The 114907-nt window shown below is 45.8% G+C and overlaps 1 protein-coding gene across 1 annotated transcript; it reads right to left on the bottom strand.

Moving 5' to 3' along the window:
- Positions 1-4214: 4214 nt before the first annotated feature.
- LOC145355542 (NUAK family SNF1-like kinase 1) lies at positions 4215-90866 on the bottom strand. Its single transcript, XM_080207790.1, has 7 exons — positions 90709-90866; positions 52863-52983; positions 48827-48978; positions 29891-29956; positions 19197-19316; positions 10516-10648; positions 4215-6121 (listed from the first exon to the last, which is right to left on the bottom strand). The coding sequence occupies exons 1-7, from the start codon at positions 90847-90849 to the stop codon at positions 5025-5027; spliced, it is 1830 nt and encodes a 609-aa protein (XP_080063916.1). The 5' UTR covers positions 90850-90866; the 3' UTR covers positions 4215-5024.
- Between the last annotated feature and the right edge of the window lie 24041 nt (positions 90867-114907).

The following is a 114907-nucleotide window of genomic DNA, read 5'->3' as shown; positions in this document are numbered from 1 at the left end:
CTAGTCACCAACTGCTAAGCAGAAAAGGATCCATTGATTCCAACTCTCTGCTTCCTGTTAGATAACCAATCCTCAATCCACGCTAACATTTTACCCCCAACTCCGTGTACCCTAACCTTCTGCAGCAACCTTTTGTGAGGCACCTTATCAAACGCCTTCTGGAAATCTAAAATCACCACATCCACCGGTTCCCCTCTGTCTACTGCGCTAATCACATCTTCATAGAAATCCAGTAAGTTTGTTAAACACGACTTCCCCTTCACAAATCCGTGCTGCGTCTGCTTGATCAAACCATACTTTTCTAGGTGTCTTGCTATTTCTTCTTTGATGGCCTTCATAGCAAGGGGGATTGAATATAAAAGTAGGGAGGTCTTGCTGCAGCTGTATAGGGCATTGGTGAGGCCGCAGCTGGAGTACTGTGTGCAGTTTTGGTCGCCGTATTTACACAAGGATATTTTAGCCTTGGAGGGAGTGCAGAGGAGGTTTACTAGGCTGATATCGGAGTTGAGGGGGTTGAGCTATGAGGAGAGGCTGAATAAACTAGGCTTGTACTCGTTAGAGTTTAGAAGAATGAGGGGAGATCTCATTGAGACGTATAAGATGATGAATGGGATGGATAGGATAGAGGTGGAGAGGCTCTTCCCGCTCAGGAAGGACAGTAGGACTAGGGGGCACAGCCTCAAGATAAAAGGGGGGGCGGTTTAGAACGGAGTTGAGGAGGAACTTCTTCACTCAAAGGGTGGTGAATCTCTGGAATTCTCTGCCCGTTGAAGTGGTGGAGGCTGCCTCGCTAAATATTTTTAAGACGCGGGTTGATGGGTTTTTGATAAGAGAGGGGATTAAGGGTTATGGGGAGAGGGCGGGAATGTGGAACTGAGACACGACAGATCAGCCACGATCTTATTGAATGGCGGGGCAGGCTCGAAGGGCTGGGTGGCCTACTCCTGCTCCTATTTCTTATGTTCTTATGTTCTTATTATGATGGATTCTATCATTTTTCCAACTACGGACATTAAGCTAACTGGCCTATAATTCCCTGCCTTTTGTCTGCTATCAGCGGCATAACCTTTTCTAAACAGCTGCTTCACAGCTCCAGGGACCTGGGTTCGATTCCTAACTCGGGTCACTGTCTGTGTGGAGTTTGCACGTTCTCCTCGTGTCTTTGTGGGTTTCCTCCAGGTACTCCGGTATCCTCCCACGGTCTAAAGATGTGCGGGTTAGGTTGATTGGCCATGCTAAAATTGCCCCTTAGTGTCCTGAGATGTGTAGGTTAGAAGGATTAGCGGGTAAATGTGTAGGGATATGGGGATAGGGCCTGGGCGGGATTGTGGTCGGTGCAGACTCAATGGGCTGAAGGACCTCTTTCTGCACTGTAGGGTTCTATGATTCAATGATGTTGCCTAGGATGGAGAATTTAAGCTATCAGGGGAGAATGGATAGACTTGGATTGTTTTCTCTAGAGCAGAGAATGCTGAGGGGGAACATGAGTCCAGCAAAAGAAATTGACAGGATTAAACTGTTTATACTTCAATGCAATGAGTTTTACAAACAAGGCTGATGAGTTAAGGGCACAAATAGACACGTGGCAGCAGAATGTTGTTGCTATAAAGAAGCTTGGCTGAAGGAAGGGCAAAATTGGCAGCTCAATATCCCTGGTTATAGAGTCTTCTGACACAATAGAGTGGGAGATATAAAAGGAGGGAGAGTAGCACTAATGGTTAAAAAAGCAAAAGTTAATGGTTAAAAGTTGAGAGAAGGCTGATATACTAAATGGGTCAACAAACAAGCCTTTATGTGTTGTGCTTAGAAATAAAAAGGGGAAGTCACACTACTGGGAATATACTACAGACCCCCAAATAGTGAAAGGGAGATAGAACAATACATTTGTAGTCAAATACCTGCCTGTAAGAATAAGAGGGCAATAAAGTGCGGGATTTTAACTATCTCAATATCAACTGGATTCAAACAAGGAGCACTGAGGGAGAAGAATTCATGCAGTGTGTCCAGGAACAGGGAAATATTTCTCCAGTCTGAAAAGTTATCACCACAACTCTGTTTCTGTCAGTCAGTCAATTTTGTATCCAGGCTGCCACTTTATCTTTTACTCCATGGGCCTTGATAGACCTTGTTGACAGCTCTATCAAGGTGTCAATTTATCAAATGCACTTTTGAAGTTCGGATAGACCACATCAACCATATAACGCTCATCCATCCTCTCTGTTACCTCAGTAAAAGATTTGGGTTAATTAAACACCCACCAGAAACCTCCAGTTTTATCCATGGCTGGGATTCCCTGGTGCCGCTGCAGTGAATGGAGTTTTATCTGAGCGCCAAATTCTCCATTCTCACTGGCAGCGGGGGGCAGGATGAATGAGATTGGAGAATCTCATCTACCATTTGTCTTATCAAAGCCATATGGTGGTTTTCTGTAATTAATACACATTTATTCAATTGCCTGTTAACTTTGTCCTGGATTATTCTGTATCATCTAGTTAAACTGACTGGCCTGTCACTGCTAGAGTTATCTTTGCAACTTTTTTTATAAGGGAGTAGTGTTTGTAATTCTCTAGTGCTCTGGCAACATCTCTGTTCGTGAGGAACACTGGGAATTACTGTGGGCAGTATCTCCCCAATGTCCACCTTTTCATTGGTTGGGCTGAAGGCTACCTTGGCCAGGATTCCATATCAAGTGATCCAGAACTCTCAGATGCTGAAGGAATTTGATTCCCACATTATTCCGGCTATTCTATATAGGACAGAATAATGCATGTCAGATTTTACAATGTATTTGGATGTGACTACTGGAGAGCTCAACACTACAGAAAGCAAATCTACTGAAAAACTTTTACTTTTGCATAATTTCAAACAAATGAACTCAGAAATATCTTTAATGAGTTCAATGTGCATTCAAATTGAAACAATTTTAATTGGAATAAGCAGATAACAGTAACTCGGTTTCTTTCTCTGTCAAAAGCTTGTGAGTTTACTATCAAATAAATCGGTTGGACTTAAACCTGGTGTTGTCAGACTTCTTACTTTCTTTCTCTGCCAGACTGGTTGAGTGTTTCCAACACTTTCTGTTTTTATTTCAGATTTCCAACGTCAGCAGCATTTTACTGTTGGAGCAATTGAATGATGATTCAATTATGTGATTGGTGTGCTGATTATACAGCACTGATGTTCGTTACTGTCCTTTTGACAATCAGACAAATGAATGGAAATCTGTGACTCCTTTTTTTTAATTTGTTTTTAGGATATGGGTGTTGCCAGCTAGAACAGCATTTGTTGCCTATCCCTAATTGCCCTTGGGAAGGTGGTGTGAGTCTATGTGGTGTAGAATGGGATGGAAAAACTCGGTACAATTGCACCTTCAACCCCTAAAAGTAGCATGAAATGCACAATGAAGCAGTGAGGTGTAGTCTATTTCTGAGCCATCCACGGGCCCAGGCAAGGAAAATGTTCTCAAAAATTGCTAGATTCTCATAAAAACTCAACTGGGTCAGTAATGTTTTCCAGTGAAGGGAAACTGCTGCCCATAGCCTGTATAATTCTAAATGTGACTCAAATCTCACACTCAGTAGCCTCACAGTCAGAGCGATAAACACTGTCTTCTGTCATTCACATCCTGAGAGCAAGTTTAAACAAGTGAACAGTCCAACAATGGGATACAACAGTGCTGTGGCAAGGATGTTTGCAATTTCTCACAGGCACGTAATGGGTGATTGTTTCATGTTTTATCTCTTTGTCACTGGATTGCGAGGGTTAATCAAATGGATCTCGGAGTTGTGATTGTCCCAGCAAGAATGTGATCAAGTGACTAGACACTCATAGTTTAAACAGGAGCTGAGGGAGAGAGAGAACCAAATTCTTGCTCTTTCTACCAAGTGAGTGAGAGCTAGTGATTTAGAATGTGTCAAAACCAAAAGCTGCAAACTCAGTAACACCTTTGAAAAACATCAAAATGGCTTTGCTCAGATTTAAACCTGCCTCACGAATATAAATGTTTCATCAGATCTTCAACAAAGAACTATTTTCCCAGATTTGTGACGCACATTTGCTTTTCGGCGTAAGAGAATTATACTAAACCCATTATCATTCCCAATTTAATGCAGTACAGGGAGTGGTCTTGTGATTAATTGACATTGTTTCTTTTGCAAAGGAAACAGACATTGCCTTTCATTTATAACTAGTTTAATGCACAGAAATCGGTAGCGACAGTTCTTGTGTTATTTGTTTTTCCTGGTCAATGATAACTGTAGAGACTGAGTATTTTCCCAGTGACATCCTATACATAAACATCCAAATTAAAGAGATCAGCCACTATAAACTTGGAATTAGGATTAAAGCGTTGGTATAGTTTTATCATTTCACACAATATATTACATCTGAGAACCAATAAATAAAAAACACATAAATACATAACATCACATTCACAGAAAAATTATCCAGTCAAGCTTGATAGGAATAATGAGATATTGATGAGATTCTGCACATGCTGATTATTAGTTTTAGTTTATCAATATACAAATGAAGTCCCTTTTTCATTCTCTCATCAATTAACATTTCTTTACCCGTCCACCAGGAGTTTCACCGTTTTCAAACCTTATTACAGCAGATAAAGTCAAATGATTTTCCAATCGATTGGGGTTTCAGCTCTTCTCAAAAGAGAGAACCTTTGTTACAAGAGGTTTCTACTAACCATATCCCAATAACTGGGAGTTGCTTTCAAGAGCATAATTCTGTCAGTTCAATTCTTGTCCAAACCTTGAAGCATTCCCCATCCCCTTTTCCTCACATAACTTATTATTCAGAATACTTCTGCGCCATCACCAGATTTTGCTTACATTGACAGACCTATTTGGTTTTCAGATCCTGTCATTGGCATTGATTTTCCTGCCTCCTTGTTCACACAGTCCATTCTGTGCATTGTGAGTGTCTCCACTGAGGGAATCTCCACTGAGAAACCAGTCCATTTACTAGCTCTGATGTTCAACCCTGCACTCAGCGTCTTTCACACATACTTTTCAGTCCAATTTGCTGCTTATTTCTAGAGCTTTCTTGTAAACCTGAGTGAAGTTGTCTATGTCTGTGAGCAGTGAGGAGCTGCTGTCCACCAGCTGTTGTTGGAAACACTTCATGTGACGAATCTGTGGGCGATTCCTTAGATCCTCAAAGTCGTTGAGTTGCAGCAGGTTTTCTGCAGACACACAGCTCCGAAGCAGCTTGTCCTCTGGTAAATAACGCAGGCGGAACAATTCTTTGGAAATGAGGTTGTCCTCATTTTTTTTAGTGGGTTTGTGGTCAACATCTTCAGCCCCCGTCATCTGCTCTGCAGATTCTGTAAACCCTGGTGATGAAGTGGCTGATTGAGTGTTAACATCACTGCCTGAAAACCTGCCAGTGTGTTTCAGAATTCCTCTCCTTTGAGATGCAGTCGAGCCAGGGCTGTGCAATTCTGCATCATGTCTAATAGAGGAGTTATTGCTGGTAGCACAGTCTGGCTGCAGGAACTCTGAGGATTCATTGTGTTCTGGTGAGGAGCAGTAACCAGACTCTCTCTGCTGTGTTTTTTTCAGGATTCCTCTCTTTGGCATCACCACAGTGTGTTCGTCAGCTTGTGTGGGCTGAGGAACTGCTTCAATCCTCCCACTGGCTCCAGCAGAGGGACCATCCCTGCTAGCGTCATGTTCCAACATTCCTGCCACAGCCCCTGTACTGTGAGAGCGATAGTCATTATTAATCTTCTTTAAAATTCCTTTAGGTCTTTTCAAAAAGCACTTGGCTGGAGTGTTAGTGGACACTCCTTCATACAGACTGCATGCAATGTCATTCCCTTTCTTGGATTTCTTCACAGATGTCTGGACTTCTGGCGCCCCCTCATATTTATAATGCTCGACTGGACATTTTACCTTTGATTCAGACTCTGAATGTAAACAACGTGAGTGATATTGCCAATCAATAAAATGAGCGCGTAGTGGAGAGTCGGAACTTCCAACTGAATCACAATCACACACACTCATTGGGTAACCCCAGTTCACCCACCAGTGATTAGCAACATCCTCAATGGTGGCTCGCCGTTCTGGATTCACCATCAACATCCACCTGATCAGGCCACGGGCATCTGTCACAGACAAGGGACAGATAATTACTTAGATCATTGCTCTAGTCTCATTGGTTACATGGTTTTCTGTTAATTGGTCACTGTGTTTGTCCCACTTCTGCATTCTGACATTCAGACAGTACAAACAGCCGCAGTCGCTTTACCCCTTTGATGTGTCAAAACTTCTATACTGAAATAAAGCCAAATTACTGCAGATGCTGAATCTGAAACAAAATCAGAAAATGCTGGAAAATCTCAGCAGATCTGACAGCATCTGTGGAGAGAGAATAAAGCCAATGTTTCGAGTCAGGATGACCCTTTGTCAGAGCTCTAAAATTCAAAAACTGATGTGTCAGAAACTCCTGTCTGGGGGTATATGTGTACAAGAAAGCTTCGAAAATACATAGCCGTATTCTACAATGGCTAAACCGATCTAGAGCATGGGAAGTAATACTATCTTAGAGAAAAGGCAAGAAATATATTGGGGATGTGGTAAATTAGTTGAGTGACTATAGGGAGGCAGCTACATGAATAAATTTATGTTCTGATTGTACTAGGAAGAGGTAGAAATGAACCCAAATGCCAGGACCACTCTGCTCTCTCAGACATTTCCACATGGGCTGTTCCTTCGAAATTACGTGTGCGCATGCGCGTGCGTGTGTATGTGTGTGTGTGGCCAGATAAAAAATTTTAAAGGCCATTCCATTTAAATGAATAGCTTGCAAACATCAAAAAAATTGATAGGAGGATGATCTCAGAAATGGGACATCATTGCAGGAGTCCCTGAGCCTAGTATTCGAGATCCAACTGAGGGATAGGATCTACAAATACTTGGATAGACAGGGACTTATTAGGGAGAGTCAACATGGCTTTGTGCGTGATAGGTCATGTTTAACCAATCTATTAGAGTTTTTCGAGGTGGTTACCAGGAAAGTGGATGAAGGGAAGGCAGTGGATGTTGTCTACATGGACTTCAGTAAGGCCTTTGACAAGGTCCCGCATGGGAGGTTAGTTAGGAAGGTTCAGTCGCTAGGTATACATGGAGAGGTAGTAAATTGGATTAGACATTGGCTCAATGGAAGAAGCCAGGGAGTGATAGTGGAGGATTGCTTCTCCGTGTGGAGGCCTGTGACTAGTGGTGTGCCACAGGGATCAGTACTGGCTCCATTGTTGTTTGTCATCTATATCAATGATCTGGATGGTAATGTGGTAAATTGGATCAGCAAATTTGCTGATGATACTGTGGTGGAGAAAAATCATAAAGATGGATACCTGGCATAAAGTAGCTGCCGGCACATGAAGGGTTAAAAGACATTAAGCAGGCACTGACTTTTAACGCAGAAGCTGTTTGAAATTTAAACCACAGGACAGACAGTTGTTTAAAATTAAACATACAGGGAATAAATACTGCAGGAAGCCAGGCATTTTAAAGGTAAAGACAGTCCTGGGACAGTGGGATCTGATAGAGAGATTAGCCACGAATGGGAACGGGAATACATAAATACAGGAAAACCAATTACTTTATGAATGGACCGAGACTAAGTCATTGATAAAGAGGAAATGTATCCATTCATGGAACAATGTGATATTAAAACGCTCATGTCTGTATCTGTCCAAAATGATGTGTTGACAATCGTTCACCTACTTGATTACAACAATGTGTTAATGATATCTGGTCCATCTGTTGTGTAAAAGGTATAAAGATGGACCACTCCTATTGTATCGTTGACAGAAGGTAGCTGCCCAGTACTGCGGAGTGCCAGTGCCTTTTCTCCACGAAGCTTCATTAAATCAAACTGTATTGTTGCACCCCCCAGTCTGACTCCAAAGTGATAATTTCCCACAACAAAACAAAGATTGGAGGTGTAGTAGACAGTGAGGAAGGTTTACAAAGACTGCAGAGGGATTTGGCTCAATTAGAAAAATGGGCTGAAAAATGGCAGATGGAGTTTAATGCGGACAAGTGTGAGGTATTGCACTTTGGAAGGACAAACCAAGGTAGAACATATAAGGTAAATGGTAGGACTCTGAAGAGTGTAGTAGAACAGAGGATTTGGAAATACAGACATATAATTCCCTAAAAGTGACATCACAGGTAGATAGGGTCGTAGAGAGTGCTTTTGGAACATTGGCCTTTATAAATCAAAGTATTGAGCATAAGAGTTGGAATGTTATGGTGAGGTTGTATAAGACATTGGTGAGGCCGAATTTAAAGTATTGTGTGCAGTTTTGGTCACCTAATTATAGGAAAGGTATTAATAAGGCTGAAAAAGTGCAGAGAAAGTTTACAAGGATGTTGCCAGGACTTGAGAAACTGCGTTACAGAGAAAGGTTGAATAGGTTAGGACTTTATTCCCTGGAGTGTAGAAGAATGAGGGGAGTTTTGATAGAGGTGTATAAAATTGTGATGGGTACAGATAGAGTGAATGCAAGCAGGCTTTTTCCACTGAGGCTAGGGGAGAAAAAAACTAGAGGACATGGGTTAAGGGTGAAGGGGAAAAGTTTAAAGGGAATATTGCAGGGGGTGGGGCTTCTTCACACAGAGAGTGGTGGGAGTGTGGAATGAGCTGCCAGATGAAGTGGTGAATGCGGGCTCACTTTTAACATTTAAGAAAATCTTGGACAGGTACATGGATGAGAGGGGTGTGGAGGGATATGGTCCAGGTGCAGGTCAGTGGGACTAGGCAGAAAAATGGCTCGGCACAGACAAGAAGGGCCAAAAGGCCTGTTTCTGTGCTGTAGTGTTCTATGGTTAACCATCTTTAGCTGCTTCATCGATGGTTGAGGGGAAAGGACGAAGGGGTGGGCTTGGGTAAGATGCGCTTTGGGAAAATCAGTGCACCTTGATAGCCTGAATGGCCTCCTTCTGCACTACAGGGATTCTGTGATCAATGAACTTCCCTTCATGATAAGGTCATAGATCGGGATGTTCGCTGATGTCTGCACAATGTTCAGCATCATTCCTCAGATACTGAAGCAGTCCAAATGCAGTAAGACCTGGACAATATCCAGGCTTGACAAGAGGCAAGAAACTTTCACGCCACACACAAGTGCCAGGCGATGACCATCAGCAACAAGAGAGACTCTGATCATCTCCCCTTGGCATCACCATCAAATCTCTCCTGATAAATATGCTTTTCCATTCTCAGTTCTTTAGGGATCCTGAGCTTGTGAAAGGATCAATGTAAATGCAACTTCTCCCCCTCTTATTTATCTTGCTAAACAAAATGAATAGGAAAAGAGAGCCCTTCACAGGGCTGAAGCTATCCCACACTGACCCCCTCTGTCATATGATACCCCCCCAATACTGACCCCCCATTCTTAAAACCCCCCCCATTCTGACTCTCCCCATACTGACCCCCCATTCTTAAACCCCCCCCATTCTGACTCCCCACATACTGACCCCCCATTCTGAAACCCCCCATTCCAACTTCCCACATACTGACCCCCCTCTCCCATACTGACACCCCCCCCATACTGACCCCCCATTCTGAAAGCCTCCATTTTGACTCCCCGCATTCCGAGCCCCCTCTCCCATACTGACATCCCCCCATATCGACTCCCCCATTCTGAAACTCCCCATTGTAATCCTCCCATGCTGACCCCCCGCCAAACCAACCCCCCTCTCCCATACCGACCCCCCCATACCTACTCCCCCCATACTGACTCTCCCCTCCCATACCACCTCCCATACTGACACCCTTATACCGACCCCCGCCACCAACCCTCCCCTTCCATACCGTCCCCCGTTCCAACCCACCTCCTGCACCCACCCCCCACTGCTGCGCCTACCCCCACTGCCACGTCCAACCCCGTCTGCCATGCCCACCACCCCTCTGCTGCGCCCACCCCCCCATTGCTGTGCCCATCCCCCCATTGCCGTGCCCACCCCCATATGCCACACCTACCTCCTCTGCCATACCCACCCCCTCTCCCTCTCCCATACTGACACTCACCAATACTGATCCACTCATTCTGACACTCCTCCATTCTGATCCCCACTTGGAAACCACCATTCCTCCAGTCTGAGCGCGTCCTGTTTGCCGGCCTCTGTTTCCAGGACACTGGAGGTGGGTTGGAACGGGGGCTTGGAATGGGGGACGGTATGGAAGGGGAGGGTTGGTGGCGGGGGTCGGTATAAGGGTGTCAGTATGGGAGGTGGTATGGGAGGGGAGAGTCACTCCCTCATTGTCGCTGCATTTTCCAAACCAATTTGGTAACTTACCTTCCAATCACTCTCTGACAAGCCACAGTCATCAATACTGCTCTCTGACTATCCACTCACCAGCTCAGGAACAGCATTAATTCTGTGGAATACAATTAGCTTTGCTGTCTGGATTTCTACATGTTCACTAATTTGAAGTCAAATTATAGGTTCTGACTTTAAGAGCATCTTCTTATCAAGCCCCTCATACCTGATGGTGGAGTGGGTTCACAATAATCCCCATTGCTGATCTGCTTGACGAGGTTTCTGTGGTCACAACCATCAAATGGCATTGTCCCATAAACCAGGGTGTAGAGCAGCACACCAAGGGCCCAGATGTCCACCTTTGGTAGGAATGGAGAGGAATATTCAACCTGCAGCAACGTATAGCAGACAGCGACAGCTTCCACACATACATAAACTCAAACAATCGTAGATTGAAAACCCTGTGGTACTGAAGATTTGTCATAGAGATTTACAGCATGGAAATAGGCCTTTCAGCCCAACTTGTCCATGTCGCCCAGTTTTTACCACTAAGCTATTCCCAGTTGCCTGTGTTTGGCCCATATCCCTCTATACTGATCCTACTCTTTACTCTTTCATCTTACTCCCGGGATTTTTTTTCTAAACTGGGAGAGTAAAACCAGAAGTAGGCCCCAGTGACCCCTGGGAAGGTTTTTTTTCCCCTTTGAAAAGGACTTACCTTAGAGGGTTCGACCTCATTGTTTCCAGAGGAGCGGTTGGAGTGGAGATTCAGTGTAGAGAACTTGTAGGTAAGAGGGATTTTTACCTTACTTTTCTCGGAGGTTTTTTTCTAAACTGGGAGTGTAAAACTGGGAGTGGGCCCCAGTGACACCTGGGAAGGTTTTTTTTTCCCTTTAAAAGGTACTGTTGTAACTGTCTAAATGCTTTTTAAAAGACAAAATTGTAACCGGCTCTGCTACTGCCTCTGGCAGTTCGTTGCAGACATTCATCACCCTCTGTGTAACCCTTTTGTATTTCTCTCCTCCCACCTTAAACCTATGCCATCTAGTTTTAGACTCCCCTCCCATTGGGATAAAATGTTGACTATCTAGCTGATCTGTGCCTTATTATTTTATAGATTTCGGCAAAATCACCCCTAAGTCTCCTATACTCCGGGGAAGAGAGACCTAAACTATCCAACCTCTCCTTATCACTCAAATCATCAAGTCCCGGTAGAATCCTAATAAGTCTTTTCTGCACTCTTTCTAGTTTAATAATATCCTTTCTATAATAGGTAATCAGAACTGTACACAGTATTCCAAGTGTGGCCTCACCAATGTCTTGCATAACTTCAACAAGATATTCCAACATCCTGTATTCAATGTTCTGACTGATGAAACCAAGCATGCCGAATGCCTTCTTCACCACCCTGTCCACCTGTGACTCCACTAATAAGAAGCTATGAACCTGTACCCCTAGTTCTCTTTGTTTTATAACTCTCCCTAACACTCTGCATCAACTGAGTAAGTCCTATCCTTGATCGATCTACCAAAATGTATCACATCGCATCATCTGCAAACTTACTAACCAGGCCTTCTAAATTCTCATCCAAATCATTAAAATAAATGACAGATTTGTGGATCCAGCACCGATCCTTGAGGCACACCGCTGGTCATAGGCCTCCAGTTTGAAAAACAACCTCTACAACCACCCTCTGTCATCAAGTCAATTTTGTATCCAATTGGCTACCTTATAAATCCCATGAGATTTAATCTTATGCAACAATATACTATTTGTGATCTGTAATTATGCACAGATATGACCAGTGGAGTTCCTAGCTTGCTATCTGGTTTGTAATGGTGCTTTCAAATTGAGCTGAGTTCGCCCAATCAATACTGACCTATCCCGTACAAACTCTGCAGTGCGCTTCCTCCCAGCATCAGGATGCCTGAGTCTGATACTAGATTCTTAATGTACAGTTTTACAATTTAGAGTTTTGGGGGTATGGCTTAATCATGTTTATTATAGAAACTGACAGAGAAGGGTTCTTCCCTAAATGCCCACTCATATAGAACATAGAACATAGAACATTACAGCGCGGAACAGGCCCTTCGGCCCACAGGCAGGGCATTCCAGTCCCTCACCACCCTCTGGGTAAAGAACCTGCCCCTGACATCCGTCCTATAACTACCCCCCCTTAATTTAAAGCCATGCCCCCTCGTGCTAGATTTCTCCATCCGAGGAAACAGGCTATCACCATCCACCCTATCTAAACCTCTAATCATCTTATATGTTTCTATAAGATCCCCTCTTAGCCGCCTTCTTTCCAGTGAAAACAACCCCAAATCCCTCAGTCTCTCCTCATAGGACCTCCCCTGCATACCAGGCAACATCCTGTTAAACCTCCTCTGCACCCTCTCCAAAGCCTCCACATCCTTCCTGTAATGTGGGGACCAGAACTGCACACAGTACTCCAAGTGCGGCCGCACCAGAGTTGTGTACAGTTGCAACATGACGCTGCGACTCCTAAATTCAATCCCCCTACCAATAAACGCCAAGACACCGTACGCCTTCTTAACAACCTTATCTACTTGATTCCCAACTCTCAGGGATCTATGTACACATACACCTAGATCCCTCTGCTCCTCCACTCTATTCAAAGTCCTCCCGTTAGCCCTATACTCAACACATCTGTTATTCCTACCGAAATGGATTACCTCACACTTCTCCGCATTAAACTCCATCCGCCACCTCGCGGCCCAGCTCTGCAACCTGTCCAAGTCACCCTGCAAACTTCGACACCCTTCCTCACAATCTACCACACCTCCGACTTTGGTGTCATCAGCAAACTTACTAATCCACCCAACTATACCCTCATCCAGATCATTAATAAAGATTACAAACAGCAGTGGCCCCAAAACAGATCCCTGAGGCACACCACTCGTAACCGCACTCCATGATGAATAATTACCATCAACCACCACCCTCTGTCTCCTATCTGCTAACCAATTCCTGATCCAAGTACCTAAATTACCACCAATCCCATACATCTGCATTTTCTGCAGAAGCATACCATGGTGAACCTTATCAAACGCCTTACTAAAATCCATATATACCACATCTACTGCCTTACCCCTATCCACCTCTTTGGTCACCTTCTCAAAGAACTCAATAAGGTTAGTAAGGCACGACCTTCCCGCTACAAAATATGACACTAATATCTTTCTGAAGTCAAATCTCAAGGATAATTTTACTATCGTTGTGATTGCGACAACTCCAGGCAGTGTTTCCCTGCTGAAAATCCCAGGATTGCTTTCCATTCACACTGGTTGCTCAGTTTCTCACTCAGTCCAGGACAACAGAAGAGAAGTAGAAATCCTCACTGCTGCTAATCAACACAATCCTTTTCTTTATCATGATGTTAGAAGTGACTGAGTTACAGTAACTTCTGTCCCATTCCTGGCAGATGGTGAAATCTGAATTTACTGAAAATCTAAAGTCTATTGACGACCATGAAACCATTGTCAATTTTGTAAAAGCCCATCTGAATCACTAGTGTTCCTGAGGGTAGAAAATCTGCCATCTTTATCTGGCCTGACCTTCATGTGACTCCAGACACATAGCAATGTAGTTGACCCTTAACTGCCCTCTGAAGTGGCCGTAAATCACTCAGTTCAAGGGGCAATTAGGAATAGGCAATAAATGCTGACCCAGCCAGTGACACCCACATCCCCTGAATTAATCAATTAAATTATTCATATGGTGCCTGTAACATTGACTAGACAGGCCTTCCAGCAATATTTCAAAACTAATTGTGAAGAAATAAAAGAATGACCAAGGATAGTAGTGGGAACTTGTACATGGAGTCAGAAGAGATAGGTGAGGTGTTGAATGAATACTTTTCTTCAGTGTTCACTAAGGAGAGGGGCCATGTATTTGAGGAGGAGAATGTGATACAGGCTGATAGGATGGAGGAGGTAGATGTTCTGACGGAAGATGTATTAACAATTTTGAAAAACGTGAGGGTGAATCAGTCCCCTGGGCCAGATGGGATACATCCTAGGATTTTTTGGGAAGCAAGGGATGAGATTGCAGAGCCTTTAGCTTTGATCTTTGGGTTCTCACTGTCCATGGGGATAGTGCCAGAGGACTGGAGAATGGCAAATGTTGTTCCTCTCTTCAAGAAAGGAAATGGGAATGACCCTGGTAATTATAGGCCAGTTAGTCTTACTTCAGTGGTTGGTAAGTTAATGGAAAGTGTCCTGACACTTTATGACCATTTGCAAAGATTCAGTTTAATCCAGGATAGTCAGCGCAGTTTCATAAGGGTAAGTCCTGCCTCACAAATTTGATTGAATTCTTTGAGGAGGTAACTAAATGTGTGGATGAAGGTAGAGCAGCTGATGTTGTATACATGGATTTTAGTAAGGCGTTTGATAAGATTCCCCATGATAGGCTCATGAAGAAGAGAAGGTGGTGTGGGATAGAAGGAAATTTGGCCAATTGGATAAGTAACTGGCTGTCTCATAGAAAATAGAGGGTGGTGATGGAGGGAAAATTTTGAGACTGGAGACCAGTTACCTGTGGAGTACCGCAGGGGTCAGTGCTGGGTCCTTTGCTTTTTGTGATTTTTATCAATGACTTGGAAGAAGGGGCTGAAGGATGGGTTAGTAAATTTGCTGATGACACCAAGATTGGTAGAGTAGTGGATGAAGTGGAGGGCTCTTGTAGGCTGCAAAGAGACATTGATAGGATGCAGAGCTGGGCCGAGAAGTGGTGGATGGAGTTTAACCCTGATGAGTACGAGGTGATTCATTTTGGTAGAACAAACTTGAATGCAGATTACAGGGTCAACGGCAGGGTCCTAAAGAATGTGGAGGAACAGAGAGATCTTGGGGTTCATATCACAGATCTTTGGAGGTTGTCACTCAAGTGGATAGAGCTGTGAAGAAGGCTTATAGGGTTAGGGTTTATTAACAGGGGGTTTGAGTTTAAGAGCCATGGGGTTATGCTGCAACTATACCGGACGTTGGTGAGACCACATCTGGAATATTGTGTTCAGTTCTGGTCACCTCATTATAAGAAGGATGTGGAAGCGTTGGAGAGAGTGCAGAGGAGATTTACCAGGATGCTGCCTGGTTTGGAGGGTAGGTCTTATGAGGAAAGGTTGAGGGAGCTGGGGCTTTTCTCTTTGGAGCGGAGGAGGGTGAGAGGCGACTTAATAGAGGTTTATAAGATGATGAGAGGGATTGGTAGAGTGGACATGCAGAGACTATTTCCTCAGGTGGATGTAGTTGTTACTAGGGGGCATAACTATAAGGTTCATGGTGGGAGATATAGGAGGGATGTCTGAAGTAGATTCTTTACTCAGAGTGGTTGGGGTGTGGAACGCAGTGCCTGCTGTGATAGTGGAGTCGGATATTTTAGGAACTTTCAAACGGTTATTGGATAGGCACATGGAGCACTCCAGAATGATAGGGAGTGGGATAGCTTGATCTTGGGATTGATCATAGCTCGGCACAACATTGAGGGCCGAAGGGCCTGTACTGTGCTGTAATGTTCTATGTTCTATCCCAAAATTATTACTAAATGGCCCTTAAATCAACTGACTGAGAATTTAGAAAAAACCCTGAAGAAAAATCATATGGACTGAGAATATGAACTCTGTTTCTCTCTCCAACAGAGTTTTTCAGTTTTTACTTTAATTAAAAATAAGCAACCGCCGATAAATTAGAAATGCTCCATCATTATTCTGGTCAGGATAGTCACACACCAGGAGGTAACGTGTTGATTTCTTTGCCAAAGCAAATGCTGTAGTCCTGGCAATCCAAAGATGATGTGGAGATGCCAGCATTGGACTGAGGTAAGCACAGTGAGACGTCTCACGACACCAGGTTGAAGTCCAACAGGTTTATTTGGTAGCACAAGCTTTCAGAGTGTCGCCCCTTCTTCAGGTGAATCACCTGGTGTTGTGAGACTTCCAATCCAAAGATGTACAGGTTAAGTGGATTGGCCATGCTAAATTGCCACTTAGTGTCCCAAGATATGTAGATTAGGGGAATTAGTGGGGTAAATGCGTGGAGTTACAATGATAGGTAGGGTGCTCTTTCAGAAAGTTGGTGCAGACTCAATGGGGTGAATTGCCTCCTTCTGCACTGTAGGGATTCTATAATTAGCTCAGTAATACAATGGTCGATTATTCAGCCAATGGCACTAACCTAGTAATACAGTGGTTATCTCTACAGTCTGCAGCACTAAACCAGTGATACACTGGTTATACCTACTGCAACTGACATTAACCCAGTAATACACTAGTTAATTATCCAGCCTCTGACATTAACTTGGAAAGAAGCCTCACAACACCAGGTTAAAGTCCAACAGGTTTATTTGGTCAGGAATGCCACTAGCTTTTGGGGCTTTGCCCCTTCATCAGGTGAGTGGGGAGTTCTGATCACAAACAGGGCATATAAAGACACACACTCAGTTTACGGAATACTGATTAGAGTATGAGTCTTTACAGCTAATCATAATGGTGCAGACAATGTGAGTGGAGAGAGCATTAAGCTGTGTATTGTCTCCAGACAGGATGATAAATGAGATGTTGCAAGTGCAGGCAATCATGGGGGTTACAGATAGTGTGACATGATGATCCTGGTTGAGGCCATCCTCAAGTGTGCAGAACTTGGCTATCAGTTTCTGCTCAGTGACTGCGCCATTGTATGTCGTGAGTATGTCAGAACATTTAAAGGGTCTCACTGGTGTGAACTCACTGGTGTTCCTACAAGCTGGATGTTGATATAAATTTCTTTGAGCATTGAGAGCAGCTGAACGGTTTCTCCTCAGTATGAATTCACTCGTGTCTCAGCAGTTCCTGCAACCTTTTAAAGCTGTTCCCACAATCGGAGCATTTAAAGGGTCTCTCATTAGTATGAGTGACTTTGTGGTACAGCAGCTTGGAAAAGTAAGTGAATCCCATACCACACACACAGCAGGTGAATGGCCACTCCTTAGTGTGACTGTGTCGATGAATTTCCAGCTGTGATGGGAATCTGAATCCCTTTCCACAGTCCCCATATTTGCATGACAATAGCTGACAATAGTGGCCACTTTAGGACTTGAACAGCAGGTTAGGTGTAAAGATTCGCATTCTAATTAGTAATCTCTAAACTGTCTGTGCTTTATATGCTCTGTCCGAGGCCAGAACTCTCCATTCACCTGACGAAGAGGGAGTCCCCTCAAAAGCTTGTGAGTTTACTATCAAATAAATCGGTTGGACTAAAACCTGGTGTTGTCAGACTTTTTACTGTGTTTACCGCAGTCCAACGCCGGCACATCCACATCATAGTTTGCTGCGGACAGTGGTCCGTTTGAGGTTGTGCGGTTGTTTGAAGGCAAGAGGTGGGGGTGTGGGGATGGCCTTGGCAAGATGCTCGTCTTCATCAATGATATGTTGAAGGCTTCAGAGAAAATGTCGTAGCTTCTCCGCTCCGGGGAAGTACTGGACGACAAAGGGTACTCTGTCCATTGTGTCCCGTGTTTGTCTTCTGAGAAAGTTGGTGCGGTTTTTCGCTATGGCGCGTTGGAATGGTCGATCCATGAGTCGCGTGCCATATCCTATTCTTATGAGGACACCTTTCAGCGTCTAGAGGTGTCTGTTGCAGTCCTCGTCATCTGAGCAGATCCTGTGTATACGGAGGGCTTGTCCGTGGGGGATGGCTTCTTTAACATGTTTAGGGTGGAAGCTGGAGAAGTGGAGCATCGTGAGGTTATCTATGGGCTTGCGGTACAGTGAGGTGACTGTCCTTAATGGAGATGCATGTGTCGAAGAATGCAACCGATTCCGGAGAATAGTCCACGGTGAGTCTTTTGGTGGGATGGAACTTGTTGATGTCATCATAAAGTTTTTTCAGTGATTGTTCACCATGAGTCCAAAGGAAGAAAATGTCATTGATGTATCTAGTGTATAGCATCAGTTGAAGTTCCTGTGTGGTGAAGAAGTCTTGTTCGAACCTGTGCACGAAGATGTTGGCATATTGAGGTGCGAATTTTTCCCCATGGCTGTTCCGTGTGTCTGGATGAAGAACTGGTTGTTGAAGATGAAGACATTGTGGTCCAGAATGAGTTGTAAAATTGCATCTGGAAACTGGCAGTTGTCCACATTAAGTACTGAGGGAGTTGCAGCAATGCCATCATCGTGGGGGATGCTGGTGTAGAGCGCCGAGACATCCATTGTGACAAGGAGTGTCCCTGGTTCAACTGCTCCATGTGTGCTGAGTTTCTGTAGGAAGTCCATAGTGTCGTGACAAAAGCTGGGGGTTCTTCGTACAATGGGTTTCAGGATGCCCTCCACATAGCCGGAGAGGTTCTCGCGCAGGGTCCCATTGCCCGATACGATGGGACGGCTGGGTGTGTTTGCCTTGTGTATCTTTGGGAGGCAGTAGAGATCTCCAACGTGGGTAGTACGTGGGATGAGAGCACAGAGGGTGCTCTGAAAGTCCGGATCAAAGGTCTTGATCAGAGTGTTGAATTGACGGGTTCTTTAAGACTTGATTAACTGTAAAGACTCGCATTCTAATCAGTATTCTGTAAATTGAGTGTGTGCCTTTATATGCCCTGTTTGTGATCCCAGAACTCCCCACTCACCTGACGAAGCGGCAAAGCCCCAAAAGCTAGTGGCGATTGCTACCAAATAAACCTGGTGGACTTTAACCTAGTTTTGTCAGACTTCTTACTGTGTTTACCCCAGTCCAACGCTGGCATCTCCACATCATGATTAACTCGGAAATACATTGGTTAATTCTCCAGTCTTTGACATTAACCCAGTAGTGCACTAGTTAATGACATTAACCTGATAATGTATTGGTTAACTCCCCAGTTTTTGACACTAACCTGGTAGTGTATTGGTTAACTCCTGTGTTTGACACTAACCTCTGGCCCATGATAGGGACGGCCATTGACAATTTCTGGTGAAGCATATAATGGGCTTCCACAGAACGTTTGCAAAAAACTGTCCTTCTGGTAGAGACTGGAGAGTCCAAAGTCTGCAATCTGTGAAAGAATGACATTGCAGGCAGCAAGATTTTAATAAATACCAATCACCTGTTAAACCTCTAATATAACTGCACACCATGGAGACCTCTCTTACAGCCAGGACACATCACCAAGCTGTTATATTTCAGAAACTCCAAAATGTTTTATGAAATCCACCTAGATCATACATTTTGCAATTTGAAGTGAGATGTCTCACTTCAGGTAGGATTCAAATGACCCACTAGGGAGCTTTACCAAAGTTTATTTAAGAATGCAGTTAACATGTATAGAAAGAAAATTAGCAATAACTTTTACCAATTACAAACAAGAAAAAAATTATATTGTATAAATCTTAACAACTAAATAACATTCCAACAAACAAATCCCATAAACCCTTGCCACAGGTTCAGTACAGAAAATACAAATGCTCACATGATGTAGAACTTAGTCCTTTGGTTGGATGCTGCAGTTCTCTTGAAACACATACAGATAAGCTTGAAGTCAGAACAACTTCCCAAAACACCACGGAGAGACAGAGACACTTTTGTTACTGGCTAGCAAACGACCAACAGCAGAATTTTCACTCCAGCAAGGCAAGAAGGCCTGTTTCCATCCAGCCAGCAAAATTTACAAGACCAGGGAGAAAGAAAACCTGCCTGCCACTTGACAATCAGAACAGCTTCTGACTCTAAACCCAAAACTGAAAGTGAATCTTTGGATTCTTCTGGGGAGGAGCCACCTGATTTTGACTTGTCAATCAATCTTCTCCCTCACAATGCAGGATCATAAAAAAAAATCCCAGAAAGTACCTGAAGCCCCGGGTAAAAACCACTGAAACATCAATAAAAGGACCGTTAGCAGACAGCTCGGCAACAATTAAACAACCCAAGGCTGCTTAACTGCAGCGACCGTGATTTTTAAAAAATTCTTAAAGGTACACTAGTGTCACAAAGTGGTGTAAAACAAGCATTGCAGGGTGATCGTTGAGGGTGTTGGAGGGGGAATTATAGGGACTAAGGGTTTTGGAAGGTGTATTGCAGGAGGCAGAGCAGATATTGAGATCCCTACATTCAGAGAGAGCAGGTATTGAGATCCTACAGCCAGAGAGAGCACTGAGATCCCTACAATCAGAAAGAGAAGATATTGATATCCCTACAGTCAGAAAGAACAGGTATTGAGATCCCTGTAGTCAGAGAGAGCAGGTGTTGAGATCCTACAGCCAGACAGAGCAGGTATTGACATCCAACGGTCAGAGAGCACAGATATTGAGATTCTACAGTCAGAGAGAGCAGAAGCATCTCTGCAACTTACCCAGAGGACCTTTTCTAAATATTGATTGAGGTATTGGTACAGAAAAGGGTAAAAAGGGGGAGATTGTTATGAAATGTATTCTAGAAACTTCATTAACAGTATGTTCTTGGTCCAATGAGAAGGGAGGCATTGCTGGATCTGGTGCTGGAGATGAGGTGCACCAAGTATGTCACTTGGGAAGGAGTGATCATTGTATCCTAAGGTTTGGATTAGAAATGAAAAAGAACAAGGCACAACCCAACATTGAAACTAGAAGAACTTCAATGGGATGAGAGGTGATCCAGCAAGGATAAAATGGAATCACAAAGTGACAGGAAAAAACAGAAAAAAGGGTGATCTTTAAAGGGGAAATGTTTCAGGCACAGACTAGATACATTCAAACAATGGTAAAAGCTAGAGGAACCAAAGCCAGTGCTCCTTGGATGATGAGGGAGACAGAGGATATGATGAAACAGAAAGAGGTTGATGCATATCAAGTGAATTCTTCATGTGAAAGTCAGACCAAATACAATACATTGAGAACTGAAGTAAAGAGTAAGACTGACAGAAGTCACAATATTAGAGAGAATGGCAGTTAAAATTAGGTTACAATAGGTTAGAGGGATGAGTGGGTAAAATATGTAGGGATAAGGGGGTAGGGCCTGAGTGGGATTGTGGTCAGTGCAGACTCGATGGGCTGAATGGCCTCTTTCAGTACTGTAGGGATTCTTTGATTCTATGATTCTAAAAAGGAACTCAAAAATCTTCTACCAGCATCGTAAAGTGGTTAGAAGAGGGGGTAACCTCTAGCTCATAGCTACGTACCAGGTCGAGGTCATGGTACATCTAAAGTTGTTCTGGAATCTGGAAATATTCAATTTTATATCTGAAATATATGGAAAATGAAATTGATGTTATCGAACAGGAAGATTAAGAATTGCACTCAGTCAGAACAGCACATGAAAGTTGAGAGTAATCGAGCTGAAGATATAACTCCACAATAGAAATTAAAACTGGAGACTCACATCTTTCTTTGATAGAGCTGTAGCAATGTCTGTTATCTCAATAAGTCGCTTACACAAAACTGGTACAAAACTAACTATTTATTCTAATAAGTGTTAGTCTGGAGCATAATGATCTTTCCTGTGCATTCAGAAATGGTCCGTATGAAAGCAGTAGCAAGAAACTATTTTTGGTATTCAAAGGTAGATAGAAATGTTAAAGAATTGATGAAAAATCATAGTGTGTTTCAGAATGAGAAATGATCCATTCAAGGTTAATTTTATTCCAGAGTCAAATACAAGAAAACTGTGGGAACAAGTACATGACAATTTCTCTGAAGGTGGAAAGGAAAGAGGATCTTGTTTTGGTCAACAGCTATAGCATGTGGATAAGTGGTGAATCTATCTCAACAAGTGCCAAAACTACTGAGGTTTTGAGAAGTTGGTTTTCAATTTATGGGCTGCTAGAACTATCAATGATTCATTGTTAACATCAATATTGCTGAGTAAAAATGGAGTCAAATTCACTAATAACAAAATATCAAGCAGATTGGGAAGAGGTCTTTGTAGATGTATTTACTCAGTAAAAAGCTAGGCAGTAATTTTCCTGCTTCTCTTTCATACAGTCTTGATAATTTTCCGCTTTTTTACAGAATAACCTCAAAGCCTATGATAAGTTGCTCACCTTGCAAGTTATGTTTAAATACACTCCTCAGACAAAAGGTTAGTTTCCTTAACCCTGACATCAGTAGCAAATTTAGAAAAGCAAGACAATATGAAGACAAGTCATGATACACCAGGCATGAAATTTAGAGATTCCATTGCTGGTCAGAAGGTCACCTTGAGAAACCACTGAGGAGATGAGAAGTATGTGATTGGAGTTGTAAAGAGATTGGGAACACTCGCATATCTAGTTAAGATTTGACACTTTGTCAGTGTCATGCAGCTCTTTTGCTTGAAAGAGAAAATCTGATAAAGACAGAGTGTGATAAACTTCCCAGGGTCCAAATTCCATATACAGTCCAAAGTGAAAGTCAAAGAGAAGATAAAAAGTTCAGGTTTGACACAGAGACGTTGAGAGAACAAGGTCGAGTTAATGGAAACGGAAGGAGTTACCCAGACAGAAAGTGAAAGAAGCCGGACTGATTAATTGCAAGTAAGAACATAGAACAGTACAGGCCCTTCGGCCCTCGATGCTGTGCTGAGCTATGACCAAACCCAAGATCAAGCTATCCCACTCCCTATCATTCTGGGGTGCTCCATGTGCCTATCCAATAACCACTTGAAAGTTCTTAAAGTGTCCGACTCCACTATCACAGCAAAAGGGAGGAAGAAGAAATAAGTTGCTCTTTTCATCATTTCTGTTAAATGGTGATATTTTTGTTAAAGACATACTGGTGTTGGAAAAAACATTTTTTAGAATAGATATTGGCAATATCAGTCATATTTGCTTTGGTTGCAATTACAGTAAAAACAAATATATAATCAAAGCAGCTAAATTTTCAGGTTATGTCAGTATTAGTTTTGCCATATTGTAGGTTGGAAAATGATTTGCATGTATTATTTTACATCTTGATGAATAAGTTATGTTTTTTGAAGTGGGGAGAGAATGAACTGAAGATTATCCTCTGCTTCCCTCTCTCTTTGGGGAAAGTGGAAATGCAGTTTTCAATAATGACTGCCTGCAGTTGAACGCATCTCAGCATTACTCAGATCATAGAACATAGAACATTACAGCGCAGAACAGGCCCTTCGGCCCACGATGTTGCGCTGACCAGTTAAAAAACAATGACCCTCTAACCTAAACCTATCCCTTTTCATCCATAAACCTATCCACGAATCTCTTAAATGCCCCCAAACTAGGCGCATTTACAACTGCAGCAGGCAGGGCATTCCAATTCCTCACCACCCTCTGGGTAAAGAACTTACCCCTGACATCCGTCCTATAACTACCACCCCTTAATTTAAAGCCATGCCCCCTCGTGCTAGCTTTCTCCATCCGAGGAAAAATAAAAAATAAAAAAGATCAATAGATGACAAACTGATTGTTGTTCTACAAGAGGGTCAAAGGTTTTGGGGAAAGGCAGGAAATGGACTTAAGGCCACAATCAGATCAACCATCATTGTATCAAATGGCGAAGCAGACTTGACCGGCCAAACAGCCGACTCTTCTTCCCAATTCTCATGTTGTCACGTGTGCAGTATGAGGGAATGAGGGATCCTATCTACAAAGGATTAAGGAAATAAGACAGTCAGAGACTTGGGCTTTCTGTCAATGGAGGAATGTGGCATCATTTGTGTGCAATCCTGAACTTTTATTTTAAGTCACAGTTGCAGAGTTGCATAATGACTTTGAAGGTGGATTAAGTAAACAGACTGGTTGAATATTATTAAACCTCAGTATCCTTTACAGAGTGGGACTACAGTCCTTAAAATTACCAGTGCAGAAGAAATGAGTATTTATATTGCCTCTCCCTCTGCTCCCGAGAACCTGCCAATTCATATTTCAACAGCCATTAAACCCGTCAAAATCTTCCAAAGAAAATTACATGAATTCATGTTCATGAAAACACTTCCCTCTGAGTTTTCCGAGCAACGTTTCATCTCATGTTAAGGTGCAGACTGAAACGGCAGTGCTTCACTGTCAGAGGTGCTGCTTTTCAAATGAAGTTAAACCAAAGTTCAATTTGTCTTCTCATATGGATGCAAAAACCTCCCAGCAACTGTTAAAAGAGGCAGGAATTTATCTTCAGGGTCCTGGTGATTCCTCTCAACAAATGCCATTGAAACAGATGAGGTGGATGTTACCTTATTGCTGTTTCTGGCGCTTCCTCTGCACGTCTTGGGCAGAATGTTTCCAATGTATCTCTGAGACTCCGTACTGATGTATCTCACGGAGGCTCCGTACCGATGTATCTCACCAAGACTCCGTACCGATGTATCTGACCGAGGCTCTGTACCGATGTATCTGACCGAGACTCCGTACCGATGTATCTGACCGAAACTCCGTACCGATGTATCTCACCGAGACTCCGTACCGATGTATCTGACCGAGACTCCGTACCGATGTATCTGACCGATGCTCCGTACCGATGTATCTGACCGAGACTCCGTACCGATGTATCTGACCGAGACTCCGTACCGATGTATCTGACCGAGACTCCGTACCGATGTATCTGACCGAGACTCCGTACCGATGTATCTGACCGAGGCTCGGTACCGATGTATCTGACCGAGACTCCGTACCGATGTATCTGACCGAGACTCCGTACCGATGTATCTGACCGAGACTCCGTACCGATGTATCTGACCGAGACTCCGTACCGATGTATCTGACCGAGACTCCGTACCGATGTATCTGACCGAGGCTCCGTACCGGTGTATCTGACCGAGACTCCGTACCGATGTATCTGACCGAGGCTCCGTACCGATGTATCTGACCGAGACTCCGTACCGATGTATCTGACCGAGGCTCCGTACCGATGTATCTGACCGAGGCCCCGTACCGATGTATCTGACCGAGGCTCCGTACCGACGTATCTGACCGAGGCTCCGTACCGACGTATCTGACCGAGACTCCGTACCGACGTATCTGACCGAGGCTCCGTACCGACGTATCTGACCGAGGCTCCGTACCGACGTATCTGACCGAGACTCCGTACCGACGTATCTGACCGAGACTCCGTACCGACGTATCTGACCGAGACTCCGTACCGACGTATATGACCGAGACTCCGTACCGACGTATCTGACCGAGACTCCGTACCGACGTATCTGACCGAGACTCCGTACCGACGTATCTGACCGAGACTCCGTACCGACGTATCTGACCGAGACTCCGTACCGACGTATCTGACCGAGACTCCGTACCGACGTATCTGACCGAGACTCCGTACCGACGTATCTGACCGAGACTCCGTACCGACGTATCTGACCGAGACTCCGTACCGACGTATCTGACCGAGACTCCGTACCGACGTATCTGACCGAGACTCCGTACCGACGTATCTGACCGAGACTCCGTACCGACGTATCTGACCGAGACTCCGTACCGACGTATCTGACCGAGACTCCGTACCGACGTATCTGACCGAGACTCCGTACCGACGTATCTGACCGAGACTCCGTACCGACGTATCTGACCGAGACTCCGTACCGACGTATCTGACCGAGACTCCGTACCGATGTATCTGACCGAGGCTCCGTACCGATGTATCTGACCGAGGCTCCGTACCGACGTATCTGACCGAGACTCCGTACCGACGTATCTGACCGAGACTCCGTACCGATGTATCTGACCGAGACTCCGTACCGATGTATCTGACCGAGGCTCCGTACCGACGTATCTGACCGAGGCTCCGTACCGACGTATCTGACCGAGACTCCGTACCGACGTATCTGACCGAGACTCCGTACCGACGTATCTGACGGGACTCCGTACCGATGTATCTCACCGAGACTCGGTACCGATGTATCTGACCGAGACTCCGTACCGACGTATCTGACCGAGACTCCGTACCGACGTTCCGGACCGAGACTCCGTACCGGTGTATCTGACCGAGACTCCGTACCAATGTATCTGACCGAGACTCCGTACCGATGTATCTGACCGAGACTCCGTACCGATGTATCTGACCGAGAGTCCGTACCGATGTATCTGACCGAGACTCCGTACCGATGTATCTGACCGAGACTCCGTACCGATGTATCTGACCGAGACTCCGTACCGATATATCTCACCGAGACTCCGTACCGATGTATCTGACCGAGACTCCGTACCGACGTATCTGACCGAGACTCCGTACCGATGTATCTGACCGAGACTCCGTACCGACGTATCTGACCGAGACTCTGTACCGACGTATCTGACCGAGACTCCGTACCGATGTATCTGACCGAGACTCCGTACCGATGTATCTGACCGAGACTCCGTACCGACGTTCCGGACCGAGACTCCGTACCGGTGTATCTGACCGAGACTCCGTACCGATGTATCTGACCGAGACTCCGTACCGACGTATCTGACCGAGGCTCCGTACCGATGTATCTGACCGAGACTCCGTACCGATGTATCTGACCGAGACTCCGTACCGATGTATCTGACCGAGGCTCCGTACCGATGTATCTGACCGAGGCTCCGTACCGATGTATCTCACCGAGACTCCGTACCGACGTATCTGACCGAGACTCCGTACCGACGTATCTGACCGAGACTCCGTACCGACGTATCTGACCGAGACTCGGTACCGACGTATCTGACCGAGACTCGGTACCGACGTATCTGACCGAGACTCCGTACCGACGTATCTCACCGAGACTCCGTACCGACGTATCTCACCAAGACTCCGTACCGACGTATCTCACCGAGACTCCGTACCGACGTATCTGACCGAGACTCCGTACCGATGTATCTGACCGAGACTCCGTACCGATGTATCTGACCGAGAGTCCGTACCGATGTATCTGACCGAGACTCCGTACCGATGTATCTGACCGAGACTCCGTACCGATGTATCTGACCGAGACTCCGTACCGATATATCTCACCGAGACTCCGTACCGATGTATCTGACCGAGACTCCGTACCGATGTATCTGACCGAGACTCCGTACCGATGTATCTGACCGAGACTCCGTACCGACGTATCTGACCGAGACTCCGTACCGACGTATCTGACCGAGACTCCGTACCGATGTATCTGACCGAGACTCCGTACCGACGTATCTGACCGAGACTCCGTACCGACGTTCCGGACCGAGACTCCGTACCGGTGTATCTGACCGAGACTCCGTACCGATGTATCTGACCGAGACTCCGTACCGACGTATCTGACCGAGGCTCCGTACCGATGTATCTGACCGAGACTCCGTACCGATGTATCTGACCGAGACTCCGTACCGATGTATCTCACCGAGACTCGGTACCGATGTATCTGACCGAGACTCCGTACCGACGTATCTCACCGAGACTCCGTACCGACGTATCTCACCGAGACTCCGTACCGATGTATCTGACCGAGACTCCGTACCGATGTATCTGACCGAGACTCCGTACCGACGTATCTGACCGAGACTCCGTACCGACGTATCTGACCGAGACTCTGTACCGACGTATCTGACCGAGACTCCGTACCGATGTATCTGACCGAGACTCCGTACCGATGTATCTGACCGAGACTCCGTACCGACGTTCCGGACCGAGACTCCGTACCGGTGTATCTGACCGAGACTCCGTACCGATGTATCTGACCGAGACTCCGTACCGACGTATCTGACCGAGGCTCCGTACCGATGTATCTGACCGAGACTCCGTACCGATGTATCTGACCGAGACTCCGTACCGATGTATCTCACCGAGACTCGGTACCGACGTATCTGACCGAGACTCCGTACCGACGTATCTCACCGAGACTCCGTACCGACGTATCTCACCGAGACTCCGTACCGATGTATCTGACCGAGACTCCGTACCGATGTATCTGACCGAGACTCCGTACCGATGTATCTGACCGAGACTCCGTACCGATGTATCTGACCGAGACTCCGTACCGATGTATCTGACCGAGACTCCGTACCGATATATCTCACCGAGACTCCGTACCGATGTATCTGACCGAGACTCCGTACCGATGTATCTGACCGAGACTCCGTACCGATGTATCTGACCGAGACTCCGTACCGACGTATCTGACCGAGACTCCGTACCGACGTATCTGACCGAGACTCCGTACCGATGTATCTGACCGAGACTCCGTACCGACGTATCTGACCGAGACTCCGTACCGACGTTCCGGACCGAGACTCCGTACCGGTGTATCTGACCGAGACTCCGTACCGATGTATCTGACCGAGACTCCGTACCGACGTATCTGACCGAGGCTCCGTACCGATGTATCTGACCGAGACTCCGTACCGATGTATCTGACCGAGACTCCGTACCGATGTATCTCACCGAGACTCGGTACCGACGTATCTGACCGAGACTCCGTACCGACGTATCTCACCGAGACTCCGTACCGACGTATCTCACCGAGACTCCGTACCGATGTATCTGACCGAGACTCCGTACCGATGTATCTGACCGAGACTCCGTACCGACGTATCTGACCGAGACTCCGTACCGATGTATCTCACCGAGACTCCGTACCGATGTATCTGACCGAGACTCCGTACCGATGTATCTGACCGAGACTCCGTACCGACGTATCTGACCGAGACTCCGTACCGGTGTATCTGACCGAGACTCCGTACCGATGTATCTGACCGAGACTCCGTACCGATGTACCTGACCGAGACTCCGTACCGATGTATCTGACCGAGACTCCGTACCGATGTACCTGACCGAGACTCCGTACCGATGTACCTGACCGAGACTCCGTACCGACGTTCCGGACCGAGACTCCGTACCGATGTATCTGACCGAGACTCCGTACCGATGTATCTGACCGAGACTCCGTACCGATGTATCTGACCGAGACTCCGTACCGATGTATCTGACCGAGGCTCCGTACCGATGTATCTGACCGAGGCTCCGTACCGATGTATCTGACCGAGACTCCGTACCGATGTATCTGACCGAGACTCCGTACCGACGTATCTGACCGAGACTCCGTACCGATGTATCTGACCGAGACTCCGTACCGATGTATCTGACCGAGACTCCGTACCGACGTATCTGACCGAGACTCCGTACCGATGTGTCTCACTGAGGCTCCGTATCAATGTATCTGACCGAGACTCCGTACCGATGTATCTGACCGAGACTCCGTACCGATGTGTCTCACTGAGGCTCCGTATCAATGTATCTGACCGAGACTCCGTACCGATGTATCTGACCGAGACTCCGTACCGATGTATCTGACCGAGACTCCGTACCGATGTATCTGACCGAGACTCCGTACCGATGTATCTCACTGAGGCTCCGTATCAATGTGCTATTATTTGACAGCTAGAATTTGAGTGAGAGCAACTGATTCCACAGTTGTGAAAGCTCATTGCACAGGATCGCTGTGAGCAGCACTCTTGGACCATGGAGCGGAGTGTTACTGCCCCTTCCTTACAGCCCAGCATTATATCCATTCCCAGAGTTATGACCCAGAATTAATGATGCATCTTGATGCAAATATATACATTTCCTTCATTCTATATCATGAAAGAAATCTGGAGGTTAGAAAGGGAACAGAAATCAACACCTTCTGGTATGATGCCCAACAATTCTGTTAATATAAACTTTCAGCACACTAACTGTATAAGTTGCATTCAGAATGACTGTACATTGACAGTGCCAGTAGAGTTGATCGTACCTTGATGTTATAATTGTCATCCAGCAAGATATTTTCTAATTTCAGATCTCTGTGAACCACTCCATTCTGTAACACAAAGGCAGAAAAACAGGTCATTAATCCTTATCTACCATCTCCTGTTCCCTCCAATCAGCCCCTCATTATCCTCTCCTCACTCAGCCCCTCACTGCCTCCTCCTCACTCAGCCGCTTACTGCCCCATCCTCCCCTCAGCCCCTCATTACCCCCTCCTCACTCAGTATTCCTGTGTATTGTGTATGATCTGTGGAGCTCTTCAGAGGCAGGGTTCATTTTTTAAATAAGGCAAAAGCAGTAAATTAAGTTGATCCAGAACATATTCCTGAAAGAGGGATGAAAGCGGGAACTTTCAGAAAGAAATTGGATGACTACTTGAAAAGAAAACAAAGTAGAGATTTAAGAGGGAAGAGTAAAGAGGAATGGGATTAATTGGAGAGCTTAGTAATTGGGTGGCACGGTAGCACAGTGGTTAGCACTGCTGCTTCACAGCTCCAGCATCCTGGGTTTGATTCCTGCTCGGGTCACTGTCTGTGTTGAGTTTGCACATTCTCCTCGTGTCTGCGTGGGTTTCCTCCGGGTGCTCCGGTTTCCTCCCACAGTCCGAAGATGTGCGGGTTAGGTTGATTGGCTATGCTAAATTGCCCCTTAGTGTTCTGAGTTGCGTAGGTAAGAGGGATTAGTGGGTAAAATAGGTAGGGATATGAGGGTAGGACCTGGGCGGGATTGTGGTCGGTGCAGACTCGATGGGCCGAAGGGCCTCTTTCTGCACTGCAGGGTTCTATGATTTTTGAAGCTGGGATTAATCGGAGAGCTCTAAAATGGGCTGAATGGATTCCTTTAAACTGTCTGATTTTATAAAACTTTGACAATTTGTGTTACTCAGTTTGATTGGACTGTTCCAACAGCATTGTGAAGCAAGATCAGTTACAAAGGGTACTATTGTCCTAAATCGATCAGAAAGGGATCGAACTTGATGCACTCTGTTTAGAGGGAGCTGAGTGAGGGATGCCTAACTCTGTTTATCTGTGATTGGAGACTGAAAATGGAGGATGTAGTGACATATAAATTTTGGCAACTTGATATTAATACTAAAACTTTTAATCCGTTAAAAATTCATGTAGGTTACTTGTGTGGAAAATAAACTATACAGAAGACCTTAATTACTGTAAAAACAATGAAGTTCCCAGTGTTGCCACACTTCCAGGAACACTCAGACTGAATATCAGCTCCAAGTACAGAGGGATATGTTTTCTGGGATTTCTGACAGATGGTTTAGTGCAGGTTGATATCAGAGTTGAATGAATGAAACACTGGTACACTCCTAGTTAATTGCACTGAATTAAGACAATTATATTCAATCTAAAGAGCCTAAAGCAGACAAGACTATATACAATAACAGACATGATTTAATTAATCCTTTACCCTCTTATTGCACTAAATAATAGGGAATATCAGTGTTACATGCATGTGTTAGTGTTACTCACATGATTCAGCATTACACACATGTATCAGTACAGATATCAGGTGGCACAATGGCAGTGGTTAGCACTGCTGCCTCACAGCACCAGGAACCTGCATTCGATTCCCGGCTTGGGTCACTGTCTGTGTAGAGTTTGCACATTCTCCATGGGTTTCCTCTGGGTGCTCCAGTTTCTTTCCACGGTCCAAAGTTAGGGTGCATCGGCTGTGCTAAATTCTCCCAAACAGGTGCCAGAGTATGGCGACTAGGGGATTTTCACAGTAACTTCATTGCACTGTGAATGTAAGCTTATTTGTGACTAATAAATAACTGTACTTTAAATATTGCATACATCAGTATTTTATATATATATATCAGTGTTCAGTGAGGTTGCAGTGTGGTGTTACTATATATTTGTGTCCAATGATATGCATATATCAGTGATGCACACATGAATCAGTAATATACGTATATTCATGGTGTACACATAAATCAAGTGTTTTACACATATATCAGTCATGCAGACATGTATCAATATTTAGTGAGACTGCAGTGTAGTGAGATACATATAACATCAAATATATATTGTTTTATATGTTCATGTTTATATATACATATATTGCACATATATGTATATATAAACATATATGTAGAAGCATAGAAAAGTTACAGCATAGGAAGAGACCATTCAGCCCATCATGTCTGCATTGGCTGAAAAAACGTAGCCACCCATTCTTACCCCAACTTCCAGCACCCAGTTGATAGCCTAATAGGATAAAGCATTTCAGTTGTAGATCCAGGTACTTTTTAAAAGAGTTGAGCGTTTCTGCTTCAACCACCAACTTAGGCAGTGAATTCCAAATACTCTACCCTCTGATTGTAAAATTCTTCTAATATCGCCACTAATCCTTTTACTGATGATCTTAAATCTGTCTCTGTAGTAATTGACCTGTCTGTTAGGGGAAACAATTCCTCCTTGTCTATCTAGGCCCCTCATATTTTGTACAACTCAGTCACCCCTCAGCCTCAGTGTTTTAATTTTATGTATATATTCAGTTAGGTCAGTATAGTGTTAATATATAGTAGTGTTCAGTGTTACTTTTTAATCAGTAAGGGAATCAAGGGTTATGGGGATAAGGCTGGAAAGTGTAGTTGAGCATTATCATTTCAGATCAATCATGATCTAATTGATCAAGCACTACAAGTAAGTGTGACATGTTTACTGGACTGCGAGGGAGAGATGCACAAATATCTGGACAATGATCTCAAATAATGGCACTGTTTCCTTCACATAGTAAAGAATACAGACAGCAACGGACAAAAAGCAAGCTCAAAACCAGACAGTCTCAGCAAAATCAGATATTTCATCATTGCCCACACTGTGGAAAGCTATGCAAGCGCTTCACAGTGACTCTGTGCACTCAAGAAATGACCATCTTCAATAATGAAGCAAAATCAATAACAACTTATATATTTCAAATCCTATATCTGCTTATACTTCCTGCCAGCAAAGCTTTACTTTGTGATAGCTTTCCCAATATATCAAAATTTAGAATGCAAACTGCCAATGGAAGATTGTCACATTTCTGGTGGTGCCAAAATGCAAACATCCTGCATCAGCTGGATTCTCAGTCTGTACCGACACTGTAATCAGCTCCACTGCTCCAGGTCCCAAACTATTAGTTAACTATGAATGATGAGATAAACTCAAAGTAGCAGTTTGGAATAAGGACAGAATTCCAAATGAAGACTGTATTATATATGCACACCCTGATTAGACTCGCCAATCCCTGATGGCCACACTTCCTTCGGATTCCCCCTGTATGTGGCACAGGAGATAATGACGGTTGTGTCTGCCTTGGGAAATGATGGATTGAACCCAGGGTGAAGTCACTTTTGGATTGAACATTGTCTGTTGTGGGTGTGGAGGCCGATTTGATAGCAGTGTCATTGTCACAGTTGGCAGAGATGGATATTGTTTGCCCGAGGTTGACAAATGCTTTTTCCCTTCAGCAGGACTCAATTCTTTCAGTCATGTCTTCTTTTTCCAACATCCTTCCTGATTGCTCATCTCCAGCAAGATCTTCCTATGTGCTGATGCCAATCCCAAACAACTTGATGGATTAGAAATTAAATATATATTGACAATACTGTCTTGCAATTACAAATTCCAACAACTTGATATTCTCCGATCCGTCTCTATATCGGATCCCTCTCTACATCCCTCTCCATGTAGACAACATCCACTGCCCTACCCTCATCAACCATCTTCATCACTTCCTCAAAAAACTCGAACAAGTTCGTGAGACGTGACCTCCCCTTCACAAAACCATATTGCCTTTCCAAGTGGGAGTAAATCCTTTCTCAAAGAATACTCTCCAATAATTTCCCTACCACTGACCCTAATTACCAGGTAATTACAGCTCACCGGCCTGTAATTACCCGGATTATTCTTGCTACCCTTCTTAAACAAAGGAACAATACTGGCTATTTTCCAATCCTCTGGGACCTCCCCTGTAGCCAGTGAGGATACAAAGATTTCATTCAAGGCCCCAGCAATTTCCTCCCTTGCCTCTCTCAGTATTTTGAGGTATATCCCAGCAGGCCCTGGGGTCTTGTCGACCTTAATATTTCTTAAGAACCCCAATACCTCTTCCTTCTTGATCTCGACATAACTCAAACTATCTACACACCCTTTTCCAGGTTCACCATCCACCAAGTCCTTCTCTTATGATGCAAAGTGCTCATTTAGTACCTCACCCATTTCCTCTGGCTCCACGCATAGATTCCCTCTCTTGTCCTCGATTGGGCCAACCCTCTCCCTGGCTACCCTCTTGCTCTTTATATATGTATAAAAAGCCTTGGAATTTCCTTAATCCTGCCAGTCATGACCCTTTTAGCCCTCCTTATTCCTGGCTTAATTTTCTTTCCACTTTCCTTGTATTCCACACTTGCTTTGTGTGATCCCAGCCTCCTAGCTTTGACAAATGCTTCATTTTTCTCTTTGACTAGGCTCACAATATCTCTCACTATCCAAGGTTCCCAAAGCTTGCCATACTTATCCTTCATCCTTACAGGAATGTGCCGGTCCTGAATCCCTATCAACTTACACTTGAAAGCCTTCCACATTCCAGATGTTGATTTTCCCTCAAACATCTGCCCCCAATCTACATTCTTCAGTTCCTGCCTAATATTGTTGTAATTAACCTTCCCCCAGTTTAGCATCTTAACTTGAAGACTACACTTATCTTTATCCATCAGTACCTTAAAGCTCACTGAATTGTGGTCACTGTTCCCAAACTGCTCCCCTACTGGTACTGGGCTTATTCCCCCAGTACCAGTCCCAGTATGGTCCCTTCCTTAGTTGGACTATCTACATTCTGTTTCAAGAAGCTCTCCTGGATGCTCCTTACAAACCCTGCCCCATCCACGCCCCTAGCACTAAGTGAGTCCCAGTCAATATAGAGGAAGTTAAAATCTCCCACCACAACAACGCTGCTATTTTTAAACCCTGCCAAATTCTGCTGACATATCTGTTCCTCTATCTCCCACTGGCTGTTGGGTGGCCTATAGTAAACCCCCAACATTGTGACTATATTGTGACTTCCTATTCCTGAGCTCTACCCATATTGCCTCTCTGTATGAGCCCTCCGAGGTGTCCTCCCGCAGTACAGCTGTGATATTCTCCTTAACCAGTAGTGCACCTCCCCACCACCCCTTTTACATCCCCCTCTATGTCACCTGAAACAGCTGTATCCTGGAATGTTAAGTTGCCAATCCTGTCCTTCCCTTAACCATATAACAATGTAATGTCATTACATTACTTCTGTTGTGGGCAAGGTTTTAGAAAAAATTATTAGAACATAGAACATAGAACATCTGTTTTGGGGCCACTGTTGTTTGTAATTTTTATTAATGATCTGGATGAGGGTATAGTTGGGTGGATTAGTAAATTTGCTGATGACACCAAAATTGGAGGTGTGGTAGATTGTGAGGAAGGGTGTCATAGTCTGCAGGGAGACTTAGATAGGTTGCAGAGCTGGGCCGAGAGGTGGCGGATGGAATTTAATGCGGCATTCCAATCCCTCACCACCCGCTGGGTAAAGAACCTACCCCTGACATCCGTCCTGTAGCTACCCCCCCTTAATTTAAAGCCATGCCCCCTTGTGCTAGCTTTCTCCATCCGAGGAAAAAGGCTATCACTATCCACCCTATCTAAACCTCTAATCATCTTATATGTTTCAATAAGATCCCCTCTTAGCCGCCTTCTTTCCAACGAAAACAACCCTAAATCCCTCAGTCTCTCCTCATAGGACCTCCCCACCATACCAGGCACCATCCTAGTAAACCTCCTCTGCACCCTCTCCAACGCCTCCACATCCTTCTTGTAATGCGGGGACCAGAACTGCACACAGTACTCCAAGTGCGGCCGCACTAGAGTAGTGTACAGTTGCAACATTACACTGCGACTCCTAAATTCAATCCCCTTACCAATAAACGCCAAGACACCGTACGCCTTCTTAACAACCTTATCTACTTGATTCCCAACTTTCAGGGATCTGTGTACACACACACCTAGATCCCTCTGTTCATCCACACTATTCAAAGTCCTCCCGTTAGCCCTATACTCGACACATCTGTTGCTCCTACCAAAGTGAATTCCACTAGGGATAGGATTTATAGTTATTTAGAGAGTAATGAATTGATTGGAGATAGTCAGCATGGTTTTGTGGAGGGTAGGTCGTGCCTTACTAACCTTATTGAGTTTTTTGAGAAAGTGACCAAAGAGGTGGATGGGGGTAAGGCAGTTGACGTGGTATATATGGACTTTAGTAAGGCGTTTGATAAGGTTCACCATGGAAGGCTTCTGCAGAAAATGCAGATGTATGGGATTGAGGGTGATTTAGTTAATTGGATCAGGAATTGGCTAGCAGATAGGAGACAGAGGGTGGTGGTTGATGGTAAGTATTCGTCATGGAGTTCGGTTACAAGTGGTGTGCCTCAGGGATCTGTTTTGGGGCCACTGCTGTTTGTAATTTTTATAAATGACCTGGATGAGGGTATAGTTGGGTGGATTAGTAAATTTGCTGATGACACCAAAGTTGGAGGTGTGGTAGATAGTGAGGAGGGGTGTCATCGTTTACAGAGAGACTTGGACAGGTTGCAGAGCTGGGCCGAGAGGTGGCGGATGGAGTTTAATGCGGAAAAGTGTGAGGTAATTCACTTTGGCAGGAATAACAGATGTGTTGAGTATAGGGCTAACGGGAAGACTTTGAATAGTGTGGAGGAGCAGAGGGATCTAGGTGTATGTGTACATAGATCCCTGAAAGTTGGGAATCAAGTAGATAAGGTTGTTAAGAAGGCATACAGTGTCTTGGCGTTTATTGGTAGGGGGATTGAATTTAGGAGTCGTAGCGTTATGTTGCAACTGTACACAACTCTGGTGCGGCCACACTTGGAGTATTGTGTGCAGTTCTGGTCCCCACATTACAGGAAGGATGTGGAGGCTTTGGAGAGGGTGCAGAGGAGGTTTACCAGGATGTTGCCTGGTATGGAGGGGAGATCCTATGAAGAGAGGCTGAGGGATTTGGGGTTGTTTTCGCTGGAAAGAAGGCGGCTTAGAGGGGATCTTATTGAAACATATAAGATGATTAGAGGTTTAGATAGGGTGGATAGTGATAGCCTTTTTCCTCTGATGGAAAAATCTAGCACGAGGGGGCATGGCTTTAAACTAAGGGGGGGTAGTTATAGGACAGATGTCAGGGGTAGGTTCTTTACCCAGAGGGTGGTGAGGGATTGGAATGCCCTGCCTGCTGCAGTTGTAAATGCGCCTAGTTTGGGGGCGTTTAAGAGGTCTGTGGACAGGTTTATGGACGAAAAGGGATTGGTTTAGGTTAGTGGGTCACTGTTGTTTTTTTTTAACTGGTCGGCGCAACATTGTGGGCCGAAGGGCCTGTTATGCGCTGTAATGTTCTGTGTTCTATGTTCTATGAGAGACTGAGGGATTTGAGGTTGTTTTCGTTAGAAAGAAGGTGGCTAAGAGGGAACCTTATTGAAACATATAAGATGATTAGAGGTTTAGATAGGGTGGACAGTGATAGCCTTTTTCCTCGGATGGAGAAAGCTAGCACGAGGGGGCATAGCTTTAAATTAAGGGGTGGTAGTTATAGGACGGATGTCAGAGGTAGGTTCTTTACCCAGAGGGTGGTGAGGGATTGGAATGCCCTGCCTGCTGCAGTTGTAAATGCGCCTAGTTTGGGGGCGTTTCAGAGATCCGTGGATAGGTTTATGGATGGAAAGGGATTGGTTTAGGTTAGAGGGTCATTGCTTTTTAATTGGTCGGCGCAACATCATGGGCCGAAGGGCCTGTTCTGCGCTGTAATGTTCTATGTTCTATGTATGTTCTATTGTTCCAAGCACTAATCCAAGCTCCAAGTCCATCTGCCTTACCTGTTACACTTCTCGCATTGAAACAAATGCACTTCAGTCCACCAGACTCTCTTTGATTAGCAACCACACCCTGCCTGCTCTTTCTCAGAGTTTTACTGGCCCTACTATCTGGTTCCTCTTCAGTTAATTCCTTTGCTTTGCTTCCCCTGCCAAACTAGTTTAAATCCTCCTGTGTGACATTAGCAACCCTCCCAGCTAGAATATTTATGTCTTTCCAGTTTAGATGCAACCACCTTCCCCTGAAGAGACCCCAATGGTTCAGATATCTGAAACCCTCCCATCTCTTGAACTGCGCTATCTTCCTATTCCTAGCCTCACTGCACGTGGCACAGGGAGTAATCCTCAACATCCCTCTGTCACTTTCACCTCTCAAACAGTTCATAGAATTGTTAGAACAGAGAAGATCATTTGGCCCACCATATCCATGCAAGCAATTCCCAAGAACAAAGAACAAAGAACAAAGAACAACACAGCACGGGAAACAGGCCCTTCGGCCCAACGAGCCCACGGCGCCGTCCTACTATCTCAGTGACCTATTCATGATTTTAGTCTACGCCTAACGTGCGAGGATCAGGGAGGTCCAATTTAGGGACAATTTTAGTACCCAATCAATCAGCCTAAAAGCACATCTTTGGGGGATGTGGGAGGAAACCGGAGCACCCGGAGGAAACCCACGCAACCACGGGGAGAACGTGCAAACTCCCACAGACACAGGCCCAAATCCATGTGTCCGCACAGCAACAGAGATAGTCTCTGAGCTGTCATGTTGCCCTCGAGATGGTCCAGTTTAAGCACACTAACGACATGAAGCAATAGGCAACTCCCGAAGCAACATCCAAGAGCAGCCCACTACAACCTGCCACCTGCATGCCCCTTGCTGGACTTAAATGCCTGTGGAGACAAAAAAATTCATTATTAAACAGGCAAAGACTAACATTCCTGAGGCAAAACATATTCCCAAGCCTACAATGTTCAGTAAGGCCTACTATATCCCCCTATATGTAGCCCGCTCATATGGCTGTCTAAGTGACTCTTAAACAACCCTAGCGTGCCTGCTTCCACCACCTTACTCGGCAGTGCATTCCACACCCCAACTACCCTTTGCGTGAAAAACTGCCCTCTAATATTTGTCTTATACCTAGCCCCCCTCACCCTAAGCCCGTGACCCCTCGTTCTATCCATTTCTTGTAGCGGAAAAAGCTTACCACCATTTACTCTATCTATCCCCTTCATAATCTTATAAACCTCTATTAGATCCCCCCTCAGCCGACGTCTCTCAAGGGAAAACAGCCCAAGTTCATCCAATCTTTCCTCGTAAGACAGCCCTTCCATACCAGGCAACATCCTGGTAAATCTCCTCTGCACTCTCTCCAGGATCTCTACATCCTTCCGGTAGTACGGCGACCAGAACTGGACGCAGTACTCCAAGTGAGGCCTAACCAACGTTCTATACAACTGCAACATCAGACTCCTACTCTTATATTCTATACCTCTTCCTATGAAGGCTAACATACCATACGCTTTCCTCATCACATTCTGCACCTGTACCGACACCTTCAGGGACTTATGCACTTGCACCCCCAGGTCTCTCTGCGTATCTATACTCCGGATAGTTCTACCTTTTATCGTATAACTCCCCTCCACATTATTCCGGCCAAGGTGCATCACCTCGCATTTCTCCGGATTAAATTCCATTTGCCATCTATCTGCCCAATCTACCAGCCTGTCTATGTCCTGTTGCATTGCCAGGCACTGCTCCTCAGTACCCACCAATCCAACCATCTTGGTGTCATCAGCAAATTTGCTGATCACACCACCTATCCCCTCTTCCAAGTCATTAATATATACCACAAATAGAAGAGGTCCAAGTACCGAGCCCTGCGGCACACCACTGGTGACAGGCCTCCAATTGGAAAAGGAGCCTTCCACTACTACTCGCTGTCTCCTCCTCCCAAGCCAGTTCTCCACCCATCTACATACCTGGCCTTGTATCCCATGAGCCTTCACCTTTTCTATCAGCCTACCATGAGGGACCTTGTCAAACGCCTTACTGAAATCCATATAGACAACATCAACGGCTTGTCCTTCGTCAACCGTTTTTGTCACCTCTTCAAAAAATTCCACTAGATTCGTAAGGCATGACCTCCCTGTAACAAAGCCATGCTGCGTATCCCTGATCAGATTGCAGCGCTCCAGATGTTCATACATCCTATCCTTGAGGATCCTCTCCATTAGCTTGCCTATAACTGAAGTCAAGCTCACCGGCCTATAATTCCCTGGGTTATCCCTCTGACCCTTCTTAAACAACGGTACTACATTTGCAATGCGCCAATCCTCTGGGACCTCACCTGTGTCCAAAGAAGAGACAAAGATTTGCGTCAGAGGCCCAGCAATTTCATCCCTCACCTCCCTTAATTCCCATGTCCCATTCACCTGTCGTTTCCTTGTAAACCTTTATCACGCCTGAAACATTTGAACCCTGGAACATTGAGCTGCCAGTCCTGCCCCTCCTGTAGCCAAGTTTCACTAATGGCTATACTGTCATATTTCCATGTGTCAATCCACGCCCTCAGCTCATCTGTCTTCCCAACAATACTCCTGGCATTGAAATAGACACACCTCAAAAGATTATTACCACCACATTGCGTCGACGGCGCGGAAAGTCTACAGAAGGATCTAGATAGGCTAAGCGAGTGGGTGAGGACCTGGCAGATGGAATATAACGTTAGCAAATGTGAGGTTATCCACTTTGGTAGAAATAATAGTAGGAAGGATTATTATTTAAAGGGTGAAAAGCTGCAGCATGCTACAGTGCAGAGGGACCTGGGGGTCCTTGTGCACGAGTCGCAAAAACCCAGTCTGCAGGTGCAGCAGGTGATCAAGAAGGCGAATGGGATGTTGGTCTTTATCACGAGGGGGATAGAATATAAAAGTAGGGAGGTCTTGCTGCAATTGTACAGGGCACTGGTGAGGCCACAGCTGGAGTACTGTGTGCAGTTTTGGTCGCCGCACTTGCGGAAGGATATATTGGCCTTGGAGGGAGTACAGAGGAGGTTCACCAGGCTGATATTGGAGATGAGGGGGTTAGCTTATGAAGAGAGATTGAATAGACTGGGTCTGTACTTTTTAGAGTTTAGAAGGCTGAGGGGGCATCTTATAGAGACTTACAAGATAATGAAGGGGCTAGATAGGGTAGAGGTAGAGAGATTCTTCCCGCTTAGAAAGAAAAACAGAACTAGAGGGCGCAGCCTCAAAATAAGGGGGGGGGGGGGTTGCAGTTTAGAATGAAGTTGAGGAGGAACTTCTTCACTGCCCATTGAAGTGGTGGCGGCTGCCTCACTGAATATATTTAAGTCACGGGTAGATAGGTTTTTGGTAGGCAAGGGAATTAAGGGTTATGGGAAGAAAGCGGGAAAGTGGAACTGATCCACTTCAGATCAGCCATGATCTTATTGAATGGCGGGGCAGGCTCGAAGGGCTAGATGGCCTACTCCTGCTCCTATTTCTTATGTTCTTGTGTTAAAGCTACTATCTATATGCTTCTCATTCTCCCAAATTAAATGGAGGTCATCAAGCTCCTTCTCCAGTTCCCTAATATGCTTTGCTAGCAGCTGCAGCTGGATGTATCTCTTGCAGGTGTTGTCATCAGGGAAACTGGAGGTCTCCCTGATCTCCCACATCCTGCAAGACCAGCATTCCAACATCTTGTCTGGCATTTTTTTCTAAGTCTGGGGGGAAAAAAAAATAAAAACTTTCCAAAAAGGGAAAAAAAACCTACTCTCGCCTCTGCCTGTTCTCACTGAAGCCCACTGAGCCCTTCAGCCTTCACTCTGCTCCCTCTCACGCCGCTGCCCGCTCTCAATACTGCCCGCTGTATACAGCTGGTTATAGCTCCCTTTCACCACTAGTTGGCGTCAGGCACCTGCGCAGTTTTCCCAGTAAAAAAACTTTTGAAAGGAGAAAAGCCCGCCAAAAGTTTAACTTAATGAACAAATAAATAAATAAATAATCAAACACTAGCTGCCGTACCCTCAGCATGAATCTCTCTCTTTCAAAACTTGCTCTGCTCGCAACAATGAGGTCGATTTCCCAGGTGAGTAACCTTTCATAGTAAACTAAAAAACTCAAACTCCCAGACTATCCTGCGGCCCACTTCCGGTTTCCCAGATAAAAAAAAACTTTTGAAAGGAAAAATGCCTGTGAAAAACCTTAAACTTAATGAATAAATAAATAAATACGTACATATCCTCTACCTTACCAGCTCATCGCGGTTCCCATGTAACTTTGCCTTCTCTATCAGCCTGCCATGAGGAACCTTGTCAAAAGCCTTGATGAAATCTTTGGAGATGGTATCCACCACCCTGCCCTCATCAATCATCTTTGTCACTTCCTCAAAAAACTCAATCAAGTTTGTGAGACACACCCTCCCCCACACAAAGCCATGCTGCCTATCGTTAATAAGCACTTCTTCCAAATGTGAGTTAATCCTATCCCTAAGAATTCCGTCCAATAGTTTCCCTACCATGTATGTAAGGCTCACCAGTATGTTGGCCTTCATAGCAAGAGGATTTGAGTAGAGAAGCAGGGATATCTTGCAGCAATTATACAGGCCCTTGGTGAGGTCACTCACCTGGAATATTGTGTGCAGATTTGATCTCTTTATCTGAGGAAGGATGTTCTTGCTATGGAGGGAGTGTAGAGAAGGTTTACCAGACTGATTCCTGGGATGGCCAGACTGACATATGAAGAGAGATTGAATCAGTTTGGATTATGTTCACTAGAATTTGAAGGAATGAGGGGCAATCTCATAGAAACATATAACATTCTAACAGGACTAGACAGGGTAGCTGCAAGAAGGATGTTCCTGATGGAGGGTGTCCAGAACCAGGGTCACAGTCTTAGGGCTGAGATGGAGAGGAATTTCTTCACCCAGAGAGTGATAAACCAATGGAATTCACTTCCACAGAAAGCAGATGAGGCCAAAACATTGAATGTTTTCAAGAAGCAGTTAGATATAACACTTGGCTGAAAGTGATTAAAAGATATGGGGGAGGGGGAAATCAGGCTATTGAGCAGGATGATCAGCCATGACCATAATGAATGTTGGAGCAGGATTGAAGGGCAGAATAGCCTCCTCCTGCTCCTATTTTGTCTGTTACTATGTTTCTATGATTCTTAACTGTCCCCTGAAATGTAGGAGCAAACTGCTCAGATCAGAACAATTAGGGATGGACAGTAAATGTTGATCTTGCTCGTCTCATCCCATTAAAGAATAAACAAACAAAAAAACTTTAAGTTAAAATTAAGGAGTCAGAAGGAGATAAACAAAATGTCATTATCTGTCTTATACCTCCACACAATGACTGCTCTTTTCAGGAGAATTACATTGATTGTTTTTGCACCTCAGCCCCTTGCTCCTGATCTACAGACACCTAGTGCGGAGGGAGGTGGGGAAGGAGGAGGACCTCCTGCTCCTGGGCCTGGCCAAATTCACCATCAACAGATCCAGGCAGCGGTCAACCAAGAGGATCGTCTGACCCGGCCACAGGAGGGGGAGCATGTGGTGTCCATGGGCCCGTTGGGCACTGCAGGGATTGGGATGCCTTCCAGCATAAGGTCAGAAGTAGGGATGTTCACTGGTGATTGCACAACGTTCAGCACCGTTTGCAACTCCTCAGATACTGAAACAGTCCATGTCCAAATGGAATAACTCCTCACTCACTTGATGAAGGAGTGAGACTCCAAAAGCTTGTGCTGCCAAATAAACCTGTTGGACTTTAACCCGGTGTTATGAGACTTCTTAAAATGCAACAAGACCAGACAATATCCAGTCTTGGGCATACGAACGGCAAGTAACATTCACACCACACAATTTCCAGGCAGTGATCATCTCCAACGAGACAGATTCTAACCATCAGTCCTTGACATTCAATAGAACATAGAACATAGAACATTACAGCGCAGAACAGGCCCTTCGGCCCACGATGTTGCGCCGACCAGTTACAAAAACAATGACCCACTAGCCTATACCAATCCCTTTTCGTCCATAAACCTATCCAGAGATCTCTTAAACGCCCCCAAACTAGACGCATTTACAACTGCAGCAGGCAGGGCATTCCAATCCTTCACCACCCGCTGGGTAAAGAACCTACCCCTGACATCCGTCCTGTAGCTACCCCCCCTTAATTTAAAACCATGCCCCCTCGTGCTAGCTTTCTCCATCCGAGGAAAAAGGCTATCACTATCCACCCTATCTAAACCTCTAATCATCTTATATGCTTCAATAAGATCCCCTCTTAGCCGCCTTCTTTCCAACGAAAACAACCCTAAATCCCTCAGTCTCTCCTCATAGGACCTCCCCACCATACCAGGCACCATCCTAGTAAACCTCCTCTGCACCCTCTCCAACGCCTCCACATCCTTCTTGTAATGCGGGGACCAGAACTGCACACAGTACTCCAAGTGCGGCCGCACTAGAGTAGTGTACAGTTGCAACATTACACTGCGACTCCTAAATTCAATCCCCCTACCAATAAACGCCAAGACACCGTACGCCTTCTTAACAACCTTATCTACTTGATTCCCAACTTTCAGGGATCTATGTACACACACACCTAGATCCCTCTGTTCATCCACACTATTCAAAGTCCTCCCGTTAGCCCTATACTCGACACATCTGTTGCTCCTACCAAAGTGAATTACCTCACACTTCTCCGCATTAAATTCCATCCGCCACCTCTCGGCCCAGCTCTGCAACCTATCTAAGTCTCCCTGCAGACTATGACACCCTTCCTCACAATCTACCACACCTCCAATTTTGGTGTCATCAGCAAATTTACTAATCCACCCAACTATACCCTCATCCAGATCATTAATAAAAATTACAAACAACAGTGGCCCCAAAACAATGGCATTACTATTGATGAATTCCCCACTGTGAACATCCGGATCATCCTGACTATCCTGACAGTATGACAAGAAACTGGACTGGATCAGCCATATAAATACTGTGGCTACAAGATTGCCGGATGATTGGAGGATAGCTCATATTGTTCCGTTGTTGAAAAAAGGCTCAAAAAGTAATCCAGGAAATTATAGGCCGGTAAATTTGACATCAGTAGTCGGAAAATTATTGGAAGGAGTACTAAGAGATAGGATCTACAAAAATTTGGATAGACAGGGACTTATTAGGGAGAGTCAACATAGGTTTGTGCGTGATAGGTCATGTTTAACCAATCTATTAGAGTTTTTCGAGGAGGTCACCAGGAAAGTGGATGAAGGGAAGGTGGTGGATGTTGTCAACCTGGATTTCAGCAAGGCCTTTGACAAGGTCCCGCATCGGAGGTTAGTTAAGAAGGTTCAGTCACTAGGTATACATGGAGAGGTAGTAAATTGGATTAGATATTGGCTCAATGGAAGAAGCCAGCGAGTGGTTGTGGAGGATTGCTTCTCTGAGTGGAGGTCTGTGACTAGTGGTGTGCCACAGGGATCAGTGCTGGGTCCATTGTTGTTTGTCATCTATATTAATGATCTGGATGGTAATGTGGTAAATTGGATCAGCAAATTTGCTGATGATACAAAGATTGGAGGTGAAGTGGACAGTGAGGAAGGTCTTCAAAGTTTGCAAAGGAATTTGGACCAACTAGAAAAATGGGCTGAAAAATGGAATTTAATGCAGATAAGTGTGAGGTATTGCACTTTGGAAGGACAAACCAAGGTAGAACGTACAAGGTAAATGGTAGGACACTGAAGAGTGCAGTAGAACAGAGGGATCTGGGAATACAAATACATAATTCCCTAAAAGTGGCATCACAGGTACATAGGGTCGTAAAGAGTGATTTTGGTAAATTGGCCTTTATAAATCAAAGTATTGAGTTTAAGAGTTGGAATGTTATGGTGAGGTTGTACAAGACATTGGTGAGGCCGAATTTACAGTGTTGTGTACAGTTTTGGTCACCTAATTATAGGAAGGATATTAATAAGGTTGAAAGAGTGCAGAGAAGGTTTACAAGGATGTTGCCGGGACTTGAGAAACTGCGTTACAGAGAAAGGTTGAATAGGTTAGGACTTTATTCCCTGGAGCGTAGAAGAATGAGGGGAGATTTGATAGAGGTGTATAAAATTATGATGGGTACAGATAGAGTGAATGCAAGCAGGCTTTTTCCACTGAGACTAGGGGAAAAAAAAACTAGAGGACATGGGTTAAGGGTGAAAAGTTTAAAGAGAATATTAGGACAGGCTTCTTCACACAGAGAGTGGTGGGAGTGTGGAATGAGCTGCCAGATGAAGTGATAAATGCGGGGTCACTTTTAACATTTAAGGAAAATCTGGACAGGTACATGGATGAGAGGGGTGTGGAGGGATATGGTCCAGGTGCAGGTCAGTGGGACTAGGCAGAAAAATGGTTCAGCACAGCCAAGAAGGGATGTGAGTAACTCACATCCTGACTCCCCAAAGCCTGTCCACCATCTACAGGGTATAAGTTAGGAGTGTGATGGAATATTCTCCACTTGTCTGGATGAGTGCAGCTCCAACAACACTCAAGAAGCTCATAACCGTCATCCAGGACAAAGTAGCCATTCTAATAGCTCCCCATCCACCACCTGCAACATTCACTCCCTCTGTTATTATTATTGCAGAAGGTAAGGGGGCATGGAGTTGGGGGTAGGGTGTTAGCGTGGATAGAGGATTGGCTGTCAAATAGGAGGCAGAGAGTGGGGGTCAATGGGTGCTATTCGGATTGGCGGTTGGTGACTAGTGGAGTGCCCCAGGGGTCGGTGCTGGGGCCTCAGCTATTTACCATTTATATAGATGATCTGGAGGAGGGAACCGAGTGTATGGTGTCGATATTTGCTGATGACACCAAGATTGGTGGAACGGCAAATTGCGCGGAGGGTGTGGAAAGTCTGCAGAAGGATCTAGATAGGCTGGGTGAATGGGCCAGGAACTGGCAAATGGAATTTAATGTTGGCAAGTGTGAGGTGGTCCACTTTGGTAGGAATAATGGTAGGAAGGACTATTACTTATGTGGCGAAAAACTGCAGCATGCAACGGTGCAGAGGGACCTCGGGGTCCTTGTGTATGAGTCGCAAAAACCCAGCCTGCAGGTGCAGCAGGTAGTCAGGAAGGCGAATGGGATGCTGGCCTTCATAGCGAAGGGGATTGAATATGAAAGTAGGGAGGTCTTGCTGCAGCTGTATAGGGCATTGGTGAGGCCGCAGCTGGAGTACTGTGTGCAGTTTTGGTCGCCACACTTACGCAAGGATATTTTGGCCTTGGAGGGAGTGCAGAGGAGGTTTACTAGGCTGATACCGGAGTTGAGGGGGTTGAGCTATGAGGAGAGGCTGAATAAACTAGGCTTGTACTCGTTAGAGTTTAGAAGAATGAGGGGAGATCTCATTGAGACGTATAAGATGATGAATGGGATGGATAGGATAGAGGTGGAGAGACTCTTCCCGCTCAGAAAGGACAGTAGGACTAGGGGGCACAGCCTCAAGATAAAGGGGGGTCGGTTTAGAACAGAGTTGAGGAGGAACTTCTTCACTCAAAGGGTGGTGAATCTCTGGAATTCTCTGCCCGTTGAAGTGGTGGAGGCTGCCTTGCTAAATATTTTTAAGACGCGGGTTGATGGGTTTTTGATAAGCGAGGAGATTAAGGGTTATGGGGAGAGGGCGGGAATGTGGAACTGAGCCACGACAGATCAGCCATGATCTTATTGAATGGCGGGGCAGGCTCGAAGGGCTAGATGGCCTACTCCTGCTCCTATTTCTTATGTTCTTATGTGCTTATGTTCTATCACTGACAAACTATCAGCCGTGTGTTCCAGCTACATGACACACTGCAAAATCTCATCAAAATTTCCTCAACAACAATTTCCAAACCGATGACCATCTAGGTGGACAGGGGCAGCAGACACATGGGGAACACCACAACCTGCAAGTTCCCCTCCAAGCCACTCACCATCCTGACTTGAAAATACATCACCGTTCCTTCAGTGTCACAGGGTCAAAATCCTGGAACATCTTCCCTAACAGCACGTTAATAGAACATAGAACATAGAACATTACAGCGCAGAACAGGCCCTTCGGCCCACGATGTTGCGCCGACCAGTTACAAAAACAATGACCCACTAGCCTATACCAATCCCTTTTCGTCCATAAACCTATCCAGAGATCTCTTAAACGCCCCCAAACTAGACGCATTTACAACTGCAGCAGGCAGGGCATTCCAATCCTTCACCACCCGCTGGGTAAAGAACCTACCCCTGACATCCGTCCTGTAGCTACCCCCCCTTAATTTAAAGCCATGCCCCCTCGTGCTAGCTTTCTCCATCCGAGGAAAAAGGCTATCACTATCCACCCTATCTAAACCTCTAATCATCTTATATGTTTCAATAAGATCCTCTCTTAGCCGCCTTCTTTCCAACGAAAACAACCCTAAATCCCTCAGTCTCTCCTCATAGGACCTCCCCACCATACCAGGCACCATCCTAGTAAACCTCCTCTGCACCCTCTCCAACGCCTCCACATCCTTCTTGTAATGCGGGGACCAGAACTGCACACAGTACTCCAAGTGCGGCCGCACTAGAGTAGTGTACAGTTGCAACATTACACTGCGACTCCTAAATTCAATCCCCCTACCAATAAACGCCAAGACACCGTACGCCTTCTTAACAACCTTATCTACTTGATTCCCAACTTTCAGGGATCTATGTACACACACACCTAGATCCCTCTGTTCATCCACACTATTCAAAGTCCTCCCATTAGCCCTATACTCGACACATCTGTTGCTCCTACCAAAGTGAATTGGGTGTACCTACACTATATGGATTGCAATTCATAAAGGCAGCTCACCACCATCTTCCCAACAGCACACAGGGATGGAGAATAAATGCTGACCCAGCCAGCAATACACAGACCTTGCGAATTAATGAAAAAGACCAGCAGTGTGAAACAGCTATGTTCACTGACTTTGTGACAGTAGTGAATCACAGTTACAATCACTTACCTTGTGACAATAGTGAATTCCCGCTACGATCTGCCTGAAGAACATTCTGGTCTCTTTCTCACTTAACTTTCGCCTCTCACTGATGTAATCATATAATTCGCCTTTGCTTGCACACTCCATAACTATCACCATTTTATCCTTGTTCTCGAAAACTGCTGACACAAACAGAACAATGTTTATTGGGAGAAATAAGACTGGTTCACCTTGGACAAACACAAATTGGTTTAAAAAGCATGAAATAGGATCCAATACCCAATCCATCATCTAGAGGGGAAGATAACCAGCTGGAATAAGTTAAAGGTTAAATTACGGTGACAGTTAAGATGAGAGTATAAGTCATGGAGTCAAAGAATTGTAGAGCACAGAGGCCAAGTCACCATAGTCCCAGATGACCATAGGCTTCTCTCCCCTTTGAGCAGGAGAGGTGACTGGTGGTGACTTAATCTGAGGATCACCACACCTCAGGCAAGGAGGATAATCTCAGCTGGCACAGGAATTGAAGTGGAGATGCCGGTGTTGGACTGGGGTAAAATAGAAAGAAATCTCACAACACCAGCTTAAAGTCCAACTGTAACCCCCATGACTTGCTTGGGCTTGCAACATCTCACTTACTATCCTGTCTGGAGACAATACACATCTCTTTAACTTATGCTTAATGCTATCTCCACTCACATTGTCTGCACCTTTAAGAATTGATTAGCTGTAAAGACTCACATTCTAATCAGTATTCTGTAAACTGTGTGTGCCTTTATATGCTCCGTTTGAGACCAGAACTCTCCACTCACCTGACGAAGGGGCAAACCCCAAAAGCTAGTTTACTATCAAATAAACTTGTTGGACTTTAACCTGGTGTTGTGAGACTCCTTACTGTGTGACCTCCCCTGTAGCCAGTGAGGATACAAAGATTTCATTCAAGGCCCCAGCAATTTCCTCCCTTCCCTCTCTCAGTATTCTGGAGTCTATCCCATCAGGTCCTGGGGACTTGTCTACCTTAATGTTTCTCAAGAACCCCAATACCTCCTCCTTTTTGATCTCAACATGATTCGAACTATCTATAAATCCTTTCCCATTCATCATCCACCCAGTCCTTCTCTTTGGTGAATACTGACGCAAAATGCTCATTTAATACCTCGCCCATTTCCTCTGTTGACACGCATAGATTCCCTCCCTTGTCCTTGAGTGGGCCAAATATTTTTTAAACATGATAAGGTCTCCTGCCTCTACCACCCTTTCAGGAAGAAAGTTCCAGACCCCTAGCACCCTTTGGTTTTAAAAATGTTCTTTTCAAATTTCCTGTAAACCTCCTCTCCCCCTAAATCTATGTCCCCCGTTAATGGATTACTGAAACGAGAGAATTGGGTCTTTTGATCTCCTCTATTGGGGCAGAGTGGCTCACATCCCTGTCTCTGAGCCAGAAGCTCTGAGTTTGAGTCCCACCCCAGGATCTGATGGCCATGGAAGGTGCGTTTACAATGCGGCCAAACAGGTTGAGCATCAACCTGCAAAACTCTTCTGAACACACCAATGGCTGGTGATAAGAGTGAGACAGACTCCTGGTTCGCCTCACATGACGGGGAATGGCACCCCTCAAGTTATAAACCTCTGGCAACAAACTAGCAACCTGGTTTGGAAATTACTCGCCATGGAAACGGACAGGAATCTGCCTTAGTGCACACTAAGTGTGGAAGAGAATTGGAATTAGGAATTTACTTTTCCACCTCAATTAATTCTCCTCTTAACCTCCTCTGCTCCAAAGAAAACAACCCCAGCTTTCCAATCTTTCCCAATAATTAAAGTTCTCCACTCCTGGCAACATCCTCAGAATTTTTCCTAGTGCAACCCTATCATTTCTCTCACGTGGTGAGCGGAGCTGGAGGCTATATTCCAGCTGTGGTCTTACAAAGTTTGACACAGTTCCAGCATAACCTCCCTGCTCTTATCTCCCATTCCTTGGTCAAGAAAGACAAGTATCCCACATGCACCTTTTTGATTAACTTATCTAGCTGTCCTGCTACCTTCAGGAACCTGTGGACCTTCCCCAAATGTATTAACCGACACTTCTGATGAAATTCCATTGGCTATATATCTGCCCTCAACCCCACAACTAATCCATTGATACCTTTCTGCTGTCTATAATTTTCTTCCTCACCATTAACCACACAATTTTTGTATTATTTGCAAAGTTCTGAATCATCTCCGCCTAGATTCAAATCCAAAATATTGATACAGACCAAAAACCGTGAGGGAGCGATTACTGAGCCCTGTCAAAGCTCATTGGAAACAACCTTCCAGTCACAGAGACACCTGTCAATCACACAGAGGTGGATGGGGGTTCAGTGGGAAGGGTCAAGAAGGTCCTTTGGAATGAGGAAACATTATAATAACCTCTCACACCTCCCCATCCTTTCCCCGTACTTGCTCACTGTGGATCAGGAGATGGTCTGAGGTTGCCTGGGAAAAGGGTGGCACCATTGGCACTGGGGACAGACATGTTCTCAATCATCAAGATCAACAAAGCACAACACCCTCTCCCCATCCTGCACCAAATTCCACTCCCTTGTTGTCCATACCTTGCACTGCCATATATCTGCTCCAGACCCAGTCTTGGACTGTCCGTGCACCATCTGACTGTCTGTGCATCATCAAAATGACCCAACTCCAAACTCCCCTATTTGCAACTACCCCAGAATAACTCCTGACCCAGCCTGCACCACCATTTATTCTGTGTTCCCCGTGTCGACTTGCCCCTTCAATCCAGCCTGCACCCCTTCCTACCATAACAACCCACCCTGGAAAGTACAGTTGGAGGCTCAATTGCATGAGAGCTGGGGTCAAGGAGGAAGACTGTAAAAGCAGCAGATTTAGGGGGACCCTGTAGGTAAAGGCACAGACAAGCATTCAGTTCTAGCACAAGTTTTAGCACAACCCTCCAGATGTCAGTAAGGAGGATTTTGCAGAGCAGGGTTAACAGGGCTGGTTTTGCCATTGTCATTTCCAATGTCCGTGTTAATGTTAGGTGGTCTGTCTGATTTCACTCCTTTTCTGATGGTTTGATACAACTGTTTGGCTTACCCGACCACATAGTCACGTGTAGGTCAGACCAAGCGAGTGGATTTCCTACCCTAAAGGAAGCAGATGGGTTTGACAATGATTTCAAGCTCACCTTCACTGAGACTCCCTCTTAACTGCAGATGTGGGGTCATCGCAGGGTTACCACAGCTGTAAATAGGAAATAATGTTGCACAAATTGAAAAATGCTGACCATCCAACTGGGGAACAGCTCCATGAATTTTAATTCCCCGACAATTGATGGGATTTTGATTGGCGGGGGTGGGGTGGGGGGTGGTGACGAGCAAGGGAAGTGTTAAAAGTTAAACATTATGCTAGCCGACCCCGATCTCTCACAGACATTACCTGTTGAAGTTTTTACAGTGACAGATTGCAAACTGTGTCTGTGTCCCATTCTGGAAAGGAGGAATATCTCATCATAATATCAACATCCAGCTCCTATAGTGTAGTTGGAATTAAATTCACCACGAGCTGAATTCACTAGGTTTGGGGAACCTGTCACTGAAATGTGGATGGTGGATCCAGCAGGTTCATGTGTTTGATATTCTAGTAATGCTCATCCTCATGCACCTCATCCCAGCCCCTCAAACAATTCTTTAGCTTTGATTGGCCAAACCCTCCCAGATGCATGATTCAAAGCCTTCTGACCCCAAACCACCCCCCCCATGCCCCCCTATCAATCCAATTTCCCTTAGTGCTCCCACTATCACCATCAATCTCTCCCACCTGTTCATTGCCCCACATTTTCTCCCACTCCCTCTCAGTTGCCATATGAGCCCACTGGCCATTCCTCCCGAGACCTGATCTTTTCCAGTTTCTGAGTTTTGTAAAGTTCCCCAAGAAGCAGGCTGCCCGTTTCCTTGCCATAACCATCAGGACTCTTGTTTCAGTAACAAAGCTAACACAATGCTCGCGGAACTGTATTGAAAGCCATGGATAAAGCAGCAATGTGTAAATAGGCACAAACCTTCATAGATGCTGATGATATGAGGATGATTGAGAGATGACAGGATCTCAATCTCTCGTCTGATGTGTACCATGTCCTGCTCATTCTTAATTCGATCTTTCCGGATTGATTTTATTGCAACCTGTTTTTAAAACAAAGTGCACACTAATATACTGTACCACATGAACATAGATGTGAAAGCAATAAATTACTGTCAACAATCAAAGTGAAAGGAACAGATTTTAGATTAGCTCCATTACTTGCTGGCTTCTGCCAGATGTCTCAACCTTGTTACTAAAGTCATGACAGACTCCACCATTTCCCGGATGGCTGAGTCTCAGGGTCAGAAGTGGCTTAGGATCATAACATTCTTTCACTCGGTCTGCCAATTCCTAGAATGCGTTGGTATCAGGGATCTCTGGGGGGGGGTTAAGCTATGCATAACGGCAAATGTTGACAGTCTACATGCGGTCAGAAGAATATCCCATTGCTTTTCATCTAACACTATGTCATTAGCGTTAAAAAAGCACATTTGTTCTACATATTGGGCCCAGTCCTCCATAGTAAGGTCAAAGAGTCCTCTTTCACAAACAGAGACATGATGCATAACTGGGACCTGTAGAAAATAGATCTCTTGCTCTGAAGTTCTGCTGTTTGAAAATAGATTCTCTCTGGAGCTGCTATATGGGTGTCAGAAGAACATATCTTTCTGTGTCTCTGTCCAGAGGGTTAAAAGGAATCTAGCACCCACGTGAGCCTATGTATTTTTGGGGGTAATTGATTCTGAAGAAGAATGCATGTCTGTGGGGATATTGCTTAAATTGGAACTATAGAGATAGCTAGTTGTGAAGAACTGCACGTTGTCATGTATAAATACTTCAATTGGTAAAAATTAGACTAATTATTTTTGTTCTCTCTAACTGTGTTTTTAAATAAAGTTTGTTTTAATAAAATCTTCCCAGTGAATCAAGAGAATCACACCTGGAGTGAAAACACCTTATGATTGTATTAATGCCAAGAGGTTGGGGCCTCGGCTAATTTCATGATATAGTTAGGAGTTTCTGACCTGCTCCCGAACAGAATGTTTGTTAAGATTTCTTTCTTTAGCTTCATTCAATGTCGTGATGTCCCTCTGTTAAATTTTGTTGTTAACACTGCTCTGCCTTTCTTGAGATGTTCTACATTTAAGGCACTGTATGAATACAGATGATTGTTGTTGAAACCATAGAATCCCTACAGTGCAGAAGGAGACCATTCAGCCCATTGACTCTGCAATGACTCTCTGATGGTGTATCTTACCCTAGCCCTCTACCTGCCTTATCCCCGAACCCCTCACATTTACCATAGTTAATTCACCGAACCTGTACATCTTTGGAGTGTGGGAGTAAACTGGAGCACCTGGAAGAAACCCATGCAGACTTGGAGAGAATGTGCAAACTCCACACAGATGGTGACTCAAGGCTGAAATTGAACCCGGGTCCCTGGTGCTGTGAGGTAGCAGTGCTAACCACTGTGTCACCGTGCTGCCCGTATGATTTTGGTTGATGGATATAAGGGTTCAGATTGTGTGCTCTTCAAAACATGCCTCGGGATCCATTACATTCAAAATAAATGGAAAATTGGGCTTTTAAATGTGAAATACAGAGAGTTGGACTGAACAAATAACTTCCAACCAAGTGGGAACTTTCAATTCAATCAGTGAAACTGAGAAGGTTTCACCCAGAATGATACACCCATGTCCTCACATGGAAACACAACTCTAACTGTCACACTGCTTGGAAATGACTTCCATATTTGAGTGAGGATTTGCCAGCTAAATTCTGCCTTATGGGCTGAATTTAATGAGGATACACTGCTGCACTGACTGAGAAATAGAATCACAGACTAATAATGTTCCTATTCAAAGCACATATGCTGCCCTTTCACCGTGGCAACACTGCTGCCCAGGAAACAATGGCACATGACAAGGTAATCAATGGCAATAGACATGTAATTCAATTGGAGCAGCAGCAGTATTGGCCCCAATTTCAGTTCATCCACTGGCTACATTGCAGGGAGAGTGACATTCGAGGGGTAAAGATAAAGAGCGCCACTGTAGGAGTGTCCAGCATGTTGGGCACAGTCCCCCCAGAGTTCAATTTTCCACCTGAGGCCAGAATTGAACCCGGGTCCCTGGTGCTGTGATGCAGCAGCGCAAACCATGGTGCCACCAGGCTGTTCCTGTAAACAATCAGACACCCTACCAGCACAGTGATTTCCACAGGGTTTGTGTGCATATGGGTAGTCTAGTATTGGGCAGGCGGGAGGATGTTATGTTTGTGTGTGGTGGGTTGCCTGGTGTTGGAAGGGGGAAACCATAGAACCATAGAAAATTACAGCTCAGAAACAGGCCTTTTGGCCCTTCTTGTCTGACCATTTTTTGCCTAGTCCCACTGACCTGCACTTGGACCATATCCCTCCACACCCCTCTCATCCATGAACCCATCCAAGTTTTTCTTAAATGTTAAAAGTGAGCCCGCATTTACCACTCTATCCAGCAGCTCATTCCACACTCCCACCACTCTCTGCATGAAGAAGCCCCCCCAATATTCCCTTTAAACTTCCCCCCCTTCAGCCTTAACCCATGTCGTCTGGTTTTTTTTCTCCCCTAGCCTCAGTGGAAAAAGCCTGCTTGCATTCACTCTATCTATACCCATCATAATCTTATACACCTCTATCAAATCTCCCCTCATTCTTCTATGCTCCAGGGAATAAAGTCCTAACCTATTCAATCTCTCTCTGTAACTCAGCTTCCCAAGTCCCGGCAACATCCTTGTGAACCTTCTCTGCACTCTTTCAACCTTATTTACATCCTTCCTGTAACTAGGTGACCAAAACTGTTCACAATACTCTAAATTCAGCCTCATCAATGCCTTATATAACCTCACCATAACACTCCAACTTTTATATTCAATACTCCGATTTATAAAGGCCAATGTACCAAAAGCACTCTTTACGACCCTATCCACCTGTGACGTCACTTTTAGGGAATTCTGTACCTGTATTCCCAGATCCCTCTGTTCAACTGCACTCTTCAGAGTCCTACCATTTACCCTGTATGTTCTACTTTGGTTTGTCCTTCCAAAGTGCAATACCTCACACTTGTCTGCATTAAATTCCATCTGCCATTTTTCAGCCCATTTTTCTAGCTGGTCCAAATCCCTCTGCAAGCTTTGAAAACCTTCCTCACTGTCCACTACACCTCCAATCTTTGTATCATCAGCAAATTTGCTGATCCAATTCACCACATTATCATCCAGATCATTGATATAGATGACAAACAACAATGGACCCAACACCGATCCCTGTGGCACACCACTAGTAAGAAGTCTGACAACACCAGGTTTAAGTCCAACCGATTTATTTGATAGTAAACTCACAAGCTTTCGGAAACGCTGTCCCTTTGTCATGTGAATGGCCATTCACCTGACAAAGGGGCAAACCCCGAAAGCTTGTGAGTTTACTATCAAATAAATCAGCTGGACTTAAACCTGGTGTTGTCAGACTCCTTACTGTGTTTACCCCAGTCCAACGCCAGCATCTCCACATCATGCTCTCCACTAGTCACAGGCCTCCACTCAGAGAAGCAATCCTCCACAACCACTCTCTGGCTTCTTCCATTGAAAAACAGTAAAAAGTCTGACAACACCAGGTTTTAGTCCAACCTATTTATTTGATAATATTCTCACTAGCTTTCGAGGGGACAGCCTCTTCGTCAGGTGAATGGAGAGTTCTGGCCTCAGACAGAGCATATAAAGCACAGACAGTTTAGAGATTACTGATTAAAATGCGAATCCTTACACCTAACCTGCTGTTCAAGACCTGAAGTGGCTGATAATGTGAGTGGTAGGAGCACTGATCACAGTTTAAAGAGATGTGTATTGTCTCCAGACAGTACAGTAAGTGAGGTTTTGCAAACCCAGGCAAGTCACGGGGGTTACAGATAGTGCGACATGAACCCAAGATCCCTGTTGAGACCGTCCTCATGTGTGCGGAACTTGGCTATCAGTCTCTGCTCAGCGACTCTGCGCTGTCGTGTGTCGTGAAGGCCGCCTTGGAGAATGCTTACCCGAAGGTCAGAGGCTGAATGCCCGTGACCACTGAAGTGTTCGCCAACAGGAAGGGAACAGTCTTGCCTGGTGACTGTCGAGCGATGTTCATTCAAAGACTGTTCCCTTCCTGTTGGCGAACACTTCAGTGGTCACGGGCATTCAGCCTCTGACCTTCGGGTAAGCATTCTCCAAGGCGGCCTTCACGACACACGACAGCGCAGAGTCGCTGAGCAGAGACTGATAGCCAAGTTCCGCACACATGAGGACGGTCTCAACAGGGATCTTGGGTTCATGTCGCACTATCTGTAACCCCCGTGACTTGCCTGGGTTTGCAAAACCTCACTTACTGTACTGTCTGGAGACAATACACATCTCTTTAAACTGTGATCAGTGCTCCTACCACTCACATTATCAGCCACTTCAGGTCTTGAACAGCAGGTTAGGTGTAAGGATTCGCATTTTAATCAGTAATCTCTAAACTGTCTGTGCTTTATATGCTCTGTCTGAGGCCAGAACTCTCCATTCACCTGACGAAGAGGCTGTCCCCTCGAAAGCTAGTGAGAATATTATCAAATAAATAGGTTGGACTAAAACCTGGTGTTGTCAGACTTTTTACTGTGTTTACGCCAGTCCAACGCCGGCATACCCACATCATTCTTCCATTGAGCCAGTGTCTAATCCAATTTACTACCTCCCCATGTATACCTACTGACTGAATCTTACTAACTAACCTCCCTTGTCAAAGGCCTTACTGAAGTCCATGTAGACAACATCCACTGCCTTCCCTTCATCCACTTTCCTGGTAACCTCCTCGAAAAACTCTAATAGATTGGTCAAACATGACCTATCACACACAAAGCCATGTTGACTCTCCCTAATAAGTCCCTGTCTATCCAAATATTTGTAGATCCTATCCCTTATCACACCTTCCAATAACTTGCCCACCACTGACGTCAAACTTACTGGCCTATAATTTCCCAGATTTCTTTTGCAACCTTTTTTAAACAACGGAACATGAGCCACCCTCCAATCATCCGGCACCCCCCCGTGCATACTGATATTTTAAATATATCTGCCAGGGCCCCTGCAAGTTCAACACTAGCCTCCCTCAAGGTCTGTGGGAATACCCTATCTGGTCCTGGGGATTTATCCACTCTGATTTGCCTCAAAACAGCCAGCACCACCTCCTCTTTAATCTGTAAAGGTTCCATGTCCTCCCTACCTGTTTGCCCAATTTCCTTAGACTCCATGCCCGTTTTCTCAAAAAACAGATCCAAAAACACCATTTAGTATCTCCCCCATCTCTTTAGGTTCCATACACAGTCTACCACTCTGGTCTTCAAGAGGACCAATTTTAGCCCTCACTATCCTTTCACTCCTTACATACCTATAGAAACTCTTTGGATTTTCCTTCACTCTGTCTGCCAAAGCAACCTCATGTCTTCTTTTAGCCCTCCTGATTTCTCTCTTAAGTAGCTTCTTGAACTTTTTATACTCCTCAAGCGTCTGATCTGTTCCTTGCTGCCTGTACTTTTCACACAATTCTCTCTTCCTCTTAATCAGTGTTACAATCTTCCTCGGGAACCAAGGTTCCTTATCCCTATTTACTTTGCCTTTAATCCTGACAGGAATATACAAACTCCGCACTCTCAAAATTTCTCCTATGAAGGCCTCCCACTTTCCATTTACATCCTTCCCAGAGAACAGCCTGTGCCAATCCACACTTCCCAGATCCCTTCTCATCTCATTGGCCTTTTTCCAGTTCAGAACTTCAACCCGAGGACCAGATCTATCCTTATCCATGATCAGGGTGAAACTAATGGTATTATGATCACTGGATCCACAGTGTTCCCTCACACTCACATCCATCAGCTGCCCTAACTCAGAGACTGATAGGAGATCCAATATCGCATCCTCTCTAGTTGGTACCTCTATGTACTGATGTAGAAAATTCTCCTGAACACATTTTACAAACTCTACCCCATCTAAACCTTTAACAGTATGCGAGTCCCAATCTATATGTGGAAAATTAAAATCCCCAACTATCACAACTTTGTGTTTTTGCAGTTGTCTGCTACCTCTCTGCTGATTTGCTCCTCCAATTCTCACTGACTATTAGGTGGTCTATAATACAAACCCTATTAATGTGGTCAGGCCTTTCCTGTTTCTCAGCTCCACCCATAGGGTCGCTGTAGACAAGCTCCCTAATCTATCTTGCCTGAGTGCCGCTGTAACATTTTCCCTGACCAACAATGCCACCCCCGACCTTTTATCCCTCGACCTCTATCACGCCTGAAACATTGAAACCCTGGAACATTGAGCTGCCTGTGTTGGTGGGGGGATGTTGTGTTTGTGTGTAATGGGTTGTGTCTGGTGTTGGTGGGGGGGATGTTGTGTTTGTATGTAATGGGTTGTGTCTGGTGTTGGTGGGGGGATGTTGTGTTTGTATGTGATGGGTTGTGTCTGGTGTTGGCGGGGGGATGTTGTGTTTGTGTGTGATGGGTTGTGTCTGGTGTTGGCGGGGGGATGTTGTGTTTGTGTGTAATGGGTTGTGTCTGGTGTTGGTGGGGGGATGTTGTGTTTGTATGTGATGGGTTGTGTCTGGTGTTGGCGGGGGGGTGTTGTGTTTGTGTGTGATGGGTTGTGTCTGGTGTTGGCGGGGGGGTGTTGTGTTTGTGTGTGATGGGTTGTGTCTGGTGTTGGTAGGGGGGATGTTGTGTTTGTGTGTGATGGGTTGTGTCTGGTGTTGGCGGGGGATGTTGTGTTTGTGTGTGATGGGTTGTGTCTGATGTTGGCGGGGGGATGTTGTGTTTGTGTGTGATGGGTTGTGTCTGGTGTTGGCGGGGGGATGTTGTGTTTGTGTGTGATGGGTTGTGTCTGTTGTTGGCGGGGGGATGTTGTGTTTGTGTGTGATGGGTTGTGTCTGTTGTTGGCGGGGGGATGTTGTGTTTGTGTGTGATGGGTTGTGTCTGGTGTTGGTGGGGGGGTGTTGTGTTTGTGTGTGATGGGTTGTGTCTGTTGTTGGCGGGGGGGTGTTGTGTTTGTGTGTGATGGGTTGTGTCTGTTGTTGGCGGGGGGATGTTGTGTTTGTGTGTGATGGGTTGTGTCTGGTGTTGGTGGGGGGGTGTTGTGTTTGTGTGTGATGGGTTGTGTCTGTTGTTGGCAGGGGATGTTGTGTTTGTGTGTGATGGGTTGTGTCTGGTGTTGGTGGGGGGATGTTGTGTTTGTGTGTGATGGGTTGTGTCTGGTGTTGGCGGGGGGATGTTGTGTTTGTGTGTGATGGGTTGTGTCTGGTGTTGGCGGGGGGGTGTTGTGTTTGTGTGTGATGGGTTGTGTCTGGTGTTGGCGGGGGGGTGTTGTGTTTGTGTGTGATGGGTTGTGTCTGTTGTTGGCGGGGGGATGTTGTGTTTGTGTGTGATGGGTTGTGTCTGGTGTTGGTGGGGGGGTGTTGTGTTTGTGTGTGATGGGTTGTGTCTGTTGTTGGCAGGGGATGTTGTGTTTGTGTGTGATGGGTTGTGTCTGGTGTTGGCGGGGGGGTGTTGTGTTTGTGTGTGATGGGTTGTGTCTGGTGTTGGCGGGGGGATGTTGTGTTTGTGTGTGATGGGTTGTGTCTGTTGTTGGCGGGGGGATGTTGTGTTTGTGTGTGATGGGTTGTGTCTGTTGTTGGCGGGGGGATGTTGTGTTTGTGTGTGATGGGTTGTGTCTGGTGTTGGCGGGGGGATGTTGTGTTTGTGTGTGATGGGTTGTGTCTGGTGTTGGTGGGGGGATGTTGTGTTTGTGTGTGATGGGTTGTGTCTGGTGTTGGCGGGGGGATGTTGTGTTTGTGTGTGATGGGTTGTGTCTGGTGTTGGCGGGGGGATGTGGTGTTTGTGTGTGATGGGTTGTCTGCTATTGGCGGGGGGATGTTGTGTTTGTGTGTGATGTGTTGTGTCTGTTGTTGGCGGGAGGATGTTGTGTTTGTGTGTGATGGGTTGTGTCTGGTGTTGGTGGGGGGATGTTGTGTTTGTGTGTGATGGGTTGTGTCTGGTGTTGGCGGGGGGGTGTTGTGTTTGTGTGTGATGGGTTGTGTCTGTTGTTGGCGGGGGGATGTTGTGTTTGTGCGTGATGGGTTCTCTGTTGTTGGCGGGGGGATGTTGTGTTTGTGTGTGATGGGTTGTGTCTGGTGTTGGCGGGGGGATGTTGTGTTTGTGTGATGGGTTGTGTCTGTTGTTGGCGGGGGGATGTTGTGTTTGTGTGTGATGGGTTGTGTCTGGTGTTGGCGGGGGGATGTTGTGTTTGTGTGTGATGGGTTGTCTGGTGTTGGTGGGGGGATGTTGTGTTTGTGTGTGATGGGTTGTGTCTGGTGTTGGCGGGGGGATGTTGTGTTTGTGTGTGATGGGTTGTGTCAGGTGTTGGCGGGGGGATGTTCTGTTTGTGTGTGATGGGTTGTGTCTGGTGTTGGCAGGGGGATGTTGTGTTTGTGTGTGATGGGTTGTGTCTGTTGTTGGCGGGGGGATGTTGTGTTTGTGTGTGATGGGTTGCGTCTGGTGTTGGCGGGGGGATGTTGTGTTTGTGTGTGATGGGTTGTCTGGTGTTGGTGGGGGGATGTTGTGTTTGTGTGTGATGGGTTGCGTCTGGTGTTGGCGGGGGGATGTTGTGTTTGTGTGTGATGGGTTGTGTCTGGTGTTGGCGGGGTGATGTTGTGTTTGTGTGTGATGGGTTGTGTCTGGTGTTGGCGGGGGGATGTTGTGTTTGTGTGTGATGGGTTGTGTCTGGTGTTGGCGGGGGGATGTTGTGTTTGTGTGTGATGGGTTGTCTGGTGTTGGCGGGGGGATGTTGTGTTTGTGTGTGATGGGTTGTGTCTGTTGTTGGCGGGGTGATGTTGTGTTTGTGTGTGATGGGTTGTGTCTGGTGTTGGCGGGGGGATGTTGTGTTTGTGTGTGATGGGTTGTGTCTGGTGTTGGCGGGGGGGTGTTGTGTTTGTGTGTGATGGGTTGTGTCTGTTGTTGGCGGGGGGATGTTGTGTTTGTGTGTGATGGGTTGTGTCTGGTGTTGGCGGGGGGATGTTGTGTTTGTGTGTGATGGGTTGTGTCTGGTGTTGGCGGGGGGATGTTGTGTTTGTGTGTGATGGGTTGTGTCTGGTGTTGGCGGGGGGATGTTGTGTTTGTGTGTGATGGGTTGTGTCTGTTGTTGGCGGGGGGGTGTTGTGTTTGTGTGTGATGGGTTGTGTCTGGTGTTGGCGGGGGGATGTTGTGTTTGTGTGTGATGGGTTGTGTCTGGTGTTGGCGGGGGGATGTTGTGTTTGTGTGTGATGGGTTGTGTCTGTTGTTGGTGGGGGGATGTTGTGTTTGTGTGTGATGGGTTGTGTCTGTTGTTGGCGGGGGGATGTTGTGTTTGTGTGTGATGGGTTGTGTCTGGTGTTGGTGGGGGGATGTTGTGTTTGTGTGTGATGGGTTGTGTCTGTTGTTGGCGGGGGGATGTTGTGTTTGTGTGTGATGGGTTGTGTCTGGTGTTGGCGGGGGGATGTTGTGTTTGTGTGTGATGGGTTGTGTCTGTTGTTGGCGGGGGGTGTTGTGTTTGTGTGTGATGGGTTGTGTCTGGTGTTGGCGGGGGGATGTTGTGTTTGTGTGTGATGGGTTGTGTCTGTTGTTGGCGGGGGGATGTTGTGTTTGTGTGTGATGGGTTGTGTCTGGTGTTGGCGGGGGGATGTTGTGTTTGTGTGTGATGGGTTGTGTCTGGTGTTGGTGGGGGGATGTTGTGTTTGTGTGTGATGGGTTGTGTCTGGTGTTGGCGGGGGGGATGTTGTGTTTGTGTGTGATGGGTTGTGTCTGGTGTTGGCGGGGGGATGTTGTGTTTGTGTGTGATGGGTTGTGTCTGGTGTTGGTGGGGGGATGTTGTGTTTGTATGTGATGGGTTGTGTCTGTTGTTGGCGGGGGGATGTTGTGTTTGTGTGTGATGGGTTGTGTCTGGTGTTGGCGGGGCGATGTTGTGTTTGTGTGTGATGGGTTGTGTCTGGTGTTGGCGGGGGGATGTTGTGTTTGTGTGTGATGGGTTGTGTCTGGTGTTGGCGGGGGGGTGTTGTGTTTGTGTGTGATGGGTTGTGTCTGGTGTTGGCGGGGGGATGTTGTGTTTGTGTGTGATGGGTTGTGTCTGGTGTTGGCGGGGGGATGTTGTGTTTGTGTGTGATGGGTTGTGTCTGGTGTTGGTGGGGGGATGTTGTGTTTGTGTGTGATGGGTTGTGTCTGGTGTTGGCGGGGGGATGTTGTGTTTGTGTGTGATGGGTTGTGTCTGGTGTTGGCGGGGGGATGTTGTGTTTGTGTGTGATGGGTTGTGTCTGGTGTTGGTGGGGGGATGTTGTGTTTGTGTGTGATGGGTTGTGTCTGGTGTTGGCGGGGGGATGTCGTGTTTGTGTGTGATGGGTTGTGTCTGGTGTTGGTGGGGGGATGTTGTGTTTGTGTGTGATGGGTTGTGTCTGGTGTTGGTGGGGGGATGTTGTGTTTGTATGTGATGGGTTGTGTCTGTTGTTGGCGGGGGGATGTTGTGTTTGTGTGTGATGGGTTGTCTGGTGTTGGCGGGGGGATGTTGTGTTTGTGTGTGATGGGTTGTCTGGTGTTGGCGGGGGGATGTTGTGTTTGTGTGTGATGGGTTGTGTCTGGTGTTGGCGGGGGGGTGTTGTGTTTGTGTGTGATGGGTTGTGTCTGGTGTTGGCGGGGGGATGTTGTGTTTGTGTGTGATGGGTTGTGTCTGTTGTTGGCGGGGGGATGTTGTGTTTGTGTGTGATGGGTTGTGTCTGTTGTTGGCGGGGGGATGTTGTGTTTGTGTGTGATGGGTTGTGTCTGTTGTTGGCGGGGGGATGTTGTGTTTGTGTGTGATGGGTTGTCTGGTGTTGGCGGGGTGATGTTGTGTTTGTGTGTGATGGGTTGTCTGGTGTTGGCAGGGGGATGTGGTGTTTGTGTGTGATGGGTTGTCTGGTGTTGGCGGGGGGATGTTGTGTTTGTGTGTGATGGGTTGTGTCTGGTGTTGGCGGGGGGATGTGGTGTTTGTGTGTGATGGGTTGTGTCTGGTGTTGGCGGGGGGATGTTGTGTTTGTGTGTGATGGGTTGCCTGGTGTTGGCGGGGCAGATCGTCAGTTTGTGAACTTGGGGATGTGAGTGGGAAAGGGGGTTTCTTTATTCTGTAACTATTAGTTGAATACAGAGCTTATTTAGTTTGAGAGGGAGTGTAACACTGTCCTGAGGTAATTTGGTTTGAGTGAGTGACACTATCCTGTCACCTGATCTGCAAACAGAGTCTTTTGAACGCACCATTTTCATGCTGCCATCAATCAGATTTGGTATTGAAGAATTTGCTTTGAATGAAAGGCAGTAATGGAAATCCCATTGAAGAGATGATGAATCGAGTTGCGATCCCAAATGTGTTTTTGAACGGTTGGTGTGTGGGAGGAGGTGACAGTAACTTGCTGTGTTTAATGTAACAAATCCTGAAAAAAAGTACTGGAGCTTTGCAAATACACAGTTGGGAGATGTGCAGAATATTTTCTTGTAATAAATCCTCTTTCGCTGACATTAATTGACAATGTAACACTCATAGGAACGTACAGACTAGGATCAAGAGTTGGGCACTCAGCCCCTGGAGCCTGCTCTGTCATTCAATAAGATCATGGCTGATCTGATTTTACACTCAACCTCACATTCCTGCTGACCCCCAGTAATCTTTCACCTCCTTGTTAATCTAGAATCTATCTAGCTCCACCTGAAAAATATTCAAAGAATGCTTTACTGCCTTTTGAAGAAGAGTTCCAGAAACTCACCACCGTCAGAGAAAAATCTCCGTGCTAAACAGGCAGCCCCTTATTTTTACACGATGAAATCCTGGGAATGAGCAGGGCAGTCATATTGCTTTGCACTACCCTCTCCATCACCAGAATCAGCTAGTCCCACTCTCAGGACATTTCCTGTTTCCCACCAGCCTCAGTTCCCTGCTACTCAAACCCTCACCCAGCCTTTACTGCCTCTTGACTTGACTATTTGATTGTTCTCTCAACTCCCCCATAAACCTCATCATCCAAACCTCTGCTACCTATATCCCAGCATTCACCTACTAGCACTGTGCTCACTGACCACACTGGCTCCCATCTCCAAGGACTCAAATTTAAAATACTCATCCTTGGGATCGTTTAAGACTTATCTGGATAGTCACATGAGCAGACTGGGAATGGAGGGATACAAACGGATGGTCTAGTTGGACCAATGAGCGGCGCAGGCTTGGAGGGCCGAAGGGCCTGTTTCCTGTGCTGTACTGTTCTTTGTTCTTGCTTACAAATCCCTCCTCGGATTCTCCCCTCCCTACCTCCTCCGGAATCACAACCCTCCAAAATCTTTGCTCTTCTCTAATTTTAGCATCTTGAACATCCCTGATATTAGTCTCTCTGCGATTGGTGGCCATGCCTTCAGTTGCCTGGAGGATAAGCTCTGGAAAGTCCCTCTCTCTGTTGTTCTTTCCTGGAACATGCTCCTTAAAACCTCTCTATCTCACCAAGCTGTCGGTCATCTCTCTACGTGCTCGTGAAATTATTTTGATTTTTCATTATGTTAATAGCACCCCATCATGCAATTTGTAGTTGCATTATTATAGCACCTATTAATAAGATAATGGAGCTGGAACGTTGGGTGGAATTTTACCGGTTTGCCCCGCTCTTCGCGAGCCGAGAAATCCGGATCCTGCCCAATTTTCCGGCTCTTGTGATGGAGCCGGATTCCAGCGTGGTCAGCCCCTTGTTCATTTCCACCAAGAGGCTGAATAAATTATTTACATTTATTTTAATTCTAATTTTAAAACACCTCCTCGGGGGAGAGATGAGTTGTCCTCGCCGGTTGATCTGGTGGCCGTTGAACCTCCCGGGGGAGCCAAGGGTAAGGGGGTGCACCCCCTGGACAGTGCCAGCCTGGCACCTCAGCAATGCTTTCTCTTACCGTAGCGGAAGTTAGGCGCGGAGGTAGTCGGGAAGGGAGAGCAGGGGGGTATAAAAAGAAGGCAGTAATAGACAGCGGGCAGCGGAGTGAGGTGGGAGCTGTGTGAGAGCTATAAGGGCTTTGGCTCGCTGGGCTTAGACTTGCTGGGCTTAGGCAAGGTGAGTTACTGGTTCCATCTTTCCTGTGTTGCATTTCGGTATATATAATTCCAAGGGAGGTCAGGACGTGGTAGGGTCTATGGGGAGATGCTTTAGCTGTGTTAGGTGTCATACGTGGGAGCTCTTGGAGGCATCACGTCTCCCGAAGGCCCACATCTGCGCCAAGTGTCAGAGCTGCAGCGTCTGAGGGCCCGGGTCAGGCAGTTAGAGCTGCGTTTAGAGGATATATTTCTGGGCAGGGAGAAGGAGGCAATAATGGCTATGAACCATGGTCAAGTCGAGATCCCAGTGCCTACTGAGCTATCGGTCTCATCCCACCCCCCCCTCCACATTAGTTTAAACACTGCCGAATCACTCCAGCTAACCTCCCAGCTGGGTGGGTTACCGTTAGGAAGGGGAAAACGAAGAGGAGTCCTGGTCCAAAGACCACCCCAGTGGCCCCCCAAAAGGCATTGACAGGGGTACAAAAGGAAAGACAGGAGGGCCAGAGTGACTCAGAGGGAAGGAAGGGGGCTGGCAATGAGATAGTGGTGGGGGATGGGAGGGTCAAAAGAATTGATAGGCGGTTCTGTGGGCAAAAGCGTGATTCAAGGATGGTAGTCTGCCTCCCAGGAGCAGGGGTACAGGACGTATCGGAGAGGATAGAGGGAATTTTGAAGGATGAGGGGGCCCAGACAGAAATAATAATACACATAGGAGAAAAGGACGTAGGAAGACAGAGTAGGGCTGATGTACGTAGGCAATTTAGGGAGTTGGGGGCCAAGCTGAAGAGCAGGGCCTCCAGGGTGGCATTCTCTGGGCAGCTGCCTAGTACAGGCAGGGCTAGGAATAATGAGATCATGCAGCTGAATGCGTGGCTGAGGGATTGGAGCAAGGTAGAGGGCTTTACTTTTATCGATCACTGGGAAGTATTTGTGAGAGAAGGGCACCTGTACAGGAGGCATGGGGAGCATGAGCTATGAGGAGAGGCTGAGTAAACTAGGCTTGTACTCGTTAGAGTTTAGAAGAATGAGGGGAGATCTCATTGAGACGTATAAGATGATGAATGGGATGGATAGGATAGAGGTGGAGAGACTCTTCCCGCTCAGAAAGGACAGTAGGACTAGGGGGCACAGCCTCAAGATAAAGGGGAGGCGGTTTAGAACAGAGTTGAGGAGGAACTTCTTCACTCAAAGGGTGGTGAATCTCTGGAATTCTCTGCCCGTTGAAGTGGTGGAGGCTGCCTCGCTAAATATTTTTAAGACGCGGGTTGATGGGTTTTTGATAAGAGAGGGGATTAAGGGTTATGGGGAGAGGGCGGGAATGTGGAACTGAGACACGACAGATCAGCCACGATCTTATTGAATGGCGGGGCAGGCTCGAGGGGCTAGATGGCCTACTCCTGCTCCTATTTCTTATGTTCTTATGTGAATGGGAGGGGGACAAATGTCTTAGCTGGGAGGTTAGCTGGAGTGTTTAGGCAGGGTTTAAACTAATATGGAGGGGGGGGGTGCGTGGGGATGAGACTGATAGCTCATTAGGCACTGGGATCAGGAGCGAGTTGGGTGATAGGGTAGGTTTGGGTGAAAGGAATATTATCAGGGGAAAGGAGGATCCGTGTGGGCCTGGAGGGTTGGATTGCGTCTGTTTCAATGCGAGGAGTGTGATGGGTAAAACGGATGAGCTTAGGGCCTTGATGTTCGTGAGGAATTTAGATGTGGTGGCAGTGACAGAGACGTGGTTAAAGGAGGGGCAGGACTGGCAGCTAAATGTTCCAGGGTATAAGTGTTTTAGGTGTGACAGAGGAGGGTTGAAGAGAGGTGGTGGGGTGGCGTTGTTAGTAAAGGAGCACATCACAGCAGTGCAGAGGGAGGACAATATGGAGGAGTTGGGGATTGAGTCGCTGTGGGTGGAATTGAGGAATAGAAAAGGAGAAATTACAATGCTAGGGGTATACTATAGGCCCCCAACAGCCCAATTGCAGTGGAGGAAGGTATTTGTAGAGACATTTTAGATTGGTACAGAAAGAATAGGGTTGTTGTAGTGGGAGATTTTAATCTTCCTGGAATGGATTGGAAGGTGCCTCGAGCCAGGGGTTCGGATGGGGAGGAATTTGTAAAATGTGTGTTGGAAGGGTCCTTGGAGCAGTACGTAACTAGCCCGGCTAGGGAGGGAGCGATACTGGATTTAGAGTTGGGTAATGAGCCGGGTCAGGTGGTTGAGGTTGCAGTAGGTGAACATGTGGCTAACAGTGACCACAAGTCTGTCTACTTTAGGATAAAAATAGAAAGGGATGAGTGCCGTCCGAAGGGGAGGGTGCTGAACTGGGGGAAGGCAAGGTATAGCCGGATTAGGCATGAGCTGATGGATACGGATTGGGAGAGGTTGTTTGCGGGTAAGTCCACATTCGGCAAGTGGGAGGCTTTCAAGGAAAAACTGAAAAGGTTGCAGGAAAGACTTGCGCCAGTTAAGAGGGAGGATGGGAAAGGCAGGATTAGAGAGCTGTGGATTACAGGGGATATTGAGGACTTGGTCAGGAAGAAGAGAGAGGCATATGTTAGGTCTAAACAACTGGGAACGGAGAGAGCGCTGGAGGAATATAGAGAGAGCAGGAGGGAGCTCAAAAGGGGAGTTAGAAGGGCGAAAAGGGGGCATGAAATGGCTTTGGCAGGTAGGATTAAGGAAAATCCAAAGGCATTTTCCTATGTTAGGAACAAAAGGGTGGCTAGGGGAAAAATCGGTCCTCTCAGGGACAGACGTGGGGAATTGTGCTTAGAGTCTGAGGGAATGGGGGAGATCCTGAATGAATACTTTCCATCAGTATTCACGAAGGAGAGGGGTTTGGTGTCTTGTACTGTCTTGGAGGGAGCTGTAGACTAGTTGAAGGAAATATCCATTACGAGGGAGGAAGTGTTAGGGTTTTTAGGCAGCATAAAAACTGATAAATCTCTGGGGCCTGATGGTATTTATCCCAGGCTGCTTAGGGAGGTGAGAGATGAAATTGCTGGGCCTCTGACGCAAATCTTTGTCTCTTCTTTGGACACAGGTGAGGTCCCAGAGGACTGGAGGGTAGCGAACATGGTACCATTGTTTAAAAAGGGCAGTAGGAATAACCCGGGTAACTATAGGCCGGTGAGTTTGACATCAGTGGTAGGAAAGTTGTTGGAAAAAATTCTTAGGGATAGGATGTATAAGCATTTGGAGCATTGCGATCTGATTAGGGATACGCAACATGGTTTTGTTAAGGGGGAGTCTTGCCTTACAAATCTGGTAGAATTTTTTGAGGAGGTGACAAAAACGGTTGACGATGGGCGAGCCGTTGATGTCGTCTATATGGATTTCAGTAAGGCGTTTGACAAAGTCCCTCATGGTAGGTTGGTTGAAAAGGTTAAGGCTCATGGGATACAAGGACAGGTAGCTAGATGGATTGAAAACTGGCCAGGCAACAGGAGACAGAGAGTAGTAATGGAAGGGTCCTTTTCTAGCTGGAGGTCTGTCACCAGTGGTGTGCCGCAGGGCTCAGTACTGGGACCTCTTCTATTCGTAATATATATAAATGACTTGGAAGAGGGTGTAAGTGGTGTGATCAGCAAGTTTGCAGATGACACAAAGATGGCAGGATTGGCAGATAGCGAGGAGGATTGTCAGGTGACACAGCAGGATATAGATAGGTATATTGGGCAGATAGATGGCAGATGGAATTTAATCCTGATAAATGCGAGGTGATGCATTTTGGAACGAATAATGTAGAGAGGAGTTGTATGATAAAGGGTAGACCTATTAAGAGTGTAGAAATGCAGAGGGACCTGGGACTGCAAGTGCACAAGTCTTTGAAGGTGGCAACCCAGGTGGAGAAGGTTGCAAAGAAAGCTTACGGAATGCTAGCCTTTATAGGAAGGGGTATAGAGTACAAGAGTTGGCATCTAATGTTGCAGTTGTATAGAACGTCGGTTAGTCCGCATTTGGAGTACTGCGTCCAGTTCTGGTCACCTTACTACCAGAAGGACGTGGAGACCCTGGAGAGAGTGCAGAGGAGGTTTACCAGGATGTTGCCTGGCATGGAAGGACTGGGTTACGAGGAAAGATTGGCTAAATTGGGGCTGTTTTCCTTAGAAAGACGGAGATTAAGGGGGGGAAGTGATAGAGGTGTATAAAATAATGAAGGGTATAGATAGAGTCAACAGTGGCAGGCTTTTTCCTAGATTGGAGACAAATATCACGAGAGGCCATGGGCTTAAGGTGAGGGGGGGAGAGGTATAATTTGGATGCTAGAGGGAGGTTTTTCACACAGAGGGTTGTGGGGGTATGGAATGCACTGCCAAGTAAGGTGGTGGAGGCAGGCACGTTGGACTTGTTTAAGGTTTACTTAGATAGACACATGAGTGAAACAGGGATGGAGGGTTATAGGAGACTGTTTTAAATAAGGATCAGAGCCTCGGGACGTTCCTGGAAATCTAATGCTACATGTGTTGATGTTTTACTGTTTTACTCCGCAGGTGTGTCGGTCCACCTTGTTGTCTAACGAGGGGCATGCACATGGTGGGTCGTGCGTGGGCTGCTCTTGGATGTTTCGAGAGTGGCCTAGTACTTGGCGTCATTTGTGTATGCTTAAAACTGGACCAGCAGATGGGCACCACAACAGCTCAGTGACTATCACTGTTTGCTGTGCAGATACATGGATTTGGGCCAGTGTCTGTGGGAGTTTGTGCATTCTCCCCGTGCTTGCGTGGGTTTTCTCCGGGTGCTCCGTTTTCCTCCCACACCCCAAAGATGTGCTCTTAGGCTGATTGGTGTAACAAATTGCCCCTAAATAATTCTCCCCTCAATCTGGTTTCCAATGGGGGTGCCATAAGCATAGACATGGGTCAAGGGTGGAAGAGGAAAAGCACATTGTTGAGATGGCGGCGTGGGCTCGTTGGGCCGAAGGGCCTGTTTCCCGTGCTGTGTTGTTCTTTGTTCAATGCACACCAGGTACTTTGGCACTGCCCTCCAGACAGCGGCGGGGAGTAGGGCCTATGGGGTGGGGCCTGAAGGGGGCAGCCTAATTTGAAATCAAAGCAAGTCAAATAAAAAGGAGGCAGCCTGGTCAGAGTGGGAGGGGTGTCCCACTGCTGCTCTGTAGTTGTGATCAATGGGGTGGGGGGGCGGGGGGGGGGGGGGTAGGTGCGGTGTCTGCTGCCATTCTGTAGCTGCTCGGTTGTGGGGGGTGGAGGAGGGTGCAATCAGTCTGGGCGGAAGAGCGGGTGTGGCAGGGGCTATGTTTCTGGGCCATTTTTTAAGCCCAATCTAGCCCATTTTGTTCATGCACTAGGTGCACAAGATTCGGTGTAAAAACTCGCCAAAAAAACGGATCTGCAATTCTCCCATTTTCACACTAACTGGACACTTAGTTCCATTCTTATAAAATTCTACCCATTAATTCTACTTCTCCCTTCACTGGTGTTGCTTGACCTGCTGAGTATTTCAAGCATTTTTGGTTTTTATTTCAGATTTTCAGTTTTTGCAGTATTCTGCTTTTCTATGAATATTAAAACCCATCCTTAGAGGATTAAAGAGATGTGCAATGTTTCATTAAGTATCTTAAATTGAATTAGAAATAGAAGAATTATTTCCAGGAATGGTAATGTTAAAGTATTTCATTTCGAATTCAGTGGGGGATGATGAAATTATAACTCCTTCTGACCTGATTAGTTCAGAGAAGCGAGGTTTTACCAGTTCTTTGGATAGAATGTGATAAGGGAGAGGGTGAGCACAAGAAATTTAATTAAGATTTGTGAAAGAATTGCTTTTGTACTTGAATGAAAAGTTTCATGAAAGTTTAAGAATTTTGATCTGAGGTTAATCATTGGAGGAATTGTTAATATAAGATCCTAAGACCAAAAGAAATAAGATCCATTTGGCTCCTCAAGTCTCTGTTATTCAATAGGATCATGGCTGATCCAGTATTACTCATGTCCTGCCCTTTCCCCAAAACACACAACTGCCTTACTGATGAAAAAACCCTATCTATCTCAGCCTTAAATATACACAGGACTCTGCCCCCACAGCTCTCTGTGGTAAGGAGTTCCAAAGACTCAGCTCTCTGAGAGAAGAAATTCCTCCACATCTCAGTCTTAAAATGGCACCCTTTTATTCTGAGACTATGCCCTCTGGCCCTAGACTCTTCCCTGAGGGGGAACACCTTCTCAGTATTCACCCTGCCAAGCTCCTTAAGAATCCGATATGTTTCAATGATGTTACCTCTAATTCTTCTGTAAACAATCATAAAACAATCCGTTCCTATGGGGGATTATCCTAGTGAATCTTCTCTGAACTGTTCCAATGAAACAATATCTTTCCTTAAATAAGGGGGAGCAACACAGCCCAGATGTGATCGCACCAGTACCTTGTACAGTTGCAGCAAAACCTTACTCCAACACCCGTGAAGAAGGCCAACATTCCATTATCCTTCCTGATTACATAAGAACACAAGAACATAAGAACTAGGAGCAGGAGTCGGCCATCTAGCCCTTCGAGCCTGCTCCACATTCAATAAGATCATGGCTGATCTTTTTGTGGACTCAGCTCCACTTACCCACCCGCTCACCATAACCCTTAATTCCTTTACTGTTCAAAAATGAATCTATCTTTGCCTTAAAAACATTCAATGAGGCAGCCTCAACTGCTTCACTGGGCAGGGAATTCCACAGATTCACAACCCTTTGTGTGAAGAAGTTCCTCCTCAACTCAGTCCTGAACCTGCTCCCCCTTACTTTGAGGCCATGCCCCCTAGTTCTAGTTTCACCCGCCAGTGGAAACAACCTCCCTGCTTCTATCTTATCCATTCCCTTCATCATCTTATATGTTTCTATAAGATCTCCTGTCATTCTTCTGAATTCCAATGAGTATAGCCCCAGTCTACTCAGTGTCTCCTCATAAGCCAATCCTCTCGACTCCAGAATCAACCTAGTGAATCTCCTCTGCACCCCCTCCAGTGCCAGTATATTCTTTCTCAAGCAAGGAGACCAAAACTGAACACAGTACTCCAGGTGTGGCCTCACCAGCACCTTATACAGCTGCAACATAACCTCACTGTTTTTAAACTCCATCCCTCTAGCAATGAAGGACAAAATTCCATTTGCCTTTTTGATTACCTGCTGCTCCTACAAACCAGCTCCTTGAGATTCCTGCACAAGGACACCCAGGTCCCTCTGCACAGCAGCATGCTGCAATTTTTTACCATTTAAATAATAGTCCATTTTGCTGTTAATCCACAAAATGGATGACCTCACATTTACCAACATTGTCCTCCATCTGCCAGACCCTCACCCACTCACTTAGACTATCTAGATCCTTTTGCAGACTTTCAGCGTCCTCTGCACACTTTGCTCTTCCACCCATCTTAGTGTCATCTGTGAATTTTGACACATTGCACTTGGTCTCCAACTCCAAATCATCTACGTAAATCATAAACAATTGCAGTCCCAACCCTGATCCCTGAGGCACACCACTAGTCACTGAACGCCAACCAGAAAAACACCCATTTACCCCCACTCTTTGCTTTCTGTTCATTAACCAGTCCACTATCCATGCTAATACATTACCCATAGCACCGTACACCTTTATCTTATGTAGCAATCTGTGGTCCGGCACCTTGTCAAATGCATTCTGGAAATCCAGATACACCACATCCACAGGTTCCCGAAGAACAAAGAACAACACAGCACGGGAAACAGGCCCTTCGGCCCAACGAGCCCGCGCCGCCATCTTAACAGTGTGCTTTTCCTCCTCCACCCTTGACCCATGTCTATGCTTATGAAACCCCCATTGGAAACCAGATTAAGGGGAGAATAATTTAGGGACAATTTGTTACACCAATCCGCCTAAGAGCACAGCTTTGGGGTGTGGGAGGAAACCGGAGCACCCGGAGGAAACCCACGCAAGCACGGGGAGAATGCGCAAACTCCCACAGACACTGGCCCAAATCCATGTGTCTGCGCAGCAAACAGTGATAGTCACTGAGCTGTCGTGGTGCCCCATTGTCCACTGCACATGTAATGTTCTCAAAGAATTCCACCAAATTAGTCAAACATGACCCGCCCTTCATGAACCCATGCTGCAATTTACGAATGGGTCAATTTATGTCCAGATGTCTCGCTATTTCCTCCCTGATGATAGATTCAAGTATTTTCCCTACTACAGAAGTTAAGCGAACTGGCCTATAGTTACCGCCTTTTGTCTACCTCCTTTTTTAACATCACATGTGCTGTTTTCCAATCTGCGGGAACCAGATTACCTGCTGCACCAGTGTGCCAGCTTTCTGTAGATTTTTCTCTATTTAAATAACATTCCCACATTATACTCCATTTGCCAACTTTTTGCCAACTTACTTAACTTATCAATATAAGTGAGAAGAGAAGAGAAGGGATAGGACCTATAAAAGGTGAGGGGGGAAAGGTCTGTGTGGAACCAGAAGAAATGGCAGAGGTGCTTAATGAGTACTTTGCCTCAGTATTCACAGTGGAAACTGATCTGGGAGATTTTGCCACGGTTTTGCAGCAGATGGAAAAGATTGAGTATGTGGATATTAAGGAGGAGGATGTGTTAGAACTTTTGAATTCTATCAAGATAGATAAGTCGCCGGGACCAGATGGGATGTACCCCAGGATACTGTGGGAGGCGAGGGAAGTGATTGCAGAGCCCCTGGCGATGATCTTTGCGTCGTCAATGGAGACGGGAGAGGTTCCGGAAGATTGGAGGATTGTGGATGTAGTTCCTATTTTCAAGAAAGGGAACAGGGATAGCCCGGGAAATTACCGACCGGTGAGTCTGACCTCAGTGGTTGGTAAGCTGATGGAGAGGCTTCTGAGGGACAAGATTTACGAGCATTTGGAGAGGTTTGACATGATCAGAAATAGTCAGCATGGTTTTGTCAAGGGCAGGTCGTGCCTTACGAGCCTGGTTGAGTTCTTCGAAAATGTGACTGAACACATTGACGAAGGAAGTGCAGTGGACGTGGTGTACATGGACTTCAGCAAGGCGTTTGATAAGGTCCCCCATGCAAGACTTCTTGAGAAGGTGAGAGGGCATGGGATCCAAGGGCCTTTGGCCTTGTGGATCCAGAACTGGCTTGCCTGCAGAACACAGTAAAAAATCTGACAACACCAGGTTTTAGTCCAACCTACTTATTTGATAATATACTCACAAGCTTTCGAGGGACACCCTCTTCGTCAGGTGAATGGAGAGTTCTCACCTGACGAAGAGGGTGTCCCTCGAAAGCTTGTGAGTATATTATCAAATAAATAGGTTGGACTAAAACCTGGTGTTGTCAGATTTTTTACTGTGTTTACGCCAGTCCAACGCCGGCATACCCACATCATTGCCTGCAGAAGGCAGAGAGTGATTCTGGATGGGTCTTTTTCTGCATGGAGGTCAGTCACCAGTGGAGTGCCCCAGGGATCTGTTCTAGGACCCTTGCTGTTTGTCATTTTCATAAATGACCTAGATGAGGAAGTGGAGGGATGGGTAAGTAAGTTCGCTGATGACACGAAGGTCGGTGGTGTTGTGGATGGTCTGGAAGGATGGCAAAAGTTGCAGCAGGACATAAATAGGATGCAGGACTGGGCAGAGAAGTGGCAGATGGACTTCAACACAGATAAATGTGTAGTGGTCCATTTTGGCAGAACCAACGGGATGAACGAGTACACTATCAAGGGCAGGAGTCTTAGTAGTGTTGAAGAGCAGAAGGATCTTGGGGTCCGGGTCCACAGGACTCTTAAATCGGCCTCGCAGGTGGAGGATGTGGTCAAGAAGGCGTATGGTGTACTGGCCTTCATTAATCGAGGGATTGAGTTTAGGAATCGGGAGGTAATGCTGCAACTTTATAAGACCCTTGTCAGACCCCACTTGGAGTACTGTGCGCAGTTCTGGTCGCCTCACTATAGGAAGGACGTGGAAGCTATTGAAAGGGTGCAGAGGAGATTTACAAGGATGTTGCCTGGACTGGGAGGCATGCCTTATGAAGATAGGTTGAGGGAGCTGGGACTCTTTTCCCTGGAGAGACGAAGGTTGAGAGGCGACCTGATAGAGGTTTATAAAATGTTGAGAGGAATAGATAGGGTGGATTCTCAGAGGCTATTGCCCCGGGTTGAAATGGTCGCTACGAGAGGACACAGATTGAAGGTGCGGGGAGGAAAGTACAGAAGTGATGTTAGGGCTAAGTTTTTCACTCAGAAGGTGGTGAGTGAATGGAATCGGCTGCCATCAGTGGTGGTGGAGGCGAACTCGCTGGGGTCTTTTAAAAGACTTCTGGATGAGTATATGGGATTTAATGGGATTGGGGGTTATAGATAGGTCTATTGATTGGTAGGTGTTGATGTGATCGGTGCAACTCGTGGGCCGAAGGGCCTGTTTGTGCTGTAGTATTCTATGTTCTATGTTCTATCTCTCTGTAAACTGTTTGTACTCCTCTCCCTACTTGCCTTTCCACCTATATTTGTGTCATCTACAAATTTGGCTACAGTATATTTGCACCCTTCCTCCAAGTCATCAATATATATTGTAAACAGTTGCAGTCCCAGCACTGATCCCTATGGAACCCCACTGGTTACAGGTCACCAACCTGAAAAAGAACCCCTTATCCACACTCGATGTTTCCTGTCCATTAGCCAATTATCATACTAATATACTACCTTCAACATCATGGGTTCTTATCTTATGACTTAACCTTTTATGAGGTACCTTGTCAAACACCTTCTTCAAGTTGAAATACAACACATCTATAAGTTCCCCTCTATCCACTCTGGTTGATACTTCCTTGAACCACTCTGATAAATTAGTAAGAACTATTTCCCTTCCATGAACTCATGTTGACTCTGCTTAATTAGATTATGATTTTCCAGATGTGCTGCTATTACTTCCTTAATAATTGCTTTCAATATCTTTTCCAATAATAGATGTTAGGCTAATCAGCCTGTTTTCTGCCTCCCTCCCTTTTTGAATACAAGTGTCACATTGGCAGTTTTCCAAACCCCCAGTGCTTCTCTAGAATTCAAGGATTGTTGGAAAATTATAACCATGCATCCACTATCTCTGTAACTATTTCTTTTAAGATCCTAGGATGCAAACCAACAAAGACTTAGCTGCCTTTAGCTCCCTTACTTTGTCTAATACTACTGCTTTGGTGATGATTGGCATTTAATTCCACCCTCATATTCTTCAGTATTAACAGGATGTTTGAAACATTTTCCACCTTAAAGACTGACACAAAATCTCTGTTTAACTCCTCTGCCAGTTCCCTGTTCCCCATAACTGTCTCCCCAGATTCATTTTCCAAAGAGCCTATGTTCACTGTGACCCCTCTCTTCCTTTTTATATATTTAAAGAGGCTTTTGTCAGTTTTTATCTTCCTTGCTAGGTTGCTCTGGTAGTTTAGTTTCTTTCTCTCTATTATTTATTTAGTCTCTTTTGCTGAATTCTCAGCTTTTCCCAGTCTTCGGGGCTATCAACACCCCAAAGCTGTGCTCTTAGGCTGATTGGTGTAACAAATTGTCCCTAAATTATTCTCCCCTTAATCTGGTTTCCAATGGGGGTACCATAAGCATAGACACAGGTCAAGGGTGGAGGAGAGTCAAGTGTTACGTGGGCTCGTTGGGCCGAAGGGCCTGTTTCTCGTGCTGTGTTGTTCTTTGTTCTTTGTTATCACTGACTTTTGCTCCCTTATTGTGCTTTTTCTTTCATAGAACATAGAACATTACAGCGCAGAACAGGCCCTTCGGCCCACGATGTTGCACCGACCAGTTAAAAAACAATGACCTACTAACCTAAACCTATCCCTTTTCGTCCATAAACCTATCCACAGATCTCTTAAACGCCCCCAAACTAGGCGCATTTACAACCGCAGCAGGCAGGGCATTCCAATCCCTCACCACCCTCTGGGTAAAGAACCTACCCCTGACATCCGTCCTATAACTACCCCCCCTTAATTTAAAGCCATGCCCCCTCGTGCTAGCTTTCTCCATCCGAGGAAAAAGGCTATCACTATCCACCCTATCTAAACCTCTAATCATCTTATATGTTTCAATAAGATCCCCTCTTAGCCGCCTTCTTTCCAGCAAAAACAACCCCAAATCCCTCAGCCTCTCCTCATAGGACCTCCCCTGCATACCAGGCAACATCCTGTTAAACCTCCTCTGCACCCTCTCCAAAGCCTCCACATCCTTCCTGTAATGTGGGGACCAGAACTGCACACAGTACTCCAAGTGCGGCCGCACCAGAGTTGTGTACAGTTGCAACATGACGCTGCGACTCCTCAATTCAATCCCCCTACCAATAAACGCCAAGACACCGTATGCCTTCTTAATAACCCTATCTACTTGATTCCCAACTTTCAGGGATCTATGTACACATACACCTAGATCCCTCTGTTCATCCACACTATTCAAAGTCCTCCCGTTAGCCCTATACTCAACACATCTGTTGTTCCTACCAAAGTGAATTACCTCACACTTCTCCGCATTAAACTCCATCCGCCACCTCTCGGCCCAGCTCTGCAACCTGTCCAAGTCTTCCTGCAAACTATGACACCCTTCCTCACAATCTACCACACCTCCGACTTTGGTGTCATCAGCAAATTTACTAATCCACCCAACTATACCCTCATCCAGATCATTAATAAAAATTACAAACAGCAGTGGCCCCAAAACAGATCCCTGAGGCACACCACTCGTAACCAAACTCCATGACGAATATTTACCATCAACCACCACCCTCTGTCTCCTATCTGCTAGCCAATTCCTGATCCAATTTCCTAGACTACCCTTAATCCTATACATCTGCATTTTCTGCAGAAGCCTACCATGGTGAACCTTATCAAACGCCTTACTAAAATCCATGTATACCACGTCAACTGCCTTACCCCCATCCACCTCTTTTCAACTTCATACTCTTCTTAACTTCCTTGGTTAGTCATGGCTGGTTAATTCCTGATGTGGATGTGCCGGCGTTGGACTGGGGTAAACACAGTAAAAAGTCTGACAACACCAGGTTTTAGTCCAACCGATTTATTTGATAGTAAACTCACAAGCTTTCGAGGTTTCCCTCTTCGTCAGGTGAATGGAGAGTTCTGGCCTCGGACAGAGCATATAAAGCACAGACAGTTTACAGATTACTGATTAGAATGTGAATCTTTACACCTAACCTGCTGTTCAAGTCCTAAAGTGGCCGACAATGTGTGTGGAGTTCGCCTGTTGGCGAACACTTCAGCAGTCACGGGCATTCAGCCTCTGACCTTCGGGTAAGCGTTCTCCAAGGCGGCCTTCACGACACACGACAGCGCAGAGTCGCTGAGCAGAGACTGACAGCCAAGTGTTCGCCAACAGGCGAATTTCCACACACATTGTCAGCCACTTTAAGACTTGAACAGCAGGTTAGGTGTAAAGATTCACATTCTAATCAGTAATCTGTAAACTGTCTGTGCTTTATATGCTCTGTCTGAGGCCAGAACTCTCCATTCACCTGACGAAGAGGGAAACCTCGAAAGCTTGTGAGTTTACTATCAAATAAATCGGTTGGACTAAAACCTTGTTTATTCCTCTCAGAATCTTTCCTCCTTACTGGGATATGTTTTTGCTGAGCGTCTTGAATTACCTCCTTAAATATCTGCCACGACTTACTTACTGTCTTTCCTGCTAATCTATCCACCCTGTCCACTTTTAGCTAACTCCATCCTCATTTCATTGCAATAGCTTTTATTCATGTTAAACACAAGTTGTTTCCAATCCAAGTTTTTCGCTCTCAAGATGAATATTAAATTTTATCATATTGTGATCCCTACTTCCTAGGGGATTTTTTTTACTCTGTGGTTGTTTATTAAACCTGCCTCATTATCCAAGATAGCCTGGTCACTGGTTGGCTCCATGACATATTACCCTAGGAAACTATCCCTCATGCACACTATGTATTTGTTATCAAAGCTTCCCTTTCCAGCTTGATTAACCCAATCAACATAAAGATTAAAGCCACCCATGATTATTGCCATATTCTTTTTATATGTTCCCATCATTTGCTGATTTATTTCCTTTCCTTCAGTGTGGTCACTGTTTGGAGCTCTGAACACTATTACCAATGTCTTCTTTCCCTTCCTTGAGTCTAAAAGGGAGTGGGGGACAGCCCAAACAGAAACCAAAGTCCAAAGGAAACTTAAAACAGTGAAATGATTAGGTAACTAGTGGCCATATAGATCACAGAAACCTGATGAAAAATAAGGCAGATTGAAACTTATTCTGTCTTAATCACATCCTGCTTCCACTCAGAAATATTCACAAAATCTTACAGCATAGAATGAGTGTATTTACAATATCTGACATCCTGACTTGGAAATATATCAGCATTCCTTCACTGTCACTGGGTCAAACTCCTGGAACTCACTCCCAAACAGCACTGTGGGTGCACCTATCCCACATGGACTGCAGCAGTTCAAGAAGGCAGCTCACTAGCACCTTCTCAAAGACAATTAGGGATGGACATTAAATGCTGACCTAGTCAATGACACCCACATCCCATGAATGAATTCAAAGTGCCACATAATCCGAGTCTTTCTTTAAACTTCTGTATCCAGACTCACCGCAGACAGGAGAATCCATTCTAAAATTGCAAGGGCAACTACTAATTTAATTCCTCTCATGCACTGTTTTATCTCTGGGATATTTGAACTGCTTCTTGTTTCAGCAATAGTAGCAACAAATAACATTTATTATAGACATACTGCTGAGACAGCCTTGTTATACAAAGAACAAAGAACAAAGAACAACCCAGCACGGGAAACAGGCCCTTCGGCCCAACGAGCCCGCGCCGCCGCATCGCCCTACACCTATTCTACCCTGCATGTCTACGAATGGGTATATAGAGGCATATATATAGAGGCATGACCAAATGTAATTCTGCAGGCTGTATCTTTTTAAAATAATTTCTTGTCTTCCAATGTTCTCAATCTCGGCTGGAGCGATAGCTTATGACTCAAAGATTGTTTGATTGGGGTTTAAATTAATATTTTAACCCATGAATGCTAAATACGTATCATATAAGCTGACATTGACAAAATAATGGTCTTTATTTGTTACAACATAAATCTGGCTCATCCTTCATCAAATCCCTCTGATCAATATATTCACATTACTCAATTATCTCGAATATTGTACATCACCTGTTAAACCCTGATGAGGTTCACAGAGTGATGTAACACAATAAGAAAAGATTACATCCTTAAACTGTCAGATTCTGTAGTGTAGACAGAACTGAGAATCCACAGCAAATATTAGCAATTAACTCCTTCAGAAAAAGATGGTTCAAATATAAGTAGATAAGTCGCCTGGACCAGATGGTATGTACCCCAGGATACTGTGGGAGGCGAGGGAAGAGATTGCAGAGCCCCTGGCGATGATCTTTGCGTCGTCAATGGAGACGGGAGAGGTTCCGGAGGATTGGAGGATTACGGATGTAGTTCCTATTTTCAAGAAAGGGAACAGAGATAGCCCGGGAAATTACCGACCGGTGAGTCTGACCTCAGTAGTTGGTAAGCTGATAGAGAGGCTTCTTTACGAACATTTACGAACATTTACGAAGATTTACGAACATTTGGAGAGGTTTGACATGATCAGGAATAGTCAGCATGGATTTGTCAAGGGCAGGTCGTGCCTTACAAGCCTAGTTGAGTTCTTCGATAATGTGACTGAACACATTGACGAAGGAAGTGCTGTGGACGTAGTGTACATGGACTTCAGCAAGGCGTTTGATAAGGTCCCCCATGCAAGACTTCTTGAGAAGGTGAGAGGGCATGGGATCCAAGGGCCTTTGGTCTTGTGGATCCAGAATTGGCTTGCCTGCAGAAGGCAGAGAGTGGTTGTGGATGGGGCTTTTTCTGAATGGAGGTCAGTCACCAGCGGAGTGCCTCAAGGATCTGTTCTGGGACCCTTGTTGTTTGTCATTTTCATAAATGACCTGGATGAGGAAGTGGAGGGATGGGTAAGTAAGTTCGCTGATGACACTAAGGTCGGTGGTGTTGTGGATGGTCTGGAAGGATGGCAAAAGTTGCAGCAGGACATAAATAGGATGCAGGACTGGGCGGAGAAGTGGCAGATGGACTTCAACGCGGATAAATGTGTAGTCGTCCATTTTGGCAGAACCAACGGGATGAACAAGTACACTATCAAGGGCAGGAGTCTTAGTAGTGTTGAAGAGCAGAAGGATCTTGGGGTCCGGGTCCACAGGACTCTTAAATCGGCCTCGCAGGTGGAGGAGGTGATCAAGAAGGCGTATGGTGTACTGGCCTTCATTAATCGAGGGATTGAGTTTAGGAGTCGGGAGGTAATGCTGCAACTTTATAAGACCCTTGTCAGGCCTCATTTAGAGTATTGTGCGCAGTTCTGGTCGCCTCACTATAGGAAAGATGTAGAAGCTATTGAGAGGGTACAGAGGAGATTTACAAGGATGTTGCCTGGATTGGGAGGCATGCCTTATGAAGTTAGGTTGAGGGAGCTGGGACTCTTTTCCCTGGAGAGACGAAGGTTGAGAGGCGACCTGATAGAAGTTTACAAAATGTTGAGAGGAATAGATAGGGTGGACTCTCAGAGGCTATTTCCCCGGGTTGAAATGGTTGCTACGAGAGGACACAGATTTAAGGTGCAAGGAGGGAAGTTCAGAAGTGATGTTAGGGGTAAGTTTTTCACTCAGAGGGTGGTGAGTGAATGGAATCGGCTGCCATCAGTGGTGGTGGAGGCGAACTCGCTGGGGTCTTTTAAAAGACTTCTGGATGAGTATATGGGGTTTAATGAGATTGAGGGTTATGTGATCGGCGCAACTCGTGGGCCGAAGGGCCTGTTTGTGCTGTAGTGTTCTATATTGGAAAGGTTGTGGAGATTGTATTTTTCACAGATTTCTGGCACTGATTTGATTTGATTTGATTTTGTTTTGGTTTGATTTGATTTATTATTGTTGCATGTATTCATATACAGTAAAAATTATTATTTCTTGCACACTATACAGACAAAAGCATACCGGTCATAGAGAAGGAAAGGAGAGGGTGCAGAATGTAGTGTTACAGTCATAGCTAGGGTGTAGTGTTGCATGTATTCATATACAGTAAAAAGTATTATTTCTTGCACACTATACAGACAAAAGCATACCGGTCATAGAGAAGGAAAGGAGAGGGTGCAGAATGTAGTGTTACAGTCATAGCACAGGTAGGTCCATTCAAAAGTCTGATGGCAGCAGGGAAGAAGCTGTTCTTGAGTTGGTTGGTACGTGTCCCCAGATTTTTGTATGTTTTTCCTGATGGAAGGAGGTGGAAGAGATAGGAAGAGCAGAAGCTGGTCAATCTAAAAGTCACAATGTAAAGGTGAGTCTGTATAAAACAGCAGTGAGACTACAGTTGGAGTATTATGTACATGTATGGCTCCATGTAACAGGAAAGATATTGAGGCTTTGGAGAAGATGCAACAGAGATTGGCCAAGAATGTTATCTGGAAATGTGAATACAAAAAAAGTTTCTAAAATTGAGGCTCTTTTCATTCAGAGGGAGATTCTGATTTTTCCTTCATTGCAACAATAATGGAGTTGTTGCCTGGTCATTGCAAACAATCTATCATAAAAACATAGAAGATAGGGGGAGTAAACCATTCAGCCCTTTGAATCTGCTCCACTGTTCAATACAATCACTGATTCTCTATCTCAACAGCATACTCCAGCACTCTCCCCTTACTCCTTGACACCTTTAGGGTCTAGAGATCTATATATTTCTATCTTAAATATATTTAGTGACCAGGCCTCCACAGCCTTTAGTGGTAAAGAATTTCACAGATTCACCACCCTCTGAATGAAGACATTTCTCTTCATCTCAGTACTAAATGTCCAATCCCAAATGCTGAGACTGTGCCCCTTGTTGTGGAACTCCCTCACCTCAGCCAGAGGGGATAACATCCCTGCGTCCAGTCTGTCCAGCTCTGTCAGAATGTTTCAATTAGATCCCCTCTCATTCTTCTAAATTCCAATGAACACAGGCCCAGTCGACTCAATCCCTCCTCATCCTGTCTTCCCAGGGACCATTACTACATTGCCTCTATGGCAAGCATATCCTTTCTTAAATAAGGAGACCAAAACTGCACACAATACTCCAGGTGTAGTAAGAAATCCTTCTCCTGTACTCAAGTCCTCCTGTAATGAAGGCCAACAATACCATTTGCCTTTATAACTACTTGCTGCAACCTATAAAATAATCTAATAATCTCCAACAGAATATTGTGAGGGAAATAGTAACGATGAAGAGTTCTGTTACCTCTCCCTTCCAATCATATAAAAATCCTTCACATCAGAGTAAAATTACTCTGTTTATCCTAAAATGTTATGACTTAAAAGAAATCTAAATAATACATCACCATCCCTCCCCCACCCCCACAGGACATTTTACCATTTCTCTCAGCTCCAGTTTATTTTTCTTCCATTACAATTTCTTCCATTACCCATTACAATTCCAGGGAAATTCACTTCAATGGCTACCAGACCAGGTCAGAGGCTGGGAATACTGTGGCGAGTGACTCACCTCCTGATTTCCCAAACCATCATTTACAAGGCACAAGTCAGGAGTGTGATGGAATACTCCCCATGGATGGGTGCAGCTCCAACAATACATTACAGGTTTGACGCCATCCAGGACAAAGCAGCCACAAACATCCACTCCGTCCTCCACCGATGCTCAGTAGCAGCACTGTGCACTATCTACAAGATGCACTGTGCTGATGCACCAAAGATCCTTAGAAACACCTTCCAAATCCATCACTACTCCACCTTGCAGGAAAGGGCAGCAAATACTTGGGAACACCATCTGCAAGTTTCCCCTCCAGGCTGCTCACCATCCTGACCTGGAAATATATCAGCCGTTCCTTCACAGTCACTAGGTCAAAATCCTGGAATTCCCTCCTAATGGAATTGTGGGTCAATCCACAGCACGAGGACTGCAATAATTCAAGAAGGCAGCTCACCACAACCTCTCAAGGGCAACTAGGGATGGGTAATAAATGCTGGCCAGCCAGTGACATCCATGTCCCATGAATGAAAAAACAATCACTCGCTGTCCCTGCATTTTAACTTTCCCTGATTCAGGCAGTAGTTCCTCCCTCTGTCCCACACAGCTTTACAATCTCTATCCATTTACATCATGCACAACTTCCCATTCTTACTACCAAAATTCTTCCTGTTAAAATAGTGGTGACAGAGGATGCGACACCGTGACAGATGGACAGTTAGGGGGAAATAAGTTCCCTTAATTTGCAGGCAAAGTGAAAATCCTTGAGTGAAGTAATTGCTGTTAAAGAAAATATCTCAATAGATTCAGCTCAGAAAGAGAAATTATATCTCCAAAGAGAAATCTCCAAAGTCAAAAAGGGGTTACGAATCGAAAAATGATAAAATATTCAAACAAAAGCAACAGAGCTTCCCATAACCTGTCACTAATCAGGATATGGGGCTGTTTTCCCTTGAAAGACGGCGACTGAGGGGGGATCTAATAGAGGTATATAAGATTATGAAGGGTATAGATAGAGTAAACAGAGGTAAGCTATTTCCTATGTTAGAGACACACAGTACGAGGGGCCACGGGCTTAAGGTGAGGGGAGAGAGGTATAACACAGAAATTAGAGGGAGGTTTTTCACACAGGATAGTGGGGGTATGGAATGCTCTGCCAAGTAAGGTGGTGGAGGCAGGCACGCTAGAGTTGTTTAAGAGTAACTTAGACAGGCACATGAGTGGGTTGGAGATGGGTGGATATAGGAGATTGTTTTAAATAAGGGTCATTAGTATTGGGACGTCCCTGGTAATGTAAAAGGATGTGGTATGATAATAATGTTTTCTCTCTTTTCACTCACAGGTTTTAAGTCGGTCCGCCTTGTTGTCCAACGAGGGGCATACACGCGATGGGTCGTACTGGGGCTGCTCTTGATTGTACGAGAGTAGCCTGGTGCTTCATGTCGTTAGTGTGTGCCTAAACTGGACCAGATGCTGGGCAACATGACAGCTCAGTGACTATCACTGTTTGCTGTGCAGACACATGGATTTGGGCCAGTGTCTGTGGGAGTTTGCGCATTCTCCCCGTGCTTGCGTGGGTTTTCTCCGGGTGCTCCGGTTTCCTCCCACACCCCAAAGATGTGCTATTAGGCTGATTGGCAGGAATAAATTGTCCCTAAATTAGTTTCCCTCAATGTGGATGGCCATAACACAATAGATAAGGGTCATGGGTGGAGGGGGGGACTGGTAATGTTAAAATGGCGGCGCAGGCTCGTTGGGCCGAAGGGCCTGTTTCCCGGGCTGTTTTTGTTCTTTGTTTGTTTATATGTTACCTGGGAACACCGATAGCTGCCTGGATTGGGTAGTAAAGGGCAAACACTAGACTTTTGGAGTGCCGTGCATGTCCATAAAAAGAACACAGTAACACATTCAAACCATGATATATTTATATCTGCTGTCAGCCCTTAGGGAGGCAATTAGGGGCACTAATCTTTTACAGTGATGGCAATAATTGAAACGAATTGATGCAACCATCCATGAATTGTTCAGAGTAAAGGGACGACCCTTTAGAACTGAGATGAACTTCTCTGCTGGGGGAAGGAGGGGTTGCATTTATGGAACTTGGAAGGTAGGTCATTGGGTGGATTTCAGACAGAGATAAATATGTTCTTGATTGGTAAGGGGATCAATGACCACACAGACAAAGTGAGAGAATGAGATTGAAAAATTTCTCAGCCATCATTGAATGGAGGGGGCAGACTCGATGGGCTGCATGGTCTAATTCTGCTCATATATCTTATGGTAACTTCCAGGCACTTGTGTTGCCATGTGTCTGTTCGTCTGGGCCTTTTGAATGGTATCCCTCCTGGATTTGGGATTTGCCACCTAAGGAAACATGGTTAATTAGAATCCTGACAGGGCAGACAGAGGCCATTGGCCCATTGGGTCAGCACCAACCCTCCGAAAGAACATCCTGCCCAAACCATTCTCTTCCTGCTATCCCCATAAATTCATGCATTTAACATGGATAGTCCACCTAATCTAGACATTTTTGGACACAAAGAGACAGTTTAGCATGGCCAATCCAACTAACCTGAGCATCTTTTGACACTAAGGGGCGACTTAGCATGGCCAATTCACTGAAAGTGCACATCTTTGGACACTAAAGGGCAATTTAGCATGGATATCCACTTAACCTGAACATCTTTGGATACGGGGCAGTTTAGAGTAGCCAATCTACATAACCTGCACATCTTTGGACACTAAGGGGCAATTTAGAATGGCCAAGCCATCTAACTTGCACTATTTGGACTGTGGGAGGGGGCTGGGGCATTGGGAGGGGGCCCACACGGACACGGGGAAAATGTGCAAACTCCACACTGACAGTGGCTCGAGACTGGAATCAAACCTGGGTCCTTGGCACTGTCAGGCAGCAGGGCTAAACATTGTGCACTGTACTGCCCCAAATTAATTATACTGTTCCCTTTTTTGTTCCTACAGAATTCTGTGTATTTTAAGATGCCTGCTGAATTCCTGCAGTGTATCTTTATATCTATAGAAAAATTACAGCATAGGAACAGGTCTTTTGGCCCTCCAAAGATTGAGGAGTGATTCAAATGAGGAGTTGAATGTGTTCAAGGAATTGATAGAAGCTGCTGAGAAAATTAATCTCTCTAATAGAATAATCAAAAAAAAGGAGACTAATTGATAGAGTAAAGCAAGAAGCAAAATCTTTACATTCACTCACCATAACCTAATTCCTGCTCTGCCATTCAATCATGGCTGTTACGTTTCTCAACCCCGTTCTCCCGCTTTGTCCCCGTAATCTTTGATCCCTTCACCAATCAAGAAACTTTCTATCTCTGTCTCAATGACTTGGCCTCCACAGCTTTCTGTGGCAGTGAGTTCCAAATAGAGGTCTATAAAATCATGAGGGGCTTGGATCAGCTAGATAGTCAACAGCTTTTCCCAAAGGTAGGGGAACAACTAGAGGGCATAGGTTTAAAATGAGAGGGGAGAGAGATAAAAGGGTCTAGAGGGGCAATTCTTTCACACAGAGGGTGGTGCGTATTTGGAATGAGATGCCAAAGGCAATAGTTGAGGCAGGTACAGTTTTGTCTTTTAAAAAGCATATAGACAATGACATGAACAAGATGGATATAGAGGAGTATGGTCCAAATGCAGGAAATTAGGACTAGCTTAGTGATAAAAACTGGGCAGTATGGACAAGTTGGGCCACAGGGCCTGTTTCCATGCTGTAAACCTTTGTGACTCTATGACCTAGATCTTAGTAAGCAGTTTCAAATTTTGTGGATGACGCAAAACTTGGAAGTATTGTAAACTGTAAGGAGAACTTCAAAAATATATAGACAAATTGGTGGCGTGGGCAGATAGGTGGCAGATGAAGTCCAATGCAGAGAAGTCTTAAATGATATATTTTGGTAGGAAGAACATGGAGAGACAATAGAAAATAAGGGATAAAATTCTTAAGGGGGTGCGGGAGCAGAAGGATATGGGTACATCTGTGCATAGATCAATGAAGGTGGCAGGACAGGTGGACGGGGCAGTTAATAAAGCATATAGTGCTCTGGGCTTTATTAATAGGGGCATAGAGTACAAGTGCAAGGCGATTATGCTGAAATTATACAGACCCTGATTAAACCTCAGCTGGAATATTGTGTACAGTTCTGGGTGTCACACTATAGGAAGGATGTGAACACATTGGAGAGAGAGCAGAAGAGGTTTACAAGAATGGTTCCAGGGATGAGAAACTTCAGATATGAGGCTGGATTGGAGAGGTTGAGACTGTTCTCCTTGGAGAGAAGAAGATTAAGGGGAGATTTGATAGAGATGGTCAACATCATGAGGGGGGCTGGACAGATTAGATCAGGAGAAACTGTTCCCACTTGTAAAATGACCAAGAGGGCACCGATTTAAAGTGATTTGCAAAAGGAGCAAATGTGAGAAAAATCTTCTTCAGACAGCGAGTGGTTGGGGTCTGGAATACACTGCCTGGAGTGTGGGGGAGGCAGATTCGATCGAGACATTGAAGAGGGAATGAGATGGTTATTTGAGCAGAGACAATCTGCAGGGGTATGGGGAAAAGGCAGCGGAGAAAAGGCAGGAGAATGGCACTAAATCAAGATGCTCATCTGGAGAGTCAGTGCAGACATGATGGGCCAAATGGCCTCCTTCTGCACCGTAACAATTCTGCAATATCTCTGTCAGTTTCCTTTCCTCTGATATTCCCAGTTTTTTAGGTGGGTTTCCCAGTGACTATGATATTCCTAGTCTTTTTGAATCAAATTCCTGACTCCTATGATAGTCCCAGACTCTTGATACCTGTGATATTCCCAGTCCCTATGATGTTCCCAGTCTCCCAGACTCTGTGACATTTCAAGTCCCTTGGGCCCTGTCATATTCCCAGCCTCTTAACCCTTATGATATTCCCAGATTCCTGTCCCTGCGACATTACCTGTCTCCAGAACATCCCCACATTCCCAGTCCTTGGGACATCCCCACATTCCCAATCCCTGGGACATGCCCACATTCCTGATCTGTGGGACATCCCCACATTCCCGATCCGTGGGACATACATTCCCACATTCCCAGTCTGTGGACATTCCCACATTCCCAATCCCTGGGACATCCCAAATTCCTGGTCTCTGGAACATTCCCAGCCCTGGCATAGCTCCACATTCCCAGTCCCTGGGACATTCCCTCATTCCCGGTCCGTGGGACATCCCCACATTCCTGGTGCCTGAGATGTTCCCAGATTCCCAGTCTCTGAGACATTCCCGATCCCTGGGACATCCCCACATTCCTGGTCCCTGGGACATCCCCACATTCCTGATGCCTGAGACGTTCCCACATTCCCAGTCCCTGGGACATTCCCACATTCCTGGTCCCTGGGACTTCCCAAATTCCTGGTCTCTGAAACATTCCCAGTCCTGGCATATCTCCACATTCCCAGTCCCTGGGACATTCCCGGTCCCTGGGACATTCCCACATTCCCGGTCCCTGGGACATCCCCACATTCCCGGTGCCTGAGACATTCCCAGATTCCCAGTCCCTGGGACATTCCCGGTCTCTGGAACATTCCCAGTCCCTGGGACATTCCCGGTCTCTGGAACATTCCCGGTCTCTGGAACATTCCCACATTCCCGGTCCCTGGGACATCCCCACATTCCCGGTGCCTGAGACATTCCCAGATTCTCAGTCCCTGGGACATTCCCGGTCTCTGGAACATTCCCAGTCCCTGGGATATCCCCACATTCCCGGTCCCTGGAACATTCCCACATTCCCGGTCTCTGGAACATTCCCACATTCCCGGTCCCTGGGACATCCCCACATTCCCGGTGCCTGAGACATTCCCAGATTCCCAGTCCCTGGGACATTCCCGGTCTCTGGAACATTCCCAGTCCCTGGGACATTCCCGGTCTCTGGAACATTCCCGGTCTCTGGAACATTCCCACATTCCCGGTCCCTGGGACATCCCCACATTCCCGGTGCCTGAGACATTCCCAGATTCTCAGTCCCTGGGACATTCCCGGTCTCTGGAACATTCCCAGTCCCTGGGATATCCCCACATTCCCGGTCCCTGGAACATTCCCACATTCCCGGTCCCTGGGACATTCCCAGATTCCCGGTGCTTACCGTCCTGCCGGTGAGCCGCTCTGTGGCCGCCTTTACCCGGCCGTAGGTGCCCTTGCCCAGGGTCCGCTGCAGCTGGTATCGGTGCTTCAGTTTGTGCTGATGCTGATGTTTCCGCACCGGCACCGGGAGCGGAGCCTCCATGGCCCGGGGAACACCGCCAGCTTCCCCCTGCCCCAGGCTCAGCACCACACCGGGAGGAACTGCTAGACAGGGCGGAGACTCCATCTGAATCCCCTCGGGAGAGGAGGAGGAGGGGGGGAGGAGAGGACGGGGAGAGGGGGAGGGGGAGGATGAGGGGAGGAGGAGGAGGGGGGAGGACGAGGAGGAGGAGGAGGGGAGAGGAGGGAGGATGAGGTGGCAGTGTTGAGGGGAATGAGGAGGAGGTTTGAGGAGAGGGAATGAGGGGAGTTAGTGAGCAGGACCCAGGGTGAATATTTCCCAGGGATACATGGACCAATGTGTGGGTGTCAATCCCCAAGTGTACAGGGAGCAGTGATGGAGTCTGTGGATATCAGTACTCTGGGACTGCATAGTTACGCTGGCATCTACCCATCAATATGGAAAATTGCCCAGGGGCAGCACAGTGGCGCAGTGGTTGGCAATGCTGCCTCACAGCTCCCGGGACCCGGATTTGATTCCTGGCTTGAGTCACTGTCTGTGTGGAGTTTGCACATTCTCCCCATGTCTGTGTGGGTTTTCTCCTGGTGCTCTGGTTTCCTCCCACACTCCAAAAATGTGTGGGTTAGGTGCATTGGCCACGCTAAATTGCCCCTTAGTATTCCAGGATGTGTAGGTTAGAGGAGTAGATGTGTGGGGTTGTGGGGATAGGGGCTGGGGTGGGATTATTGTCAGTGCAGACTCGATGGGCCGAATGGCCTCCTGTACTGTAGGGTTTCTATGATTCTATGAGGTATGTATGTCCTGTACACAAAAAGCAGGACAAATCCAATTCAGCCAATTACTGCCCCATCAGTCTACTCCAGATCATCAGGAAAGTGTTGGAAGGGTCATCAACAGAGCTCTCAAGCAGCACCTGCTCAGCAATAACCTGTATGTTGATGCTCAGTTTGGGTTTCGCCAGAATCACTCCTGAACTCAGTACAGCCTTGGTTCAAATATGAACAAAAGAGCTGAATTCCAGAGGTGAGAGTTACTGACATCAAGACCACATTTAACCCAGTGTGGCATCAAGGAGCCCTAGTGAAACTGGAGTAAATGGGAATCGGGGAAAACCTTTGTGGTGGGTAACTCACCTCCTGACTCCCCCAAGCCTGTCCATGATCTACGTTAGGAGTGTGATGGAATACTCAGCACTGCCTGGATGAGTGCAGCTTCAACAAAATTCAATAAAATTCAAAGCAGCCCATTTGACTGACATCCCTTCCACAAACATTCTGTCCACCATCGATACAGAGTGACAGCCATCTGTACCATCTACAGGATGCACCTTCCAAACCCATAACTCTTACCACTTCAATGGACAAGGAAAACAGATGCCTGGGGAACACCACCACCTGGGACATCTCCTCCAAGTCACTCATAATCCTGACTTGGAAATATATCCCCTTTCCTTCACTGTTCCTGGGTCAAAATCCTAGAACTCCTTCCCTAACAGCACTGTGGGAGTACCTACACCACATGGACTGCAGCGGTTCATGATGGTGACGCACTACCATCTTCTCAAGGACAATAATGGATGGTGAATAGATAACCTTTGTCAATGTTCACATCCTTGATTGAATAGAAAAGCAGTTTGTGTCTGTGTGGTTATCAATGCACTGGACATCGATATGAAAGGATATCTCACTGCAGCTGTATAGGGTCTTGGAGAGACCAAACCTGGAGTATTATATTTATATATATATATATATATATGGGATTGGAATGCCCTGCCTGCTGCAGTTGTAAATGCGTCTAGTTTGGGGGCGTTTAAGAGATCTCTGGATAGGTTTATGGACGAAAAGGGATTGGTATAGGCTAGTGGGTCATTGTTTTTGTAACTGGTCGGCGCAACATCGTGGGCCGAAGGGCCTGTTCTGCGCTGTAATGTTCTATGTTCTATGTTCTATGTTCTATAGTGTGCAGCTCACGGAATGATAGCAATGTGTTCCCCAGGGCTCAGTGTTGGAACCCTTGCCCTTCCTGATATATATTAATTCATAGAATATTTACGCTGCTGAAGGATGCCATTCAACCCATCAAGTCTCTGACAAAACATCCTACCCAGGCTCACCCACCACACTATTCCCATAGCCCTGTGCATTTTCCCATAATAATAATAAATAATAATAATAATAGGTGTATGTGTACATAGATCCTTGAAGGTTGGGAATCAAGTAGATAAGGTTGTTAGGAAGGCGTACGGTGTCTTGGCGTTTATTGGTAGGGGGATTGAATTTAGGAGTCGCAGCGTCATGTTGCAACTGTACAAAACTCTGGTGCGGCCGCACTTGGAGTGTTGTGTGCAGTTCTGGTCCCCACATTATAGGAAGGATGTGGAGGCATTGGAGAGGGTGCAGAGGAGGTTTACCAGGATGTTGCCTGGTATGGAGGGGAGGTCCTATGAGGAGAGACTGAGGGATTTGAGGTTGTTTTCATTAGAAAGAAGGCGGCTAAGAGGGGACCTTATTGAAACATATAAGATGATTAGAGGTTTAGATAGGGTGGACAGTGATAGCCTTTTTCCTCGGATGGAGAAAGCTAGCACGAGGGGGCATAGCTTTAAATTAAGGGGTGGTAGTTATAGGACGGATGTCAGGGGTAGGTTCTTTACCCAGAGGGTGGTGAGGGATTGGAATGCCCTGCCTGCTGCAGTTGTAAATGCGCCTAGTTTGGGGGCGTTTCAGAGATCCGTGGATAGGTTTATGGATGGAAAGGGATAGGTTTAGGTTAGAGGGTCATTGCTTTTTAATTGGTCGGCGCAACATTGTGGGCCGAAGGGCCTGTTCTGCGCTGTAATGTTCTATGTTCTATGTTCTATAATCCACCAAACCAACACATCAGTGGACACTAAGGGGCACTTCAACATGCCAATCCACCTAATTGACGTATTTTTGGACTGTGGGAGGAAACCAGAGCTTCCAGAGGAAACCCACACAGACACCAGGAGAATGTGCAAAGGAGAAAGGGCGGCGCGGTGGCACAGCAGTTAGTACTGATGTCTCACAGCAGCAGGGACCTGGGTTCAATTCTGGTCTTCGGTCACTGTCTGTGTGGAGTTTGCACATTCTCCCTTTGTCTGTGTGGGTTCCCTCCGGGTGCTCCGGTTTCCTCCCACACTCCAAAGATGTGTGGGTTAGGTTGATTGGCTACTGCTAAATTGACCTGAGTGTCAGGGGGAACGGCAGTGTGGAGATACGTCAGTGGGGACTGGGTGGGATTGTGGTCGGTGCAGACTCGATGGGCAGAATGGCCTCTTTCTGCACTGAGGGGATCTATGATTTCCACACAGTCATTCAAGTCTGGAATCAATTGCAGGTCCCTGGTGCTGTGAGGCAGCAGTGCTATCTGCTGTGCCACATGCCAATGTTGGTGTGCAGGGGACAATTTCAAAGTCAGTGATGGTATAAAACCTGGAAGTATTATGAACTGTGAAGAGAATTTCAAAAGGACAGGGACAAGTTGGTGGAGTGGGCAGAAAGGTGGCAGATGAAGTTCAATGTGGAGAAGTATGACAGATGCATTTTGGTAGGAAGAACATGGAGAGAATACAAAATAAGGGGTAAAATTCTAGAGCAGAATACGTGCAAAGACCATTAAAGGTGGTAGGATAAGTGAAGAGAGAAGTTAATAAGGCGTATATATGAGAGCAAATTACTGTGGATGCTGAAAGCTGAAACCAAAAGAGAAAATGCTGGAAAATCTCAGCAGGTCTGGCAGCATCTATACGGAGAAAAAGGAGGTGACGTTTCGACTTCAGACAACCCTTTGTCAAAACTAAAAGGCACAGAACATGGGAGATATTTATACTGCAGGGGAAGGAAATGAAAGATGAGTCATAGCCCCAGAAACAAGGGGAAAGTCTGCTAATGGCAGTCCATAGAGAGAATAGAAGGTGTGAATGGCCAAACAGCAGAGGAGCTGAAATCAGAGGATAAACTGTGAGAGATGAAGGTGTGGGGGGAGGGGAGGATCTCAACTGCAGACTGGTAAGGATGAGGTCAAGTATATTATTTCTTCTTGTTAGTTCCCTCACCACTTTCTGCAGATCCAGTCTATCTCCTTTAGCACCCAATCTAAAGTTCGATTGCCACTCTTGGTGATGGACAATGAAATCCCCCACCCAGAGTACAGTCTGTACTCTTACCACCCTCAGTGCTTCCTCCAAGTGTTCAACAAAGAACAAAGAGCAGTACAGCACAGGAACAGGCCCTCCAACCCTGCACCTATCACAATGCCTGTCTAAACTAAAACCTTTACGGAGTCCGTATCCTTTCATTCCCATCCTATTCATGTATTCGTCTAGTTGTCCCTTAAATGCTGCAATTGTCCCTGCTCCCACCATCTCCCCGGACAGCACATTCCAGACATTCACCACCCTGTGTGAAAAAACTTACCTCGTAGATCTCTAAGCTTTTCATACACACCTTAATCCTCTATCCCCAAGTACTTGATTTTCCTACCCTAGGAAAGAGCAGCTGACTATCCACTCTGTCCATGCCACTCATAATCTTGTAAACCTCTATCAGGTCGCCCTCAACCTCTGTCATTCCTGTGAGAACAAACCGAGTTTATCAAACTTCTCCTCTTAGCTAATACCCTCCAGACCAGGCAACATCCTGGTAAACCTCTTCTGTACCCTCTCCAAAGCATTCACATCCTTCTGCTGCTGTGGTGACCAGAATTGTACATGATATTCGAAATGTGGCCTAACTAAGATTCTGTACAGCTGCAAAAATGGAGGAGTACGGATTCATCAGCTGAAGGTGGACGGTAAGTGGGAAATAGTAAGAAGTTTTTTTGACCATGTTTATCCCATGAAACCATGAGCTGACATTGAGCATTCCCAGGGTAACTCCCTCTCGATGATATATTACTGTGCTGCCACCTCTGCTGCGTCTGCCCTGCTGGTGGGTCAGGACATAGTAAAAAGTCTGACAACACCAGGTTTTAGTCCAACCGATCTATTTGATAGTAAACGCACAAGCTTTCGAGGTTTCCCTCTTCGTCAGGTGAATGGAGAACCCATTCACCTGACGAAGAGGGAAACCTCGAAAGCTTGTGCGTTTACTATCAAATAAATCGGTTGGACTAAAACCTGGTGTTGTCAGACTTTTTACTGTGTTTACCCCAGTCCGACGCCGGCACATCCACATCGGGACAGGACATATCCAGGACTAGTGATAGCGGTCTCTAGGATATTATCTGTAATGTATGATTCTATAAGAATGACTATGTCAGGCTGTTGCTTGACTAGTCTGTGAGACAGCTCTCCCAATTTTGACACGAGCCCCCAGATGTTAGGAAGGGGGACTTTGCAGTGTCGACCGGGCTGTTTGTTTTGTCACGGTGTTTTTCGGTACCTAGGTCGAAGCCAGGTGGTCCGTCCAGTTCCATTTCTTTGCTGAGACTTTGTAGTGATTGATACAACTGAGTTTCTCACTCGGCTGTTTCACAGGGCAGTCGAGATTCAATCACATTGCTGTGGCTCTGGACTCACATGTGGGCCAGACCAGGTAAAGATGGCAGATTTCCTTCCCTAAAGCACAATAGTGAATCAGATGGGATTTTCCTGACAATTGGTAATGGTTTCATGGTCATCAGTAGATATTTAATTCCAGGTTTTTTTTATTGAATTCAAATTGCTCCCTTTGGACTTGCTAAAAGCTTTTCTCTTCTCCTTCAGCCAGTCCTGAACTGTGCCAGGCATCCAGGGATCCATGAACTTGTTGCTCCTACATCTACCCCTGGAGGGAACATATTGGACTTGTACTCTCCCCAGCACCTTTTCGAGTACCCTTCACTACGATGTCCCAATAATAAAGGGAGTAGGGGGCGTGAGTAAGGTTGGTGGCGTTCCGGCAAATAGGGTCCAGGTGAAGGCTGGGATGAAGGCACTTTATCTGAATGCACGAAGCATTCAGAATAAAGTGGATGAGCTGGTGGCGCAGATCAGCACAAATGGATATGATCTGGTGGCCATTACAGAGACGTGGCTGCAAGGTGACAGGGACTGGGAGCTGAATGTCCAGGGCTATCAAGTGTTTAGGAAGGATAGGCGGGAGGAAAAAGTGGGAGGCGTAGCTCTGCTGATTAAGAATAGCATCAGGGTGGTAGCAAGGGATGATATTGGAGCCAAAGAGCAGAAAGTGGAATCATTGTGGGTAGAGATTAGGAACAGCAAAGGGAGGAAGACACTGGTGGGTGTCGTCTATAGGCCCCCGAATAATGATCTGGAGGTGGGGCGGGCTGTTAACGCGCAAATAAGTGCGGCGTGCAGGAATGGAACAGCGATAATTATGGGGGATTTCAATCTACATATTGATTGGTCGACCCATGTTGGACGCGGTGGGCTCAAGGAGGAGTTCTTGGAATGCTGCCGGGATAGTTTCCTTGAACAGTGTGTGTTGGAGCTGACGAGGGAGCGAGCTATCTTGGATCTGGTGTTATGTAATGAGGCGGGTAGAATTAGGGACCTTGTGGTGAAGGATCCTCTTGGGGAGAGTGATCATTGTATGGTGGAGTTTCTGGTGCTGATGGAGGAGGAGAAAGTGGGTTCCCGGACACGCGTCCTTTGTTTGAACAGAGGGGAGTACGGTAGGATGAGAGAAGAATTGGCGAATGTGGACTGGGGGAGCGCGTTGGAAGGTAAATCTGCTGAGGAGCAGTGGAGGATCTTTAAGGAGATCTTTCTTGGTGCTCAGCAGAAATTTATTCCGATGGTTAAAAAGGACCGTAGGAGGAGAGGTAATAAGTCGTGGATAACGAAGGAGGTGAAGGAAAGTGCTAAATTAAAAGCGGAGGCATTTAGAGTAGCTAAGAGTAGTGGGCGAGAAGAGGATTGGGAGAGGTTTAAATGTCAACAAAGATTGACAAAGAAGTTGATAAAGAAGGGTAGGAGAAACTATGAAGCTGGGCTAGCGCTTAATATAAAAAAGGATAGCAAGAGTTTTTATAAATATATAAAAAGGAAGAGGCTGGCTAGGGTGAACGTTGGACCCTTAGAGAATGAGAAGGGGGACTTAGTGGTAGGGGATGAGGAAATGGCTGAGGTCTTGAATAACTTTTTTGTTTCGGTCTTCACGGAGGAGGACGTGAATAATTTGCCGGGTGTTAGAGATGGAAAGGTGGTAGGACTGGAGGGTAATGACATTATTGTTACTAGAGAGGCGGTGCTCGACAGACTGGAGGGGCTGATTGTGGACAAGTCCCCAGGACCGGATGGAATGCATCCGAGGGTTCTGAAAGAAGTGGCGGAGGTGATAGTGGATGCCTTGGTGGTTATTTTCCAAACGTCACTGGATTCCGGGGAAGTGCCGGAAGATTGGAAAATGGCTAATGTTACGCCGTTGTTTAAGAAGGGTGGCAGGCAAAAGGCGGGGAATTATAGGCCGGTTAGTTTAACGTTTGTTGTAGGTAAAATGTTAGAATCCGTGATCAAGGAGAAAATAGCGAGGCATCTTGAGGGGAATTGCTTGATAGAGCAGATGCAGCACGGTTTCGTTAAGGGGAAGTCGTGCCTGACGAATTTATTGGAGTTCTATGAGGATGTGTCTAGGGCGGTGGATAGAGGAGAGCCGGTGGATGTGGTCTTTCTTGATTTTCAGAAGGCATTTGACAAGGTACCTCACAAGAGGTTATTGCAGAAGGTCAGGGGACATGGAGTTGGGCGTAGGGTGTTAGCGTGGATAGAGGATTGGTTGTCAAATAGGAGGCAGAGAGTGGGGGTCAATGGGTGCTATTCGGATTGGCGGTTGGTGACTAGTGGTCACCAGGGGTCGGTGCTGGGGCCTCAGCTATTTACCATTTATATAGATGATCTGGAGGAGGGAACCGAGTGTATGGTGTCGAAATTTGCTGATGACACCAAGATTGGTGGAACGGCAAATTGTGCGGAGGGTGTGGAGAGTCTGCAGAAGGATCTAGATAGGCTGGGCGAATGGGCCAGGAACTGGCAAATGGAATTTAATGTTGGCAAGTGCGAGGTGGTCCACTTTGGTAGGAATAATGGTAGGAAGGACTATTACTTACGTGGAGAAAAACTGCAGCAGGCGACGGTGCAGAGGGACCTCGGGGTCCTTGTGCATGAGTCGCAAAAACCCAGCTTGCAGGTGCAGCAGGTGGTCAGGAAGGCGAATGGGATGCTGGCCTTCATAGTGAGGGGGATTGAATATAAAAGTAGGGAGGTCTTGCTGCGGCTGTATAGGGCATTGGTGAGGCCACAGCTGGAGTAATGTGTGCAGTTTTGGGCGCCGTACTTACGCAAGGATGTTTTGGCCTTGGAGGGAGTGCAGAGGAGGTTTACTAGGCTAATGCCGGAGTTGAGGGGGTTGAGCTATGAGGAGAGGCTGAATAAACTAGGCTTGTACTCGTTAGAGTTTAGAAGAATGAGGGGAGATCTCATTGAGACATATAAGATGATGAATGGGATGGATAGGATAGAGGTGGAGAGACTCTTCCCGCTCAGAAAGGACAGTAGGACTAGGGGGCACAGCCTCAAGATAAAGAGGGGTCGGTTTAGAACGGAGTTGAGGAGGAACTTCTTCACTCAAAGGGTGGTGAATCTCTGGAATTCTCTGCCCGTTGAAGTGGTGGAGGCTACCTCGCTAAATATTTTTAAGACGCGGGTTGATGGGTTTTTGATAAGAGAGGGGATTAAGGGTTATGGGGAGAGGGCAGGAATGTGGAACTGAGACACGACAGATCAGCCATGATCTTATTGAATGGCGGGGCAGGCTCAAAGAGCTAGATGGCCTACTCCTGCTCCTATTTCTTATGTTCTTATGTTCTATTGTAGACGTATTCACAAGGGGCTGTTCCCAGTCAACTTTGGCCAGATCCTGCCTTATATTAATAAAACCTGCCTTCTTTTGTAGGCCATCTTTCTCTTTGTCCATAACAAAATTGAACCATACCATGTTGTGGTTGCTATTGTTAGAATGCTCCCCCACTTCCACATTTAACTCTTAGAACATAGAACCCTACCGTGCAGAAAGAGGCCCCTCGGCCCATCGAGTCTGCACCAAACACAATCCCACCCAAGCCCTATCCCTACATGTTATACCCACTAATCCCTCTAACCTCTGCTAACCTGGACACCAAGGGGCAATTTCTTAGCATGGCCAATCAACCTAACGCGCACATCTTTGGACTGTGAGAGGAAACCAGAGTACCTGGAGGAAACCCACGCACACATGAGAAGAATGTGCAAACTCCACACAGGCAGTGATCCGAGCCGAAAATTGAATCTTGTCCAGCTTCATTCCCCAGAACCAGATCCAGCACTGCTCCCCTCCTTATTGGGCCGTCTACATACTGATACAAAAAAATTCCCCGGATACATTTCAAGAAACCCACCCCTTTACAGTATAACTATCCCAATTTATGTTGGGGAAGTTGAAATTCTCTAGTACGATTATCCGATTATTATTCTTACACACCTCAGTGAATTGTAAACATATCTGCTCCTCTAATTCCCGTTGACTCTTTGGGGACCTAAGACCATAAGACATAGGACTCCTATTTACAGAACTCCCATTCACCTGACAAAGGAGCAGCGCTCAGAAAGCTAGTGAGACTAGCTTTCGTGTATCAATGTATCAATCATGTATCAATCCACACCCTTAATTTATTAGTCTTACACATTGCACTTTAGCATCCAGTCTGACACTTCAACGTAGCTGAACTCACTCTGATTTGCTACCTCTACTGCAGCATGATGTGTTTCTATTTTACTAATGTTCTGTGTCCCCTTCCCTGCCAGATTAATTCAGTCTAAGTTGACACAATGGTTAGCACTGCTGCCTCACAGTGCCAGGAACTCGGATTCAATTCTGGCCTTGGCTCACTGTCTGCATGGAGTTTGCACATTCTCCCTGTGTCTGCATGGGTTCCCTCTGTGCGCTCCGGTTTCCTCCCACACTCCAAAGATGTGAAAATGAGATGGTAAATGCATGGCGTTACGAGGGTAGGATGAGGGGTGAACCTGGTGCAGATTCAATGACCTGTAATGACCTCCACTGTAGGGATTCTACAGTGAGGAGCACAAAGCCAGGGAGATGTGGGAGTTCGGTATTGTCCTAGTTGCTATCTTTTGAATGAAATATTAAACTGAATTCTATTATCTCAGGTGGATGTTAATGGTCCCAAGGCATTACTCTGAGAAGGTGTCCAGGCCAATATTCATCCCTCAACCAACATCACTCTCTCACCTCTACCTTCTCAAGTACAATAAACATGGTCCCTGCCGGTCACACTGTATCAGGAAAAAAAGGAAACAAATTTTCTGGTCATTGACACAATACAGTGTTTGGAATCTTACTGTGCGGGAATTGGCTACTATGTTTCCTACATTAAAATAGTGCCTACGCTTGTAAAGTAAAACACTTTGGGAGATCTTGACTTAACGATGTACTTCCAAAGTACTTTGGAAATGCAAGTTCTTTATTGAACATTGAATAAAGAATCAAGGCAGACTCAGTAATTCACACTGAACCTGTCACTCAATCATTGCACAGAGTGGAACTGTTCACTAGGAAGTAGGAGGAGGGGCAGAAATCCACAAATGCTTACCGTGATCCTTCCAAGATTCACACTTACCTCTCGTGCCAGGATGTGGCTGCGTCTGCCTAGATAGTCTAGGGAGTTGGGAAGGGGGAATGGTAGAAGTGTGAGAGAACCCTAGTGAGTTGCTGAATTTAACTGCATATGGGGTTCAAATCCAGTGGGTGACAGTACTGGACAGATCCCTGCAGCTGTGTGAACTCATGATGTGGAGATGCCGGCGTTGGACTGGGATAAACACATCAACAAGTCTCTCAACACCAGGTTAAAGTCCAACAGGTTTATTTGGTAGCTCCACTAGCTTTCGGAGTGCTGCTCCTTCATCAGGTAAGCAGGAGTTCTGTTCACAAACAGGGCATATAAAGACACAAACTCAATTTACAAAATACTGATTGGAATGTGAGTCTTTACAGCACAGACAATGTGAGTGGAGAGAGGGTTAATCACAGGTTAAAGAGATGTGTATTGTCTCCAGCCAGGACAGTTAGTGAGGTTTTGCAAGCCAGGCAAGTCATGAGGGTTACAGATAGTGCGACATGAACCCAAGATCCCTGTTGAGACCGTCCTCATGTGTGCAGAACTTGGCTATCAGTCTCTGCTCAGCGGCTCTGTGCTGTCGTGTGTCGTGAAGACCGCCTTGGAGAACGCTTACCCGAAGGTCAGATGCTGAATGCCCGTGACCACTGAAGTTACTCTTGCAACTTGGCCAATGTTGTCTACCTGATACACTGCAGAAAAGGATGTCCCGAAGCATGGTACACTGGGGAGACCATGCAGACGCTACGACAACGGATGAATGAACATCGCTCAACAATCACCAGGCAAGACTGTTCCCTTCCTGTTGGTAAACACTTCAGCGGTCAGGGGCATTCGGCCTCTGATCTTCGAGTAAGCATTCTCCAAGGCGGCCTTCACAACACATGGTATACATGGGGAGGTAGTGAATTGGATTAGACATTGGCTCAATGGAAGAAACCAGAGAGTGGTAGTGGAGGATTGCTTCTCTGAGCGGGGGCCTGTGACAAAGGAACAGCGTTTCCGAAAGCTTGTGAGTTTACTATCAAATAAATTGGTTGGACTTAAATCTGGTGTTGTCAGACTTCTTACTGTGTTTACCCCAGTCCAATGCCGGCATCTCCACATCATGGGGCCACTGTTGTTTGTAATTTTTATTAATGATCTGGATGAGGGTATAGTTGGGTGGATTAGTAAATTTGCTGATGACACCAAAGTTGGAGGTGTGGTAGATTGTGAGGAAGGGTGTCATAGTCTGCAGGGAGACTTAGATAGGTTGCAGAGCTGGGCCGAGAGGTGTCGGATTGAATTTAATGCGGAGAAGTGTGAGGTAATTCACTTTGGTAGGAGCAACAGATGTGTCGAGTATAGGGCTAACGGGAGGACTTTGAATAGTGTGGATGAACAGAGGGATCTAGGTGTGTGTGTACATAGATCCCTGAAAGTTGGGAATCAAGTAGATAAGGTTGTTAAGAAGGCGTACGGTGTCTTGGCGTTTATTGGTAGGGGGATTGAATTTAGGAGTCGCAGTGTAATGTTGCAACTGTACACTACTCTAGTGCGGCCGCACTTGGAGTACTGTGTGCAGTTCTGGTCCCCGCATTACAAGAAGGATGTGGAGGCGTTGGAGAGGGTGCAGAGGAGGTTTACTAGGATGTTGCCTGGTATGGTGGGGAGGTCCTATGAGGAGAGACTGAGGGATTTAGGGTTGTTTTCGTTGGAAAGAAGGCGGCTAAGAGGGGATCTTATTGAAACATATAAGATGATTAGAGGTTTAGATAGGGTGGATAGTGATAGCCTTTTTCCTTGGATGGAGAAAGCTAGCACGAGGGGGCATGGCTTTAAATTAAGGGGGGGTAGCTACAGGACGGATGTCAGGGGTAGGTTCTTTACCCAGCGGGTGGTGAGGGATTGGAATGCCCTGCCTGCTGCAGTTGTAAATGCGTCTAGTTTGGGGGCGTTTAAGAGATCTCTGGATAGGTTTATGGACGAAAAGGGATTGGTATAGGCTAGTGGGTCATTGTTTTTGTAACTGGTCGGCGCAACATCGTGGGCCGAAGGGCCTGTTCTGCGCTGTAATGTTCTATGTTCTATGTTCTATGTTCTATGACTAGTGGTGTGCACAGTAAGAAGTTTCACAACACCAGGTTAAAGTCCAATCAGTTTATTTGATAGTAATCCCACAAGCTTTCAGAAACACTGTTCCTTTGACACGTGTGTGTAAAGTTCTGATCAGAGAAGGGCATATAAAGACACACACAGTTTACAGAATTCTGAGTCTTTACAGCTAACCTGCTATTCAAGTAGAAGAATGAGGGGAGATTTGATAGAGGTGTATAAAATTTTGATGGGTATAGATAGAGTGAATGCAAGCAGGCTTTTTCCACTGAGACTAGGGGAGAAAAAAACCAGAGGGCATGGGTTAAGGGTGAAAGGAGAGAAGTTTAAAGGGAATATTGCAGGGGGTGGGGCTTCTTCACACAGAGAGTGGTGGGAGTGTGGAATGAGCTGCCAGATAAAGTGGTGAATGTGGGCTCACTTTTAACGTTTAAGAAAAGCTTGGATAGGTTCATGGATGAGAGGGGTGTGGAGGGATATGGTCCAGGTGCAGGTCAGTGGGACTAGGCAGAAAAATGGTTCAGCACAGACAAGAAGGGCCAAAAGGCTTGTTTCTGTGCTGGAGTGTTCTATGGTTCTATCGTTCTAAAAGTTGTAAGTTGTGATGTTCAAAGATACTTGCTGTGCTTGTACAAGGAAAATAGAAAGTTAATGTACAGATACAGTAATTAGGAAGGCAAATGGAGAATTCCTTATTGAAACAGGGTTGGAATACAAGAACAAAGAAATCTTGCTGCACTTGTACAGAGTTTGGGTTGGATCACATCTGGAATACTGTGGGCAGTTTTGGTCTCCATATTGAAGAAAGGATTCATACTCACACTGGAGCCTGTACAATGAAGGTTCACTATTGGTCCCCGGGATGAGGGAGTTGCCCTATGATAGGCTGAGTAAATTGGATTTCTATTCCCTGGAGTTTAGAAGAATGAGAGGCAATCACATTAAAACTAACAAAGTTCTGAAGGGGTTTGATAGGGTGGATGCTGACAGAGTGTTTCAGCTGGTCAGGGAATCTAAAACATGGAGGTGCAATCTCAGGATAAGGGATCAGTTATTTAGGATTGGGATGAGGAGAAATGTCATAGAACAGTACAGCACAGTACAGGCCCTTCAGCCCTCGATGTTGTGCCGAGCTATGATCAAGCTATCCCACTCCCTATCATTCTGGTGAATGTCTTCGCTAAAAGGATTGTGGATTTTTGGAATTCTTTCCCCAGAGGCTTATGCATTGTCGAATATATTTAAGGCTGGAATAGACAAAAGATTTGGTCTCTTGGGGAATTAAGCAATATAGGAATTGGGCGTCATCGTTTTAAATAGCAAAGCAGGTTCGATCAGTCATGTGGTCATCTCCCCCCCTCTATTTCTTATTTCCAATCGCATTCCTCTCATACAGTGAAGAACTTTAAATATCGTTGCAGATACTGACACTTCATTTCCATGATAGTGACAGAAAATAGGACATCATCTCACAGCATATTAACGTCTGCAGTGTTTCGTTGTGAGCTGCAGTCTCTCACTGTCAGGGTGTTGCTAATTCTATTGCTGTATTTAACTGTGGCTCTTACCAAACCCCTATCCCTTCTCCCCAACCCACCAACTTCCCACCCTGTGCTGACAGATCCTCTGATCAGTCACACAGTGGTTTGCACTGCTGCCTCACAGCAGCAGGGACCCAGGTTTAATTCTGGCCTCAGGTCACTGTCTGTGTGGAGTTTGCACATTCTCCTCATGTCCGCGTGGGTTTCTCCGGGTGCTCCAGTTTCCTCCCACAGTCCAAAGATGTGTGGGTTTGGTTGATTGACCGTGCTAAATTGACCCTAGTGTCAGGGGGATAAGCAGGGTGAATGTGTGGGGTTACTGCAATAGGGTCTAGGTGGGATTGTGGTACAGACTCGATGGGCTGAATGGCCTTGTTTTGCACTGCAGGAATTTTATGATCACAGCCTCACCGACACCGCCCTCTCCCCACCACATCCACACAGCATACATGCTTATTTTCCTGTCAGTTTCTACATTTTGCACCCCATTATCACTTTGATTTTGATGTTAGTCTTGCAGCCACTCTTCACCCAGTCTGCTGCAAGGCTCTTATTCCCTGCTCTGCAGCTCAACTGCCTTGGAAATGAGAGAAATTTGAGAATAAAAGGATGGAAGGATGTGCCGGCCCCTGAATAAGTGAGGCTCACACCCAAATGGACCAGACCCTACGACATTATGACACTTGTGCTTGTATTGATATGAAAACTGAAGCATTATAATCCAAAGGATAATGTCTGAACCCACCATGGTCCCGATATGGGAAACCAACTGTACGCTGAACATTACCAGGCGTGGGTTAGTGCTCTGCAACACATTACAATTGGGCATTCACATTTATTTTTCTTTTATATGGGGTGTACGTTATTTTTAAATGGGTAAATTAATGGACTCGACCAAGGCACCACTTGCCGGAACCACCTGAAGAGACAGAAACGTTAAGATTTCCTTAACCTAAATCAAATTCTCTCCTTTTATCCCCTGGATGTCAGCTCAAATGGAAGGAGTTAAATTAATAGCACCGATTTCTAATGCACGGTGCCCCAGGCTCCTTTTGTTTAAAACCCACAGGTCATGAAATATAAATGGATACTTCAGCTTTGAGGACTTATCATCCTGGGAGTCTCTTCAGAGACACCACCCCCCACTCCCCCCCCCACCCCCTGAATGATGTCGGCCCGATTCTTCATATGCACCAGACCGAAATCCCATGGGATATGGAACGTTGTACAACTTCACCGGCAGAATCTGCATTCCGGCAGGAAAAAGACTAAAGATAGGACTTAATTTAATGCGTGGTTACAAGTTTATCCGGGTAAGGATCACATGTGTGTCAAATGTACTTCCGATGGGACCACTGGTTGTGTGGATCACAGGGAAATGCGGAATAAGGATGGATGTGTTTTTGGAATTATACATGCACCTGGGCACGGCCCATCCCAACTGCCCAAGAAGGGACTCGGAGTATATGGATAAGGAGACGGATGCAGCGGCACTGTCCCTGTAGGTTTGTTTTTCCCCTCCTATTACTCTACCGCCCACTCCGACTCCCTCTCTAGCAATACTGCCACGTCCCACGGTTTTTAAGGGACCAGAGAACGGGATTGTACTCTTAAATGAAGGAGAAATGTTGGATGATAATGTGAAACACAAGATTGTACCGTTGTGATCAATATTCCTGCAGTTCAAATGAATACTGTTCAGAATAATCTAAAAGCATCTATGTTTTGTTAGGTCAAATTGTTATGAGACAGGCTGCTGAACGCCATGGAGACCCCTAGAGTTCAGAGACAGAGAAGAAAAAAAGGGACAGTTAGTGATGTACTCACAGGGGTAAACAAACTCCTGGTAAATTCCTCGGATATCCAGGGGTTAAATGAGAAAGTGGAACAACTTAAATCGGTCATGAGGAGTCTCCTAAAATGATCAGAAGAAACACAAGAGACACAAGTAACTCTGAGGGAGGCAGGGGGTATGGATATCCAGTTAGATGCAATAACAGTGCTGGGGGCTCATGTTCACATAAATAACCACCTGACAGACAGAGAAAGGGAGGACACTGCACAATTATAACAGGGTAACTTTGTCATGTATACGTCCTCTGGATGGTGGGACAGATGAGGCGTAATCTCGATCAGATCCAAAGCGGGGAGGTACCCGATTGGATTGACAGTTCCCGCCTGGTATAGATGGCCAGATGGACACGGGCGTTGGAAAAATGCCCTCTCAAAAGCCTCACCTGTGGTCCCTGGTTGTGGGATGCGCAAGGCTAGGAGGGTGGGAATGGTTCTGATGATCCCTACAGTTACACCGGGCTCAGGATCTTTATCTCTTGTTCCAGCTGGAAAACATTGGGTAATACGAGGAAATACCTCCCTCTGTTATCAGCTGACTGAGATTGCAGCCATACATAGGAACAATTCCTTCCATGGAGTCTCCCTTACGGGGTGCAAGCAGAGGGGTGACATCACTGTGTGCCCCCACCCTGTGGGACAGGGAGACATGGACGAATGTGGCTTTAACCGTAATGAGGGTATGTCCTGAAAATTGAGCCATCCTCTGGGCACTTTGCCCACACAGGATATATGGGCAAAGGTAAATACTGTGTTTCTACCACTGGGACCTCCTATCACATAATGGCCTGTTATGCATGATTCTCAAACACAACTTCTGTTTCACACCCCTTTGGCCTGTCACTATAGGGCTAGCTATCATCATTCAAGTTAGACACCGAACCATAGTGTAGATTTAGGCATAAACTAAACAAGTTACAGCTCAGGGTCTCACAATCCACAGGGGCCTCACAACATTTCAGAAGGTTTACAACGAAGAAAACATTGGCAAATGGAATTTAACGAGACAAGTGTGAGGTATTGCACTTTGGAAGGACAAACCAAAGTAGAACGTACAGGGTAAATGGTAGGACTCTGAAGAGTGCAGTTGAACAGAGAGATCTGGGAATACAGGTACAGAATTCCCTAAAAGTGACGTCACAGGTGGATAGGGTCGTAAAAAGTGCTTTATAAATCGGAGTATCGAGTATAAAAGTTGGAGTGTTATGGTAAGATTGTACAAGGCATTGGTGAGGCTGAATTTAGAGTATTGTGTACAGTTTTGGTCACCTAGTTACAGGAAGGTTGAAAGAGTGCAGAGAAGGTTCACAAGGATGTTGCCGGGACTTGAGAAGCTGAGTTACAGAGAGAGATTGAATAGGTTAGGACTTTATTCCCTGGAGCGTAGAAGATTGAGGGGAGATTTGGTAGAGGTGTATAAGATTATGATGGGTATAGATAGAGTGAATGCAAGCAGGCTTTTTCCACTGAGGCTAGGGGAGAAAAAAACCAGAGGGCATGGGTTAAGGGTGAAGGGGAAAAGTTTAAAGGGAATATTAGGGGGGATTCTTCACACAGAGAGTGGTGGGAGTGTGGAATGAGCTACGAGATGAAATGGTAAATGCGGGCTCACTTTTAACATTTAAGAAAATCTTGGACAGGTACATGGATGAGAGGGGTGTGGAGGGATATGGTCCAGGTGCAGGTCAGTGGGACTAGGCAGAAAAATGGCTCGGCACAGACAAGAAGGGCCAAAAGGCCTGTTTCTGAGCTGTAATTTTCTATGGTTCTAACATTTAAGAGCTGATACCAGAAAAGAAAAAGAGAGCACCAGCTTGAAGGACAACTCAAAAAATTACCAAAAGTTGACATTGGTCATTCAAAAATCAAGGTAGATATTGTTCAAAAGGTCTTTTTCAGTCCAGAAAAGTTAATGGTGAAATATACAATCAGGAATGGCTCGTGTACTCTCCAACAACTGGCTGTGTTTACTGCTTTGTCTGCAAGCTCTTTTCAACATCTACTGCAGCACCAGCTTCTGGTGGGTTTTCTGACTGGCAAAATCCCATTGCAATTAAAAGTTATGAAAACTCTGAAGAGCTTAGAACAGCTTTGCTGACACACTCGAGAAGAAAGTGCAGTTCAATCTTAGACTCAAGACTAACAGAACAAATAAAAACAGAACAACAGTACTGGAGATATGTGCTTGAGTGTGTTGTTGCAGATATGCGCATTAGCAGAGCCAATAATGGAGCTGCAGCTAATGCTGATGAAGAGCTTTGCCCAAGAGACAAATTTCGAGTGAAATCCGTCATTCTTATAATCGACGTCCTTGGAGCAAACTTGAGAAGAAGAGCAATAGTCTACAATTATGCTGCAAACAAATGTTCATTTTAGGTTGATCTGGACATTTCAGAAATATGGGATTGGGGGTGATCTAGGGAATTGGATCAGGAATTGGCTAGCGGATAGGAGACAGAGGGTGGTGGTTGATGGTAAATATTCATCATGGAGTTTGGTTACGAGTGGTGTGCCTCAGGGATCTGTGTTGGGGCCACTGCTGTTTGTAATTTTTATTAATGATCTGGATGAGGGTATAGTTGGGTGGATTAGTAAATTTGCTGATGACACCAAAGTCGGAGGTGTGGTAGATAGTGATGAAGGGTGTCATAGTTTGCAGGAAGACTTGGACAGGTTGCAGAGCTGGGCCGAGAGGTGGCGGATGGAGTTTAATGCGGAGAAGTGTGAGGTAATTCACTTTGGTAGGAATAACAGATGTGTCGAGTATAGGGCTAACGGGAGGACTTTGAATAGTGTGGATGAGCAGAGGGATCTAGGTGTATGTGTACATAGATCCCTGAAAGTTGGGAGTCAAGTAGATAAGGTAGTTAAGAAGGCATACGGTGTCTTGGCGTTTATTGGTAGGGGGATTGAATTTAGGAGTCGCAGCGTCATGTTGCAACTGTACACAACTCTGGTGCGGCCGCACTTGGAGTACTGTGTGCAGTTCTGGTCCCCACATTACAGGAAGGATGTGGAGGCTTTGGAGAGGGTGCAGAGGAGGTTTACCAGGATGTTGCCTGGTATGGAGGGGAGGTCCTATGAGGAGAGACTGAGGGATTTGAGGTTGTTTTCGTTGGAAAGAAGGCGGCTAAGAGGGGACCTTATTGAAACATATAAGATGATTAGAGGTTTAGATAGGGTGGATAGTAATAGCCTTTTTCCTCTGATGGAGAAATCTAGCACGAGGGGGCATGGCTTTAAATTAAGGGGTGGTAGTTATAGGACGGATGTCAGGGGTAGGTTCTTTACCCAGAGGGTGGTGAGGGATTGGAATGCCCTGCCTGCTGCAGTTGTAAATGCGCCTAGTTTGGGGGCGTTTAAGAGATTGGTGGATAGGTTTATGGACGAAAAGGGATTGGTTTAGGTTAGTGGGTCATTGTTTTGTAACTGGTCGGCGCAACATCGTGGGCCGAAGGGCCTGTTCTGCGCTGTAATGTTCTATGTTCTATATCCAGGAAAAGAACAAATTTGCCACAGAGATCTGTATCAAATCATCTTCCAAGACAAGATTCATTTAGTTTTCCCTAATATGGAAGCAATATTACAACTATTCTTATGTCTGATGGTAACAAATTGTTCAGGAGAAAGCTAAAGAGAATCAAAAATGACCTGAGAGCAGTCATGTCTCAAGACAAACTGTCTGCACTTAGCATCATGTACATAGAAAGTGATAAGCTGTGCAGTCTATCATTTGAGGACATAATTCACGATTTTGCTTTTGAGAAATCAAGAAAGAAAGCTGTTCTAAGCTCTTCAGAGTTTTCATAACTTTTAGTTGCAATGGGATTTCGCCAGTCAGAAAACCCACTAGAAGCTGGTGCTGCAGTAGATGTTGAAAAGAGCTTGCAGACAAAGCAGTAAACACAGCCAGTTGTTGGAGAGTACACGAGCCATTCCTGATTGTGTATTTCAACCTTCAACTTTAAGTTGTATCTGATACCAGTTTTCTGATTTTGCAAACAATTTCATTATTTCTTATATTAATAAAACTGATCCTGATTACTTATTTTGTCAGCATTTTGTAGATATATTAATGTATCTTAAAATTATTTTAAAAATTACATTTAAGGATTGTTTATTTTCCAGACGTCGCTGGATTCCGGGGAAGTGCCGGAAGATTGGAAGTATTGTGTGCAGTTCTGGTCCCCACATTACAGGAAGGATGTACAGGCTTTGGAGAGGGTGCAGAGGAGGTTTACCAGGATGTTGCCTGGTATGCAGGGGAGGTCCTATGAGGAGAGACTGAGAGATTTGGGGTTGTTTTCGCTGGAAAGAAGGCGGCTAAGAGGGGACCTTATTGAAACGTATAAGATGATTAGAGGTTTAGACAGGGTGGATAGTGATAGCCTTTTTCCTAGGATGGAGAAAGCTAGCACGAGGGGGCACGGCTTTAAATTAAGGGGGGGTAGTTATAGGACTGATGTCAGGGGTAGGTTCTTTACCCAGAGGGTGGTGAGGGACTGGAATGCCCTGCCAGCTGCAGTTGTAAATGCGCCTAGTTTGGGGGCGTTTAAGAGATCTGTGGGTAGGTTTATGGACGAAATGGGATTGGTTTAGATTAGTGGGTTAGTGTTGTTTTTTTTTAAAAGCTGGTCGGCGCAACATCGTGGGCCGAAGGGCCTGTTCTGCGCTGTAATGTTCTATGTTCTAAAGCGGCTAATGTTACGCCATTGTTTAAGAAGGGTGCCAGGCAAAAGGCGGGGAATTATAGGCCGGTTACTTTAACGTCTGTTGTAGGTAAAATGTTAGAATCCGTCATCAAGGAGGAAATAGCGAGGCATCTTGAGAGGAATTGCTTGATAGAGCAGACGCAGCACGGTTTCATTAAGGGGAAGTTGTGTCTGACAAATTTACTGGAGTTCTATGAGGATGTGTCTAGGGCGGTGGATAGAGGAGAGCCGGTGGATGTGGTCTTTCTTGATTTTCAGAAGGCGTTTGACAAGGTACCTCACAAGAGGTTATTGCAGAAGGTCAGGGGACATGGAGTTGGGGGTAGGGTGTTAGCGTGGATAGAGGATTGGTTGTCAAATAGGAGGCAGAGAGTGGGGGTCAATGGGTGCTATTCGGGTTGGCGGTTGGTGACTAGTGGAGTGCCCCAGGGGTCGGTGCTGGGGCCTCAGCTATTTACTATTTATATAGATGATCTGGAGGAGGGAACCGAGTGTACGGTGTTGAAATTTGCTGATGACACCAAGATTGGTGGAACGGCAAATTGTGCGGAGGGTGTGGAGAGTCTGCAGAAGGATCTAGATAGGCTGGGCGAATGGGCCAGGAATTGGCAAATGGAATTTAATGTTGGCAAGTGCGAGGTGGTCCACTTTGGTAGGAATAATGGTAGGAAGGACTATTACTTACGTGGAGAAAAACTGCAGCAGGCGACGGTGCAGAGGGACCTCGGGGTCCTTGTGCATGAGTCGCAAAAACCCAGCTTGCAGGTGCAGCAGGTGGTCAGGAAGGCGAATGGGATGCTGGCCTTCATAGCAAGGGGGATTGAATATAAAAGTAGGGAGGTCTTGCTGCGGCTGTATAGGGCATTGGTGAGGCCGCAGCTGGAGTACTGTGTGCAGTTTTGGTCGCCGCACTTACGCAAGGATGTTTTGGCCTTGGAGGGAGTGCAGAGGAGGTTTACTAGGCTGATGCCGGAGTTGAGGGGGTTGAACTATGAGGAGAGGCTGAATAAACTAGGCTTGTACTCATTAGAGTTTAGAAGAATGAGGGGAGATCTCATTGAGACGTATAAGATGATGAATGGGATGGATAGGATAGAGGTGGAGAGACTCTTCCCACTCAGAAAGGACAGTAGGACTAGGGGGCACAGCCTCAAGATAAAAGGGGGTCGGTTTAGAACGGAGTTGAGGAGGAACTTCTTCACTCAAAGGGTGGTGAATCTCTGGAATTCTCTGCCCGTTGAAGTGATGGAGGCTGCCTCGCTAAATATTTTTAAGACGCAGGTTGATGGGTTTCTGATAAGAGAGGGGGTTATGGGGAGAGGGCGGGAATGTGGAACTGAGCCACGACAGATCAGCCATTATCTTATTGAATGGCGGGGCAGGCTCGAAGGGCTAGATGGCCTACTCCTGCTCCTATTTCTTATGTTCTTATGTATACTATATTACAATCTATGAGAGAGATCAAGCCAGCCAAATGATAAATATATAATCAGTAAATGCATTCATTTGAAAATAATTTGTATTTTTCATTTTAAATACCTTGCTATTAAATAACTAAAAGGTATAATTATGTTTTCAATTTTTTTGTGGTGACCCAATGTCCTGTTTTGGTACATATCTTTGTGAGACCTTTTGGTGTAACTTTTTAACAAGAAGCCTCCAAACTTTAAAAAGTTTAGGACCTCACCGAGTCTAAACCCGGCACTGCACAGATATCCTCCACGATACCTTACAGGACTGTAAAGAACCAGAACTATCCCACACCTAGCAGAAACTCTGAGAGAGCTAAATTGTAGTCAAACATTCAGTTAAGCTCCACCAGCTACAAACAAAAATTCAGAATTTGGAAAAAGACACTGAAATATAATTGCAGGAAGAAAGCTGGTGGCAGCCTGTCTGGGATTGGGGACTGACTGTTAATATACACCCTTGGATTTGAATCATTTCACACATAATAGTAAACCAACAGCTACTACCAGCCCTCGCATGGGCCATTATCGCTTATCAGTCCTGCAAGAAATACCGGCAACACAAAAGGATGATGGTCACTGCTAAAACCTTAAGGGACAGACCTCAATATGGCAGGCAGGGTAATTCAGACCAATTCAATTTGATATAATTGATAAGGTTCACCATGGTAGGCTTCTGCAGAAAATGCAGATGTATGGGATTGTGGGTAATCTAGGAAGTTGGATCAGGAATTGGCTATCAGATAGGAGACAGAGGGTGGTGGTGGATGGTAAATATTCATCATGGAGTACAGTTACGAGTGGTGTGCCTCAGGGATCTGTTTTGGGGCCACTGTTGTTTGTAATTTTTATTAATGATCTGGATGAGGGTATAGTTGGGTGGATTAGTAAATTTGCTGATGACACCAAAATTGGAGGTGTGGTAGATTGTGAGGAAGGGTGTCATAGTCTGCAGGGAGACTTAGATAGGTTGCAGAGCTGGGCCGAGAGGTGGCGGATGGAATTTAATGCGGAGAAGTGTGAGGTAATTCACTTTGGTAGGAGCAACAGATGTGTCGAGTATAGGGCTAACGGGAGGACTTTGAATAGTGTGGATGAACAGAGGGATCTAGGTGTGTGTGTACATAGATCCCTGAAAGTTGGGAATCAAGTAGATAAGGTTGTTAAGAAGGCGTACGGTGTCTTGGCGTTTATTGGTAGGGGGATTGAATTTAGGAGTCGCAGTGTAATGTTGCAACTGTACACTACTCTAGTGCGGCCACACTTGGAGTACTGTGTGCAGTTCTGGTCCCCGCATTACAAGAAGGATGTGGAGGCGTTGGAGAGGGTGCAGAGGAGGTTTACTAGGATGGTGCTTGGTATGGTGGGGAGGTCCTATGAGGAGAGACTGAGGGATTTAGGGTTGTTTTCGTTGGAAAGAAGGCGGCTAAGAGGGGATCTTATTGAAACATATAAGATGATTAGAGGTTTAGATAGGGTGGATAGTGATAGCCTTTTTCCTCGGATGGAGAAAGCTAGCACGAGGGGGCATGGCTTTAAATTAAGGGTGGGTAGCTACAGGACGGATGTCAGGGGTAGGTTCTTTACCCAGCGGGTGGTGAAGGATTGGAATGCCCTGCCTGCTGCAGTTGTAAATGCGTCTAGTTTGGGGGCGTTTAAGAGATCTCTGGATAGGTTTATGGACGAAAAGGGATTGGTATAGGCTAGTGGGTCATTGTTTGTGTAACTGGTCGGCGCAACATCGTGGGCCGAAGGGCCTGTTCTGCGCTGT

This window comes from Carcharhinus amblyrhynchos, chromosome 19, assembly GCF_965287045.1.
Source record: "Carcharhinus amblyrhynchos chromosome 19, sCarAmb.v2.hapA, whole genome shotgun sequence".
NCBI lineage: Eukaryota > Metazoa > Chordata > Chondrichthyes > Carcharhiniformes > Carcharhinidae > Carcharhinus > Carcharhinus amblyrhynchos.
Note: the sequence above shows the minus strand (reverse complement) of the source record. Positions and strands in the feature narration are given on the sequence as shown.

What these genes read in the sequence shown, in the direction of transcription:
- LOC145355542 (XM_080207790.1), bottom strand. Translation starts at nt 90,849, where the DNA reads ATGGAGGCTCCGCTCCCGGTGCCGGTGCGGAAACATCAGCATCAGCAC. An exon ending in AGCGGCTCACCGGCAGGACG is followed by an intron (nt 52,984 to 90,708) that starts GTAAGCACCGGG and finishes TTTTAAAAACAG; the next exon opens with GTTGCAATAAAATCAATCCG. An exon ending in GAATTCACTATTGTCACAAG is followed by an intron (nt 29,957 to 48,826) that starts GTAAGTGATTGT and finishes TTTGTGTTACAG; the next exon opens with AATGGAGTGGTTCACAGAGA.